At 28.0% G+C, this 144,179-nt stretch overlaps 1 long non-coding RNA gene across 1 annotated transcript; it reads left to right on the top strand.

Moving 5' to 3' along the window:
• The first annotated feature begins 46,562 nt into the window (after positions 1 to 46,562).
• Positions 46,563 to 104,122, top strand: LOC129966931 (uncharacterized). Its single transcript, XR_008784317.1, has 3 exons — positions 46,563 to 46,746; positions 100,994 to 101,338; positions 103,083 to 104,122. It is a non-coding gene; the product is annotated as an uncharacterized LOC129966931 (long non-coding RNA).
• Positions 104,123 to 144,179: the final 40,057 nt, after the last annotated feature.

Here is a 144,179-nt window from a genome sequence, read left to right on the forward strand (position 1 = left end):
CTCTAATAATCAATCAGGGTGCTAAATCTGGATTTGTCTTATTCAAACCTTCCACTACAATATATGTTGTTGTAAATGGGAGGGGGGCAAAATAAATTGATGCGTAATGATAAATCTTTTACAAATTCTTATATCATTATTTAATTACTATTTTATGTCATCGTTTAGTTAAGATATTTTATTTCTTTGCTAAATATGAATTTTAAAATATTCAAGCATTTCTTACATTATATATTAAATTTTCTTTATCATCATTTTTATATTCATCTAAATTTGATTCTTATTTTTACAACTTTTGATCCTTTGGATTGCATAACATTTCTCGATTTCATTAGCAATATTACTGCCACAAAAAACAACCTTTACTGCTACCTTGTATTACTAGAAAAGAGAAAAAAATCTTCTCAGTATTATTTAAATATTGAATAACTTCATACAAAATTAATGAGTTTTAAAAAAATTGATGCAAGCGAAATCGGCGCATTATTGTAAAGGATCGAACGATTAACGTTTAAAGAGGGGAAAGATCTTTTATCTTTTTGTGCTAACTCTTAATTTGCAAATATCTAAAAATTTTATTTTCTGTGCATCAAGTTCAAATAACTCTTTATCATTATTTTTTTTAAAAGATCCAAATTCGAATTAAGGTTTATATTCTTTAAACGTGTTGTGTCTTCAAAATAACACCATCTTTAATAACATACTCATTTCCACCAAAACAACCTCTACAAGGTGAGAGAGATAATAGCCCCACAGAATCCATTACTTTCTCACTCGGAAAACTTAAACAGCTTTTCGCCGTGACCCCCTGTTTGTAAAAAAAATACAACAGAAAGCCCTCCTCGGCTTCAAAAGGACCGTTACAAAAGGACAGCGCTAAGCATTTGTCAGCTTTCCTAGCAGACATAATAAAGACGATGTCAGAGCTGACACGCAGATATAAAACTATAGAAGCGATCCAACCAAGTGAAAAGGAAGAGAGGCAACGTGATCACGAGATTCCCTTCCCACCCCCCATCTCCTGTGACATCCCTCCTCACGATATTTTGATAAAGGGCTTAATTAGACGCCCAGGCCTCCGCCGTTGCCATTCGAGTGTGAAAAATAACGTCAATAAAGTTGTCACTGACTGAGATGGAAAGTTTTGTTCGGATCGGGTGAAAAGGCTTGCGAATCTGAAATGGCAGCAATTGTTTTTTTCCTCACCTCCGATGGCTTGTCGTCGGTCGCGAATCGGTAGCGCCATCTAGTCTGCTTTGAGGAAAATAGAAATTTATTTCATGTTTTGTAGTTTGACACCCAAATGCGGAAAATTTTAAAGTGATGCAGGTGCTTTCAAGTTTCGGTTTCAATAACTTTCGTGATTTTTAATTACAAGAAGGAATTTTAATTGATCAATAGAATTTTTATAGTTATCAATTACATTATTAATAAAATTTATTCATTCAGCAAGAACTGATAAAAATGTTGTTTTGGGCAAAGTTTTTTTTTTTAATTCTTTAATGAAAAACTTAAACTGTTCAACCAGAATAAATGCTACACTGAATACGAATTATGTTTTTAATCCATCTTATAGCTGGCTTCATAAAATGAAATAGACTTATACAAATTTTTTCTTTCCTCTTCTCACTAAACTACTACATTAAATAAATATAGTTTTAAAACCGTGCACTTTTACTTCAGTTTTTGATTTTTTAATGAGTTTTCAACTTAAAAGACTACTACCTAACAGTAAAAATATTATCCACAAAAATAAATTTAGTTATTTAAGTTAGTTATTATTTAGTGGCTAGTTATTTAAAGACAATTATTTACATTGAATTTTGTTTGTTTTGCAATAATATATCAGTACTTTTGGAAAAAAAAAATATAAATGGAACACTATCTAAACAATTAAGGAAATTTTTAAAACGTAATGGTTTATTTATTTGTAGGATCTACATTTCGAACTCAAATTTTACCACTTTACAAAGTCATAGCAGTTATTGTTAGAAGACACAGCATTATCGAGTGAGAAAATCAATGTTTGAAATTTTCCAGAAAAGCTGTTTAAATAAAGATGTTTCTTTGAATTTAAAAATATGTTTTGATATTTTCTAGATATTTAACCCGAATTTCTTATAATCTTTGTTTAAAGACAGAATAGGAAAAAAAAAAAAAAAAAAAAAGAAGAAGAAGAAGAAGAAATGTACCCGCATTACAAGCATGGTTCTCCTATAATAATGCCACTTAGATTATTTCCAAAAAGAAACCAAAGAAAAAGTAGAAGTTTATTTCTTTCTTCGATTCTAGATTTATTTTATGCCACTTATTCTCCATTTTAAAAAGTTTCAGAATTGGGTTATCACGCTAGATCATTTGACCAAATTTCGCACATATATACTTTGCAGAGTGCGATTGTGTCCCTAGGAACGAATTTATGTAAATTTTAGTTCACTAAAATTGTGCGAGATTTTTTGCGCTTTCACACGACAATTTCAGAAAACTTGACTGCACAAAATTTATTTTTTACACTATTTAAAAATTTTGAAAATTCCTTTTTCTTAAATTTTGGTAATTACTAAAAAGTATTTATTTATTTATCTTTATTTATTTATTTTTACTTAATTTTCAACTCCGGATTTCAATGTTGCACTTAAGTTCGAACCTATTTTATAGTTTTTTCAAATATTTAAACGTGTTCTTTTCTTCCATTTTTAAAAACTAAGGAAGTGAGGTTCAATTAATTACCTGCCTAATTTAAGTGAGAAAACAGAAAATAGCATTCCATTACTTCAAAAAAGCGATTTGAAATAGTTTACTCAGATACTTAATTTTTTTAATGACGCCATGACGTCATGGGACACGATTCCATTAGGATTGTTCATGTGCACTATAAATAGAACAGACGTAACGCTATTAAAGTAACACGACTCTAACATTTATATTTAAAATTAATTTTTGAGAAAATACTAAACTTCTGCGTATGTACAAATGAAATTTAATTGAAACTGCAGCCAATATTCCCGGCGAATCAGCTAGTTGTTAAATATAGCTAATAAATAAAATGTAGAAATGCTATTTCCATCCAGAAGTTTCAATTAAAGAAGTATCAAATGTGGAAATCGAAAATATGATCACAAAAACATTTGCGGATTTTCATCTAAGCAGATTAGCATATAGTCGCTTAGCTGATGGAAAGCCGCAGGTAGCATGATTTAAAAAATAAAAATTGTTCTTACTTTAATTGCTAAATGAAGTTGCAAAAAATACAAGTTCTATCAATTAAAAAGATATAGAGTCAGTAATAGAATTTTGTTGAGTGTAATTGGTCAGATGTCTTTTGTTTCAATACCACTTATTTATTTCAAATGTGTTAAATGATGTTCAATGGTAAATATGCGTTGTAAATGATATTCGGCATTTCTATTTATAAACGGTGAACATATGGTTAAATGGGTACAAACTTAGATGTCGCGCAATCTTGAGGCGCAGTAAAATAAAAATTAAATACAATTATTTAAAAAAAATTAACCTAAAATAAATAATCATCATATTAAATAAATCAAGATTATGTAGAAATGTGAAACTAAATTGACGAAAAGAAGGTCTTAATAATGTGGCCTTAAAATTTTATATACCATGATCGAGTACACTCAATGCAGGCAGGAGCTGAAATGAGAAGAAAGAGCTAGATTAGGCAGAAAAACTTTTTGATACAGAATTTTTTTAAGCTTAGAAAAATACTGAGTTCAGTGCGCATAGTTTAGATTAAAAAAAAAATGCTTCAAATCAAGGAAGTTGCTCTGGTTGATTTCTGATAAAAATAAAATATAAAAATCCTGTTTGTTTTTTAAAAATTTATTTTTGGAAATACCAAATGCTTATGGATAAATAATAAATTGCCTATATGAATTTTTTAAAAAAATTTTTTACATTCTTAAAGTTATTTAATAAATAAAATTTGCAATAAAGGAAAAATAATAAAAGTAATGAAACATAAACGATAGAAATTTCGCCAAGCGACTTGAAACGATGGTTCAGATTGTCAGAAAGAGCACAGAAATAAATGTTAGCATATGAGGTATCTATTCAAATTATAGCCTAATTGCTAATTTTTAAAACGTTAAAAAGGGAAATACTTCTAATTACAAAATGTTCTAAATAGCTGAAATAATAATATTTTATGTTATTCGAGCCAATAAGTGTATTATAATTACGATGTCTAAATTTATTAGTCATCCTCTGCTCGATTGATCCTATTTTTTCAAAATTTTCTTGGGACGTTACATGTGTTTGTATTTTTTAGGTTATTAAAGAGTAGTCTTACGTACGTGAACAACTACAAAAAAAATCCTTGTTCTGCTAATAAAGCTAGCCAACCTAAAACGTTTGGCTAGCTTGCTTATTTTTTTGCTTATTTTTTATTTTATAGACCATTTTAAAGAATTGTATCGAGGGATATCCACAAATCAACACATGTCGTTTTTCGGATAGCAGTTGGTTCGCTTAAAATGTTGAAATTCGAAGATGCATAACACGACCAATTTTGGTCGGAGAAGAGTAAAGCTTTTTTTCTTTGAAAAGTTTATCATAAGTATTTTTTTAACATGACTAAGGAATTATATAAGGATTTATGACCAAGAATTATATGAGGAACTTCGAAATAATCAAGGAATTATATAAGGATTTATGGAGAAGAATTATATAAGGAGTATACATAATCAAGGAATTATATAAAAATTTAGAATTTCTAATCTTTTCAGAATTAAATTTATCGAATTAAGCAACTCGGCCACAAGATTATCCAATAAAGATTTATCCTAATTTAGGTTTTCTTTTTCTAATTGGAAGTTTATATTTATATATATTTTTTTTCTATTTCGAAACTGACAATTAGGTCACAATTAGCGAGGACTCCGTGTACATAATAATATGAATGCATATTGGTGTATATCCATGCATGAATCTGACGTGTGAAAAGGCTGTCGAAAATTTAACAATCAAATTACTTTTTATATGAATAATTTTTTTAACAAAAACGACAACGGAAACTCGTTTCAATTTTCTTCTTTTGTTTTATTTTAGTGAAAATATGAGGCATTTTTATTGGAAAAATTTGGTGAAGTTATTTTTTTTAATTCTGCACAATTTCTCAGATATCTAACTTTATTTATAAAGCAGAACTAATATAGTTTTTTTTTTTTAAACTGATATGTAAACAACAGATCTTTAAATTGTTACATCTGAGTTCTCAATATAAAATTAGAGTTTGGATAAATTAATTCAATCTGCTTTACCTTCTTTAAACAGGACTTAACAAAAAAAGAGTTTTAGATAATTTCATTAATCCAAAATAAAAGCCATTTCAATAGATCTTTTAGATTCAAGGATTATTTTACAGCAACTCTCTAACAGACTCTTTCTCAGGTGAAACCAAGCAGTTCTGCTAAATGACTGGCAGAAGCAGCTGCAGCTGAAAAGTTTAATTTCTGCCTTTCGCCTCGGAGTGTTTACTGAGATAAAAGCCGTCTGACGTAAAAACAGAGTCTCCAATCGATTTAGACAACTCTTATAGATGACCCGCGAAGTGATTCTCAGTTAACTTTCTCTCTCTCAGCCCAAAAAAAGAAGAGCTTACCATCAATTTGGCGCTAAAACAGGTTAACGACCAAAACAACACTCCCTTGTTTTGGATCAAAGAACTTTTCAAACGCCGCTAAACGACACTTTTCCCCCGATGTGTGCTTTTTTACGTCGTATTCCTCCAGAGAGAAAAGTAGAATTACAGACACTGCAAGTTTCACTTTAACGCGTGTAAGTTAAAAGTTTTCCCAAAGGATGCGAAGAAATCTTTCCCAAACTGTCGACCATCCATTACGGGCAAAAATTTCCTCCGCGGTGATTTTAACCGCTACAATCATCAGTGTTAAGGCTTGTGCTGGCTCCAGAGCTGGCTTGGCTGGTTGCTTTTGTTTTTTTAAGCACTGGGCAAACCTGCGGTGACGATAAATCTTAATTTAGAAGAGGGTGAGTTAAAATGTGCTAGAGGAGATTCACACCCGCGCCGGGGAAAGCCGAGAATTTCATTTAGGCTGATGTTCTTGCTGTGTTGTTGAGTTTGAGGGAGTTCGGTGCGGGGTTGAGTGACACCGATTTGGCGAGAAATAAATCGGCAAGCAATGAATATAAACGCTTCTGCGCTTGTAGACATATTTAAGGAGACAATGATGCAGTTTCATAAAATTTACTCCCATTTGTTCTCGGGGGCTTTCGGCCTCAAATTTTCGCTGTAAAATCAGAATTCATTCGCAAATTGTGCTGTCGGTATCGATATATTATCATAAACGGAAGAATTTCTTAAGAATATTTGAATATCCTTACTTAAATCCATTTATAATAATTTTGTAACACTCACATATTAATTCGATGAAGATACTTGTCTTTAAACTTTGGAAACAAATAACTGAACTAAACCAAGTACTACAAAAAAAACAGAAGAGAAAAATTATGAAGTTTATGAAGTAACTCACCTTTAGATTGTGTTTTAAGGTAGGTGACTACGTTGCAAAGTCGATTTTTTGCGAAACTATGATTTTTTTTAAAATTAATATTCGAACAGTTTTTTTATAAAACAGTTATAATTTCGTTTCTATTTTTTGGGAAGTTACACTGATTTACGTTTGCATTTACAAACGTTTTAATGCTGTTTTACCTGTTTAGGCGTTATTTTTTCTAATGTAGAATATGATAGAATTTTCTCATGAAAAACTTCATAAATTAAAATCTAATCCAATTTTTTTGTTCAAATTTGGTATAATAATTTTTCAATATACTCTGCAGTTTCTGAATTAGAGAATAAGCAATCTATTCATTTATAAATATTTTATTTTGGTTTTAGTGCTTCACAGTATTTTTCACGAAAAAATAAGTTTAAAAATGCTTTTGAAGTTTGTATATGATGTGTGTTGGGTGACGCTTTGTAAATATAGATAACACCCATAATAAAAATACGGATTGATAAAAAAAATTGTAGAAACAGTTTCTAAAGAATCAGAAAAAATAATGAAGTTCGCACAGTGCCAATCATTTAATGATAAACAATTGCAAAAGTTCTGACTTCAATCGTTTACTATCATTGGCAGAAAGAAAGTTTACTGAAGTTCTTGAATCAAAATATAACCCAACATTCTAAAAGATACAAAGAAATTTTTAAATCTCTACGTAAGAAACATCTATAACACCTCATTAATGTATCTCACTTCTCAATTTTCTATATATTTATTCGGAAAATAATCCGAGTTTTTGGTTTTTCGAATAGTAATCTTTTTGATGTAAAAATTGTCTTTTTTGATGAATTGTCAAAATTAATAATATCCCAAATTATTTATTATCCGGAATTAATGATGCATTAATGATATCCCAAATAATTCCCCAAAAAGTTACATTTGATAAATATAGAGTCGGGATTGGTCCAAATAAGAAAATTACATGATACGATTTCACAGATAATGCCCTATAAATGAAATTAAATTAATATAAAATTGAGATTGAACCAGGGGGAAAAAATGATTTGTACAGCATGATTTCTCAGATAATTCTCATGAAAGTAAAATTTACTAAGCTATAGTCAGAGTCAATGCAATCGTGGAAATTATAAGATTTAGATATTAAGTATTTGATCATTTTCGTAAAATAAAGATTACTAATCATATAGTCAAATTCGGTGCCCGTAAGGTCAATGTTATATCTCAGTTAACTCTCAGACAATTTAATTCCTACATTATTGTGGAAAAGACGCCATAACACAAAAAATCGCCAACAAGTTATCATTAACAATCGAAAAACGTAACTTGAGCAAGAAGAAAAGCTTTAAAGCGTGGCTCTCTTTTAAGATAATGGTGTATCCTCTAGGGAGGGCTGTTTAGAGAGCGGTGGCAAAAGGAGCGAAGCTATCTGCAGGCTCACAGACCTCACCTCTCTAATGCGCTCCGTTTAGGGCTTTAAGTGACTGCCCCACCATTAAATGGTGCTCTCAATTGCTGTCGAATTAGTTCTCCTCAACTCACGTGGGAATAGGAGATCATTAAGATACGTTTCTGATTTAGGGTTCCTCGCTTTGGCGGCGCTTTGCTGCAATTGGCCCCAGTTTAAGAGAATAAGAACTGCGTTTTGAAATGCGAATCATATAAAATCGTGTAATAAAGGATATTAAAGCTTTTTAGGAATTTGAATTATAAATATTAATGATGTTTATAATTCAATAAAAAATTTTAAGCCGACAGAAATATTTTCATATTAAATATAGTAAAGGAATATGAATGCCTGAGTTTATCAGATATCACCTTATTTTGCACGTGGCAATCAAAAGTCATTTTAAGGTTATTTGTTTAATTTGTAAAAAAGTTTTATTAGAATAATTATATAAAAAATGAAACATTTCTCAAATAGTTATTGAAAAATGTATATTAATTTCAGGCGTAAATACAAAGAAATATCAATGAAATTGATCAAAATTGACTATTTTCTGTTTGTTTTCTTTAACAAATATAATAGATCATATAAAAACATGAAAATTAAAATGATTACAAAATTTACAAATTACAAAATTTTTTTATCATTTATTTATTACATATTATTATTTTTTTTATCGATTTTATTAATAAATGCATCGCTGTGTTTGACGGGAATATAAGTTGTGTGGAATTTCAATTTAATTTTTTTTATTTAAAATAATATTCAGTTTCTTAATAAAATATTTTTAAACAGCAATCTGAAATAAGATTTTAAATAGTGTTATTTTAGGAATTTTATACATCGTATGTATGAATCTTTCTGCTCATTGAGTATATGAATGTTTCAAGTAAAGCAAGCCATAAGTTGTCATAGACTCATGGAAAATGGAAATGTCTTTCTGATCTTACAGTTAGTTTTCTTTCGTTTTACTGTAATTTCACTTTTTTAATCTTCATGAAAAATGCATAATTAATTAAGAATAAGCCACCGCTTTTTACATGTATTATGTGAACACATTCGACAGCATACTGGTTGAAGTGAAACTTTCCAACAAAATATATATCATAGGAAGATCCTCAGATATGGAGACGAGAAGCTGACGTGTACGTAAACACACACACACACACACACACACACACACACACACACACACACACACACACACACACATATATATATATATATATATACAAAAAGATAGGGAGACATAGACATAGGAGGCATATTATTCTGATGTCTACATCGCGACATCAGAATAAAAGAAGGCAAAATTTGTATTTTCAATGATTTTACAATGAAATTCTAATAAGGATTTCTTAGACACATGTAGATTTAGTGAAGGGGAAACCTTAGGTATCTTTGAAAAGTACGTATGGGTGTTAGGGATTTTTATTTCTTCGCTCGAAGAGTGAGAAAATGCAATGCAATATTCATTAGTTTTCTAGAGCGCGTTAGAAATAATTAAATAAAAAAAGAGGGAATTGAATCAGGAAATAAGAGAACATTTTAGAATAAAGTTAACTTGGTCTAATTTAAGATGAAAATTAGGAAATTAATTAAGATTTAAATTCGAATTTAAAACGTCATTGCATTAATATATATATATATATATATATATATATATATATATATATATATATATATATTAGTAAACTTATTTATTTCACAAAATCTTTAGTGAAATGAAATATGATAGTAAAATTTCCTTTTAGCGTTGCAAAAATAATGCAAATGCATTTTTTTTATTTAAATAATTAAACATTTGTAGAAATACTTAAAGATTTTTTTTGAATTTCACTACGATAATGAAAAGAATTGTTGAAAATCACGAATAAAAATAATTAAAAATATTTGTCAAAATTAAGAAAAATTTTTTTGATCTAAAACGATATAAGTATGTAGTGAAAAGCTAATTTTTTGAATTTTAAAATATAGTAAAATTTGCTTTCGGGTAAGAGTCGATTTGGAAAATTATGATGAAAGGCATAAAAATTTCATTTACTTTCTTACTTAATTAAAATTCTAAATAACAATTTAAAAAAATTAACAATTAAAAAAATAGCTTTTTGAAGCGTATCTGTTTCGAAAAGATGTACGTAGATTTATATGCTTCAAGGACTGCAGAGACAAAAATGTAGTCTGACGGTTGTACTTTATAGAGCCAATAAAGAGACAGGGCACAAATTCTTCTTTATTACTAATAAAAACAGACGTCTTGATTGTGGAATTTCTGATAACTATCAAATTTCAACAACATTAATTGAGTTTTTAATTCCAATAGAGTAATTAATTATTTATAAGACAATAAATCAAAGTGTGTTTATTTCTAGATTGTATATAAATTGGTGTCAATGACTACAAGAGAGGCAAGAATTTTAAATTGCCTATATGTAATTCTTTATTGAAACTATAAACTACCAAATAGTCTAAAAATCTACATCGCTATGCCAAAAACATTTCATTCTATAGATTCTTCTTCAGTTGTTCGCTGCAAGGATTTTGATTTCTTTTTAGCCTTGCCTCCTGCAAACGACTGTTCATTATGCCGGAAAAAGACAAACGCGTTTTCGATAGTTGTCAACAACTTCAGAGACAGAAATCAGTGATAAATTTCAACGAAGAAGTAATTACGAAAAATTTCACTCCCCCTATCTTCTCCCCGAAATAAACAAGGAAGAGACAATAAAATAATAATAAGAGGGGACGTATTAGAAAAAAGAACAAAATGGAAAAACACCCATAGAGGAGGGTTCGCAAAGTCTGGCTGCTGGAAATTGCTCAACATACTAATGACTCAACAGGAAGATGCTGTTAATACGTTTAACTCTCGAATCTGTTCCAGCGAGTATCATTAGGGAACCTAATCTGAATATTATGACTTTCAGCTGGTCTTCCCCCCTCCTGGCTGGAGGGGGGTAGAGGACATGCAGTGCCCTAGTCGCAAACGATTTTAAAAACGGTTGCCGCATAGAAACTAACGATGCTGTCCAGACTTGGGGAAAAAAGAAAAGAAGGGTTCATATATTGGGGAGTAAATCATTGTGTATGCGCTGTTTAGTCGCAGGCTTGATTTATTAAAAATAAATCAAATGCTTAATCACAATCCATGCATTTATCTGGAAAAAGATAGTGTCTAATATGTGTGGCGCTCTGGTCGGTTTTGTGTTTTTGTTTCAGAGGATGAATGGGTTGGGACCGAATAAAACGTTTAGTGTTATGGGCCATCTGAAAAAATTTATACAGTTTAAATGCCTTTTATGAATCACATTGTAGTTTAAAGAGATTGGATAATAGATTTCTATCCAATGCCTTCTGTTATAGAAGTCTGAAAATGTGTAAAAGACATTATGAAACTTTATAATATAGGGTGTTTAATAAACTCTTGATTATTTGTGAGTTTTTTCCTCCCAAAATGTTGCACAATTCAGTTTGTAATCAATCAAGATGTAGCACAATTCAAGTTTGTAATTAATCAAGATGTAGCACAATTCGTTTGTAGTAAAACAAAATGTAGCATAATTTCAAATAAAATAAATTAGGTTTTTTTTAATATGTGAAAAAAAAGTTTTATATTTTTAAAAAAAAGCAAATCGATAATTAGTATGTACAAATATAAATTATTTATTAAATAATATAGTGCGATTTACAAGTTCATAGCATATTTTTCATTTAACACGAGATGTTTCTTTAACATCAACTAGTAATAAAAAGAATGTGTATGTGTATACTAATGCTCTACTGTTTGAACAAGAATTTTCAAATTTGGACCATATATATTTTCGAGAGTGCAAAAATGCACATCGAAGTGAATTTTATAAAATTTTAATTGGCTTTTTTATTTAGTTAAAAATTAGGACACATATTGCCAGTTTTTTACGATAACGTGCAAAAATATTATTGCTGAAAAAAGATTTTTACACCATTTTAAAATTAGGCAAATTCTCTTCTTAATAATATCAATGCAGTCATCATAAATATTTCAATACATTTAAAAAATATTTTGTGTATAAATTTTTATTGCTAATTTTCATTTATTGTTCGAAGTTAAGGAGGAATGATTGAAATAAAATAAATTAGATCTATTTAATTAAGAAGAGATAATTAAAATACCGCAAAGAGTAATGGTGATAAAGGTTGAAATAGATTATCCAGACACTTCAGTTTTTAAAGTTCTATAATGTCATAGAATTCGATTCAGTTATGAATGTTCATCTACACAATAGACAAAATTCTCCTTGATTATCTGGTCAAGGTCATACAAAACCGATTTTGTGCCTGCTTTTCAGCGGGGGTTGATTCATACTTTATTAATGTTTCATTAAAAAAATTGCAATCGAATTTTTTTTCATCTTGTTTATCTCTCTAAAAATTCTTAGTTGGCATATTTTATTTTTGTAATCTATTTTTACTTAATTATATATAAATTTATTTACCATTATTGTTTTTTTTGCATTAAATATTTTGGTTGAGGTTTGATACTAGATTTACATCTTTGTTAATATAAATTACTACAAGCTATTATTTTTTTTAACATTGTTCTTAAAGTAAGGACACTACTGTATTAAGAAAATCCTTTAAAACGGGTAACTACATTGAAATGATGTTTTTTTTGTTTTTTTTTGAAAACTATGAATTTTTCATTTAATGCTCAAATTATTTTTATTTAATGAAATATTTGAACAATTTTCTTTACAAAACCGTTTGAATTTTGTTATTAAGTCTATTTTTTGGGAAGTTACATTGATTTTTATATTTGTATTTATATACGTTCACTGTTATTCTATAATTTTAAATGATATTTCTTCAAATTATTATCTTTGGTAGAATTTTCTTGCAAAAAATCTTATAAATTGAAATCTAATACTAGCGTATTTCTATGTGATGTAAGTGTCTTGTATTTTTTCGCAAATTTGGTATAGTAATTTCTTAATATGTACGTCAGTTCTTGAAATATAGTTTAAGTAATCTAGTCATTTAGAAATATTTCAATGCTTCACAATGGGAAAAAAAATTCATGCTATTTATTAGTTGAACTAGAATATTCAAAGATTGGATGGAAATACAGCTTATATTTTTATTTCAGGAGTTAGGTAATATATTTTCTAAGCTATCTGCAAAATTTTAAGCAAATAATTCGTTAACCTCTAAACTAAAGAATTTTTGCTTTGTATCTCTTTTTAAGTAATAAAAAATATTTTCCCAGTTAAAAAAAACTTTTGTAATTTAACTGGTACATTCTGGTTTCAAAGATATTTTTTCAATCTTTTTTTTTTTTTTTTTTTTTTTATGCAAGAATTAAAAAAAAAACTATTTTAAAGTGTTTTTCAAAAACAAAAATCATCCCTAAAATAGTTACTTACCTTAAGATATTCAATTATATCTCTATATCATGAAAAATTATAATTACTATTCTTTATTTTTTCTCCGTATCTAAATTTTGTATAATTTCGCTGAAAATTGTAAAGCTAAAGGCTATAGAGCATGAATAATCACGTCCATATTCGCTTTCATTATTAACAAGAATTATATAAGTTATTGTTTCTCTTTCACTTTTAGAGACACAATTTTTCTTAAGAGCATTAGATACATAGTATTCTGTTGAATATTCGAAACTACAATAATTAGTATTAAAATGATTTTCTTCATTTATATCCGTGTAATCTAATTCTCAAAAGAAGCGTTTTGTTTTTGTATTGAAATAAAGTGTGTTTTTTTTTTTTCGTAATTTAGTTTATAATGGGAATTTCCATACTTTATTTTCAAAGTTTTGTGCTTTCTTGTCTAATTATTTCATATTATTAAAAAAAAAAGATTAGCCTCAAAAAATTGAAGATCACTCACTGTATGAAATTAATCAGCTGCCTGTAGTCGATTTTGAAATGCAGTTGCATAAATTTTTTTCCAATAATATGAAGTTTAGTCTCTATTTTAAAAGTCGATTTTCATTTACAATTCATTTTATATTGAATGCTGAGTAAACTATTTCTTATTTGATTTCTGAATATCCCAAACAAAACCTACTTTCTCTTTCACCCTAGTTTTTACACCTTTCATTATTGACTCTCAGGCTACTTTTATTTCCGAGATTCATTCATCAAAATTCTTTCTCCAAATTAAAATTTAAATGTTCCGAATTGTACATTGTTTTGGATACGTTTATTTGGATGTTTTTTTTTCAAGCATTCCTTCTACCAAGAACTCTTGAGAAAACTCAACATAAACAGTATAGCAATAATGTACTTTTTAAAATTTTAAAAACGAGTCAGATTAATATAACAAAAAGAAAGGCGCACGCATATATACAAAATTTATTATAGATATTTGCTTATCGAAAGTGCAGACTGAATATAGCTTAAAAGATAAAGAAAAAAAAAGCAATTTCAAAAAAAAAATGAAGGAGATATATTATGCATTTATAGTTAAGAATTTAATTTCTGACTTAACAAATAAATGAATCATTTTGGCAATATATGAGGAAACTTTTAAACTATGGTATCGCAGCCACAAGACTGTATTACTATGATTATATATACCTTTTGAGCTTGTACCGTACAACCAGAGCCTTTTACCTCGGAGAAATGCAAAACAATGTTACCATTACAGAATGCAATAAGTCTTCTACAGCTTTACATATTCGTTTCATTCCTAAAATTTCCAAATTTACTAACAACCACTACATATAAAGCACTAGGTTCGTGATTTTGCAAATAAAAGTAAAAAATTGCCTGCTTTCGAAAGGTTAAAACATTTTATTCAAACAAAAATTGGCATTGCTTGTGTTTGTATATTAGAAGAATATTCAAGAAATAAAAGTTCGGATACTGGCTTCAGATAAATATTTTTCTGCTTTTTTATCTTATGAAATTCTATTTAACTTCAAATAAAGACTTTGAATGCTTAAATTCAGCTCCATGTACAGAGATACAATACTCTTACAGAATGCTTGATTTTTTTTCATCGCAAAGTCAACCTTCTGAAAGGCCAGTGAAAAAAGAAGGTAATCACCTCTGTATCAGCTCCCAGAATCTCTTTTCGAAAATACCTTCACGACTACAGAGCCTACTCATTTACCTTTTTTAAAATTCCCTTACTTTTAATTTTGCTCAACATTTAGTTAAACGAATCAAAAATTTACTCTTTTTTTATTTTCTTATTCCAACGTGACTCCAATCGAACCCGCTTCTGTCTATAGCAGTTTAGAAGAAAAGAGTTCCACACAAAATGACTCCCTCATTAACCGGAATCAGTGACTAGCGCGACAATTATTTAATTCTTTAAGTGCTTCCACTTTGGACGAGTGTGGCCGAAAACTTCTAAGTAAAAGGTTAAAAATCCCTGCGGCGGCAAACCAAAAACCTTCTCTTTCTCTCTCTCTACCACCACCGACCTTCATTTCTCTACCCCCCAGACCGACCCCCTTTTAATGGCTAATAGGGAAATTAAAAATATCCTAAGTGCCAATCCAAGTTTTGTTTAACTTACACTTTTAAACTCGGCGAAACGCTTCGCTTGGGCACTAATTAAGGATACATCGCTGCTGATCGAAGATCAGGAAAAGGCAAAGAAAATACTAATAATGAAGGTTTAGCCAAAGGATGAAAAAAAAAAAAGGGTAAAAGTGTTCCCTGCATCACCGAAAGAAGAGGAAAGGGTCCGTTTATAAAAATTGGCAGTTTTAAGGGATGATTCATTAGTGTCCCCCTTGCAGTCGTAGGTGTGGTTTGGACGATAATGAATAGCTAGAAAGGGATATTTTAGGTTTTGTTCCAGAAAGCTTAAATTTAATAGGGGGTAAGCATTTTTGTAGCCATATTTGGTTGAAAGTATAAGCTGATGTCTCGAAAAAAAGGACGAGACAGGTAGTAATTTAAGGGATTCAATTTTCTACAACCCTGTAGCTTATAGTTTCAACTCAAAAATATCATTCAGAGACATTGAACAGAATTTTTATATAAACTGTCCTTCACAGTATTAATATAATTTAAATGACACTGGATTATGTCATTGGTGCTTCACATCAGTGCTTTATTGACATCTTCTATATCCTTCAGACCTACCGTAATCTTCACATACTTTTATCATGCAATTTACCATTGAGGATCCATTGCTTCCTTCGATATTTTTTCCTTTTGCAGCATTAACTTAATTTATAGAAGATAATACTACAACATTCATCGTAAAACACTTTACAGGCTATTATTTTAATAATTCTTTCTTCTCTGCATAGCTTTATTATAATTTGTCCATAAGACAGCAGCTCATTCTGAGTATCTATTACTTCAGATTGAGAGGCTGGCATTCTAGAATACTTTTTTGGTGTCTTGTGTGTTGCGTAGTTTTATAATAATTGATACAAATTATAACACAATCATTCACTATAAAGTAATTTCGGAATATGTTACGTTGCACTTTCTGTTCTCATATTTATAGCATTTTAATAATTTAAGTAGAATGTGTCTATATCATCCAGCATCATTTCAAAATGGCATTAATTTTTTTTGTGTGTATGTGTTTTCAGTGCTCACGAGCTTTATGATAATTTTCTTAGAATATGACCTCATCATCAACCATAAAGTCCTTTCGAATGTCTTTACAACTTTGATGTCTTCTGGTTTTAAAATTAATTACCACAATCTGTATGAGAAAGAGACATTCTACACATTAATTAGCAAAAGAGGTCTCCCTAAAACTTTCTCGCAGCTCACTAATAAAGGTGATATTCCAGTGAATGTCTCCCATGGATTTCAAGGACAATAAACACGAAATATTAGCCTTTGGCGAGAATTTAGCATTTTTATTGAATCTATCGTCTCAACCTTGGCGACATATCTCAGCCATGTGATAAAAAATATCCGAACATCGAATTCGCACTTAAGAATCGTTTCTCCTAACCGATTGGAACAAAAATTTGATTCAAAACTACATTTCTAGTCAAAAAATTCCTCACCAAATTAAATATATTTAGGTTATTTCGTTTAGGAGTTATCATAATAAAATGCTTCGGAATTGTACAGATCTGCAGATGGTTAACTCTTCATTGGATTTGTCTTCATTTGGAAAGACTCTTCACAGGTGTCTTTCTGTCTTTATTATAGATGTCTGAATTTTATATATGTAGCTCTTTTTATTTTGTAATTATCGTGTTAACATATTCGAACAGCCGGACAACTGGACTTCCTCTGAATAGATTTTATTCAAGATTCGATGGAAATCTACAAATTTGATGTAAAGATAGTATACCAAATTCCATTCGTCTAACTCAAAGCATTTCTGAGTTATCCTTGTCAAAGACAGAAAGACTTTTTCTAAAAATGTGTTTTTCAAACTGAGGAAAGACCAAAACGTGGAGATTCATCAGAATCTCGAGTTCGAATTTTGTGATGATTACTACATTTTCTCAATACGTATATAGGAAAGTAAAAACCATTCATTATATAACGAGCTAATCTGTTTAGCGATTGAGATTAAGGATACAGAGAATAGCGAAAAATTATGGTAAAGAAAGAAACTTTGCGGTATGACAAGCTGTGATTCCAAATAATACAGAAGCAACCAAATTTTCGTGATAAAGCAACTATACAGATACAAGCTTCAAAAATACGAATGTTTAATAATATTATATATTTATGCTCATAAAATCAATCGTTAAAAAATTAGTTTCGTAATACTTGTTTTCTTCTTTGGACGCAAATGCACATGCTTCATTCCATACACGGAAAAAAAAATTCATGATATCATTATGTGAAAGAAAAGTAAAGTAAAGTAAAGAGTACTACTTCCTGAGTACAAGAACTTAATGAAACCAGCAACTTGGGAGTAAGGTATCGCAATGAGCTTGAATCCCTTCCATACTTTAAAAGCGATTTCTTTAATGCACCCATAATTGGCTAAAACTTTAGAAAAAATCATGGAAAATGAAATTCAGTAGGAAGCTTACTTTATCTATTTACTGTTTATTGATACAAGAGAGAAAAGTTCATCGAGCAAAATATAAAGCAAGGGAAGTGAATTCCCCCAAATTTTCTAGAATACTCTCTAATAAAAATGTTATTTTTGAGTGAATGCTTTGCATGGCAATGGTTTAGAATGTAGGCCTGGATAGCCTGGTTGGTAGAGCGTTGGATTCGCGTCCCTTAGGTTGCGAGTTTGAACCCCGCCGGCCGAAGATTCCCCGCGTGTTTGGTGGCTGACGCGCGTATAAATCTGTCGTGGTCACAAAGTCCTCCATGTCGAGAGTAATACCACTGGGGGTACTGGATCAGAGGTGATCATTCTCTGATTCAGGTCTAAATTACGAACTGTGGATGAGTGAATGAAATGCGTGAATGAAGGGTAAAAAGGGTTGTGACCTGTGTGTGGCTGAAGTCGTTCTCTTGGCCCTAGATGGCGCTACTATAGAAACGTGAGGAGCTTCCCCTCAGGCTTAAATCGGTTGTCTTCGAATAGCGGGCTTGTCCATGGCAAGTGCCATAAGAAACAACAGCATGGCTTAGAATAGTTAGGAAATATTAACCCTTGGCGTGAATTTAGCATTTTAGCTGAATTTATCATGTCATCCTTGGCGAGTTTTTTGGCGATTAATACCTGGTATATGGTTAATAGCATCCGAAAATAGAATTGTTAATTACGTTTTCCCTAATCAATGAAAACAAGACTACACTTGTAGTCACAATATCACGAATCAAATTAGATATATTTAAGTCATGGCATTTTTGAGTTATCGCGCTTCCAAGTTTCTGAAACGGTTGATCGCCAGACGGTCAACCGTTTGTTGAATTTGAATCATAATTTGATACTCGTTTGCAATATAGATGCTAAATATGTGCACCGAAATTTATTCATCTAACTTTCTTTATCGTGTAGTTATTATATTAACTTACACTCGAGTAATCGGACAGACAGACCCTCTTTGAAATCATTTTATTCAAAATTTGAGAGAAATCATCGAATTTGGTGTAAAGATCATAAATAACCTCCGCTTATCTCAAAACGTTTTTGAGTTTACTTTGTCACAGAGAGACATTCTCTGTAAATGTGAAAACTTAAAAATGTGTTTCGAACTTTGGGTGGTCTGAAAATTGGAGATTTGTCAAAATTTGGTATTCAAATTTTTTGGCGATCACTAGATTTTCTCTATACGAGAAAGCAAAAACGCCATATTGAGCTTCATCTGAAATTTCTAGAAAGGAAAGAAAACGTAACAAATACTAGAGTGCAGTGAAAAACAAATTAGTACTGCTCCGCTCTTTTTAGTTGTATGCATGACTGCATTTGCGATAAAAGATTCGCATTTTTGAAAGGCAAATGAAACCATGCTTTTCTTAAACAAATATAAATACAAGTTATACTCTAACTGGCAAAGTATGCGAACAGAATCCACAATTAGGCTTTCGGTAAAGTCAGAATCATACCTATTTCTTTTGTTAACGAAATCGTTGCTCATGATATGGCATGACCAGCGTACCTTCATATCCTGATTCATTGCAATTTTTAATTAAATTAAATGCAATTTAATCTTTCCGGCAATTTGAAGCCGATTTCTAAGAATTATTATATCTGAAATAATATTTTAGGAGTTTACTTACAATTGATTTAAGACCAGTTTCTTTAGCTGTCATTATTTCATTCTTATACTTTGGAAAAAAAAATCAAAATTCGTATCGTAATATTTTTATAGTTATCTTTCTTTTTTTCTTTTTTTTTTGTAACAATTTTTAATATTTTACTTCAAGTGATTATTTTCTTCGTCTTATAAAAGGTGTTTCTAAGCAGACATTTATTCTTTCTGAACATTTTAGGATTTTTTATAAAATATATTTAAATGTAATGAGAAATTATAAAATAATATTAAATATAATGAGTGCCGTTTCCGTGGCACTAACATGACAAGGTTTCATAACAATATTATCATTCATAATATTTTGAGTTTATATTGATCATCATGCATTAACAAAATATATCTTAGCGACAATTGGTGTCAATTTAGAGATTGGTAACGACTAGTTTTGAGCTTGCTTGGAATCAGCTTTTACGCTCCAAAGGTATCAGTATTTAGTTACCACCTCCGAATATTATTTACTCTTTGTTACAACATTTTCGTCAATATTTATCAACAGCTGATGCCAATAATTTAGCTAGACGACGATTGTTGCAGTACTAATGAAAAAGTATTTAAAGAGTATGCTCTCTCTCTTGCTCTTTCACACACACACAATCCAGCAAGAGGGGTCTGTTCGAAACTTTATAGCACAGCCTCTAATAAATATGTTATCCCTCTTTCATCCGAATAAAATCGTGGTCCTTGAATTAGAATATGAATGTTTTGCATGGTATTAGCAAAAGTTATAAAATATCGATCTTTGGTATAAATATAGTGCTTTTACTGAAACTACTGTGTGAATGTTCTGGGAATTTTTTAAGCGATATGTGCCTGGAATACTATTCATAGTATCCAAATATCGAATTTGCGTTATATATATATATATATATATATATATATATATATATATATATATATATATATATATATATATATATATATATATATATATATATATATATATATATATATATATATATATATATATATGTGTGTGTGTGTGTGTGTGTGTGTGTGTGTGTGTGTGTAACATTATTTTGGTTGAAGCAGAGCGCAGGTTTGAAGACATAGACGAGACGTTGTATTTTTAATTCTCTTTAATATCCATCTCGGGAAAGCAATTTATTTACAAGCAGACGCAGCACGGCACAAAAGTACAAGTAAGAAAGAAGCGCGAAACAAATGATCACTAGTCTTATATAACATAGGATTTCCGGCCACGCGCCAATGGAATACATATGCTAACCTCTGTCAAGGGCAACTGAAGTATCACTTTCATTTGATACATAGTATTGATGGCGCATTATTTTTACAAAGGGATTAATTAAACCGAAAGTAGAATTGGACCACGAAATAAGAGAATATTTTAAAATGAAGTTACGATGGGCTAAATTAAGATAAAATCTTGGAAATCAATTAAATTGAAATTAGAATTAAAATATCATTACATATATATATCTTCCAATCCACTGAAACGAAAATTTGACCCAAGATTACACAGAATTACATACCAAATTTCATGCATTGAAATCATTGCGTTTATTAACTATCGCGTTTACATTCTTGTGTAAGTACAGATTACAGAGGCAACCCATAGAAGGGCATCTACAATTTAGATGCTAACTATGTGTGTTAATCTATATAACTCTCTTTGTTTTATAGTTACCGTGTTGACTTATATTCGGATAGCAAGACTAACAGGCATCTTCTGAATTGATTTAATTCAAAATTTGATAGAAATTTACAAATTTTATGTAAAGATCTTTTACCAAATTTCCTCAGGTTTGCTGAAATTTTTATTAAATTTTCTTCATTCTAATTTTTTATGGAATAAATTTCAAGAAAAGACCAAGGAGTTTTACATTATCTTTCTTAAGAATGTGTACGACTTTTATGAAGTTTAAATTTCCAGAAATACTCTAAGTCCCATCATATTCATAGGGAATAGTTGTAACAGGCATTTTACGCAGTGATTTTTAAAAATTTTAATCAGAATTTTTACTAAATAAGATTCTTCTGAGTGTTTCTGTTACGTCAGCATAATTAGTGCCCATATGACAAGGAAGAGATGAATTGTAACTTTATGTTCTGTTTTAACTTGTAAATAAATAAAAATATATTTCCCAAATTTTTTAAAAGATAAATTAATTGATCTTTTTAAAAATATTCTTACTTTTTACTTTTATATATTTTAAACATTTCTGCTTTTTTTACTAATTGCAATATTTTTCCTAAATCAACAAATATGTGCGAAACTATGTGATAGAGCAAGTTGTAACAAAATATCTAGGCAAATTATAACATATTACAACTTGAGAGATATATATTGATTTGTATTTGATTCATTTACTTAGACTTGCTGCTTTAAATACTAACTGCACCTTCAAAGATGTGATTTCTCTCTAAAGATTCACTTTTAAGAATTTAATAGAGGCTAAGTTAATAAAAATAAAATTAAAAAAAAATTCCTAACTAACTCCTATTTATATGATAAATATTTGATTAATTGTTTTGGTGGGGTTCATTGGCGCAAAAATAAATTTTGATTGTTCAGTGCCAAACATGAGGTGTATTCAAACGTATCATACATAAAAAAAGCATATTGTCTTATATTAAAAGATTAATTTAAAATCCTGTTCTACGTTACAAATAGTCAATTTGTTAATCTGCATAAAAGACTATTGTATATAGTCTTTAAAAAATAAAAAAGAACATTGTTCAGATAAGATTAAAAAAATTAATCTTTTTTAAAAAAGTAAAAAGATGATTATGAAGTACTTCGTGAATGATGTCTTTTAAAGGACTACGAGAAGAATAAAAACATAGAATTCGTAAAAAATTAAAATATGGGCATTCTGTAAGAAAACGTCAAAATGATAATAGGCACTGGCATATCGTGCATCGAGGAACGGGTTCCGTCAACAATAAATGCCTATGTATGAGTTAAGTTTGAAATGCCTATGTGTGAGGTAAGTTTAAAATGCCTATGTTTGAATTAAGTTTGAAATGCCTATGTGTGAGTTAAGTTTGATTGAATTTTAAACGCGTAACAAATATATCTAATTTTTTGTTATATAAATTAAATGTCTGTTAGAAAAAAAGCTGTGGAATATGATTGAAGCTTGTTTGCCTGTTTAGAACTCCCTCTGTTTACCATTCTAAATTAAAAATTGTTTTTATATGTTTTTGGATGTTCGTAAGGACGTGGAAGTTTTTTAAAAAATGATGGCAGATTCTGCTGCTTTGTCTCCAATTCAGTGTCAGGTATGCAAGGGACACCCAAGAAAAGAGGACAGAAAAATAAGCTAAGACTTTTTATATGTAAAACTATTGGATATTTCAAGAATGTTAAAAGTCAATGAATGACTGAAATCATGAAGTGCTCTCAGGAATTCTAAAACATTCCATAACTAAGACATCACACCTACCGGATTAAGTAACAATAGAAAAAGAATGCCGGCGTCCTGACATAGGGGTAGCGCGTCTTCCCCGTGATCTAGGCGTCCCGGGTTCGAGTCCCGGTTTAGGCATGGTTGTTCTTCTGTTGTTCTATCTGTGAGATGTGTGAATGTGCCCTCCTGTAAAAAGGGGTTGTGCAAGCGAATGAGTGATGCGTGAGTGGCAAAGTCGTACTCTTGGCCCTAGTTGGCGCTGCTATAAAAAATAAGAGACGTTCCCCCTCAGGCTTAAATCGCTGTCTTAGTAGCGCGTCTTCCCCGTGATCTGGGCGTCCCGGGTTCGAGTCCCGGTTTGGGCATGGTTGTTCTTCTGTTGTTCTATCTGTGAGATGTGTGAATGTGCCCTCCTGTAAAAAGGGGTTGTGCAAGCGAATGAGTGATGCGTGAGTGGCAAAGTCGTACTCTTGGCCCTAGTTGGCGCTGCTATAAAAAATAAGAGACGTTCCCCTCAGGCTTAAATCTCTGTCCTCGTAACAGCGGGCTTGTCAGTGGCAAGTGCCATAAGAAACAAACAAACAAACAAGAAAAAGAATATGATGACATAATGAATAAAAAATGTTAAAAAAAAACCCTTAAAGGAAGAAAAAGGTTTAAGAAAAAAGAAAAGAAAAATAAATAAAGGGAAACAAAGGAAGAAAAAAGATGAATTAGAGGATTTTAAATGACATACAAATTCTGAAAAAAAAAATGATTTTGCTCTAGCGTGAGGAAATGCGTACAGCAATTTGACATTATATTATACTATAGAATATTACATCAACAGCCCATTATGAAGCAACGTCAGGTTTATTTAGAGACAGATTACGTATCTCTGAATAGCGATCAGATGACGTGGCTGGCACCTGAGGATGTACTTCCTCTCCTTCTTTGAGGCCGTACCAAAGGAAAAGTGCTCAGTCCTGGCAGATTAAATGCGTACTAAGTTCATTTACACGGTGATTCTTCAGGTAATCGGATTTCAACTCAGGAGAAATCCGATATTACTAATACTAATTTCGAAATCAAGATATTACTTATAGACCACAGTACCCGGCTATCTTAATCTTAAATTTGCAAAATGCAGGATGTGCGCAAAATGCAGGAAAGGAAGCAATTTATAATTTGCTTGCATTAAGTGCAATTATGATGCAAGCTGATTTTCATGTTGATTAGTTAAATGATATTTGTTTTATTTTACAACTTCATAATTTTTTTACCAGGATATGGAGCTGATACAACCTGTCCTATATCTGGAGCAAACTGTAACATCCAGAAAGTTTTGGGGAAAAAATTCATTGAATGTTTTTTGGTGCTTAATATAAATGAATAATTAAGCTATGAGGAAAAGTAGTAATAATCAAGGAGCCGAAAATACACTTAAATAACAAATATTTTTCCAAAATTTGTTAAAACTAGGCTCAGTCTCCCCTACATATCCTACGGATGTGAGACAAGAAAAAAAGAGGTACTGAAAAAGTGCAATGGAAAACCTAATTTATTTCCTTACTATTGTAACTCAAAGCCGGATATAGTCACAGAAGTAATTTCAAAACAAGAAAGCTGTCTTATTCTGTGATTTAGATCTTCAAACCCACGGGGGGGGGGGCACCTCGAAATGAAGATGAGATGCTGCCGGTATGGTGATTGGATCTCACCACTCTAGTGGGTTCATAAATAGGTGGGGGATCCGGCACCTCCCAACGATGACGGGACGTACTTCCTTAGGGAAGGGTTGTACTGTGGCCGGTGTTGGCCCTTAAGACTCAACCACAGTTCCCGCCAGTGTTGCTGTTGCGGTGGTCCGGTCATTCAGTATTCTTTATCCGTGTGCCTTCGGGCGGGTCGGAGAGTCAGTGATATGATTTATTCTGTGATTCATTGTGAAAAATATCGTTTTCAGAATTCCATTGCATTTTTAAATGCAAGTAAATAACCAAAAATTACATAACACAAAACGAAATTATAAAAAACTTTATTTTGTAAAGAAAATATATTATATCATACTTATTTTAACGCAGTCACACATTCACTTCACTGAAATTGTATGACTAATTTATTCTTAACATAATAATCTTAACCTGATTCATTCTTAACATAACTTTAATCTCAAGATGAAGAAAATAACAAGTATTTACATATGGAAGATAATAAACGCAAAACTCAAGAGAATTCATATTCTTGTTGCAACTCCATCTACATTCGTTATTTTTTCGGAGCATAAATTTGCATTTTTATAATGACATTTGATAAATATTTTTAACACAGAAAAAACGAATAAACTGGAAATATTCAAATTACACTTGTATGTAAATAAAAATAATATATATAGGGTGTCCCAAAATAATAATCAGTGGCTTTCGTATTTCCAAATAACACTATTTATCGAGCAAAAAAAAAATCAAATTATGTTAATTTTTAATCGCAAATTTCGCTAAGTGTATGCATTGACTTTTTTGTACTCAATGAATACACTTAGACTTATTGACCTGTTTTATAGTCTTGTAAATAATGTAAGTTAATTCCCAATTTCCTCCAACTTTTTGCGCTGTGTGAGAATGATTAAAGGAAAAAATAAAGCTCCCTATTGTCCAGAGCTCTCATTATAAGATTTTCTATCTTTATAGATTTTTATCTACAAAGTAAAAATCTTCCATTATTCTATTTGTAAAGGGTGAAGGTGTCTGTGTTATTCTCAGACAAATACGTTTCCTTTAAAAACGTATTTAAAGAATTTAGGAATTCCTTAATATCAAACCAAGGGACTTAAGAAGGTTCTAAAGTTCATACCAATAGTAAAAAAAATAAAAAAAATACAGAGAGTACTTAATGTGAACTTGCTTCTAAAATAAGTATAGTTGGCGAAAATTATGCATTTCTTTCGTCAATATCTGTTTTTCGGATTTAAAAAAAATCTAAACTATTGCGAAGAAGGCTCTGCGCACCTGCATAACTATCGAATAACTAGAAAATATTGCCAGGAAATGTGAACACTACTGATTCGCTTTGTGAAAGTTTTTGTTAGTGGTATAGCGTAGGTAACTGGTGAATGTGGAATATTCTAATTTTTTTCTCTTGTCTTCAGTGATTTAATAAATAAAAATGGTATTTTTTTTCTTTTCACCGTACTTACTCCCTAACATTACTCTTAAAAATGTAGTATACATACAACTTTTAAAATGAGAAGAAAAAAAATCGCTGAAAAGAAATTGTTTCTATAAATGTACTAAACACGACAAAAAGTGTTAGAAAAACTGCAACTGATCTTGACAAGAGAGCGAAGAGCTACTGCCATCTATCGGTGTAATTATGAATAATAACTTATAACTGAGAAATACATGTTTCAATTTATATTTTCGAAGTGATTAAATTCAATTAAAAAATAATAAATAAATAAAACTTTAATGAATTGTATAAGAAGCTTCATTTAGAAAGCAGAATTTCATAAAAATGGAATTCAGAATTCTTGAATTGATGATTAAAGTGATATGATTGACAATATTTTGAAAATAACAATATGATTGAGACGAAAAGCGATGCTCCTATTCTCATCAAAAGACATTCTAAACTACTTATCTGTTCTACTTTTCTTATTTTCTTATTAGATTACCTATTTTTTGGAATGTGCTGTCGTACTGATTAAATTAAGTGGTTTTAAGTTTGTGGTAATTTTTATATTTGAATTAATCGTAATTTTTATATTAGAATTAATCATAATTTTAGCATGATAATGCTTGTAATATTGTATATGATGCATAATATGTATGCATAATATGACATGCATAATATGACAAACATGAATGAAATTTAGGCAAAATGCTCTGTAGCACAAGTCATTGTATCTAGAGTTATCAAATTTTGTAGGCAATTACTTGAAGAAAAGGATTTTCAAAATTTTAATCAGATTGATTGTCAAACATGTATTAAAATTTTTTAATTAATCGAACTGTTAGTCAACAAAATATTTTTTTCTTCAAAATTTTAGTCAGTTTGTTAATTAAAAGTGAATTAAAACTTTGAAATAAATTCAGTTGTTAGTTGAAAATTAATTAAAAACTTTTAATTAATCCAATTGTTAGTCAAAAATGAATTAACTTTTTTCAATACTTTCAGATCATAATAATGCATAAAAATTATTTCTACATTACTTTAAAATTCCCCAAATTAGTTTTTCAATAATACTAATTTTGTTTCTAGACAAAATTTCTCCTACTTTAACGTATTTTTAAATGTGCCTTTTAAATATTACCTTTCATATTTTAGTCATTTGCGTTATAATGAAGTTCGTTCCAATGATGTTAAATACATTCATTTTTATATAAACATAGTACGATATTTGGAACCAGAAATATGAATCTAATTTCTTAACTTTTTTATTATTTTATTAAAAATTAGTTAGCTGAGAAGACAATGATAATGGAGACAACTATCACTACCTAAATTCTACAAATTCTATATATGAAAATTTCTAAATAAAAATATGATGTGTTGATCACAGGGTGAGGCAATAAATATTTATTTCAAAATTACACAAAAAATACAACAAACAAAAATCTGAATGAAATTATAAATATTCTTATACTTTTTAAAAATATTTCTACTAATAATATAGAGAAGTGTGTGTGTTGGCTATTTACAACCCAGATTTTTTTATTATTTAGAACTACCCAATTAGGTGCATATGTACTTTGGAGGGGAGAATAAGCATATCGTAGCGATTTTTTTTCAAAATTTTAAGCAGAATTTTATTTAATTAATAATTAAGCAAAATTTTCGCGTTTTTTCACTTTATGAAAATAATATTGCAGAAAAATTTATACCAATCAAAAATTTTTAACAATTATCTTTTTAATGGTACCATTTTAACAGTTGTGCGAATTTTATTCGAATTTTGGATTTTTTTAAAAATTTTTCCCTAATTTCCAACAATAGATTACATTATTATCCTGAAGTTCAAACCGTTTTCATTATTTCATCATTGTTGGAAGTTAAAGATGAAGAATTGTGTTTAACATATGTGTGGTTTACATGATAATTCACAAATTGAAGCCATGATATCCTGACATTCATTATACGTATGAACCAGATATTCATGTTTTTAATAACGTTCTGATACCATGGCATTGTCTCCATAAAAACGTTCATTGAACACTGTAAATGAATTATAAGTAAGACAATTAAAATAGCATGATCTTAATATCAGACAGTTTGGCGGAATCATGGAAATGATTCAGACATTATATCTAAACTATTTATCTGAAATCAATTATAAACAATATCCCCGGAGACTCAAATCTTCGCCTGAGGTGACTAGTTATTATATCAATTATATAAATTGATTTGTACTCTCAAGCGGAGCATGATAATGGTAAACTTAGCAGAGCAACTCTCATTAGATTATGGAACACAATGTTATTATTACAAGGAATAAGTAGCTTTATGTTTAGTTGTAAATTTTATGTATGTAAAGATAAATTGCAAATTATTTTGTTAGGAATTTCTGCATTTAAGTTACGAAGTAATTTGCATTCAATTCATTCATAAGAATTTTTTTTATTGAAGTTTTGATCTAGCCTCTTCACTTAGCATTTAAATTTAACTGGAATCTTATTACTTTGTCTATTCGATAACTGCTATTGATATATAGATTTAATAAATATTAGCAGTTTATATGTATTTTTATATGTTATTTTTAAGAAGAAGGGATATATATAATAAGAGAATAACAGCTGTGGGTTGTGCTGTGATTTAAATTTGTGTATTCTAAAATATGTCCGATTTAATAAATGTTAGCATTTAAATTTAACTGGAATCTTATCACTTAGTCTATTCGATAACTGCTATTGATATATAGATTTAAGAAATATTAGCAGTTTATATGTATTTTTATATGTTATTTTTAAGAAGAAGGGATATATATAATAAGAGAATAACAGCTGTGGGTTGTGCTGTGATTTAAATTTGTGTATTCTAAAATATGTCCGACTTAATAAATGTTAGCATTTAAATTTAACTGGAATCTTATCACTTAGTCTATTCGATAACTGCTATTGATATATAGATTTAAGAAATATTAGCAGTTTATATGTATTTTTATATGTTATTTTTAAGAAGAAGGGATATATATAATAAGAGAATAACAGCTGTGGGTTGTGCTGTGATTTAAATTTGTGTATTCTAAAATATGTCCGACTTAATAAATGTTAGCATTTAAATTTAACTGGAATCTTATCACTTAGTCTATTCGATAACTGCTATTGATATATAGATTTAAGAAATATTAGCAGTTTATATGTATTTTTATATGTTATTTTTAAGAAGAAGGGATATATATAATAAGAGAATAACAGCTGTGGGTTGTGCTGTGATTTAAATTTGTGTATTCTAAAATATGTCCGACTTAATAAATGTTAGCATTTAAATTTAACTGGAATCTTATCACTTAGTCTATTCGATAACTGCTATTGATATATAGATTTAAGAAATATTAGCAGTTTATATGTATTTTTATATGTTATTTTTAAGAAGAAGGGATATATATAATAAGAGAATAACAGCTGTGGGTTGTGCTGTGATTTAAATTTGTGTATTCTAAAATATGTCCGACTTAATAAATGTAGTTTTAATGTAATTATGCAATGTTTTTGTTTTAATAAATGTTTTAAAGTAATATTGCGTCTCCCGTGAGATAACTACAACACTCTATCGCTCATTAAAGTTCCACTAATTGGCAAATAAGTTTTGCCTGCCATCTAGTCCCGCATACTTCTTGTATTCACCAACCAATAGGTTCATCAAGCCACAATAAGGGTTAATGAACCTATTCTTCAATAGTTTATCTCTCTATTAATCTACATTCTTGAAAACAAATACTTATAAATTTTCCATGAGAAGTTTTTAAAATCTCAACCAAAGTGCTATAAAATTGTTGCCAATGGTATGTTTATGCACGATTTTGCACATTTTAATATATCTAAGATAAAACAATGTAACGCCTCACAGTTTAGAGGTGGCAAAGGCATGTTTGCATAGTATTTTTTTAATCCTCACCAAGGTTGTTAATTTACACACATCAAATGCCAAAATATCATTGTGTCTTTTCTCAAAACTAAAGCCTAAGTGTTGATAACTCTTCTTTCTACTTGCTTTTGCTACACATTGTTTAAAAATAATAATAATTTTAACTTCGTCACATCATTATTCAATAATAAATTTATAATATTAAATCAAATAAAAATTTATTTTTTACAAAGTATTTCTAGGAAAAATTTGGCTCTAAAATTACAACAGAAATTGTCCAATATTTCACATTATTTGTTGAAATATAATGTTCAAAATTAATACTTTAATGGAAATATTCTTTCTTACTAATATTTTATTAGAAATAATGATTTTTTAAAAAGTATTTTATAGAAAAAAGTTATTTTTTTTCTTATTAATATTTTATTTCAAATGATTTTAAACTGCCTATGCATTGATACATTCTTTTGTTGAAAATATATTCCCTGATTTCTATGCGATTTTTAATGTAAAAATAAATATATCGATTTATCGATTTCATATTTTTGCAAAAGTTACGATGATCATAAAATTATTATTGATTTTTATGAATCTGTCTTTTTATTTATATTTCTCGCAATTTTTTAAAAATTTTTATTTGTTGATAATAATATGAAATACACGTAAAATAGAGGTAAAGACCAGTATATTTCAAGACCAGATTCTGAAATCAGAAGAATTTATATCATCTGGCTTAAATACGTACAGTTCTTTTATATTCACAGTACCTTTATCTATATTCACAGTTTAATATGTTTATGAAATCGTCCATTAAGTGTTTTTGAAAGAAATCCAACATATCGGAAGATGAAAATTTGATTTCATAAAGAATCAAAGCACGTAGCAAATTATAGCCGAGTTGTACAAATTGAACAGCACATGTAGAAATTCACAACGTAAGTATAGAGGTTCTAAATCTGGCAGGCTTGAAAGGGTTTTTTTTTTTTTTTTGTGAATTTATATCTCCTTTATAATTCTTCATTCTGGGAGAGACTGCCTCCTAGTCTCTTTTTACTTATATAGTCAAATTTAATTTAATTTTTTTAATTAAATTAATGATATATTTTTAAAAAATGGTTAGTATATCTTTGAAAAATATTACTTTAATGAGTTATATTAATGAAAAAAAAAAGAAATTAAATATAACATTGCAATAAATAAATTAGAAAATGCATATATTTTCTAAAAGGTTTTTAAATTATGCATAAATTTTAATCATCCTCTTCTATTCTTGTATTCCTTCGTTTTTCATTTACACTTCTGTCATACTTGGAAAAGTAGAGTCAAATTTTCAGCTGCTTTGTCGAAATAAAAGCTCATTTCAATTACATCTCTCATATATTTTCCCAATTCATTTAATTTACGAAAGTCTATGTAATTAATTTCATTTAGTAATTATTTCTGAGTTAAAATATATTTCCTTTCATCCATATATTTTTTAATGCACTGTAACATGATCAATTTCTGCCAAATTACTAAATAGTTTTAACTGAATAAATTTAGCGTAGCAGTCTAACAAAAAAAATTACTACTGCAGTTTGTTCAAAATTTCTAAAATCCTATGGTATACTGGATGTTTTAAAATTTTTAGTGGGTAGGAAAAACTAAGATTTTTGCCGAAAAAGTATAATTTAATAAAGTAAAATTGATGATTGTTTTGCATTAATTAGTATTTGTTTGAATGAAACAAATAAATAACTTACAATGAAAAATAACTAAATGAGAAATTCCTAGAAAAACCAGAAATGAAAAAAGTGTTATAGAAGAATAAAAGCGCCATCTTTTGGCAACTTGAAGAAAGATTTTTAACTTTCTATATAGTTATAAGAAAGTTGATTCATCATCAAATATTAGACAAATAAAAATCTTAGAAAAAAAATTGCATTGAAATTATAAAATACTTAACAATAATTTTATTGCAATTTTTTTAATCGAAAAGAAGATACAAAATTACTTCTTAAATAACAGATTTATAATTCAAATAATATATTTAAAATTACTCCTTAAATGATTAATTTACAAATACTCTTACATTATGTTTCTAAATTCAAATAATGTTATAAAATGACTATATTCAGAGAAATTACGGTATCAATAATCTTAAAATTTTTGAAATCATAAATTAACATTCCGGTGAATTCCAGTGTAAGTAAAATTATTTTGAAATTTTTGCAAGCAACTAACGTACTTTTTTTCACATCACTTCCAAAGAACTCAAATTCGGTTTATTGGTTACACCGTTTAATTTATTACAGATATAGAAATGAAGTGGAAAAATATTTCATAATGGATATAATATTTCATAATTCTCATAACAACTTAAAGTATTTAAAAAATATAAATGCAATTATAAATATATGAGACAATAAAATATCTTTATTAAAACTAAAAAGAACCAAGAATTATAATAATACTCAAATGTAAGATGAGAATTTTTAATATGTTCTATTTGTTTTGAATGCATGTGTAATTAATTACTTAGAGTTTATTTTCTTTTATTCTCAATGATGTTAAGATGCTGTTTTTTGATCTTCTTGTTTTGCAAAAAAGCGAACGGAATATATAAAATAATCCATGAATGACACTTCGGATTCGAGAAAAATAAGAAAATCGCTCAAACTCTTTGTGTATTAAATCAACATTTCACAAAAAAGCACTTAGAAATCTTATTTTTGAGTTATATTTCGAATTTATCATATTGATTTCCTAACAACTGATATATAAAATAGCTTTGAGAAAATATTGTTTTGTACAGCATGAAAGCAAAGTCTATTTAAAAAGATTGATAGTTATAAATAAAACAAAAAATTACTCTTTCATTAAATTCCAATTTATAACCAATATTAAATTAAAAAAATCGAACAAAAATATTGACATTGCTTTTTAAAAAATGGCAAAGTGTTGGTTTTTACCAGAATAAGGATATCTCAAAGAAGATTAATTTTTATTTTAAAAATGATATCTATTATAGCTGCATTATATTGATGTAATTTTCTTGCAATACTTGCTTTCTTCTGATTATATTATTTTATTTAGTAAAGTCTAATATTCATTCAATACATATAATTATTTTCGTTTAGGCATATTCTTTCAAAACAAAATAAAAGTTTTTGTAAAGTAAAAGTAAAGTTTTAAACAAAGTAAGGGTTTGAATGATCAGTGCTGCCATCTAATCTACATTAAAATATATACATAAAGCTTTTGTTTCTTTTAAATGCAGATGGCGCCACGACAAAGAGGTTTACTTAGTTTCCACAGTCTGCAATAGATGGCAGCACTATAATTATTATTTTTGTAATCAAAAAGCAAAGTGAGTAAATCAAATAAATAAAAAAGAACGAGATAAAGAAATTTCTATTCAAGATATTTACGTACATTTGCCATATGTCTCTGAGAATAATATGTTCTTAAATGTTAACGTTATTTTTTTTTTCCTTCCCTTACAGTAAAAATGGTCTGAATATTTGTTTATTACAAAAATTGCTATTCACTAACAAAATGCATGCTTTCTTATGCGATAAAAAATGCACTGAATTTCCATTTTCCGACTTGATTGAAAAGATTAGTTGAAGAAAACATAAAAATTTCTTTAATAACACTGTTATTTTTATGAAAGTCATAATTTAATTACTTCTACAGAGTATTTTTAATGAATATTTATAATTAAGGAAAGTGAAAATTCTTGTTACAGAATCCTTTGTTTCAAACATTTAGCTATAATTTTAATTTTAAATAACATAGCATTTAATTTAAAATTTAATTTAAAAATTTTAAATTTGATATATATATATATATATATATATATATATATATATATATATATATATATATATATATATATATATATATATATATATATATATAATTAAATTTAAAAAGGCTGACATAAATTAAATAAAATAACATAAAGCTCATTTCCTCATCAACTATATTACAATAAAATAATCTGTTTATAATTTATTAGAATAATTATAAACATTAGAGAAGAATATTTATTAGAGTAATTTATTAGAATAATTATTTTAAATACAGTTTTGACAGCTTATATTTTGAATGATGCTTACAATAAAGACTCGAAATTCCAAATATTATATCGAAAGACTTTTTTTATTACTATCCTTAAAGAAGAAATGTATTTTAGCCAATGATTAAGTTTTCATAACTAAAGTAATTTGCAGTAATTCTCCGCTTTTCTGAAAAAGAGCCACGTAGAGAGCAATAAATTCAGTTAACCCCTTAATAGCAAAAAAAAAAAAAAAAAAACATTACATTTTATAACATTATGCTGATATTTCTTTATCAAAATGAATATAATGAATTCCAATTCATAAACGTTGAACATACTATGTTAAAAATTCACTTTAAAATATGACAAATAAGATAAATTTTTATTAGATTCGACATTTTAAAAATATGATAAATATAATATGATATAAGATCAGAATTATGCTGTTGAAATGATACATCTTATTTAACTTACAAACTAAGAGCAATTTCATAATTAAACCAGCTTCAGATTTTTTTTTTTTGTATAATTATGATACCCTGAATTCGGTCCATCATTAAGAGCAAATATCGACAGATAATTTTTTATAAAACAAAAAATAAATTCAGCGCTTTCATAAGTTTTTCCTCCAAATTTATTTCTTGGACTAATTTTTCATGACTGATTTACAATTTGATTTTAAGAAGCAAACGACGATTACAAACGACCTAATAAGATAAAAAAAATATATAGTATTTAAATATAAAGCTCTAAATAATGTCTGTATCAGAAAAAAAATTAAAAATGCATTAAATTAAAAAAAAAAAAATGGATGAGCTTGTCTTTTCACAAATTTTTGATTACGATGATTAAAATAAGTTTAGAAATAATTTATAAATATTTTGTTACATATAAAAATAAACCGCAGAAATTTTTGCTGAGAGTAATTAATGAATATCAAGAAAAGTAATTGAAATATTATAAATATCAAAACAACAACAAAAAAATGAAGAAGAATTTTATTACTTTTGTATTAAAATAGTCAGTTTTGAGTTTTTAATTTTGAAAAAGCACAGAAATTGATAATTATTTGTAAAATTCACTTTCCTTCTTCAAAATTCTTGAAATTGAGTTAATATTAATACAAAGAGAAATAACTAATAAAAAGTATTTTTTGCTCATAAATAATGTTTTATGACATAGGTTTTGAAGTTTTCAAAGACAAATTAAAATATTATATTAATTTTTAAACTAGTCAAAAGATGAATAGTTTTTCTAATATTATAATTTTATAATGTTTGAATGGAATATTAATATTTTATAATGGAAATTAAATACTTTAAAATTTATCATTTGAAAAAAAACGTTACTTTGAAGGACTTTTTTTCAAAAATCACTTAATGACAGGTAATTAATGATATTTAATGCATGATAACTTTTGTTTTTTTGGGGGGGGAGGTTCCATTAGTCATAAAATATGCTTTATATTACTTCAAAATATGTATGTTAAAAATTAAATTAAATTTCCAAAGTACTTTTTCAATTTATAAAGTTATTTCTCTTTTTTCCATGACAAATTTTATAATCATTAAAAAGAAGAAAATAAATGAACTCGAGATTTTGACCTTGAGTTCAAAAAACCCATATTTGTAATTATATCTGTCTGTTATTTTTTTAATTCGATAAAAACGCTTTGAGCTAAGTAGCTGGAATCTGATATAGGGTCTTTAAAGCAAATTTATATATTTCTATAAAATTTTGAACGAAATCCACTCAGATAAAATCTGCCTGTCCGACTATTTGAATATAATTTAATAAAATCACTATAAAATGAAAAGAGGCAGATATATAGAATCTGATACACAAATTTAGTATCTCATATGTAGAAATGTATCAAATTTGGAATCAATTCCATCAAGGAGATGAGCACCTGTTTGATTTTACTTTTCCATATTTGTAAGCTCGATAACTCAAAACTGCAATAAGACAATTAAAGACAATTTTGTATGCGATTTGCAATTACTATTGCAAGTCTTTATCAAGTAATAATTACAATCGGTTGAAAAAAAGGCGTTCATAGTTCACTTACGATTTTTTAATTCTTGTGTATCAATCGTATCCCAGCCTTTAACCGAAGGAGAAATGAAATCTTTTGTAGATACTGCACATTCAAAGTATCTTTCATAACTATTGCTCGCCAGTGTCATGCGATTAATAATACGCAATTGCATTTACTAGAGAGTATACGAGTATCTTTCAGCAAGATCACTCCCGTCAGTTTTATTTTTAATTCATGTCAATTAATGTTATAATTAATATATTATCTATCAGTCGTTTTGACACGTATAAAATTAATGCATTCATGTTACGGCAACTCAATACGATTAAAGAAATTCATTATTTTAAGAGGATACAAGAGCATCGATAGGTAATGCTATGTTCATGGATCAAACTGGATACGCTTATTAATCAATATAATCATAAAGAATGTCTGATATCAATGTATAAAGATTCAAGTAATTGTATTCATTATTTGAGACATAAGTTTAGTTACTTTTTGTTTAAGTATTTACAACAAAAAAAAATAGTAGGGAAAAAAACCATTTAAATTATCAACGGAAACAATGGAATAAAAAAAAATCTTTCCACTTCGATGAAACAACTCAACTTTCTATCTAACAATATCACATGAAATTATTATTCTGAAGGGAAAAAATTGCAGCCTAAATATCTATTTTAATAATAAAAAGGAATTTATGTGTTGACTGTTCGAATGCTGAGAGCAAGACTGTTCGACTCCAAAGAGTCTTATTTGACGTTATATACTTTTGAAGACAGAAATGTGAAACGATTTTTTTTTTTTTTTTTTTTTGAAATTTTAACTAAAAATTGTATTTGATTAAAATTTAAGCATTTTGGAAGATTTATTAAGATATTACTGTGGAAAAATATATTTTTCATCTTTTAAAAATTCAAAAAGGTCCTTTCCAATAATTCTTAGTTATCCAGTATAGTTTTTTTCTTTTTTTTTTCAATTTTAGCAGTTTCCTTAAAAGCCGTTTTCTGCATAATTTTTTAGAACAGTTTTCATTGTTGCAATTAATTTCAAACTATTTTTATAATTTCATTAAATATTTTATCATATTTTCCTTATTATTGTTGAGTGATAAAGAAGAAAGATTCTGCTTCTTATTTTCACATTTTACATTAGGAGTGTGAAACTGAAGTCAAAGATTTGTTAAAAACAACAATCAGTTAAAAGATAGATTACTCGGACAGTCATGTTTTTGATAGCACTGTGATGTTATCGGATATGAAATTAGATAGCACTTTTATTCATGCATATAGAAAACATGACAATTGTAGCGTTATTAAAATAATGTAGTTTTATTACCAACCGCAACTTGTCGCCTTAAAAATATTTTAAACAGAGAATCAGGAACGTCAAAGTATGAATAAGAGAATTTTTTAAAATTAAAGAGAATTAATATTCTCAGAGGAACACCTGTCACTAAAAACGATAATTTTAAAATGATAATAAAACATGAATTTATTTTAGCATATTTAAGCACTTTAGATAATTTTGCTTTCCATATCAAAATGAACATTAAGATGTATGATAGAAGATATTAAAAACAAATTTTAATGGCACGATTTTTATCACATAATTTCAGATAAATTAGTTCTTACATTCTAATGCCTGAGAGTTATATCTTCAGTCTTGTACTTTAATTTTTTTTACATTATTATATTTATATCGGAAACTGACGAACAATTCATTGATAATGCTGACTTTAAATAAAAAGAGAAATTAAATATATACAGATTTATTCTGATATACAAATAAAATTAATAAATCAGGTACATTTGCTTCAGAAATATTTTTTCTTAAAATAGAATATTAGATGAGATAATGAATGTGAAAACAGTCAAATTCTTTAAAATTTATATTCTGAAAAAAAAATGAAAATTGCTGAAAAATATTGAATAAAATGCAAAATGGGCCGATGCAAATTTCATTTACTGTAAAATTACTATATTTACAATGAAATACTATGTTTTAGTATTAATGTTACAATGAAACATGAAAACGATTAACTATCATGATATATATAAATCCAACAGCATTCGTTTGAAATTTGTCTTCGCAATTTATCACCTATCAATTAATATAAAAATCAAAAATAATGCTTTTTCTAACCTTGCGTTAACTTTCAGTCTATTTATTATGTTGTCTGGTGTATTTTCATAATAAAACATACAAATAAATCGAATTTCTAATATTAATGAAAGAGAATAAAATTATGCGTATTGGAATTGCACTGGACAGAGCGTTTGTTCTAGAACTACTAAATTAGCGTATATACCTCAAAGCCTGAAATTGTGTACGTACGAAAAAAAACCCTTTATTTAGTACGACTTTTTAAAATTTTAATTTATTAAAAACGAAGCGAATTTATTGCTTTTTTTTCTGCTATAATTATTGAAAATAGTTTTTCACAATATATATATATATATATATATATATATATACCGTGTAACTTTTTAAAAAAATAACATTTTTAATGAAAGCTGTTTCATTGTCATGCAAATTTTTTAAAACAATTTTTAGAGAAAAAAGTTATACCTGTGTGTTTAAAATCCAGTTCTTATATTTTTATCTAATTTTTAACTATAATACTGTTACACTAAACCATTTCAAACCATTTTCATCTTTTCATGAAATATTTAAATGCGTGACTTTCTCTCATTGTTGAGAGCTAAGAAAGAAGCATCCAGTTTTATATCTGTGCAATTTACATGGCAAATAAAAAAGAGAAATTACTGCAAGTATTAAATGAAACGAAAAATTGCATTTTTAATTTAACAAGCCAGGTCTCCAAGAAGAAAATTCGTTTACTCAATAAACAGAACATGTGTAATACATTTAAATTCTCACGGGTTTAGTGTTCATGACGGTTTGATGCTTAAAAATAGTTTGCTCAATGAGTCATAAAGATGAAGTTATGCTTAAAAGATTTAATAAACTTAAATATAGAAAAAAAATCTTGGTGAACCATATAATCGTTTAATAATTATAAATAAAAAATATTTCAATTTTTCCTTCAATTCCGATTTATTCTTGATACGTACATTTCTGCAAAAGCATGGCAATATCTATAAATTCTGATTTGAATTGATAGGTCCACTTTGTTAACTAATTTGCCTTTAAAAGCATACCTACATAGTAAACTGAATAATACATACAGCATTTAATTGCTTTTAAGTTCTTGTTGAATCACAGATAATTCCTTGAATAGCTAAAAATTCAACCTTAAATAAATAAACATACTCCAGCCAAAAGTGAAAAATAATTTAGTAAATGTTCTTAGCAAAGATTTTTAGGTTAACAATTTCTCCTTCATGTAGGTAAGAATAATTTCATGATATTCGCATGAAAAATAATATGATATTTTCTTAATACTTTGCATACTTTTTCTTAATTCTTTTACTTTGATATTATGTTTTGATCTCGTAATGCTTTGAAGAACTTTTTTTTTCTTTTAAATCTTATAGTATGAGTATACAAAGTAGAAATGTATAACTTTAAAGGTGAATAATCTTCAATTCAAATTTCAGAATTGCTTTAGAATTTCTCGACGAAACAGAGCAGATATTAAACTGCCGCAAAAATGAAGTAGCAAAAATTTGTACGAAACTTTTTTTTATACTTTCTTTTTCTTTTTTACTTTATATTATTTGTATTAAATTTTTTATTCCAAAAAATTTTCAAGTACTCAAATTTTCCAATAAATTTTAAGTGATGTTTTTAAAATTTTGCGAAGAGATACAACAAAGATTTTAAAACTACCAGTTTCGATATGAAATTGTAAAGCAAAAATTCACAGATTTTATAGAATTTTACAATTTTTTTTAAATAATTCAAAATTTAAAGAATTTTTTAAGAAAATGCATAAAAAAATTTAAAAATTCAGAATGTAAAGAATTTTTTTGAGAAAATTCTTTAAAAAAATTTAAAAGAATTTTATATTAAGACGTCATGTCTCCTTCTTCTAAAAATTAGATTAAAAATCCTAAAAAAATCCTAAAGATTAAGAATATAGTAACTTAATAAATCATAAAAAAATAGTGTTAATCGAAAAATTTCATGACAATCTATAGAACAACAATTGAAATTTGAGTTACAATTTAATATCAAAATTTAATTAACTTTAAGTTTCGTATTATTTCTTCGGGATCTAATTTATTTTCCATTTTAAGATCGGCAAATTCTTACCATTAGAAAACTTGCTTCCAGTGGAACAATTTTTCAAAATCTCGAAGAGAAAGTAACGAGAAATTTGCTGAGAACGACACGAAAATAATTTCATGAATACGACACTAAACTTGCCAAAAATAATTGCATGCTTCCTTGAGAATCTTGATAGTCTCTAGCCTGCCGAGTAATTAATAACGCTAATTGATAATCCTAATTGTGTCTCCTTGAAGAAGGAGACATCACGTCTTAATTTCCCTTATTAATAAATGGTTTATATTCATCATGGTGTCTAAGAATTTGGAATGATTTGCTTAAAACTTTCGTTTTTCATTTTAAAGGATATGACTTAATTAACGTTGCTAGGACCCTGAATGTGATTAATAGTTTCAAATTAAAATTAATTTCCGCTAACTGCTGCTTTCAATTTCTTGGATATTTATTAACTAAGATAAGAATATTTAAGAATGAAATATCATTATTAGGCATAATGAATATTTCAGGTTTTATTTTTTTCATTTTTATTTTCTTTTAATTTAAAAAGATTGATTGTCCTTTCGAACGGGGAATGATACAATAAATTTCTGTTTTAATTGTAAATACGCTATGTATGCAAGTAATTATTTAATGTGCTTTAATCCATTAATAAAAATGATAAGGAACGATAATATTTTAAGATGATGTTAATATATTGCCATAATATATTACTGATGTTAGAATCTAACCATGTTACTGAAATATGAATTTTTGAGAAACACTTTTCAAAGATACACCGTTTAGAAGAATTGTGAATAGGGGTACAACGAATTAAAAAAGGCAATTTATAATGATTTTTACTTTGAAATATGTGATATTTCTGATTGGTTTTAAGGAAAAGTAAAGATTATCTATAGAAGAAAAGTAACTCATTTCTTCAATTGGTATTCCTCCATGAAAAATAAGTTTCTAGAAGTTTTGCATACGTGTTTGCTATTAATACCGATATATTATTATAACGCTTCTTGAAATAAACTGCTTATCAGTCGATTGATTTTAATTAATTTTTTTTAATACAAATGGCACCATTTGTATAAAAAATAATACAAATGGCACCATACAGATATATATATACACACAATTATATTACCGTCATGAATTCGCTTAACCTTTTTAAGAGTAATAATAAAAATTGATTATTAATTTTGATTATAACAATTTTATTTGAAAAAGTAGTTTAATAGGACAAAGAATATAGACATGTTTTTTATCAAATATTTAACCTAATATAATGTTACAATGAATGTTGCAAGAGAAGCAATTATTTGTAAAAGTTTAAGTTACTTTTGTCTGTATTTATTAGCTTTGTGTTAACATTCTGTTGTTAGCATTTTTTTATACAGAATTTCAGGTAAAGTTTTAATAATGACAGAAACTTTGCTTGAAATATAGCTTAAATTTCTGAGCAAAAATTTCTACCTCATATATATATATATATATATATATATATATATATATATATATATATATATATATATATATATATATATATATATATATATATAGTACAGGACAGAACAAAATGTTATTGTTATTGGTAATTGGTTTGAACTATGGGAGAGTAAAATATGATTTAATGTCTGATATTTTCAAATAATTTATGTCTTTAAATCAGATGCATTTAAGAAATTAATTTATAGACAATTTCCTACCAAAGTTGAAAGAACTGCCACACATACGCTGTGTTTACTAGGACTTTTTTTTTTTCGCGTGTGCGTGTATGACTCTTGAATTACGTTCTCCAGAAAGTATTCGTAAGCACCTGCTATCCTCCCTTCTCACCCCTCCCTAAAATACACCCTTTAAAAGCACCGGTGTGTGAAAATAACAGACCTCCCGTACTTCAGATGTCGGCACATTTCATGTTCTAGCCCCTGAGCCCTCATTGCAGACATAATTAAAAGTAAATAACTCAATTTTCCCAACATGCTATTGAAAAGGAGGTAAAGTAAGAAACAGGAGAAGGGAAAAAAAAAAATAAAATAATAGGCGCATTTAGAATAACTCGAAATCGAAATCTCACCGGTAGGCGGCGCTGTGTACAAACCGTAACTTCAGTCGGCAGTGGACCATCACCATGGTTACCGACTGTTACGCCAAACGATTTAGTCAGAGACTCTTTATATTTCACACGGCAACAGAAAACGTGGAATTTGAACATATGCGACATGTTAGTAATAATGGGAATTTTCTATCAATGCGGCAAGGGATGTTTCACTAATAAATTGGAAAGGAAAAAAAAATCAAATAAAAAAAGCACGCATAGAGCGTGGTCTTGTGTCATCATTCAAATAAATATAATTTCACCTCTTTGCGGCGTCCAATCAAAGGTGATAAACTGTCGTCTGTTTTTACAAGATCTGCTTTTTTTGTTATTATTATCCACAACTTTGTCATTTCCGGCGTTTTTGAAGCGTGATATCGCAGCCAAATGGCAGAAGGAGCTACGCCAAACTCGAAAAGTAATTGGATGTTCGCTGAACGATAACAGTAACGCCTAGCTTTTCATATATTAACCAACAGTTTTACTTCCTAACCTAATGTATGAAATGGACTTTTTTTTTACTCAATAAAAGAGAAGAGATTTCATTCAATTCGCAACTCTAACGCCTGAGAAACATCGATAATTAGATTTGTTGAGCGTTTTGTTCCTTTCCGTTTAGACATGCAAAGTTTTTGTCAAACATTTGAATGAAAACTCCATTGTTAATTTGTTCGATGTTTTCGTAGTAGCTAACATTTCCACATAAAAGCAAATTAAGGATAGGTTTTTGGTAAAATAGTACTATAATTACGAGTAAACGAAACCATTCATGGGAATAGTGCTGGACAAAATTGAAACACGCGAGGTGTTTTTGTTAAAGAGTCAATAACAAAAACAACTTGCAGAATAGGTAAAGTAATAAGGTTTTTGGCTTTCTAATTTGAACTTAGGATATTTCTAAACGAAACCCAACGTGTTAAACCTAACAATGCTTTCCTGGAATTTCAAAGATAAGTTCAGTTTGAAATATTTCTATTATTTGTTTCAATCAGATACGGTTCATAAAACCACTGAATGCTTTTGAAGAGATACTCAATACTGGAAAAGTCACTTCGTCTTTTAAAAGAATTTATCTACAGGTTTTAAGTTCATTTATTCAAATTAAAGAATTGTAAAAGCTTCAATAAAAAGGAGTTATCAAGTTTTCAAAGAAAAATAGAATAAAATGGAAGAAATATACACTGTGATGAGAACAAATGAAGAGAACAGCAAAATATCCATATAGTAAAACACAGATAAATGCATATTTAAATTAAAATAGACTTTTTATCATAAGCATTTATACAATGCTAGGAAATATTTTAAAATAGCAATATATACAGGGATTCTTTTCCAATTTTACATCTTTTTAGAGCCGAAAATTTATAATTTTTGGAGATTATATAGTGAAACTATCTTTATTAGATGAACTGAAAGAATAACGCATTAAAAATTAAAAGCATAATAATAACAAAACCATCAACAAACATTACACCAAACTGCTGTATACAAATGTTATATGTGAGCGAAATGGCTCATTTGTATTATGGTGGTATTTATTTCGTTGGAATAAAAATATAATTTGCAAATGAATATTTAAAAATTCTATTAATTTTTTAAAATTCATTTGTTAAATTCTTTCTTTGTTCCTTAAAAACCTTTTCTTTGTTCAAAAATATCTTTGCTGTTATTAAATGTTTAAACCTAGTGAAATGGAAATTAGCATTTTGTCTGCATTATTTTCCACTGTCTTCTAGTTCAATATGGAATAGCTTTGCATAATAATACGTAATTTATTTCTACGAGGTTGATTTTTTTATAAATCGCACATCTATCTCTTTCTCGCATTTTAAAATTGACCAGGAAATGATATAATATGAAAGAAAATCAAAAGAATGCGCGAATATGAGTCCATTTACAAATTTGCATACATACATACATATATATATGTATGTATGTATGTGTATGTGTATATATATATGCATGTATATATAAGGTAGAAAATTTTGCTCTTGAATAAAAATGATATATCAAGCAAAATTTCTGTCATTATTTAAAATTTTACCTGGAATTCTAAAAAAAAGTTAACAACAGAGTCTGAACACAAAATTAATAAATACAGGAAAAAAGTAACCCAAAACTTTTCGAAATAATTGCTTCTCTTACAAATTAAATTTCTTCTCTCTCTATCTCTTTTGAAAACATCTTTGGGATTATCGCCCAGATCTACATAGTTATTACCTAATAAGGTTAAAAAAGTTCGCAAATAACTTCCATTGAATCGTTTCATGCTGTTAAGATACCATCAAACATGTCAAACAAATTTAGTTTTAAAACTTTTGGCTTATCATCATCTTTTTTTAACAATTGAGATATATCTTAATTCTTATTATTGATAAGAAACCATTTCAAACTTTGCATTAACAAATTTTCAATTTAAAAAAGAGATTCTCTAGCTCACTTCAAGTGTTTGTTTTATATATTTGTTGATATTATATTTCATTTTTTTTTTTGCTGTTATGGTTAATACTAATGAAATTCTATAACCTTTGAGTATAAATTTATGAAATTAATGCACTAATAATTTTGCTTTGCCCTGATAATTTTGCTCGTCGTTAAATTGATAATAAGTTATCACCTCCATGTTATTAAAATTTGATACTTTATTTGTTTAAATTGATATAATTTTTGCAATCTCCTCCATATATTCTCTATTATATTGTTTAAATCCATCACAAATTTGGCACTATGTGGGGAAATATGGCTCGTGTGTCAGTAAATTTTAACTAACCAGTAGATAATAATTTTGTTCAAAAGTCACTCTTGGTGAAAATATATAGATGAGAAAGAAAAAGCTAGGGGCTCTGATGGAAAATCCTGGAATATTCTTTAGCACTTTCAACGCTAAAGACGAGATGTCTCGTCTTTCAGATACTTCCATCAATATTTGTCTTTTCATGGAGTTTTTGTCTAATTCATCCTTAGCGATGAATATGTTAAGATTAAAAAATTAATCTTTTTAATGCTACCAATTTAATTTCAAATTTAATTAGAAGTATCAGAAAGACGAGATATCTCGTCGGTAACGTTGAAAGGGTTAAGTATAAATAAGAAATTTCAGAATAAATTGTAATTATTAATCTAACTTCACACTGTGTAATAACATCAAGCTATTTGCCTCATAGAAAATGTGCAATGGACATCCAAATTAAAATGAAGCAGTTTACTTGAAGTGCATCACACTAGAGTAAGTAAATCCTTATTTTACATAAAAATGTGCCATTTCATAATTTTTTATATCGAGTTGTTGAAAATATTTTATATCGAGTTGTTATTTGCTTTGTCCCATTTAATTTTATTTGAGAATTTAAATCTAAATAGTCTTCTCACAATTGAACAGTTCTTACATTAAAACATACGTTATCAAAGACCTTCGAATCTGTCATGTCGGGGAACAGTTTTCCTTTTTGGTTAAAGTTTGTGCCGTCATTCACTTAACATAATAATATCATTTTTTTATAATTCATTTTATTTCGGTTTTAAAAAAAAGAAATAAACTCTTTCCTGCATGCTAATTAATTTAATTTAAAATCTAAATAGTTTTATCAAAACCGAATAATCCTAACACAAGAGCATACGTAGTCACAGATCTTTCAACCCATCATGTATTTCTATTATAAGGAACTACGGTAAAATGAAAAAGTTTTGAACTTCTTTTATTAGTGTTTCTTATAGATCGACATCTCGGAACAGTTTCTTTAAAATGTATTCCGTCTTTCATATAACTAAAGAAAGTAAATTATATAGTTATTTTTATTTCGAAGGGTGGTTTTTTTTTTCGGGGGAATTTTTTTTTTTTCTATGAGCCAATCAATTTTATTTAAGACATTAAATTTAAACAGTCTTCTCAGAATTAAAAGACACGTTGCCAAAGACCTTTCAAGTTGGCGTGTAACCCCTGATATACGAAGCTGCGCTGCAAACTAAAGAAGCACTGATCCTCTCTTATTAGTCTTTCTTATCGACCGAAATCTCAAGACACTTTTTCCCCCTCTTTAAAGTTTGTCCCATCTTTCAAACAAGCCACAGCAGCGCTTCCAAAATTCCTCGCTGATGACAGTCCGCCTTGAAAAGTGTTTACGTCGCGGTTCCGCTTCTGCGATTGCAGAGGAGGGCCCATTCATTTGGAGGGCATCCCTCGTAGGAGAACACGGAATCCTCAGTGTCGAAGAACGGGGCTCGCTTACTCAACGTCGTCCCTCATTAAAACCGACGAGGGCGCTCTGACAGTCCCACTGGATGTGTCCCCCTAAAAAAAGAAACGCTTTATTCCCTGATGGGTTTCATGATTGCCGCCATGTAAGTTGTATTTGAAGAGCAACTAGTATGAAAAGATTTTTTTTTGGGGGGGGGGGGAGAGATTGGTTTTAATCGTAGTTAAATTCGAAGATATTACCTTATTCATATTACCTTTAATGATATGTAGATTAAACAGTATTTATAAAACTGCCGTCTGTCTTTAGCTGTTAGCTTGTTCGTCCTGAATATTAGTATTCCTGGCTGTTAAATTACTCATATGTCTTTTTTTTTTCTTTTTCTTTTTCTTTTTTTTTGCTTTTTGTTTCTATTTTGTCTTGTATAAGACTGAAAAATATAAATTCAATGGAACCAGTCGATTGCAAATTTGTATGTGCGCAAATTAAAAAATACACATACTACAAATAAAATTCGGAGGAAAAACTCTACTTCGAGGATAAGGTTTGTTATAAATTATTGCGCTTCCAAATTACAAAATGCGAAACTCGCAAATTAAAAATTATATAAAAATCGAAGGGAAAATATTACAACGAAGATACTAAAACTTTTTTTTTCTAATTTTAATATTGATAAAAGCGCGAAATTAAACAAATTATAAGGAGCACTGCATTTAATCTGAATTTTATTATATCAATAAAAATGTTTTTAAAGATTTTGTATCAAATTTTATTTTCAAATTATCTTAAAAATAAAGAAAAATGTTTTGGATTTAATTAGTATCATATAAAAGGTAATTTGTTGAGTTTTAAGAAAGTGAATAGTTTAATTTTGATAGATAATACTTTTGGAAGATATGGCAGAGAAAGGTCAACAGCTTAAGTGATTTTAAATTAATTTATACTTTAGTTAGTCTCTGAATTTTCATAAGTTAACAATGACACTTTTCTTATTAAAAAGCACAAAAGATCGGACAAAAATTTGTATATATATAGAGAGAGAGAGAGAAAGTGATGTAAGAGGGATGTATATATATATATATATATATATATATATATATATATATATATATATATATATATATATATATATATATATAAAGAAAATGAGAAATAGAAAGACAACAGGCAAGATTTAAAAGTTGTCTTAATAAAATTTTTAAACATGAATTATAATAATTGTTTAGTTTTAAGTCACAAGAACCAGATTCTTCCTTGTTTCGTCCGGTACATTGTAAAATTTTTAAATGTTTCTGCAAAGTACCAGGTGAGGTAAGATTCTTTAGAAATAATAATTGTTATTTCGTTGCAAGATTCAAATCTTCCAATGATCTTTGCAAAGTACTGATTAAGACAAATATATAAATCAAATTATAAATATACAAGATTTAAGAGTTGTTTTTGGTTTTAAAAAACGTTATATTAGAATTGTAGAAATGTTTTGGTTTTTATGTTGCAAGAGCAAAATTCACCATGCTACCTAAGACGTATAATAAAAGAATAGAAATTCAACCAAACAAAGCGATTAAAACATTAATATTAATTAAATTAAAAGAAGGTGTTAAAGCGTACAAAAATTTAGCTGACTACGGAAAAAGTCTGATTGAAAAAAAATAGAGTATTTCTTTTCAGTTTGGTTTTTCTTTTCTTTTTCTTTTTTTTTTTCAAAAAAAAAAAGAAAAGAAAAAAAGAATAACTTAAAATAGTTACATAGTTTCAACAATTTTTAAAAGTGAAAAATAAATGATAATAAACAAAGAAATTTGTAAAATAGTAATAATAATAAAATAATCTCAAAAAGTTCGATTGAAAGACAATAATATTTATATGAAACTGGAATTTTAGTAAGGGACAAAAATAATAGTTACACTAATAGTTAATAACAATGGCATTGAAAGATTTTTTTTAAGTGTATAGCTAATAATAAAGAGTCAGACAAGTAGTTTTACTTATAAAATAATCAAAATTATCAATGGCATAAACTTGATGAAATGACCTCATTATTTATGAGTTAGTTGAAGAACATTAGCATGAAACTAAGAATTACAGCATCATAAGAAGAAAATTTAAAAAATGACTCACTAATAATTTGAAATGACTACTAAGAGAACTTTTAAAACTATTTTTAAATCAGGAAATATAGTTATACTAAAAAACACTTAGCAAAATACAGAATTTTTGAACTAGGAATTTAACATTTTAAATATCAAAACATGCGCTTTAAAATAAATCGATATAAAATAAGCGCTAATATTTAGAAAATCATAAAATTCATAGTTGTGATATTGAGAATAGCTTTGGTATAAAAATAAAATGAAAATCTCGGAAATTATTTTATCTTCTTTGCATTAATAAATATTTCTAAATAAATAAGCGATGAAACTGAGACTAATGAAAGTTAATTTGTTGATAGTTTTATAAAATATTTACAAGGGAATTAAAGTTGGTTAGTTCCAATCTTAGAAGCCGCTGTGAAAGTTTGAGCCTCGCTTTTTATTTTAAGTATATTATAAATATAGCAATTTAAATTAGCAACATTAGCAAAAATGGATGTGGAAATCTGAGTTTTCTGCCTGATAATGATTTTCTGCTAATTACCAGAACAGTGGATTATCTTAAGAAAATTATTTTTCAATTATAGAACTTCTCTATATAGAATAATTATCTTACGCATTATATTTTCAATGCTTACGATCTCGAATATATGATCTCATTTACTTTATAATTAGCCTCAACAGACGTCTTAATATATTTTTTTATAAAGGCTGAAATGAATAAGTTCTGAAATAATGATTATTACATAAAGAACGACTGTTATGCGCGATCAAAGATAAGTATAGTAATTTTCTATTATTGCATGATTACGCAATTAGTGCAATTAAATGTTTTTGTAAGGTTATTCTTGATTTTTTGATACTGTCATGCACTTATAAAATTAACTCAAATATTTAAAATCGATTTATTATTAATATTCTTTTAATGTACTACAGTTGAAACTTTACAATCGCAGTTGGGGAGAAATACCATTTGGTACATATATTTCTTTTTAGAAGCAGTAGAAAGCTGTTTTACCAGTAAAGAATTAGAGAAACTATAATATTTAAATTGACTGCTCTAGGCAGGGAAGAAGGAGGGATTTAAAAACAGCTAAAAGAAAGATTGTTTTCGAACGGATAATGAAATAATAAAAAACTTTTTTCTTTTAAGAGATGAAGAACTTATATTGTTAATTGATATTTTGATTGATTGCCAAATCATGAATTTAAATTGGAATTTATTCCATCGTTTGGTGCTGACATGCAATCGGAAACCAGTTTCAAATACGTACTGGGCATCCCATAAATAGAGATACTCACTTTAAAGGTATAACGGATATGAAATAAAGCATTTTTGAATTAATACTAGTACATGGATTAGATATGTAGCGACAAGAAATTCGTTATTAAGTTAAGGAAAAGAATACACCGTATAAAATGTACAACAGAGATTTCACAGATATATTTGCAGTTAACAACTCAAATTAAACCTTTAGTATCAAGTAACATAGTTCCATGAATAATAGCATTAAGGTAGCAACATGACATGCAATCAATTCTTAAATCCTGTTGCGCATGCTCCAGCAAACATTTATTCCACCAAATTATGAATTATAAAAAAAATGAAGTCATTTAAGCTGCCATATGAGAAATCAATACACAATTTACGAAATAAAATAGTATGATCCAAAACGACAAACGGGACAAAATACTGGAAGAGAATGCGTCTAACGGGGCTGAAATCAAGATTAAATCGCAATAAGAATTGCAGCAATACTTCAATTTTACTGCGCATAAAACCCTTTGCGAAATAAATTTGTCCAAAACTGCTAGTCTCGGGATCTAAAACGAACATTATATGTTAATGGCAAGAAGTCCGTAGATGACATTTCAATGGCCAGTTAATATACTCCAATAACCAATATAAAAGCAAAGAATTGTAGTATTCAAAGAATATAATTTTCAAAGGCATACAAACACCACAAGCTGTTATTCTCTCGATTTTGTTATCTAAATATATTTGCGTAAGTTTGCATTTCATTAACCCTATGTTATAAATTTAAATAGATATAATTTGTTGAATTAATTAACAAAGGGTCACATGTAGGGATTGCAATACCGGACCAAAATTTCAATACCGGTATTCGGTATTTTTTAAATCTTAATACCGGGATACCGGTTTTAATACCGGTATTAGAAATTTTTAAAAAAGAAAGAAAACACAGGTGTTCCTTTGTTTTATTTGTCAGTTTTGTTAGAGAGTGTAAATATCACAAAAAATAATTTGTAACTTATAAATTATAACAGTATATAAAGAATCACAAAAAAGTAAAGAAACAACTTATTTATTTAAATCACAAAAAAGTGTAAATATCACTATTCAGTCTGTGGTACTAATACAAATTTTTGAAATGTGATCTTAAAAAACATAATGCATCGATTGTACTGTCATTAAGCCTGAAAAGTAATTTTGTGTAAAAATTACCAGTTGTCGAAAACGCTGTTTCGGCATATTCGCTAGTTGGTGGTACTGTTAGCAATGCGCGATATACTTTTTCCAAGTATTTACCTCTAAATCCCTCATTTTCAAATGAATCGATTTCTCGTCGGATGGTTTTGGATATAGCTGATTTCTGTATTGTATTTTGGTTCATTGAAATTTTTTTATTTATCGCTAATCCTAATTTTTGTTTCAAGAGACAATTCCTTTTCACTATCGACAGTAGTGACATCATAATCTTCGATAATTGAACCGAATTCTTCTGAATGTGGATCGGTTTGTGGGTTAAAAATTGTAAGAAAATTTATTCTAAACAATTAGATTTGAATCCGTTATTTTCTTTTCTTCTTTTTCATTTTCATTTTTAAAATCATTATAATTATGTAAATACCATAAGACATTTTCTATCTCGGAATGCCTTTCTCCTGTGCGATTTTTCAATGTAATATATAATTCTTCAGATAGTGATGTGTGCTGTTCTTTCAGTGACTGCAACATGAAATTTATTGTTGTATCAGCTGTTAATAAATTAGAATCTCTTCGACGTAATGCCTCAATAGTCAGTTTTATTGGAAGTAGAGCTGATATAGTTTTGGATATTAAGTCGAATTCACTATCTGAAAAATTAAATTACAGGTTTAAGTCGATTATTGCTTTTTGGATTGGATTTCTCAGTTTCAAAAATCGTTCCATCATTAGGAGTAAACTGTTCCAACGTGTTTTAGAATCTAATATTTACATATATTCTGTTTTATTTTCAGTTGGTATATATTTTAGTAATATATCCTTTTTATAGGGGAACGTTTAAATATCTTAACAATTTTTTGAACTTTATAAATTATAGGAAGCAATTCTTGATAGGTTAATATTTCATCCTCATTAGCAATATCTTCTTCAACAATTACAATGTCATTATCTTCATTGTCAATATCACTCTCACTCTCATTTTTTTTGAAAGTTGGAATCCGAAATTTCTATATCCCCAGTATTTGGATTCTTCTGTTCTTTATCTTTTTGATATAATACATCTATTACTCCTAATTGAATTCCATGTGCATAGCACAACTGCTGATTTGCACCAATCAACTTCCCAACTTTTTTCATAATTGTTGCTTCATCAGTCGTTAAGGATACAATATTTTCTTTCAGGGATAATCCATGTTTCGCTAATTTAGAATTAAGCTATTAATTAAGCCATTCATTAGCTAATTAATTTTGCCCGTTAGGGAGACATAAAAACAAAAACGTATACTATTTTGCTATGTTAGCGCTATCTGAACATATAGTGGAGACAATTTTAAAAATTTCTAGTAAGTACCGAAAAACCGGTATTTAAACTTGTGAATACCGGTATTACAAAATTGTACAAATGGCTCAAAATACCGGTATTCGGTATCCCGGTATACCGGTATTGCAATCCCTAGTCACATGTAGCGGTCCCCTTCCCTTGTATTTTCAGCTCCAATGCTCTCTTGCAAAAGTGACTTCTTTCTGTATGCTTTAACTTTTGGTTATTCGTAAAATGTGTACATGCATCAAGAAAAAAAAAACCTGTATTTTGAAATATATCCCCTAAAAATTACAGAAAATTACAGTCTAATGTATCGCGAAATTATTCGTATTTTAAGTAAGTGATATTCATTCGTATATTAAGTAAGTGATTTCTATATGTTTATTCGGCTATATTTCTATACTAAAATAATGAGTTTTTTCATAATTAATTATTAATTTATACGCAAAGATCAAATTTAGTTGAATTTCACATAGATATTTAAATATGAGGGGCTCGAGCCACATCTGCCACATCCGAAGGTGTACTTAGTTTGATGAATTATCTGGAGGCCACAACAATATAAGTCCTGTGTTAAGGCTAATTATAAAGATTAAGTACGACTACAGTACAACTTTCGTAGAAGATAAATCCCATCATCTGCAGGGATTAGCTCAACTTTGCATCATTACATCATCATGAGGAAGTAAAGAAATAATAGCCATACCGTAAGTTTCTCTTCCCTATGTTTTTGTGTGCCTTCAGTGAGAACGGGTTCAAGTGATAAAGAAAATATTTCGCTCTTATATAACCTTGTTTTATACGATGGATTCTATAAATCAGTAATTGAACTCATTAATAATCATCTCATTAATAGAATGAGAATGGATTTTAAATTCTGGCAATAAAATTTGCTTTGTGCAGGATTCAAATCAAACTTAATAAAGCAAATCAATTTTGGTAACTCTATAATCTTACTTGAATTATTTATTTAAATTATCGAAATTGAAATACTTTTCTGTTTCAGGTGATTTCTGACAGGGAATTATATCTATGAAATCATAGATTTTCCAATTACCATTCTAATCTTCACTTGCTCCCAAAGTATAACTCGAACTATCAAATTATTTTAAAAAGCTATTTTAAGTCCCATTTAACCTTGAATTGCACATTCCAACGGCATTAAATCGGATCTAAGATAAATATCACGAGAATGTAAACCATAGATCATGCTCTCACAAACAGCCCCAAAGTACCGCACATGTTCCAATTTGTCAGAAAAGCTTTGCATTTCCGTTCGAGAAAGAAAGAATGCGTGAACCAATCTGTCGCCTTTACTCTCGTTTTCCATATATCTTTTCCCGTATTTCTGGGTCGTATTTCCTGACGCTTTCTGCTGCAAATTCCACAAACATAAAAATTCTTCAGAGATATGGGCATTTTTGTTCCCTTTTGGTGTTCAAGTAGCAGAAGAATAAGGCTTAAATTACAGGGGCTTGTTAATTATCTCATCTCTACACGGATCGTTAAGTTTGATCGCTCCTACCCTTGAAACTGACGAGGCCCTTTTCGAGGTTGTGTCTCTGATATTTCCGGTAAAAGGATGAGATGGCTTTCTGCTTTCAGGAGTCTGATTTATATCTGCATGTAAAATGATCCAGAAATCGTCATAAAATAGGAAGTGATAACAACTTTAAGATTAAAAAAGCACAAATCTTAAGAGCACATTAATTATTTTAAAGAATTTTTTTATCTTTATTCCCATAGAATCCCTTTTCTAAAATGTTAGAAGCATATGAGTTTTTAGGTTATATTGATCTTTTAGAAAACTGATGAAAAAATTCCCAAATGAAGAGATAATAGGCTGCAGTGTTCACGTTTATATAATTAACGTTTCAGGTTCATTTTCATGTTTATATAATTAATGGCTAAACTAGTTTTTACACTAGCATTTGTCGATCCACGTTTTTTTAATTAGTGTTTTTAATAAAATTGTACAACTATTTGATCACAATAAATCAAATAATATTTTAAACTTAGGTTCTACAGCAAGATTTTTGTTATATAATCCAATACTCGGTGGAGTTTTTAATACATACTAAGGTGAATTCTACAACAATAATAAAATTTGGGACAATTATAAACTATAAATTCTAAGAAACATAATCTTTTATTATCGGATAAATATAAGAGATTCAATTTGCTTTTATCCCTTCCTTTTTTTTACTCTCATATACGTGATTCAGTCTTCCAAGAAAGTTTTTTAAAATTTAAATGTATTAAATGATTTCTTTTTAGAATGATATTGTTTCAATTCTGTTCATCGATATGATGACTTTCGAAATATAATACCATCATCCTATTTTTATCATAACACTCATTTTATTTTTCAATTGAATTGGAAGAACGTAATTTACATACAAATTTACTTGCAGGATATATTCATTGTCATTCAGTTTTAATGAATTATGTCCTATTTTATTTAAAGCTAGTTCTCAACTCACGAAGACTAGTTGGCTGTTGGGAATGTTAGATGTTTTTAATTTCAGTTAAATTTTTTATGCAAAACTTGATATCCAGTATTATTCCAATACAATATATTTAATCATTAAATTGCGAGAGACATTAAAGAAATCTTATTTTAATAGCCTTTATAGTGTACATGAGCACTCCTAATAGTGTTGAGTTCCATGACGTCATAGTCCCAATAAAAATTTAAATGTCTGAGTGATCTAATTATACGTTGCCTTTTTTAATATTGTAACAACGTTTATTGTTATTATTTTTGTTGTTGTTGTTTTTGTTAAAATAAATTGTACAGAAATAAAAGGAATTCTTTTTTTTTTTTTGGCTTTCAGTAATGGAAAAAAAATCACGCGTCTAAAAAATTTATTAAAAATTAAAAAAATGTTTGAATTTTATCACAATAAAAATTATTGTTAAACTATTGAAAAAAGTTACTGTTGTGTAACTATTGAAAAAAGTATTTTTTTATAATTTAAGACAAATAAATTGGGGTCAATTAAAAGACTGCTTTTAAATTGTAGATTAATATAAAAAAATCTGTTATGGGCTATAGTACTTTCGTTTAGGAACTCGTACTCGTTTGATTTTTAATTAAATTGTAATTACTATTTTAAAAAAATTGTTTCGAGGTGCATATTCTCATCTTTTAAACTATATATGTGCCAAATTTGGTAGATTTAGGTCAAAAGTTCTGTCAAACGTTAACACACTCAGACATATGCTGACATTATTCAAATCTCTTATTATTATTCGTAGAGATTGAATTACTTTAAAAAGTTAAAGCAAACATTTACTCTTACTTGTTCCATTAAAATGACACGCATCTGTTATTATTATAATTATTGCTATTTATATGAAATTTAAGAATGCATATGTTTATCTGAAAATCGACAATCTTGCTCAAATTCTTGTAACGTTTAACAACTTTGTAAAAACCGATGCAACATGTATTTTATTTAAATGTATAAAATTAAACTATTAGCATGGGAAATATTCTTTTATTATGAAGAAGCTTTCGATAAATAATTGATTGGCATATTTTTATGCGTATTAAAACTCGCTGATATATGTACGGATGTTTCGGTAAACATATGAAAATAATCTCTGAGAAAAATTGAAAAAAAAAAAAAACTATTTTTAAAGGCGGGAACTAATTTGCAGACTACGGAAACATTTTCAGAGGTTTCCAGCTTCGAAATCTTCATTTACCAAAAAATTTAGTTATGAATTGTTATGTTTAGTTAAATTTATGAAAATAATAATATTCCTCATCTATATTTCGTCCGTTTATCAATGATTAATGCATCCTTTTTTATAATTATTATTTTTGAATATTACGGTAGAGGTAAAATATTTACTCCCCTTCAGATTCGAGTGAAGAAATTTAATTATGATGTATTATTTTATATCGAAAATAATACGAAAATAACTATCGAAATAATAATATTCCTTATTTATATTTCTTTCGTTTATCAATAATTAACAGATAATTTTTTATTATTATTATTTTCGAACATCAGGGTAGAGGTAAAATATCCCTCCCCCCCTTAAGATTCGAGTGATAAGATTGCTATGATACTCATGATTCATAAATTCATGTTCTAATAGCACACACTTGAAATTAATTCAAATAAAAATTCTTATATGTCTCAAAAGATTAATTTCTAAAACATTCATGCCCAGATGTATGGTATGGTGATTTTAATTTTTCATAAATCAATGGCAAATCAGTGACAGTATTTCCATTAAGAAGATTTATTTTCATGCCATATTTTTCAGAATATTTTGCGTTTTTAATTAATTAATTCTATGGATTGAGATATAATAGCGGCAATTAGGAGAAGACTACAGTTATTTGATTTTGCTTTGTCACTGTTTTCGTTTAAAGTACCAAAATTTTATCGTTATTAATAATTCTGTCATGTCAGAGTTGTTATTAAATCAATTTTTCATCCACCTGTTTTGCTGTAATTATTATAATTATATTCCAAGAAAGTAAAGTTTCTCATCAATCCTATTATTTAAAAACACCATCTTTCATCATACAATGGCTGTCTTTAATAGGCTAAAGGGGAAAGATTAATCTGTTTATAAACATATAATTTCTTTCGTTTTCTTGATCTTTAATAATAATGTTTCAAAGATGAAATCATATATTAATGAAAATTTGAAGAAAAAATTTATTACAAATAAGATTGAAGAAAGTTTCTGCTGTAATAAATATTCGGAATTCAAGCTAATATCAGTTAAAAAGCACACGATAATTATTTTATTAGCACTTTTATTATTTATATACATTGTATACATTAGAATATTTTGTCTAAATAAGAAATTTGACTATTATTGATTTAAACAAAGAAGGTCATGGTTCAAATATTAAATTCGCTGTAATTATTAATATTCTTTTAACCCTAAAATGCAGTAATTTTTATTTCTTTCCAAAAAAAATGTGTGTTTTGAGTAACTGGCCCTTATTTAAGAAAATTATTACATTTTTTAATTATTTTTTGTGAAATTAAAGAAATTAAAATAGGCAAATGTTTACATTAAGAACTATACAATATTTCAGTGACACAAATCACATTATAGTTGGTATGAAAGTCCCTTTTTACCTATATTTTTTTACAATGCAAAAAAAAAAAAAATGGTAGTATTTTTAATAGTAGAACTATTTATACTATAACCATCTTGGTATTTTTCCAAGTTCCTGATCTAATTCTAGTATCTCTATTGCCATATATTGGTCGTTATTACAAATATTTATCAAAAAGTGTTTAAAAAAGGATTTTCAGCCATCATTGTTGTTCTCGGAACAGTCATGTGAAGAGTATAAATGGAAGCAAAAACGTGTAGCCAAACGCACTGTAGGGTTAAATATATGAAAAAATGGTTTGGGTTATATTGATGATCCTAATGCTAATGAAATGTATTTATTATAAGAAATTTAATGATTTAGTTGCCACTAAGTATTTTTAAAATTAGTATATATTTCCAGCGCCTATTCTTTTCCTTTTTATGTATGCTATCTGTAAGAAGAGGAATATTCCAAAATTTCTTAATTTTTTTTTTCAGTAATGGTATTGAGAGTAAAAGATATTTTTAAATTTGTCTTAAAAAGAATTCGAAAACACCAAATAAATTTCATGGTTAGAATAAATATATACTAAACCCTTTCCGTCATAATTTCCTTTATTTTAAATGCTTGTATTTTACATTTTATATGCAACAATTTTTTCCATAGTATTACCCTCTAATCTAACCCTTTATTAGAAAAGAAACACTTCTTCTGTATCTGTTTATTGGATGAAATTCCATTTTAAAGATAGTCAAAGATACCTAAATTATATCAATTATATCAGAATCATCACATCTAATCATTATCATTAATACAGTCATAATTTTAGTCTTTAATCCTTCCAGAATAACATCTTGCGTTATAAGATAAAATTCCTTCTTATTTACATTTCAGTCAGTTTAATTTAATGCAAAAATATTAATATTTAATGCCCACCGATCTCTGCGTGCTTCATTTTTTCTTCTTCCAAAAATCTCACTCTGTAGCCATCCCGACTCTTTTTCACCTGTGGCACTAAAAATGCCACCCACAAATCCGCAATCCCTTCTCCTATTCGTCAATTGCTTCGTCGGATCATCTGAGCTCGGGCACTCATCATCATCATCATCATCATGATGGCATTCAATTCCGTTTCCACCAATCAGAGAGTCGGGCGGTTGTTTCGAGTAAATAAAAAAACATTAGCGTCGGCAAAGGAAATTACAGGGGAGAGGGACACTGGAGGCACGAAAGTGGTTTCTGTGAGGGCGGTATTTGTCTCTAAAAGTGACAGCAACCCCTCTGCCAAACTCTTGCTCTTCTTTTCAATTATTGTAATTCCCGCCATTCTTTTCCTTTCGAATAAAAAAATGCCAGCTTTTTTATATCTCTTTCGCCTTTCTCTCGCATGCCAGGATGAGCTTTTATATCTCTTTCTTCCCCCGTGGCACGTTTTGGCGGAAAGTTTACGATAATTTTGCCTTGAGGTTAGTACAGAATATACATCATTTGGAGGAATCTTGGATATTCATTCTCATAACATACTGCCATAATAAACATTATTTTTTGAAATTTAAAATAGCTTTTCTAAGACAGTTTTAAGCATTGCTGATATAATTTCCCCGCCGAGGTCAAACATATTGATTTTATATAAAGCATGATGATTTGTAGAATAGGCTTAATTGATTCCGATTTTTAAGGTATTTAGGCTAAATGAAGTTTTTTTACTAACTGGCATCTGATGTTCTTCTTATAATTCTTGAAATTACATCAAAAATATTTTAACTCAATCCGCCTCCAAAAAGCGATTTAGCAAGTCTGAATTGCATTCTATCAATCGTCAAAAGAGGAGTCATATTTTTTTAATTGATCATTATGTATTACTGTTGCCAATACATGTAGAATAATTTTATGCATATTTATTCTTTTATATCTCTTTAAATCTATTTAAAAAAAATTTTTACGTTTGATGTTGTAGACGTAGGCGTAGACTCATAATTAAAGGATTGAAGAATGTTATCAAATTTATAAATCGGCAACATTTTGGCACATTTGACGGAAATTTTACGTTAATTTTACCTAGAGGTTAATATAGAATATACATCATTTGAAGGAATCTTGGCCATCGGCTGGATATTCGTTCTTATAACATACTGCCCTAATAAATATTATTTTTAAAAAGTTAAAATAGCTTTTTTAAAGTTGTTTAACCATTGCTGATATAATTTCACCGCCTCTGTCCAACGGTATTGCTTTTATATAAAGGGTGATAATTTGTAGAAGTCACTTAATTGATTGCGATTTTTAAGCATTTATGCAAAATAAAGTTTTTTACACATTGGAATCTGATATCATTCTTATATTTCTTGAAATTATATCAAGAATACTTTAGTTCGATCCGTCGCCAAAAAGCGTTCTAGCAAGTCTGAATTGCTTTCAATCAATCGTCAAAAGATGATTCATGTTATTTTTTTTAAACTTAGTATTCGGTTTCCAAAGCATGTGCAGTCATTTTACACATATTTATTCTTTTACATCCCTTTAAATCAATTTTTTTTTCTATTTTCTTTCATGATTGATGCCGTAGACGTAGAAGTACACCCATATTTAATGGGCTGAAAAATGTTATCAAATTTGTAACATCGGTAGCATTTTGATCAGATAATATTAATTACAAGAAAATCATAATTAATGTTGAATTTAATGATTCAGATTCTCAACATTTAACTAACTTTTTTTATTAAAAATGGAAGCTTTTCTATGTTTTTCCTTTTTTAAACAAATTTTATTGTATTCTTTTCGTACATATTCATTAAATTGTTTATGGCAATTCTGTTTTAGCTGTAATCGTAGAGTTTGTATAGGAAAATTTATAGATTTTGAAGAAGTCTTGACTATTCTTAAATTGATCGGGTATTTATATGAATGCGCAGTCATAAAAACTTCTACTTCACTTATATTTGCTTTATAAAATAATATATCTGTATATCGTTACTACTGAAGTACAGATTGTTTTATTGCTAAAATAGAAGACTTGATTTGTATAATTCTCTTAAGTGATTGCGATTTGAAAAAAATTATGATGAATGAACTTTTTTTTGTTTAACTTGTTAATCGGGTAATTATTTTATGTTCAACTCGATTCGTATTAAAATATGCGTCATAACCGATTAACAGGTTAATATAGCATGATGTTACATGCTATGAAATTTATTATACAATTATATTGAAGTTTATCAAACTGATTTGAATATTACATTAATAATAAAAAAAATAACTCATAATTTAATTTTCAAAAATTTTGACATTTACCATTTTTTCCTATATCGCTTTTCCTTTTGGTATGAAATTTTATATTTCTTTCTTTTCCATGGCGCGTTTGTTGGATGTTTTGCTTTCAGGCTGGTTTAGAATGCACATCATTTCTCTGCATCTAGACTGCAAACGGTATTTTCATTCTCATAACAAATTGCCACAATAAATCTCATCTCTTTAAAATAAATTACTATCTTTCTTTAAATTCATTTAATTATCTTTTAGGCACATCGTTCCGGTATTGTTTCAAACGGTTTTGATGTTATAACGTGATCAATGATTTGCATATTTCAATTATATTATTGCGATTTTACAAGCAGATATGCTTAATGAAGCTGGATCATTTAATGGAATCTGATAAAATTAATTTATAATGAAGCTTAATTTTATATTATCAGTGACTTTTGGATGCAGCAACATTAGTATTAAAAATGATATTAATTATTAATAATTCTATTCTTATAATTTAGTTTGTTTTTATAAGAAAAAAAAAGGCTTATCATTATCTTCCTTTCATTCAAAATGAGTTTCAGTATCATTTTGCTTTCTTATTACTTTTGGGGAATTGAACTGTAAAATTTATTTGATTAAGTGTGATTTTTATGTAATTACGTTATGTCAAGTTTATCAGTTAAATTAAATCGTCAATTTTCGTATGAAATTTGTGTAAGTTTAACAGAATTTATGATTTTTTATTTCTATACGATCAGTAACAAAAAAAACCCCAACAATTACTTGAAATTGGTGTCAATGATATCAACTCTCTTTCTCATGCACACAAACAAAAATTCTTTTCATCAAAAGTTATAGAGAACAAACTTTAACTCAATAAATTCCAGCAAAAGATATTTTAAATATTTGTACGATATAATTATCACTGATGCATATTGGTATAACTGACAGGTAAACCCATTTTTGACTCCATGTTTTTTTTATATGAAAGATTTACTTATGAAAATTAAGTTTATATTTTTGATACTTTTTAATTGTATTATATTTAATTTATACATTTTAGATTAAAAAAAATCAGAGAGAAATGAGAGAAGAAAAAAAATCAAAGACAGGAAATTTTAGATTTACTTTCAAATAAAAAATGTATTGAAAGGATGTGCTTTAAAAACTATAAGGCGTCTTTAGAATTTTTCATATACCAAATGAAAACACTAGATTCTTCCGCTCGAAAAATTTAATAAATTTGATTTAAGAAATATTAATTTATGATTAATCCATTATTTCTTATTATTTATATTTTTACACAACAATAAGATAAGAAAAGATGAATTTCAATAAAAAAATGCAGATTCAATTGAATTTACTTTAATTTAAAAAAATTTATTTTTTTATCATATAATATTTTAAAAAATAGAAAATATCTAGAAAATTTTGATTAAATGGTATTTAAGCACGTTATTTTTTTTAGGATTCAAAATTTTATATATACAAAAAAATTTAATAAATTTAATAAAAATTTGTTCTGAAAATTAGCTGTTATTCTGTTGGTTTTCTTCAGTATCAATTATTGCTTTATTCCTTTGAAAAATGTCACTTTTCTAATAAATGTTTCTGGCGTTTATGTTGATTTTTCAACAAATTAAATTTTTCACTTATTTCCTAAACAATTAGAATCTTGATTACACTCTTTTCACTATATGGATCATGCGAAATCAAATTAAATCCATCTACAGAACCTAAATTGAACTATACTCATTTTCATTTCCTTTAAAGCAATTTTTTAAATCACACAATAAATAAATTTTGTACAGTGATAATTTATGTATAATTGAAGTTGATAAACAAAGAGAATTGTATATTTCTCAAAAAATTAATATTGCTTAAAAGGAATTTTAATGTCTGATAATTGCTCAAAGTTAATGCTAAATGTAAAATATCTTTTTCTTATGACAGATCTTTTTAACTAACAACAATAACCAGTTAAAATATGATTCTTTTAATTATAATATTCTTGTTTTTAAATACTGCATATATGAAAATAATATTTATTAAATTTTCTTATTTTGAAATTGCAATCAATATGTTTCTATGATCACTAGATAAGTAAATAATTGTGTATATAAATGACATCAGATTAATGCAATTGTACTCCAGTATTTGACGTACATTTAATATATAAACAATTTAGAACGCTTTTGAAAGCTTTTGAATTTTTAAAATTCAAGAATAGAAATACTGATATATTTGCATAATTATCATGTATATGGCATTATACATGAATATACACAATAAATATAACGGCAACGAATCAAGTAGATGGATGAAGATTTGTTATTGCCTGAATTGTAAAGAAATAAATCTTGTAATTGCCTTATAATAATAATAATAATACACGTTATAAATTTACATTCATTAAGATAACAAAATTTAATTAGAAAAACTTGATAGCTTTGACGGAATATTTTTAGTTTTATCTTTTATCGGTAAATTTTTTTAAAAAAAATGAATTTTAATTAATTTTTTTTTTACAAAAAAGCTGAATATTGGTTTTATTCGTTTTAAACTAAAAATATTATTCCAAAAAAAATTCTTACATAATTTCAAAATTGTTTTTTAATGATACCGATTTAATAATAGTGCAAAGTTTTCCTAAAATTTGGCAATTAAAAAAAATATTTTTTGCATAGTTTTTAACAATAGATTGCATTTTTCCCTTGAGGTTCAAACCATTTTCATTGTTTCATCGAGTGATTTTTCTTCCATTGTTGAAAGCTGAGGAAGAAGAATTCTGTTTAATATCTGTATAGTTTACAAGACAAATAAAAAAGCGAAATTATTACATCGCGAAATTTATAAGACCGATAAGATTGACCGATTCTTTCTGTTTTAATAACGTTTTGTTGTTAAAAGGATGTCTATATTAGAAAAAAATCTCTTATTCGATAAATAAAACTTTAGTAAATTAAGTCAATTAAATTAACACGACTTGAATGTTAAACAATTTAGCAAAATTATAGACATCAAGTTGTACCTAAACGATTTATCTACAAACAAATATAAGCAATATTTCTGACGAACAGTGGGTTCCAGGGACAATCTTTAATAACAATAATAAAGATAACGTGTTAAAGTGGATGATTATTATGTAATATGTATAGAGAAAGTATAGCAATCGATCTCTATAATGCCACGTATAATATATTTTGAAAGATTGCAATATATATATAATCAAGAAGCTTCTAGATTTTTACGAATATCAATGATATATATTTCTCTGTACTCGAAAACATTATTTCTATTAGTGTATTTCTATTAGTGTATTAGTGTAAACATTATTATTTCTATTAAGTGTATGCATAGTAACACAACTATGCAACATGCGAGATCAATGCAGCATAACGTGATCTTTACTACTAACTTATGCACTTTGTCTCATTTTGAATAAGATTCGTAAATGGAGAAATATTCAGTTTCTAATAATTTATTCGATTTTTTTCATTGTATTGTGAAATTCTAGACAAATTTATCACAATTACGAAGATATTTCTTCAAGTTTGCTTCTTTTCACGTTGTTTCCAAATATAAAAAAAAAAAAGTTTTATTAATTTTACTTACAGAGAATTGCCATTCATGAAAAAGAAAAATTTCCTATTTCTGTTATATAATGTCTATATTTTTAATTATCTTGTACCTTAGTAGTTAATCCACAGAATGAAAAAAGTTAAAGTATACATACATACCCAGTTACGCTGGTTAAAATTAAAAAAAATATACAGATCAGAAAATTTTAAGATGATATAAAAATAAATTTTCTTTAACAGTCTGTTTTTCGAACAATATTTTTTCAAATTATCACCAGAAAAATTTCAAAAATCAACAATCACAAAATGCCAGAAAACAAAGTAATTTTCTTTGCACTTATAGGATTGTTAATGATCCCAACTGAAAATGGTTTATGCATAGCAGGTAGTGGTCAATTTAAGTTCTTGGCGCTAAATTTTTTGGAACCTATGAAAAGTACTATAAAGAACCATTTATAAGTACTATAAATTTAGACTCTTTAAACATTATGTTTATAAAAGCATAACTATGAATGCTTTTAATCTGTGTAATTGAATTTTTTGTTAATAATATTTACTATATTATTTAATTTTATATTCTTTAATTCATTTTTGCTAATAATTAAGACATTCTGAATACAACAATTTTATTTTTATTTCTTAAATATGCATGGATAAATATTTTATGAATAAATTAATTACTCATTATATGCCAAAAATTATTGCTTTCCTAACAAAATTACCTAATCTATTACTATTGAATAAATAACTATTGCTTTAAGCCCAAAATCTATTAGAGAAAAAAATCTCGGGAACTCAAAAAGGAAACTATCTAATTTAATACTAAATATTAAAATACTATAATTAAGAACATTTTTTTTAAAAAAACCCTTACATTTCGGGGCCTTTAGCGCATGCCTACTGTCTTTATTTCGTTGCTGATAAGATATTGACAAAAACCTCTTCGATCAAAGAATGCTAATGATATTCTTATGTGGAAGAATAAGGAAAACGGGAAAATCCTTCCGATATATTTTAATTCGATTAAATTCTCTGCAAGATTTTAAAATTTAATTAAAAGTTCAAGCAATTACATTTCAAAAAAAATTATTGCTTTGAAAGAATTATAGTATTTAGCCGGTTTTTATGCTTCTAGATATCTTGTTTAAGCGGTAATAATTCGGAAAAAGAGAAAAAGTGCATGCTTAAGTAGTATATTTCACCACAAATAATAACAATAATAATAAAAACATTCTTTTTCGTTACACAAGAAGAAAAAAATCTATAATTCCTACATTTTTTTTTATTTTGAAATATGCATTGTTTTGTCTATGAATAATCTCTAAATAACAACAAATTTTAAATATTTTGGCAACGAAGGTGTCAAAAACCAGATATTGCCAAGAAACCTTTCCTGATAAAAACGACATCAAATCTAAACAAAGTAGAATTATTGCCGCTCTTTTATTTTTTTTCTTTTTCTTTTTTTCTATTTGTCGATTCACCTAATTTTGTTTCTAGATGATGCAGCACTTGGATACGCACATCAGTCTCAAACCTTCTTTCAGCACAAATTTAAACATAATATAAAGTAGGCGATTTATTTTTGGAGTTATCATTCTCGGCGCTTGAAAGGCCGTTTAAAGAGATTGGAAGGAGTGATTAACAATCTCAGTACATCCACTGATCACACACTCATTTTGTGGACACCCTTCAGCGAATTCCAGCTGACACGGAGCACGGCATTTACACTGTTGACTAAGTACTTCTAATTTTATTTTCATGCTGCTTCAGGGTTGAGAAGAGTTAATTTAAGGTTTCACAGAAGGAGACTTCGGCAGCATAGCCCTTCTCGAAACGAGACCCTTCCTTTTTTTGCGACAGCGCGCCGTCGATGAGTCTTACCTGCACAAAAGGCTCTTTTAGAGACTTATCAAAAAGGTAGTTTGTCTTCAGAATTTCGCCAGTTGTCAACGATTGGGCGAAGCGAGTTGGAAGCTTTGAGGATTGTCAAGCACAGCCGAAGATTGATGAGAGGGCTCGCACCTGAAAGGTGTAAGAGGCACACTTTCCGACGCGCAGTCATTAAAATGCCGTTGTTAACGCTCGATGCGTGGGTTTTTGTTAAATGCGCATATAAATAGATGACACGATGATTTAGCGTTTAAATAGCAACGCAAGATTGGGAAGGATGGTATGTGGATGCTGCTGTTTGGAATTTATTTCCATGTAGAAAAGATCGCTGAAAATGCTAGAACACCCTCGCTTTTGGGCAGATGCTCGAAAGGTTACATTTTTTACCCTCAGGATAATTTTGGAAATTCTCCGAACTTTTTTATTTTTTAGATATAGTTCAGCTATTCATTTACGAACAAATTCAAAATAAAGTGTCTTTAGTCGAAGCAAACAATGAGGCACTTGTTTGCTGGAATTTGTTTTCCTTTAATAGCAATGCTATTCAACACCAACAAATTAATCTCTGATTAACCGCAGACACCAAGGCTTCATGACTAGAATCATTAATCTTTTGACCTACGAATTCATTTAAACTTCCCATCGCCATGTTTTTTAAACACTATATAAATGCAATAATTGCAATTAGATACAGGCATTTTTTGAAACTTATAATGCTGTAATAATGTAGAGTAATAGTATTTTTACTTAATAATGTGAAGTCACTATATTACGAAATAAAAACACTAACCCCTGAAAAACGCAGTATGCAACAGAAAATGCACAAATTTCAAATGTGAGTGAACGGCGGGATGTTCAAAGATGGAAGATGAATTTCCTAAGTAGATACTTCTTATTTGGGATATTTATTTACTGTTTTAAATTATTTAAATTAATTTGAAGAATACCTGAGATGCTTCAAATTAATTTCATGTTTAGACATAAGATTTAACAGTTGAAAACCTTACGATACAGAACGCGAGATTGTAGTATTATTATAGGCTTGGGGGTTAGTACTCCTCAAAATGGATAAGTCACTACTAACTATAAAATTCAGTCAGATATCTTGAGTATGCAAAAAATATATCAAAGTCGATTCATGTGCGCAATGGAACCTTACTTTTGCTTTTCAATTGAAAGTGAATGCCATTTTTTTTTCTTGATTTCCAATTGGAATATCATATAAGTTTTTTTTTAACAATACAAGATAATGTTTATTATTAATTATACGCATTTAGCAACCAGTTTGTTTACCTCGATTTATGGTTAGTAGAAATTTCAGTTGTCTCCTGAGCAAAATGTTTTTTTAATTTCAAATTTTGATAGATATATAACGCACACTATATCAAAAGTCATATATCATTCGGTTTATTGTGCTTTAATTTTGCCAATTTTCTGTCTATAACTTTAATCTATCAATTATATAACAAAGTGGAATATTTACAAATAAGTGCAATTTAAAACATTTCCACCATTGCGTAATTTTTTAATTAAATCTTAATTTTAAGTACATAAAATGTTTTTAAAAGAATTTATTAAAAGCATAACCAAATCAACATGAGGAAATAATCAGGATTTTCATATCTTGATTTCAACATTGGAAATAAAAGTCACTATGAAATATTATTAGCAAGAATGTGAATGAATTGATCTTCACTTCAATAATGAAATATATAACTGCAAAATGGGCTTGAAATGCCGGCGTCCTTGCATAGGGGTAGCGCATCTTCCACGTGATCTGGGCGTCTCGGGTTCGGGCATGGTTGTTCATCTGTATTTTATCTGCGAGGTGTGTGAATATGCCCCCCTGTAAAAAGGGGTTGTGCAAGCGAATGTGTGAATTTCATCTCGAGCTAGAAGTCAGACTTCTACCCTCGGGTGCTCAGGGGTCTTTATCCTCAGAAGCTACAGCATCCCCTTTCCGTGGACACGACGTCATCATGCCCTTAAAATATTTTATAAAAATTGATATAAAAACAGAAAGAAAGATTTTATGGCAAACAATTTAATATCATTAACAAGATATTTTGGATTTTAAGGATGCTATAAAAACAATTTTTCTACTATAATAGTTTCGGAAGTTCTTGCTGAAATATACCAAAATTTCACTTAATTATTAAATTTTAAAACACTTTCTCCAAGGTGCACCTCCAAAGTATGCTTGTACCAAGTTTGGTAATTCTAGTCAATCGGTCTTGCTTGTAGAGCACCAATGCACAAAAAATGGCATCAACACACATACATATTGATCTGTATCATTAGTAAAGACTGTTTATGGGTTTTAATATATCTATCTTTATAAAGTTTCAATAGCTGAATTATCCATCTTTACAATATCTTCTAGACTGGATCACAATGTGTAAGTATAAATTTAATGTTTTAAGGTTGGAATAAAAAAATATTACGTTGAAACTTGCGATAGAAAAAACAATGCCAATAGGATGTATAACATTTTAGAAATTCCTTTGTAATTAATAATAAACAGTGTTATGTATTATCAAGAATTATGGAAGTTGATTTTTTGATGTTATTTAATTTTTTATGTATTCATTTATCTTTATATTAATTTTGCAATGTATGATTTACATAGAAACTTATACTGCTGTTCACTTCAGAAAATGAAATCGTATGTTCCAATGTGCATACAAGATTAATCTTATCATATGCATCTCTAAATAGGTACAAAGTAAATAATATAAAATTTATTACATTATTTTATTTTCCTTATATACAAACGATTTAATAACATTTTTTTTCATGAAGGCTGAAATAAAATATAAATATAAAGGTCACCATCTTCAAAAAATGTTGTTATACATTAACTTCTCATAATTGAATGTTATATAACTAAATTTATATGAAAAGGATGGTGCAGAATTTGATTGACAAATTTTGAAAGTATGATCAAATGATTGAAGCTATTAGATCTTATTTTCAGCTTAAAAATAATTTTTATCTTAAATAGTGTCTAGATATTTGTTTTCAGGTGAAGAAAGTAAAATATTTTTTATAAATGAATATAACTGAAAGAAATGAAAAAAAAATGAAATTACATATTATTTTTAATGATTATAGTTATATTGTGAAATATTAATTGTTAATAAGAAAGATTCTTTTTGATAAAACAAGGGATATTTTATTTTTATTTTAATTGAGACCTCTTTTTTTTTTTATCTAAAATAATCTTCGCCAGAAAAATAATCTCGGTGAATAATCTTTATTTTTATGCTTTCTTCTATGCAGTTAAATTGCCTGAAAGATATATAAAATATCAGTGCTGATTTGGATAATGTAGCGAAACTTATTTCCGATCAAGTTCAAAACCTGGAAAGGAATTTTTTTAATATTTGAACCGATTCACATGATATCGCTGACACGTGACAAAAGTTACAGCCATGCCATCTTATATTTAACTATAAAGCTGATGATAGCTCAATAGATTGAAAAATAGATCCAAGAATTAAATCGTCGCGGAAACTTTATATGGATCACGTTAAGGTGAGTTGACTTCATTTTAAAGTGCCATCTGTTGAGATTTTTGCTAACTATTCTTCTTCCGTAGGAGAGAGTTGATGTTGGCAATAGTTCTTACAGGAGGATTTTAAAAAGAAATGACTTTGGCTTGATATTCACTTTGTCAGGTTGATGAGCTTTAAACATTCTGGGTTTAGTGGTGAAAGATTTGTAAGAGAAAAGTAAGAAAAAAACTTTTTGAATATACAAAAGCATAAAATGAAATAAAATAGCTGCAATGTGTAAAATAAAATAATATTTCTTTCTTTTTGTGCATAATGAGTATACGAAGGGGAAATATTTTATTCATCATAAAAACCAGAGAGAGCATGTATCAAAAATTCACTTGTATATTCTCTGATAAAAGTATCATCTCGTCCTTTCTCCCCGCACATAATTACGAATCTTTGGCAAAGCCATGAATACTCAGATTTTTATTTTGAGTCCCACATGTTAGAATCTTGAACTTCGTAGTAAAGAAAAAATTTGTGAGTGTATTAAAAATAGTAATTCACACAACAATATTTCTAAAATATTGATCTTTGGCACGAATTTAGCATGAGGTATTTGGTACTTTTTTTTGACAATCAATCGCTGACACGCGGTTAATACACATTAAAAAAAATCAAACTTGGAACGCATATTTCTTGGTCGATTGAAACCAATATTTGACGCAGAACTGCAATTGCAGTTGCAAGATCGCATAACAAATTTCATTAATTTAGACCTTGCATTTTTGAGTTACCATGTGTACGTGAAAGTGCAAGAATCGAAGTCTTGTTGGATTTAGTACCAAATTTGATTCTGATCTAAATGTTAAAAGTTAAACCTGTGTAATAAATTTTAACTATCTAGGTCTTTGTGTTTTGTTATTATAGGGTTCATTTGAACTCGGGCAGCCAACCAGTCAGACTTCCTCTGAATGGATCTCATTCAATATGTGACAGAAATCCATAAATTGGTGCTCAATTCATATATCAAATATCATACATCTCGCACAAAGCGCTTTAAAATTATAGCTTTTATAGATAGACATAATTACAGAATCGTGTTTTTCGAACTTACGGAAGGACGGAATGTCGAAATCCGTCAAAATCTCATAATCAAATTTTTCTTACAATTACAATATTTTTTTATATGTAGGCTTCTCAAACGATAAAGTACAAAGTCATCAATATTTCGAGAAATTTCTTTGCTGCGAAAATCCTTGCGTCCAAAGAAAACAATTAATACTATGATTTTTATTTCATTGTGAAAATGATAAATCAAAAATACAACTATCTAGATGGGTAAAATTTGACAAATGATTTAATTAGAATTGTATCATCAGTATCAAATTCTAGATCACATCGATCAAGAGATTAAATATTCCTCTATCTACATATAAGTGATTCTGTAAATACGTCAGACAAAAATGCTGCTAACTAAATGAGGGAATTTTAGAATAAGATGTTTACAACAGAATTGTAAGTTATACATCTAAACTTGCAGTAAATTCGTTCAAAAGATAAATTGTCTATATTTTTTGCCTATCCGTCTGCATGTAAACACGTTAATTAAGGAACAAGCAGCTTAATGAACGGCGAGTAAGTTAATTGGAATTTGGTATGCAGTATTGTAATCAAAATTGTAAATCAATATCAAATGATCAATGCAACGAGGAGCGCCAAAAAACACATTGATGCACATGCACACACATATGTATAAAAAATACACTCACAAATGTACACCCATAGATGTGCAGATTTCTTTTTACTAGTAGAGATTAAAAGAAGTTTTGAATGAAAACGTTAATATAACGAAGTGGTTTCATTAGCAAAATGTATGAAAATTACATTTCCAAAGTATAGATACACATCAAAAAAGTTTGAAACTAAGTATATTACTCTCTAAGTATATTAACTCTTTCTTTTATATTGACATGCTTTATTTATCTAATCATTAAATTTTTCATTATAATTCAATTAAAGTTGCAATTCATTAAGAGACAAAAAAAATCACTTAATAATGAAAAGCGCCTCAGTTATCTCTTATATTCTTGCACAGATTGAAATAAAAATAAATATTAAAATTTATGTTCACTAATTAGGGAGATTAGGAATTTTGTATTAAAATGTGTTAATTTCATTTCATTTATTTTATTAATACAAATAAAGTTGTCGGTTCCATTGATAATATTTTCGTATTTCATTATCCATTGCAAAGAACAGCAGATATTTATATCACCAACCTCTAATTTAATGAAATTAGCTTGGATATTATTATATCAACCAAAACAAACAACTTTGAATCACCAGAAATACTTCAGAAGGAGCCGCATCTATTGAAGTTTATATAGACTTCAAAAACTAGGCTTGAAAAAAAGATGGACTGCAGAAAATGCGAAGAGGTTTAATCACTTGCTCTTGATAAATTTCCACCCCTAAAAGACTCCCAACGAGTCTTTTGTAAGCAACGAACGCTCTAGTGATTCATAGCCCAACAATGGATCCTCTACGTGAGGGTTAACAAAAATACATAAAATTTAAATAATAAAAAAATCGCGCCCATGAATCATAATACAACGCTCGACTTGCAGAGCACTTTCAACCTCCCCCTTCCCAACCTCCCTTTTTTATTCTTTTTTCTAGACACCCCTTTCGTAACATTCCACCCTGCCACAAAGACTTTTCAGTCGCTCGCAAAATTTTCATCCCAGGGTGTAAATTTCTGCGGACAAAACCCGACCACCGTACTTGCTAAGCAGTTTACTAGAATAATGAGCTTTAAATCAGAGTTTGTGTTGGTTGTTTTTTTCGTTAGTTGGAAAAGCGGCAGACGTGAAAGTTGGTGGTTTATTTATTTATTTGTTTTTTCTTTGGTCTTCTTTGCTTCCTTTTTGAGCCGCTTTTCCAGAAGAGAATGTACTGGTTTTTATACGTCTGGAGCTTCTTCGTTTATTTTTTTTTTATTTTTTATTAAAATTCGCGCGTGCGCTGTCACTGGGCTGATCTTCTTTGGAGTGTTATCTTTCTTACAGGATTGAGAGAGGGGTGAATCAGATATTTTACATCCTTTTTCTTCCTGTGGTCTCTATTGTTAAGGTGCAAATGAGAAATAGGATGTTTTTTTTTATTTATTTATTTCTTAGACTTTTAAAGTTCGCCGGTAATTTATTAAAATAAATCATTGAATTCAGAAGAACTTGTAAAGGAGGCATTATTCATCAGTTTAGTGTTAATTTTGTGTTAAATCGCTCTTTAAAGAAAGGTTTTGGCTTTGAAAAGAATATAATAGAGTGTTTTTAATAAATGGTTTTGAAATGTTTAAGTAAATTTGATATTTTAACTGCTGAAGTTTTCGTCTTCTAATCACAATGAATAAATTTCTATAAATATTTGTAAAAAAATTAAAGAATAATAATGAAATAATTTAATTTTAAATTTTAATTTATCATTAAACATTTTAATCATTTGGTTATAATATAGTTATCCAAATTCTTTCTTATTTCTGTTGAAAAGGTAAAAATAAAATTAATTTAGCGATCAGTTATTAAATTAATCAAATTCATTGAAAAAGCCATAAATATTTGTGATGCAAATATCTATCCTATGTTATGCATGATTAACTTGTATTATGATTGACTATTAATGTCATGTTAATAGTGAACTATGAAAACTTTATATTAAACAGTACCTTGGCATTTTTTTATTATAAAATACCAGGAATAATTTAATTACTAGTTCGATACGAATGTCATGTCCTTTTCGTCAACAAAATGAGTGAAAAAATCGTCATTAATTTAAGGTGATTTTTAATAAATAATTTATACGAATTTATTGTTTAACATCATTATTAGCGCTCTCTGTTTTTAGCAAACTTATGGATTTCGCTTTCTATACTTAAGTGAAATAGATATGATAATGAATAAGAATAAATAATGTACATTTCACTTTTAAAATATTTTAAACCGAATATAATTAATATATGTTTATATTATTTAAATATTAAATATTATAAAATAAATTTATCATTTTTATATGAAAAATAAATTACGTGTACTGAGTTTTCAAGTTATATAACCATTCTGAGTTTTAATTCAATGCCATCTAAAGTTCAATCTTTTATATATTTTATGTAATATCCTCTGTTTTAGTTTTTTTATAAAATGCTTAAGTAGTTTTAGGCGAAATATGTAAATTATATGCATGTTATTGAAAGATAATAGTTAAATATGAACAACCATCATCTTCGTTGAACTTTTTTTTACATCTGTATTGAATTCAATGCTTCACTTAGACAATAACTGGAGCTGCAAAATATTATTAGAAAATTTTTCTAGTGTTTGTTTTTTGTTTCAAGAAAAAGTATATTCAATCAGAGAAAAAAAAAGAAATAGATCCCAAACAAAACATTTATTTAAGTGCAAAAATTGGCTTAATCATCACCAGATATGTAATCGTTATGATTTGCCTACATAAATTGATACTCGTATCTTCCAAAGCAATTATCTTGGAAAAAATAGTCTTTGTATTATCATAAGACTAGAAAAAAAATTACCATTTCAATGATATCTATTTCATTTCCGTAAAAATAACTCCTCACTAATTTTAATGTTGTTTTTGATTTAATGTGATACATTACACACCACAATGTTTTCAAATACTTTGATGGAATTCAAACTCAACTATCAAAATATCAACAGTATGCTTTCATCAATAATTGTCTCCATAGTATTATTTTCACTTCTGCTTTAGTTTCATAATATATACAGTTTTTAATTTACTTCAAAATGATTCGGTTTAATTCATATTTTTCAATCGTGCTAGATAACAAGATGAAACTTATTTTAATGCTTTCTACATTAAACATTTAGATGTTAAGAAAGTCAATAATTTCAAAAAGCAAATTGGTTGTTAAAGGTGATTAACTATACATAATATCAAATAATAAAACGTTAATGTATGTATGATAAGAAAGGAAAAAATTTCATTTTGTATAATTTTTTTTCTTTATTTGTTTTGAATAAAAGTAAGTACTTTCATGCCTAGACATTTTATAGAATACCGGGGTTTCTTTCATTGTGATAACGTGTATACAACATTTTTTAAGTGGGCATATAATCATCTTGCAGCAAAATTTTGTCTATGTTTTATCGTGCATATCAAAAATTTAAAAATGAAAGAATTAGAAATTATTTAAATGGTTAGGCTTGCACGGTGTACAATTAAAAATAATAGTTACAGAATTATAGAGGTGCGAATTTTTGTTTTAATTAATTTATTTATTATTATTATTATTTTACATTAATAATCAATATTTTTCTAGACGAAAATTCTGTAAATTAGGGCATCTTGCATATAATTAATAAAATGCCGAAACATTCTTTGTGGTTGTGAGACGTATTTTTCTTATCATCTGTTCAGCTAAATGCGTTTTATAAAACCTATAGCCTTTTGTCAATTTCGAATGCATAGCTGTTTAAAGTTTGAAGTTCATAAATCTGAAAAATGTGAATCTGATGAAACTCAAAATTTTTCTAAGATGAATTATTTTTTCTTTGTGTTCTTTCGGACGGAAAACTATGTGTAATCAGTTAATGTTAATAACATTGAATTAAATGCCTATTCATAAATAAATATAACAGCAAAATATAAACAAAAGTTTCAAAATATTTTAGCAAAAATTTGGTATTGGTAAAAAATTAAAAAGATTCGTTGAGAAATTGTGGGAAAAATTCTAAAACTTTTCTGAAATTTATAAAAATACTAAAAAGAATATATTTTATATTGCATTGTTTATAAATATATACTATATTAATCGTCGAATTTTAAGTCCATTGATCCATAAAAAAATAATCTTGATTTTTCTCCAAATAAAAGAAAAATTTACCAGTTTTCATGACTTTCAAAAAGGCGGATTTTTTTATTAAGGAAATTTCCAATTCAAAATTAAAATTTCGTAAAATAAAACTCATTTAGATGAACAATTTTTTTTTCTTTCAGGCTTTTTTTTTTCTTTTTGCAAAATTTGATATATCCAATAATAAGATAGAATTTCAATTTAAATATTTTGCTTGTTTGATTCATAAAATAAAAATGTTCGTAACTGAGATAAAAAGAGAGAAAAATTTAAGGAGGTTAGAAACACTTATTCGAAGCATCATGGCCTAATATTGTTTGAGGTTTGATTCGCTTGTTTTTTTAAATATTTTTTATTATGTGCTCTTATTTAAAGTATTGAGAAATAAAATTTTAAAAAAATGCTTCGTAATAGTATCGCAACTCGAGAGTCCATAAATGTAGTAACTAAAACAATGAAAAGTATCAATGTAAAATATTGTTAAAATAATTTTAAAAAATAATTAAATTTGCAGAAAAAAACGGTTTTGATAGAAAAATGCATCATTTTAAATTTAATTTTAATTCAAACGTAAAGATTAAATTAAAATGGATTTTGTGCAATAATTTGTTTTTTAAGGCTAACAAAGAAAATCATTTAAGATTTCGACCGATATTTAATTAAAATTAAGAAAAAACCGCTTTTTTTTACAGCATTAACTAGCCAAAAATTATATATATAATAACTTTGGTAGCTTTTTCAATGGTTTGATTTTTAGCATATCTAGATTTTTGTTATATATATATATATATATATATAATAGCACATCATGTTATTTATAGAATACATCAATTTAAATTATCTAAACAACGGGATAATTAAACATTAATTCTTTTTTTATTAATGCATTTGCTTTAATTTAATAACGAAGACCAAAATGAAATATTCGAATAAAAATTTACAAAAGATAGCAACTGCTTTTTTGAATAACAATTGCATCATCTCACACTATTATTGAGTCTAGATATTGTAATTTTTCAGAAATAATTAAATATCATCATCGTTATCGGGAAATCTCAAGAAAAGCTATTTGAAATGAAAGTTATTAAGGCAACACCTGAATCTGTAATGGTGGATTACATGTTGTATATAGTTGCATAGGTTTATATTTTTTGCTCGTGAAATAAATACATACCATTGCTTTCAAAGAAAACATCATTTTGTAATATTTCAAATGAGTTTTGAAATAATATTTCACAGTGTAATTTTATGCATTTTATATATTAAATTGGATGTTAGAGTTTATTTTACTTTCTCGTATATGGAGTTCACAAAGAGAAAGTACTGTAATCATTAAAGAAAAATTTCCAATTGAAAATTTTTGATTAATATTTTGACAAATCTAAACATTTCAGACCGCCTTGAGTCTTAAAAATTGTGTTTGACATCATGTTTGATTGTATGTCTATGAATAAGATAAGCTGATCTAAGCGGATGAAATTTGGTACATGGTCTTTATACCAAACTTGTAGATTTCTGTTAAATTTTAAGCAAAATCCGTTCAGAGGAAATTGTCTATCTGGCTATCTGAATATACGTGAAGACGATAACTACAAAACCAAGAGAATTGAATAAACAAAATTTAATACACTAAATTAATATCTAAAATATAGATTTGCATCAAAATCACGCTTCGAATCCATCAAGCAGTTTACCGTCTGTCGATCTTGGACATGGTGTGACTTCTGGTGTTGAGATGCTTTTATTTTTGGTTTACTTTTTTCTATTATATCATTTCATATTCTGATTTTTTTTGTACTCATAAAATACTTCGTATTTATGAATAATTTTTAAAATAATATTGTTGATCGAAATGATCACGCGAAGACAATAAAAAGGTACTTTTCACAAACTTTCTGAAATCTTCTCATATCATTGGTATTTGCTAAGAATTTGAATTTATATTTTGATCATCACTTTTTGTTAACGTACAGGGGTGTTCTGGCTATGCGCGCTGGTGCGCTTATATATATACACATACACACACAAATTAGTGCGAAAATCTCGTTTTGGTAATAATGGCCAGAAAACAGCAAAAAAAAATCATGGTATTTACCAATCCTTTTATCTGTGAATGATTTTTGGTTTTGTTAAAATGTTAATATTTGATAATATTTGCGATCTTACTATTGGTTTTGTTAAAATGTTAATATTCGATAACACTTGCTAACTTATTTTTGGTTTTATTAAAATGTCGATAATAGTTGTAATCTTATATCCATAATTTCTAACAAGCAATCTTTTAAAAGCCTTTTTGGAAAAAAAAGGAAGTCATGATTTAAAATTTAGCTTTTATTAAAATTTTCAACTATCCAAAGCAATTACTGTCCCAATCAGCACGGATAATTCATATTCTACTGCAGATTATTATACTTACCAAATGATGTTGCGATAGTATTGAGCTTCTTTTCATAACAAGCCAGGGAACAATGCTTCGCAATATTTCTTCGTACTTACAGTAAGAAAGAGAGCCATTCTTTTACAGCGATTTTGTCTAAATTCAGGAAAGCACAGCACAGTTTTTGAATTATAATACGTGAGAGAATTTGTAGTCTTATTTTCATAATTTTTAATTAACAATTTTAAAAAGCTTTTCCGAAAGGGAGAGCGAGAGAACAATTGCAATCTCAGTCAGCTCGGATGATTCAGGTAAAACAGCAGATCATTGCATGTACCAGTTGCTGTTGCTATAGTACTGAGCTGTTTTCCTTTGTAAGCCAAGAAACATTGTTTCGCAATGTTGCTGGGCTCTTTGGATAAGAGAGAGAGAGAGTCATTCTTTAACAGAGCTTTGCGTAAATGAAGGGCTGCACAGTTGTGCGTCCATTAAGCGTGAGATAATATTGCGGAGGAAAAGGGGCGATGCGACCACCATTCAAGCCACGGTTAATTATGGTGTAATTAAATGATATGCCCGGTAAATTGAGAGAGAGTTCAGAGAGCAGAGCTCGCTGATTCAGCCCACATTTAGGGGAAATACACTAAATGCAAATGGTACGATTGTGCTCTGTTTTGAATATTTAAATGCCTGCCTTTATTTGTTTTTATACTTAGAAAAACTGTTTAATTGTTAAATATAGCAGTGTTAAATATTGATTTTTAGCATTTTAATCCTTAAATGCCGAATATTATCTTTAGAAAACAGACCTAAAGTTTTCCAGTAAATATTATAAAAATGAGATTGAAGTTCTAATGACTGTTTTTGTCAATAGGATTTTCGTATTAATTATTAAATCACAAAGATATTATAAAATCAATTTACATGATAGCATGAAAGCTGATAAAAATTAAAACATTTCATTTGTGACTGTATTATTATTTTTCCCCGTTTAATTTTTTTATTAGAAAATACATGTTTTACAATGAATTAAAAGTTAGAAAGAAAGGTACTTGTTACTGATTACTTAAGTAACTTTTTTACTCAAGTAACGTTTACTGCTACGAATTAGCAACAAACTGCATTTCAGTCATCATGCAACAAAATAAGATTTTTAAAGCATTTTTAAGGAATAAAAATAAAAAAAAAGAATTAATTAATTCTTTAAAAAAATAAGAAATAATAAGAAAGTCCTTTTCATGTAAGAATTATTTTGAAAATAATCGGCAAAAACTGTATAATTTTTGCTGACTGTTAATTAATTACAATTTTCATCAAAATTTGAAAGAATTCTCCAAAGCGACAATTTTTATTATCCAAATTATACTAATCTGGGGTTTTTTTTCTTGTAATTCAGTATCAAACAAAATTAACATGGTATTATCTGGTTGTAAAGATGAAGATGTAAAAATGCATTTTTATTAATAGAAAAAAATGTAATAATATTATCAGGGGCTGATTATTGTGCTTTCAGTTTATATGAAATGCCTAAAACCTTTTGCAAAATTATTGGTCCTTACGTAATAAGTAAAATTAAAGATTAACAAATATGTTCATTATTTTAAACTAGAAGAAAATTCTTGTAAGTAAAGAAAATTTGCATTCTGAAGAGATAATAATTTGTTTATTTTGAATATCAATACATTATATTCTGCATTTTTTACTCATGTCTACTCTTTAAAATATATATATACTATTTTAATGTTAAAAATAATTGTATAAACCATTATAATACACGAAATTCTCCTTAATCTATAGCGTCATTCTTAGCTAAAAGGAGAATAAATAATTTCTCCAAATGATTTTTTTATATTAGCAGCTTATATACGAGTAGAAATCTATATCAAAAAGTTTTTAAAAACTGCCAAATGATAAATTTTCCCATCAGTTACTAATAATTAAAAATTTATATATAATTTATTTATACACTGAAAAAAGAAACTCAAAGAAAATCAAATAAGATGATTTAAAATATATATGTAACATTCTCATTCCATAGGAATGGTAACTCTAAAGATAAAGAAATATTTTCTATGTATGAAAATTAGTAGTGTTTGTGGGTAAAATTAGTAAAAAAAAACTATGTTGGTTTATTATTAAATATTCCTCTTTTAATTAGAGTTCACAATTAAATAACTGCTAAATTGTTCCTTTGTTAATTATCGAAAATAAAGAAAAAGAAAAATATCTTAAAGATCTTTCGTTCTAAGAAAAGCCACTTTAAATTTTCTTTTACAAATAAAATAATAATATTTGCAATTAAATTGGTAAGAAAATGATAAAATCTTAAAACAAATTTACAATTTTTTTTTGATGTTATGAATTGTTCTAATTTATTTTCAATATTAAAATCATTCTTCCTAATTAATTTTATATATTATTATAATTACTTTTATTATATTGTAAATTATTGATATTTCATTTATTATTGTACTAATTTGTCCTATTAACAATAGCTATTTTTTATTGAGCAATATTAAATTGCTTCAAAGAAGTCTTTTATTTTAATAGTATGTTTCTTTATATGCAAACTATAACTAACAACACCAACTTAATAAAAAATTATTTAAAAAAAAAAACCTTAAGAAAAATTTTAAACTAAAAAGCGGAATAAAGCAATTTTAATTGTTATAATAAGAAATCTAAACGTTAAAAATGCAAAATAATTAAGCACTAAACTAAACATTATAAGACTATTTTTGCAGCAGGAAAGTGTATATATTTAGGAATGCTTTTTATTTCTCTTAACTAAATTTCCAGAACAAAAATTTACACAAGCATGATTTTCTTCATAAAATGATTGTTTTCGTTTACTTCTTATTATTATTGTTTCTAAATAATTTATATACAGCATCTGTGTTTACATATTTTAAACGTTTTAATGAAAATTATAATCAATCATTCGATGGAAAAATATTTTAACTTTTTTATAATTTAAATCATCATTTGGCATTACAAATTTTTTTGATAAAATAAAATCAATTTTATCAGGAAAACATTCCCTTTATCAACATTCCCTTTCATATATATTAGAGTTTTGAAATTTTACGCACTTGGTATTTTCGATGGTATTATGCTATTTTAATATTTTCAGATCTTTAATAACAGTTAATCATAGCTGCTTCCTTGTACCAGTTGTACCTCCTTTTAGTGAATCTGAAAAAAAAAATGTCACATATAATTTATGACAATGCATCAACATAAATTTTAAAAAAAAACTAAAAGGCATAAAATGTCGAAATTAAAATATTTCTACATTTTAGTACACAAATAAAAATGTCTAAAAATAATTATTTCTATTAAATTGATTTCGATATGTTTGTGCCTATATTTCCTTTATTATAAGTTGAGTTTTTTTAATATAAATTTTATTCTGCTCATAAGAATTAATATTTATTTTTTCTCTATTATTAACAATACTACATATTCCGTCTTTGAATAAAGATTTACAACGTTCTTAAAAAACATTAAAAATATATTTCTTTTAAAAAAATCGATTACTTAATCATTTATGAATAATTATTATTAAATAATCAAAAAATGATTACTTAATCTATCCATTATTTATTAATAACCAGAATATTTCAATTAAAAGAAAATTTGTAATATCAGATGGTAATTCAACTTATTATCAAACATTTACCGAAACATAAAAATTACTTCAAATTAAATTAATGATTTTACATTCTATTCAATGTTCAAAAATGTGTGAAAGCATTTTGTATATAAAATCTTTAATAATTATCATATAAAGATAATTTAAAAGCAATAGATATTAGCACTAATGCAAAAATCAAATTTCAGTATGTAAAGAGGTAAAAGAAGGCACTTTTTAAAAGGAATTGAATTTTCAACGATTTTTTTTTATAAATTTAATTCCCGGAAATGAGTCACATCTTAAAATAAACTTTCCTACCTCGCAAACATTCTGAAAAGATTCTTGAAACCTTTGTCACCGAGACAACTGTTTTTGTTCGATTAAAAACAAGAGAAAACTGTTTCCGGCTGTTAGAACAGCTGATAACAGTGAAATTCTAAAGACATCCATTGTGTTTCTTTATCTGGAAGGGTTAGCAAAAAATAAATAAATGAAATAATTAAAACAAAGCTAGGATAACTCACGTGTCATCCATTCTAAACTTCACCACTTGTCTAGTTACGAGGACAACGAATAGTTTTAGCTTGACTGTAAGCTCAGTTTGTTCCATTTCAAGCACAGTTAACGACTCCAGCTTACTTTTTCTATTATAACCTGATTCGTATAGTATTATTAAATGAGAGTGTTACTTCCTGGTTTATTTATTTCATTAATTACTAAAAACGAAATAAATGCTAAAAAAAAATTATGTAAGGCATATTTTCATAATTCTCAGTGAAAGTTTTATTCTGCACTAAAAGATAAGAACTATCTAAACACGGTTCGAGCAATGTCAGATGATTAAAGCTAATCATTAAAGAGAGAAAACCGGGTTTTTATTGTCATTTATTTTTTCTGAAGTTAAAAATACTGAACATATTCACAGTGGGTAAAATTATTTTTGATGTATAGCACATTGACAGCACTCTAATTATGTATGATTAGATACATAATTAGAGTGCTAATCATTCATAATTACACTCTAATTATGAATGATTATACTAAGTGAATGAATAAATTCGCACTTCTGCCGGCTTCCTCGCATAGGGGTAGCGCATCTTTCCCGCAATCTGAACATCACGGGTTCCAGTCCCGGTTCAGGCATAGTTGCTCTGTGTCTTCTGCTTTCCATATGTGAATGGGTACTTTTTCGTTAGCCGGATCAAATGTCGCCAATTGTGAACCAAACGCAAGCAAGTCGCCAAGCTAACGAAAAATGTGGCCGAAAGAAATTTGGCGGAATTCAACATTATTTGGCAATTTTTCCGCTTACTCCCGGCTAATGGAAAAGTACCTGTGAATGTGCCCCCCTGTAAAAAGGGGTGTACAAGCGAATGTGTCGCATGAAATGGCAAAGTCGCGGTCTTGGCCCTAGTTGGTTGGCGGTATTAAAAGAACAAGAGACGCGTACTCGGCTTAAATCGCTGGCAGATAACTGTCAGCGGGCTTGCAAAGTGGCATATGTCACAACAACAGCATTTATGCTCCTTGTCGCATTTTGTTTAATATTTCGTATATGAAGTATACAAAAGCAAGGTTTTGAAATCGTGAAAAAAAATTTCAAATTGTGATGAATCTTTACATTTTAGATTTCACAGAGTCCGAAAAACATATTTTTAGCACAATTGCATATCTGCTTTGCATATGCTATATGTTTACATTTCCTATATCTATTTACATGTTTATCTTTTTGTCTATGGATATTATAACTCAAAAACTCTTCAAACTAGAGCAGATGAAATTTTGTAAAAACTTTATTTAACATCGCATTTGTAAATTTCTATCAAATTTTGAACGAAATCCATTTAGACAAAATCCGTCTCTCTGGTTGTGGAAATTAAAATGAACACTGTTACTGCGAAATGTAAAATGTAATATATGCAAGATTAACATCTAAAATTCTAAAATATAAATTTTTACCAAATTTTAAACCAAATATGTCAAACGGTTGACCATTTGTTTGTCGGTATGTTCGTTTAAATGTAAAAGTAAAAAAAAAAATGCAGTTTTTTAAAGAAAATTAATTTAGAGTGTGATCACGCGACTTTAATTGCTGTTCTGTATCAAATTTTGATTTCAGTCGATTAAATAATCGATTAAAACGGAAACTCGATTTTTAGGTAAATATGTTTTAACCACATTCAGGGGAATATCGCCAAAGATTTATCAACGATTTTTTTTTAAAATGTTAGATTAACCCCGAATATCTACATTCCGTAGCTATTGTTCACCAATGCCATATAAGGTATTAGTGTCCTTGTCCAAGATTTAGTTTTATGCGGAAAAAGAGAGATCACTATCTCTGGTTTATAAGGACTTTTAATTCTGGATTTCATTAGGGAGACGGACAGATACAAGATTCTCATTGGTGATTTGGGGGGAGGGGATTTTTTTTTACTGGTGATTGGCGATAGTGCTATATTTTTACAGCATTGCATTAACAATTTCAAATAAATAACCAGTAGAGAAATCCAGTTTCCTTAATCAGGAACTCATTAACACTTAGTCTGGAGAAAAATTTCCAAGAGTAATTTCTAACTAATCGCTGATTAAGGAATCCCGATTTTTCTAATGGATGATTACTTTAGAATCATTAATATAACGCCACAAAAATATAATTCTGAATGAAATTTTTCGAGTCGTAAAATATTTTTTGAATTGAACGATTAATTTGCTACCTTACATTAAATCCAAATATGAAATTATGTAATTAGCAAAACTGCCAATTTTTCTAACATTTTTGTCATAATGATAAACATATTCCAATTTTACTTTAAAAGAAAACATTAGCGTACGATGTGCAAAGAATTCAACGAATTCTTTAAAAATTATCAAATGCGTTTTCATAACATGAATATTACTCTCAGTATAGCTCAGTGGGGATTCAGAACTAATAAATATCATACCAAATCAAAATAATAATATCATTTATAAAGTGGAAATATAATTTCAGGATCTTTTTGTTTATCTTGATCATAAATGTAAAGGAAACTTTATTGACTTTTCTTGCTGTAAAATTTATAATTGTTTATTGAGTTAAAATTTTAAGCCTTTGTTCCTCATTGTTACATTTAAAGGAATTTTACCCAGTTTGGGATTTTTTTTTACATGTAAGAAGCGAAGCTTAAAATACGCAACATGTTAACAAATGTTTTTTTGACATATTCTGTATATGTCTTTATACTGTTATTTTCTAAATAAAATAATAATTTTCAATAAAAGATATAAATTTTATTTATTTTTTCTTTCATCCCCAAAATTGTTACGCTTCACCAAACTTCTAAAAATACTTTACATTCGAGACAACATCTTTGAGTTTTTGTTTCTGGGAATAAAATGTAAATATGTTTTTCCTTTTTTTAGGTATTTTTTTCCCCTTTCTATTTGGATATTTTTTTTTGTAAATAAACAGTAATGCTTTAACTGTAAGTTGTTTTTGTAAGAAAAGAGAAATATTTATTAGATGTAAATGTAAAAAATTTCATTAATTCAATTTTATTTAATAACTTAGAGATAGTTCGCTATATGTGTGACGTTACAGGACTGAAAGATAATAAAATGTCAAAACGAAAATATTGGGATAATAGTAAAAAAAAGTTACCCACATAAGCCGTCGAAACATTCCCACAAGTGGACTTTAGGCATTGCCCTTTGATCTACTTACAGAAATCTAAGGTATATTTTGCCTTTATCACATTATAGTCCGCTTATTTGACATTTTAATGTAAAAATCAATCTTTGATTATTTTTTTTTCAATTACATCGCTTCTTCTTTTAGTTTTTCAATAATTGCAATAAATTCATAGAATTTCTCCTTAGATGTAACTTGTTCCAAACCTGCGTGAATGGAGGCATGAAAACTGCTTTCCAAACAGTTTGCAATGTATGGCGAATTGGATTTTGAGATTCATTAAAATTTTAAATTCACAGTAAGCCGAAATATTAAAAACAATACAATCCTTTTAAGATAATTAGTTGCCAGTCGATTAAAGCACATGCTCGTGTGCCTTAATCGACTGGCAACTAAATGCAAAGTTCTCTTCACCTCATTTTGGTACTCTTCCCCCAACAGTGTGCGCATCCTTGCAGCCCGAAAAGCGAAGCCATTAACATTCCATACATCGTCATCCGAGCCCCACAGTAATAGAGGACGTTTGGTGAATTACGTATCTCAAAAAGTCTACGTTCTTTGCTAATTAGTGTTTAATCTGCAGATAAACAAGGGGCGCACGCATACCTCTCACAAAATCTACGGCGCAGCTATTAAATATGTTGTTAAGTGGTAGAGGACAAAGTCACCCTTTAATGAAGTAATAACCGTAAATGAAAAATGCAACTCTCCCCTCAAAGTCGCAGAAGACGTGAATTCGTAGAAATTAGTTAGTATTAAGGACTGGAACATGTAACGAGCACTTATTCAATGCAGTATTCGGCGGTAATTGCTTTAATTCGCAACGAAATTTAAAATCACATTTCTTCTGAAGGCAATCAGTTGGAATGGTGTAGATTTTAAGTATGATGAACAGATGCAAAGGTTTAAAACTTTTATAAAGAATGGGAACTGGTTTGACCCATTTACTCGAATTATTTTAATAATTCTAGTAAAACAACAATTATTAAAATAATTTTTTTATGTAAGAGTCAAAAACTCGTATAACAAAACTTGCGTACTGGCGGTTATAATTAACCCCAGTTAATCTCGTTATTTGATCATACACTGGATCAAGGATTCATAATAACAATAATAATAATAATTTATGTGGTTAAAATGTTTTTGAAGCACCTCGGTTGCATCTGAAGTATGTATCTAACTTGATTCTAGATAAAATTTGATGTTTCGACATAAATCGATGGCAAGGATTTATTAAAGGGTACGGTGTCTTTTCCTAATGTGAAATATTCTTTGAAGTACCTTGTATATGACAGATATATATGACTCAATTCCAGATAAATTTAATTTTATTCAATGGATAGGTAGTAAATTTTATGAGTGATGACCTTCATTGCTACCTATGCAAAAGTAAAATAGCATAAAATGGTGCAATAAAAATATCTCGTAAATCATAAAGTTTCAAAAAAATTTTTCTTCCTAAAACAAGAAAAAGAAAAAAAAAAAAAAGGACGATAAAATATATTTGTTATACGATTTGTGTTTAATGCCGATATGTCTTTATGGTCAAATGAAATAACTAGGAACCGGCGTCCTGGCCTAGGGGTAGTGCGTTCTTACCTGTGATCTAGGCGTTCCGGGTTCGAGTCCTGGTTCGGGCATGGTTTCAGGCTTGTGTTCTTTCTGTGAGGTGCGTGAATGAGACCCTCTGTAAAAAGGGGTTGTGCAAGCGAGTGTGTGTGTGCTATCTTCATTTGAGCTAGAAGTCAGACTTCTGCTCTCGGGTGCTCAGATGCCTTATACCTTCACAGAAGCTACAGCGCAAATATTTGGCTTAAAATAGTTACACGACAAAAAAAAAATGACTTGGAATAAGGACATTTACTCAAAGTTAGAATTATCGAATTTTTTAATTTGTAGTAAAATTCATACTTTCAAATAATTTTATTTTTATTTAACTATGATCGAAAAACATTAATAAAATTTTATTGTTTGATTTTTTAAATGTCATTCACACAGTTACGGATTCAATGGTATTAAAATAATGCATTCACAATATTAGGTTGAGTGTCTAATTTTAAATAATAGGGTGTCTGCCCAATAGTTAATATATAAATAATAAGAGATGGGCATATACAAATGAGCATATAGAGATGGATATGCATTGCTAAATGATGAAAAGTTTTTGCTTAATAAAGTTTGAGTCTCAAGTATTTTTTAGGAAAAAACAATATGAAAATTTTTATAATGCTCTAACAATTTAAAAAAATCCACTATTCTGCAATTAAATTTGATCGAAATATGATGAATTAATAATTTTGGCCAATTAATAATTAGTCTAATTTAATTAATTTATTCCAATTAATGACACTTGTGAAAGCGCATCGCGTTTAATCGTAGATCTTTCTTCAGACGTCTTTCAAAAATTATTTAAAATCTTCAAAAATGGTGATATCTGAAGCTTTATAACTCAGTTAGTGTAAACTGCAGAACAAAGAAATTTCTTTGTTGAAAATATTAATACGTCAAAAAGTAATTTTTGAAATACGACTGATCGGACCAGCAGATCGCATTAATATTTTTTCAGCAATAGAGTCATTGACTATAATCAAATTATATATAATCCTTAATGTCATTTTAAACAATTTTCAAACTAGTTCCATTACATGTCTAACCATTTAGAAATTAGTTATTGGGGCATGATTGTAGCGGATTTCTTGCATATACTATTGAATTATGAAACATGAAAGGGCATTCTTAGTTGTAGTACCATCCTCTATTACGAGTGCTACAGAAATACAAACTGATTCAACAAAATTTACTCAAATGAAATTCTTTTTAATTCCCCACACAAAACAGAAAATCCATTTTATTTCAAAAGTAAAACTCTTTATATGCTATATTTCTTTTTGAATGAAGTCTGTCATTTTTTTATGAAATTAAAAAAAATTTCATATACATTTATTTTTTCATAAATGTATGTTTTGATCTTTATAATGATGAAAAAAAATTTTGAAGAGCAATCCTTTTATGCAAAAAGTTTCTTACTTTCTTTCTTATTTTTCCATACATTAACATATCTGAAATGAAATTGAGTAAGCAATTTTCAGTATGCTTCTTCATAGTTGTAAAAGAAGCATATAAGACATTATTATTAGCATATTAAATCAGAATAAATTAAAATGTGTTCGAATTTCATCTCTTAAAAGAATAGAAGTATCATATTTTGTATAGGACGAAGAATTTAACACGAAAGATGCGTCCCCAGTAAAGAGAAGTCTGATTCATTCAGTAAGTATCATAACGTGAAAAGAAACTAAAATTAATTGATATGATTCCATAAATCTTTAAAATCCAAATAACTTTCTTTATTGGGAAATAGGGTGAATATCAATCATAATCTTGTGGGCAGCTTTTCCCTATTTTCTGAAGGCATTTACAGTTCAATAATAAAGCGACTTTCTTCGTCATTAGATTAAATGAAAAAATAACTGATTGGCTAGAAACACTAGAGTTGTCATAATAGAGTTAATGAAATATCCTTAACATAATAAATAACAATCAAAGATATAAATATATCTAATTGTAATAGTAAAAAAGGACAAATATATAGAATTAAAAAGTAAATTAAAATATAAAAGGATGCATTAAATAGTATTTAAAAGCTTATTATTCACTTAAAATTCTCGTGTCACTATAAAAATACAATGTAATTTTAAAAATCTGTATGAATAATAAAGACAAATATATGTTTGCATTGACGTTTATTAGGTCAGTCTTTTTTATCCCAGGTTATTAAAATTGGTACATACATATATTTTGGAAGAGAAATGTGCATTTCGAAGGGATTTTTTTAATAATTTTAATTGATTAAAAATAAAATGAAATTTTGAAAGACTAAAATATTACAGCACAGAATTAATTTATACATTATCTTCGAAATCAAACATTATTTTTCTAACTTTACGAATCTTTTGCTATATAACTTTTTAGTACTTTTATAAATTCTTTAATTAAATACTTTGTGTATGTTTTGCAACAACTCGAACTAAAATGAAACTCAATTATTTTCGTTTATTACTATTACTATTACTGTCTTATAAGGGTTTTTTCCTATTATTACGATCATTGTAAGAAGCTTGCTTATTTTATTTCTTATTAAGAAGATTACAACTTAATTTAATAATGTATATCATATTGAACAGAATGGTTAAGATTTCTAAATAGTATGAATCACTAACATATTAAAATTTAAAGTTTAAAGACATTCTTTTGAATAGTCACTAAGCCAGGGTTGCACAAAATATTTTATCGAAAATTTTAGGAATCATTATCCCTGGAGAATCAATTTGTCTCCAAAGGCGGCTAGTAATAAATAAAAACATCCATTTGAATTAAAAATCAACAGAGAATATAAAAGTTAATGGACTGAAGTTCATGTTTAAAAGCCCATTATTCTTTTAATAATTTCCAATGCCACTTTAAAAATATATCTCTGAAGTTCACATAAGAGGTGAGGACACTATTTGCAGTACTTAGTGGTACATATTTGCTGAAACAATGCTTATAAACAAATGAGATTGGAAAAGGCAAAAGAGAAAAAATATATTATTCATCTCTTTTCTTTCATTTATTCTACAGGGCTTCTAATCACAACTCTCTAATTTTTATCAAAAATGTGAAAAAATGAACAACATCCACTATCTTTTTATGCTTTTCAAACCAGGATTCAAAAAAGTATTTTTAATTGAATTGTTATGATAATAATATGTAGAAAAATGGATATAAAAACGGAGTAATTAGAAAATTTACAGAAATGTGTTAAAACTGAATCATATGATTGCTAAAACAATAGAAACCGAAATAATGGTGATGTGTTACTGGTCGCCATAAGTGATCAGCTGGTTCACTTGGGGTATTGATTATATTTAATTTAAGTTAGATTGTTTAGACATAATTTCATGTCTAAAATTCCATCAAATTTTTAGACATTAAATCTGTGCTATTTTAATTATATTACGTACAATCTGTTTATGGAGAATATGAATTTTTCTAATATAGATCAATTCCGTGTCATCATGACATTATTAAAAGAATAAATGTCCGACAAATCTTTATTTTAAATTTAGCGGTATTGTAAATTCACTTCTTATTTGTACTGTAAATTATATAATTATTAAACAGAATAAATACTACCTTAGCTTTCAACAATGGAAGAAAATCAGGCTATCAAATATTTTACAAAATGATGAGAACGATTTGGATTTTAATCACAGCAATGAAAATTTTGTTCTGAAATATACTTAAATATATTTTTAAAAGTTAATTAAATCTAGAATAAAGATTTTTACAGAAACTAAACTGACATCAATAAAAGAGTAATTTTTAGGATTTTAAAGTTTTTTTAAAAAATTATTTGGGGACGGGAATAATTTTGGAAGTTATCGTGAAAAAAACCCCCATTAAAATCTAGATTAATTTTTAATTAATTAAATTAAAATTAAAATTTGAAAAAAATAGCTCCGAGGTTCCCATTTTAACCCTCCAAATTCTATATATGCCAATTTTGGTAGCTTGAGATCAAATTATCTGGCATGTAGAGCACCAATATATACACACATACACACATGCATACATTTACCTTTATTATAAGTTTACAATAGATAAATGATTCATTTATTTTAGTTTGGGTATCCATCTATTAACTTTTAAGCACAAAAATATTAGAGATAGTAAGTGAATTTGTCGATCTATTGTAATAGATTTGCATTATTTTTGTCTGCATGTAAATTTTTCACAAAAATTTATTCTGCTCATACACTATTGCTTGATGCCTCGACCTTAGTGAAGAGGTTAAGCTGAAAATCACCACTGAGTAATTGTCTAACGTCTTTTTGCGTGACGCTTTCAATTACTTTTCTCATCTGTAAAGCTTACTCGGTTTAAAACACATAAACCGATAGGACTGAGCGAAAATCCTGTTATATATGAAATCCGCCAATAAATGTTCTTTAAGCTAGCTAAACAATGCATCAATTATTGTTTGAAAAATTGATGTCAGTGAAAATGGAGAGACCACACAGATGAAATCGCAGAATCAAATAATTCCATAATTATATGGCATTGACATATCTGTACCCAGAAACATTTATCAACGTGTAAAGTACAAGGTCATTGATTGATTGCTTTTATAGACGTTAGATATGGCTTTATTTGTTTGACTTACTTGGGTGACTGTAATTCTTTTCAAAACAATAAGCGGTGGTAGGGATTTTTTTCGCAACCAATTATAATAATGATGTTGAATTTCTCCATTTCCAATTCAAATCATGATTATAAGATTTATTTGCATATTATTTCTATTAGTTTGGTTTAAGGAGAAATGCTCCAGAAACCAAAGAAAGTGAATTTTACAAATTTGAAGATGCCGTCAATGTATAAAGTACAAGGTCATTGACTGATTGCTTTTATAGACGTTAGATATGGCTTTATTTGTTTGACTTACTTGGGTGACTGTAATTCTTTTCAAAACCATAAACGGTGGTTGGTATTTTTTCGTAACCAATTATAATAATGATATTGAATTTCACCATTTCCAATTCAAATCATGATTATAAGATTTATTTGCATATTATTTCTATTAGTTTGGTTTAAGGAGAAATGCTCCAAAAACCAAAGAAAGTGAATTTTACAAATTCAATGATGCCGACTAAAAATCTGACAGTATGAATTGCAAGATAATTTTAGTTTTCGAAATTTTAAAACAAGTATTATATATCCATAGACATTACTTTTAAATTTAATTTGTATATTTATGATACATATATTTATATATTTGTTTCTGCTACTCTTTGTCCAGTTATGATATTCCTCTACTGGCCTGTTTTATTTGGACAGTACCTTTTAAAATTTAACAGCAATCACAGATTGCATCGTTCTACTTTAATCGTGTTAATATTTTTCGAGAAATATTATAAGAGTACAAAAATTAATTAGACATTATAAATATGCTGGACTTTATAAAATTTTAAATTCTATGAATATATTAGACATTATAGATATAATAAACTTGTTAGACATTATTTGTATTAGATTTAGTCATTAAAAACATATTATAGATTTAAAAACATATTATAGACATTAGTGTTTCGCTATTATATCAGTAAGTGAGTGTATTTTTATATGAAACCCCGAATAAATTTAATTGTAAAATTATTGATCAGAATAAAGTATGAACTTCACACATATGCTCTAATCATTGCATAGCAACTCTTTTTAAAAGGCTAAATGTAAAAAAAAATGTACATCATGAATTAAGGCATTTAAAACTACATTTTTCACATCATTTTCTTATTGAATTTTCTTCTGGCATCTGTGGTTTATTCAGCAATGTGTATGGTGATGGGTTACCATACATATACATTGTTTTTTTATGAGTTTGTATGAGGGAATGCTACAAAAAGAAATGGAGCCAGTCCCTATCCCAAACTGTTGGAATGTCATACGTGACACTAACTTTAAATTCAGTTTCATACTTATAAATTAATATAAAGAGGACAATAAAGAAACCGCGCACATTGTATTTTCCATAATTAAATGAATATCTTGATAGTTCCAGTACTGCAAGTAGTTTATATTCATCATATGTATGTTTATATTCTTGTTTTAACAATAGTTCATATATTTGGTAAATCTCGAATATTCTAACACTTTTATTGTTATTTTTGAACTGTGCAAATAAAAATCAACTGGATTAAAATAACTTCCTTTTCAGAGCGAAAAAAAAAGTGTTGAATTGTAAATTAACTTCATTTATTAATTGCTTTTATATGTTTTTAATAAGTTTAACTAGTTATTAAATAGAATCGATATTAAGAAATCATACTTGAAAGATAGGATATAAGTTTTGCTATATGTTAGAATTTACTTAAATTTTCTTCTTTTAATTCACATTCGCAGGCTTATTTAAAAACTTATTTAGCGCATTTATCAATGACTGAAAAATCGATGTTATAAATAATAACTGGTTTATTCCATTATGCTTTTGAGTGACAGGTTCAATTAATTTACTCATATTATTTAATTTTAAAATCCATGAACTGATAGAATTATAAGTAAATGTTGTTATCCGTTAAAATCCAGATTCAAGTAAACTCTCTTTAACCAACTAAACAATGTATCTATTATTGTTCTAAAATGTGATATAGTATCTTAGTACAAAATCTTATAATCAAATAATTATATGTATTTGAAGATTCTTGTATAAAATACATGTATTCAGAAATATCATTAGCATAGGACATTATACCATGAGAGACAAAGCAACTATTGATTTAAATTTTTCACATCAGGAAAGGTTTTTCAAGGGCATTTGAAGTTATTTCATGGTGGTTTCTGAACTGTTTTAAACGCATCATCATTGTTATATGATTATTTTGAGTAATGTTTTTAATACTTATTGGTTCTATATAACATTTTCGATTAGCTCCCTTTTGTTAAATATTTTCTTTGTTGGAACATTAAAAAATGAGGCAAAGTGAGTTTCAGGATTTGTTGGAATCTACATATTTTATGCATGCATTAGCGTTTGAAGAATTGGCATCATTTAAAAAGATAAGCCAAAAATCCCCATGATTTACTGCTTATGCTTGATATTTTCTATAGGTTTATTCATCTATAAGCAGATTTAATTTTAAAATACAAAAACTGATGGGACAATAGGGACGTTCAGTTATTCATTTAAATCTACAGACGCGGATAAAACTCTACGAGCTATTTAAACAATGCCTCGATTATTTGAAAAATAACAGACAAAACAGACAAAATCAAAGAATCAAATAATTCTATAATTATACATCATTGAAGGATTATTGTGCCAAGCATCTGAAGCATTCATCATTAAAAGAAACAGATGGGCATTAATTGAGTCCTCTTAACAGAAGCTAAATATGCCTGTACTTGCTTGGCTTATCAGTACGATCAGAATTCCGCTCAACAAGACCGGATAGCGTTTGAGGTTTTCGGGGAAGGCTTTGAGGTGGTGGAAATGTGATCCAGCTCGAAACAGAAGTGTTGCACATAAGGCATATCATCAATCATTTTTCGCTAAATTTCATCTCCAACGTGTCAAATGAAAAGGTTATTATAAGAAATTGAAAGCTGATATTTTTGCTGTTGTTTTACGAGGACCTTGTAGAATACTTCATGTTTTCATTGACATTTAATTAATGTACTTCTAAAAAGGAACACGTTGGTTGTCTTGATTAAAACAGTGACTGAGAAAGATGCTGCAAAAATGAAAAATAGTTATCCAGTAAGGTGGTCCTTCAAAAAACGAAAGAAAGATTACCTTTATTTCCGTTCATGAGAAAGATACAAAAGTATATTTTAGTGCACCGTGTACAAAATATGCCATATGCCCAAATATATGCCATATGCCAAAATATGCCATGGGCAAAAATTTCAATTTCGAAATTTTGACGAGATTATTTCTGGAGTCCCATAACAATAACTATTATTAATTCGATAAATCCTGAATGTAGTTTGATAATCAATATTGAAATTATGTATTAAACTTTAGACTAAATACAACAACGGTTATTATTCTGTCTTTTCGAACATGCATGAATGCGATAAATAAAAATGGAAATAAATGAAATTCTATAAGTGGTTCTATCATTTCACAACTACATTTAATTTTCGACTTAATTAGTGAAAATGTATATGCTAATAATGTGTACTTGATTTATTTGTCTAAGAGTAAAGATTACGTAAAAGCAGAGAGGAGTAGGGATATATTCTTCATGATTTATAAGTTTTTAGACATTTTTTTGAAAATATTTTTTGGAAAGATAACCAGCATATATGGAGTAATATGAATTAACCATTTTTTTTGCTAAACCGTTGGGCATTCCTAATTAATACGTTATTATAAGCAATAAAATAGTTCTAAATACGTTGCCATAATAAATAATTTTCCATAATTTTTGGTAATATATTTTTAACACATAAGAATTTTATACCGCATGGGTAAAAGGTCTGTAGATATACCAGGAAAAAGGAAGAAAGGTAAAAGTGGATTGATTCAATGTGCATATTTCATTTATTTATTCGCAAAAAAAATTTAGTACAAAAAAAACTGATACACGCTGCTAATAAAAACAAATGAATATGCAAATAAAATAAATATCGATTTTAATTTTCTATTATAAATATTCAGTGTAGTTTCCAACAAAAGATGTATTAAGATAAATTGCTAATTCGCCAAGCAAATTATCCCAATGACATAATATACAACGTATTTGTTGGGAGAACGTATAACAACAAATAAATCTAACTTTATCTCCAATACAGTGACTCTTTATCGGCTACAAGTAATAATATAGTATCTTTCTTCATTAAAAATAACTATAATAAATAAAAAATCCATGTGCATGGAATATTCACTTTTCAAAACTATCTAAAAATATGATTATTTTCTCATTTTTTCTCATTTTTAAATATGTTTACTGTTTGTTTTTTTTTTCGCCTATTCTGAATAAGAACTTTTTCTATTTAATATGAAATTGCTAATTTTTTTAGATCTGATACAATTTATAACTATTAATATTATTCAAAAAATTTTGGTAGATCGGAGAAATTTATCTTTTGTTATCTCGCCATTTTAGTGCCGTTAACTAATTCCTTTCGTCATATTTCAGCAAATTTCACTACATCTAATTGATTTTAAAATCTAATGTATATATTATTCTAAAATCCAATCCATTTCCATATATGTCATATCTATAAAACTATAATGAATAAAAAAAATTTAAAAAAAGAAAAAAAAACGTTATAAATATAAGGCAAAATAAGGTAGTTCCCAAAAATATAACAAAAAATATAGACTATTGTTCAAAAGTTGAAATTAGGTAAAGGAATGCTGTACCATAATAAAAACATATGAAAAAAGTTTCATGGAACTATTTGTAAAATTGGCGGAGATATTTGCGATTGCAGATATAACATTTCCATGACTTGGAAAAGGTTTCGTTCTAAAATTGGAAAATGTATTCTAGGTATTATAATACTGTTTTTTTTTCTAATTAATCAATGTCGAAGTGAAATTTAACGAAGGAAGTAACCAAAAATAATTTGAAAAATTTGAAAAACGCACTTGGATGTGGGAAAATCTGTGGATACATTTTTCAATTGTAGGTTGAACTCTTTTTCAAGTCCCGAAAAGTTCTTAATTTTAATCGCAAATATATCTGCCAATTTTACAATTAACTTCATGAAACTTTCTCACATATTTTCATTAATGCATAATGTACATTTTACTAATTGGAATTTTTGGACGATATCCTTTATTTTTTCAGTTATTTTTGCAATTTCCTTATTTTGTAAATATGGATCCTATAATTTGCATCAATAAATTTAGTATAGTCACTTTATTACAGGTACACATTACTTCCCTGACTATATGATTCGCCGTTTTGAATTTAAAGGACTTAAAAGGACTTTACCGATTACCTAGCATATTTATGTAAATGTAACCACTAAAGAACAGAAATCAGTTAATCATCAGATTAGCTAGCTAATCTGTCCATTACCTGCTAGACACTCGTTAATATTCACATTACTTACTAGGCACTCTTTGATGTGAAAATGAGATATTTGCTGGAACAACAGCAGAGTTTCTGATGCTTAAATTAAACGCCATTTATTCATTTTTTGATGTCTAAAGAATCACTTTGATACAATCAAGCGCACAACAAATTAGTTGATAGAATCATTCATAAATCAATTGAAAAATTATCAAGCGAACAAGAATCAAACGTTTTACCATATTTTTATAAATAAGGAAATGAATTTGAGATATATGTGAAGTATGCTTACTTATTAGTATAATCTAAAAATAGGTGACACTTTGAATTGCATAGCAATTGATTTTTTATACAAGCACAGCTTTTTGGGTACGGGACTTTAACTGTACGAAAGATGCCAATATGTACATTACCTGGATAAAATGCGGAAAACTCTTGATTCCGCACTTTCACGGAGCAAATCAGTTAATTTATAGATAGCTAGATAATCTGCGCATTAAGGATTTTCGAGCTTTAACAGTAACATATATATTAAAGATGCATCTATCAAATATAAAATATGAAATAGAAGGCGAATCATAACTGTCAACGAATACAAAGAGTAAAAAAAAAAGGGGGGGGGGAATTATTTTTGAAAGATTTTATAAATCGCAATGAAATTACTATAAACATGAAAAGTAAAATAATGCATTACGCAGTGATGAAATTTATTTATTTTTTGGTATCATTGCAACATCCAACATTTTTAATAAAATTCAGTTTTAATTCTTTCTCTTACCGTATTACAAATAGACCATTTGTTCGAATCCGGTAATTTTCGCTTCATATTTTTTTTTCTTTGTGTGTGAAACAAACTTTCCATGATCGATGTCAAATTTAACTTTAACATCAAAATCAAAAAAGAAACCCACATTAGAAAGAAAATTATTTCCCCAGAATATCCCTCAGTTCCAACATTTCTAATGCAATTTAGCTTTAATTCTTCCCTCCCAGCTCTATAGCATAACGGACCATGTGTTCGAAACCGGTAAATATTCGTTTCGTATTTCCAACCGCCTGCAAAGCCAAGTCGACGCCGTGCGTCCTAAGATCTTGTCCGGCGGCTTTCTGCTTCTAATCATCGGTGAACCATAAAGAATTTTTTGCCCTCACTGGTCTTAACTTTCTTTGGTTACCTACCCCACAGAGTGGAATACTCGAATAATCAAAGAATACTTTTGTTTTTCTGAATTCGGATGTCTTCTCCGGTACTGCACATGAGAAATCAATATTAAATTGGAAATTTTAGTTTTAGCCTTGAATCATTTATGTTTGTTGTTTCTTCTAATTTCGTTTAAACAAATCATTATCTTCAGGCATAGATGTTGCCTACCAGTGGTAATTGTAGTATTGAAACCGGCGTCTTGAAGGCTCATTGTATTTAGTGTACAACTGCGTTAACTGCAAAATTTGTCTTTATTTTCCGCAATTGTAAAATGATACGGCTGTGGACTAATGTCCAATTTTTGTTCAAACTAATCATTACCTTCTGGCATGAGAGGTAATCATCATTGGTAATTTGCAATTTTAGATGGCGCCATTTTATTGTGAGAAAATTTAAAACAACTCAGAGATTTTAATTTCTTTTCTCTTTTTGTTTCTGAATACTAAAAATAAAATAAAGCAATTATGAACTTGGTAAAACATTTGTTTCATTATACTTTTCCCATTAAAGTGTCATTAGTATAACACCAAGACGCAAAGTTTAATATTTTAAAAAATGAATTGCGAAAATTCGGATTTAAACATTATCCATTAAAATAATTTATGTAAAAAATTCGGTAAACATACAACACTAATGGTTTTAATTCGAAATAATACTTATCATTAATACGATTAAAATTCATCTAAATCTTCTCTATATAGTTTCCAGACCATCAGGAAGTAAATGAAAAAGGAAGCATTTTTGCTAATCCTTTCGATTGTAACAAAATAATACATATCATAAGATTAAATATGAAGAAATTTTCTTTTACAAATAGCAAATCTTTGATTATAAGTCGATTTTTTTTTCAGTTTTATTTCAATTACAACCAACGAAAATGCTGTTCTGCTCGTGCACTTCTATATTATAATGTTTGGCTTAATTTCACAGTTTAGTGGAAATTATCGAGGAGATTGTTTCTTTTTAATTATCTCGCATGAACAGAAGGATTCGTCTAAAAATGAGACAGATATTTACCATTTCCGTGACTGAATAATATCTCAGATCTCTTATTGAATTTATAAATAACCATGTTCACATATACATAGACGGTTAAACTTCCTTTTGATATATTTCGTCCAAAATCTATACAAATATATATTTTTATTGTAAAGACCATATGTCAGATTTTATTTGCTACAAATTTTGTTTTTGTAAACTTTTATTTTATTTAACTTTTTTTTATAAAGATGTAACTTTGTAGACGGAATTTTAACTAATTTTTAATCTGCTAAGTTTTAAAATGTTCTTCCCTTAAATGCTCTCGATGACAATTTACTATTTGAATATTTTTAGAAACTTTATTATTCAATAGCTGATTAATTCAATTAAATTTTTATTCCATAAAAGTGGCGCCACTTGGAAGTGAATTTATTTTGAAATTCCGTAATGTAATTTTTATGAAAATTAACTACAAATTAATAATAGAAACTATAAAATAATTGAAAGAAAAAATTCTACTTTCTATTCCACTGCAATAAACATGTGTTTTTTAAAATATATTTTTATTTAACTTATTGAGTTAATATTTTCACAATCAGACACTATCGTAAAAATGGTGTCTCTTCTAATATTTCAAATATGGTAATTCTCCAAAAGTTTGTGGAAGAATCATTTGATTATTACAATATTTCCTCGTTTTCTACTTAGATATGATAAAATAAAAAAGAATGCATGAAAAAAAAAGTTTATTAACATAAATTTACAAACTCCGGTTGATTTTAACAATTATTTAAATCAAGTTGAAAATAATAAGGAAGTTGAAAAGCGTGTTTCTAAACAACTTCACTTATCAAAACTTACTTAATCAAAACATATTCACGTAACAGCCATATACAAATTAAGAAGTGAATGAATATAAATCAGTGTGAATTAGATCATGAATATTTATTTCAAGTAAATTAACATATACAAACGATCAATCACTGATTTATTTTGGAAGGTTTATGCAAAAGATGAAAATTAACGATTTATAATCACCGTGCAAAATTAGTAATAACCAATTTCAATTCAATTTCATACTAATTTTCTGGATTTGTATGTATTGTTTTTTAAGAAATATCAATCTCATCATTATTGTCAATGTCTATTGAGTATATCTTTTCATCAGAAAGATTTATTTTATTTTATTTCTTTTTTCGCCAGCACTACTGCACTTCAAAATGAGGTAGAGGTCGACTATTATTTTATTTTATAACAATAGCCAAACAGGACACAGAATAATTATGTCTGCATAATTGAAGGATAATTTGAGTATTATTCAAAATAAACTTTTTGCTACCAATTTAATATCATAAGTTTTATTTCATCATTACCTCGACATATAAGCTAAGAATATAGAGGAAGTAGAGAAAGTTTAAGAATATGTCGAATTTAAATGCCGCATATTCTTAAATTAGAAGAGAATATTTGTTCATCCAGGCTTCATCAATAACAAAAATTGTGTGAATGAATGCTGGCCTTTTACAGGACAGACCGTTTGACCTAGAGCCATGAAATTTGGTAAATTATGTAATGGAAAGTGGTAATGTGCACATCTCAATGCGATTTTTTTTTGAAATTTTAATTAGAATCTTAATTAATAAAAAAATTTGTTGTTTTCCAGCAAAAATTTATTTGTTGTAAAGGTTTCAAGTACAACAGATGAATTTAAAAATTATTAAATAAGTTTTTATATAAGTTAATATTTATAGAAATTGTGTTCAATAAATAACTAGAGTAAAGTAAATAAATAAATAAGTTTCTATATAACTTAATTTCTATAGAAATTTAGTTCGTTAAATAGCTACAGAAAAAATATATATAATTACTATATTAATTTATAATATACTTTTCGTTTCAGGATACTGAGATAATATTCATGGTTAGTTCAGTTTAGTTGTATTAACGTCCCGTTGTAAAGCAACACTAGGGTTATTTTGGGACGGACCTCGTAATTTTGAGCCACGGTCAGATGCTGAGGAAGATACCCGAGCCGGCATCCCCCTCTCCGCATAACATTACACCAGCGGGAGGACGGATTTAACGTGGAGGAGGCCCTGACGGATTTAACGTGCAACAGACCCCTTTACACGGCGGTTATTCGGTGGAATCGGTTTCGAACCTGAAACACTGCGGTTCACGAGCCGAGACCTCATCACCAGGCAACTGCGGCGCAGTGTAATCATGGATATTTAACTCTGCAAAGGTGTGATATGCAATGTTTAATGCATTTCTGAATTTTTTTCCTTTTTTTTTTTTTTTTTTTTTGTTAGGCCCTGATCTTGACTTCTGTCCGTTAGATGCCTTTTTTTTTTTTTTTTCTTATCTCATTCCTTTTTTGACGAAATAAATACTTCCTCGCGCATGCGCAAAAGTACGGAGGAAAAAACGCTCCGTGTCTGAGACTCGACAATAGAAGGAATAAAAAGGAATTTTCTTTAAATAGTGAAGCAAATAAATTATGAAATTACTATATCAAAGAAGAAACTCTGAGAAAGAAAATTTCCCATTAAAACTAAACATAAAGTATCTACTCGAAATGATTGCTTTCTAATATTGTCATCGTCGTGTTAATACTGAAAAGATGTGTACGATGCCTATTATTGTATTATTCATTTCAGGTCCTCAGGAATTTGAGATGTCGTTTAAATAATTTAGAGGCTTTCATCAACTGACTAAATAAAAAGAGAAATATTTGGTACCTTTGGTTCAAGAGTCTTTTAAATTATTCTCTCATGCTATGATAGTATTTAATAATTAGAAATTTTATACATTTTCTTGAATACCTTCTTCATATTTGTGCTTCTAATTTCAAAATTGTAAAGAAAATTCTTATTCCTAATTAGTTGCACTCAATGAATATTTCTTAACAGAAGCAACAGAAGTATTTTTTAAAGAAATTGGTTTTCTCGTATTCTTTTATATCTCTTAAGTTCTTATCTACTTTATATAATTTACTGTCTTACTATTATTATTTTTTGTTTATTGTTAAATAAGTTTCAATGTTCTAAAAAATATAAAATTTGACTTATTAGTTTTATGATGCTTGACTGTTTATAGAGACAGAGAATATAACATTTAGATAATTTGCAGTATCAAATCCATGCTTCCAAATATATCTAGCATTTGATCAATTATTTCTATGCATACAATAAATATTGATAGGCAACAACTTTTTTAAAAATGGATTGTATTCTCACTTCAATTAATCATACAAAATCTGTTTATGAACTAATATATGTAACGTATTTTGAAAGCTTTAGCTTAAATATAAGAGAATGAAATTTTAGTTATTTAACGTTTAATATCTGTTTTGTTTGTTGTTAGAGATTCAATTAATTATAATTTAATCGTTCTAGCTCTTACAGTACTACAGCTTACAGTCTGAATGTAAGCCTATTACATTTTGAAAATCATTCTGTGGAAAAAACTACATATAAATTATTAAATCCATTTTAACCCAGTAAATAGTGTGTTCCACAAGATTATATTCATTTGGTAGCCACATAGATAATGCTCATATATTTTTTAAAACGAGGAGCTCCAAAGCTGTTTAGCTTCAAAGGATTGTATTTTTTATGGCTGCATATTCTTTTGGATTTTATCACCATGTGATACATTATATACTTTGCAAAATTACTCGTCAATGAAATAAAATACGTGAAATTAAGCAATTACACTCCTATCACTTAAGTTATGTTTGTTCGTTGTTTTCTTTACTTATGTTTTGCTACATTGTTATTTTATTTATTAGTTCTCGAAAGGATTGTATTTTCTTATGGTTGCATGTTCTTTTGGATTTAATCATCATGTGATACATTATATACTTTGAAAAATTAGTCGTGAATGAAATAAAATACATGCAATTAAGCAATTACAATCACTTAAGTTATGTTTGTTCGTTGTTATCTTTACTTATGTTTTATTTCTTATATGTAATTTCATTCTAGTGATACTTCAGTGTTTACGATGAAGCGAACTCTTTTCATCATTCATCATCAAGTTTATTTTAAAGACTTTTCTTTTTACTCATTTTCTTTCTGTTGACCTGGAAACTAGCACCATTTCCTGTGTGTTGAAGGCGAACAACGAAGTAATAAACCAAGAACCAGCAAGAAGAAGATAACAACCACTTCATCATCGGAACAATTTACCTCGCTTTTCAGAGCTTTCTCTTCATTCCCATTTCATCCACTTCATCCCCAGGCGTGTTTCCTTTCGTTTCTTCGCCAAGCGGAACCAACGCGAATCCATCCAGAGGACCGAGTATGATGTCAGTTGACGGAGTCATCCACAAATCTATTTCCCCAAGCGCGTCAAGAGCTGGTAACACAACACTTCCCCCCAAATAAGATTGAAATTTATCTGGCCGTCTGTCTGCAATTTCATTATACTAAAGCGGCTCCTGAAAAAAACATTCCCTCATCAGCCAGAAGTAACCGCAACCAACAAGAGGTTAGCAGTGCTAATTAGTACCGCCTCGTTGCACATCTGCCTCCCACACCCCACCGTGCCCGCCTTGGTCTTTTATCTCTGGAGCAGATGATCGCTACAGAGGTTCCCTTTTGCTATTTCCAGCGGCTCTGGACTGCTGTCAGCAATCAATCAGATTTGTGTCGCTCCAGACGAGACGCTTTTATCGTGACTTGACATCGGCCAGCACTTGTAGCATGAAGGGTTGTCGCTGGTGATTTTCTTTGGATGCTTCAAGTGTGTGGCCAAGTGAAAAAATAAAGCTCTTTTTCAGATGGGGTTAATTTTCTGGAGTCCATTAAGATTGCTGCCTTTGGCAAAGAATAGACAATATAGATGGCGGAAGATGATTGCAGGAGTCATTTGGCTTCCTAATCACTACCAAGAAATTCGTGACTTCACAGGGTATTTTTGTAGATTGCTTAAATCTTGATGATCTGTGAAAATCTTTGTATAAATGCGTCTTTTTCCTTGGGATTCTCATTTTCTTAAAAAAGATAAAAGTCTTAAATATTTATTTAGAAATCATTGATTTGTTGGTGGCTGTTACGGTAATTAATTTCTTGGAATTCTGCTAACTTAACGTAATTTTGAATTCGAAATAGCATATGAGTTTTTGTAGGAAGCAAATATTCACAAACATCGAATGTTACTTGTTAGAACTCTTGTTCTTAATTATTGTCAACAATTTGTAAACTCGCATAGTTTTCATAATGAGCCTTTTGATAGGAATGAATTATTATCTCAACACCATTGCCTTTAAACAGAAAGATGACATTAAACATAGTTATGTTATATACACACTAAGGACAGATGGATATGTATGCATACATTGCCCATATCAAATTTCCAAAAATGTTTCATTCGTTTTGAATGAGTATATTAGTACTCATCGGAAACTAACCATAATTTTTCGAGCCTTACAATACCTTTTCAATACATAATTAGATTACGAAAAAACAAAAATTATATGGAAAAAATTGTCGTTTCTCCAAATGTCCCTTAGATAAAATTGTCGTTTCTCCAAATGTTCCATAAATAAAATTGTCGTTTCTCCAAATGTTCCATAGATAAAATTGTCGTTTCTCCAAATGTTCCATAGATAAAATTGTCGTTTCTCCAAATGTTCCATAGATAAAAAAAAAATAGTTATTCCATTTGGTCTATGTATGACAAAACAAAAACTGTGATTTCTAATTAAATATGTCACATTATTCCATGTTTTTGCTTCGGGACAAACTTGGGATATTTGGATCTTTTTTTTAAGTTGCAGAAGTAGTTAAATTGCAAAAGGTGAATTTAAAAATGGAAATATGAATATTCTTGATGTACAAAGCAAGAAAATTGCTAAGTATACTTCAACCATTCGATATTAATTAATAATAAAAATCATTCATTTTTTGCACCTTCAATGTGATCAGCAATTTTATAAATGGGTTGCTTCTTACTGTATCTTTCACATAGAGGTTTCATTTCCTTTCGTTGCCGACGTAAACAAAAAGCAAACTCTCGAAATGAAAACAATAGATGTGAAAAATTTCATAATTAATAGCTACATGTGAATAATTTAAATAAAATTTCCTTAGGTTTTTTTTACTAATTTTATAATTAATATATTTAAAATTTTGAGAATATGTAAGATGATGTAAAATAAAAAACGCTATTTTTTAATATTTTAAATTATTTTAATGTTACACTTTCTATATATAAATCATTTGATTTAGTGCAGACAACATATGTTATCTTCTCTAAATCATATAAATCGTAATCATGTATATGTTTGAAATATGATTAATATTTTCTGAAATTTACTTATATGCATTGTTGTCGTAAAATTAAAAATTTAAATGATGATTCCGAGAGATTAAATCTTATAGCTGAAAAAGTTACAATTTCTAAAACAGAAAATTTTTGAAAGAAATGAATATTTTGCCACTAGTAACCAAAGTGAAATTGTTTTTAAAAAACTGCATGTTATACGGATTTCTTTGTTAATGTATTTCAGTATGTATTTCAAAACCCTCGGATATCTCGAAGTTTAAAAATTTTAGAATTTGTCTAGAATTCTAGACTACATAATTTCTTTTTCACAAATTATTTTCTCTCACCAACTTCAGATTCACAGGAGGACTATTTTACCATTAATATCTAAATATCAAAATTTCCATCAATATCAGTGTCTTTAGCGTTGCTTCCATCTCAGTGAAAACTATAATAATTTAGAAAAATAAACCTTGGGGAAACGCACTGTCCTTAGTATCAGCTGTAAATCAAATTTCCGGAAAATTTAATTAGTATTGCTACTATGCCACGAGAGGGATTTGGTGTTTTCAGTTTGGGATCTGCATCTAAGAATACAGATGGTCTTCTACAGCATACCATGAATTACAGGCGTATTTAAAGTTTACACATATCCTGGCATAGAAACGTTTTCGAAGATAGGAAGCGAAGATAGAACATAAAAGCGGGTGTATTTAAAAGTGGAGGGGGTAGCCACTTTTTCAATTTCATGGGACAATTGTTCAATACTTTGCCAGGAGACAGAATATACAATGGAAGCCATAATCACTTAGGAATATGGATAGAGCAAACTCAGCATACGTTCGATAGAGAGCGGCTGTTGCAAAGGAGCTATAAATTGTAGTGCTGGCTGATTTTGCAGAATGATTTTTTCATGAACGAAACTGAATTTTCAGAAGATGTTGCGGGCATTGAGTCTCAATTATGGACCCGTTCCTATTGCCACCAATGGCCGATGGAAAAATTTATAAGATACTGTCTCATGAGGTTTCTCAGGTTTTGCGTTTCAGCAAGTATTCGTCATGGCATGACATCTTTCAACTATGGTGTCTTCTTTTTTTAAAAAGTTTTATTACAGCATATTTCTCTAATCGTAGTATACTACCTTTATATTCCTATGCATTTTTTTGGTTCTGTATAAAATAACTTACCAATTATCAAAAATTTATTCTGGATCTCCCTGCTTATTCATATTCAATTCAAATAAAGGCAAATATTTGGCATGGTATGGAGTCTTGCACTATTTATTTACAAATTAAAATATTTTATAAACTTAAACTAATTGTTTTAACAAATGAAATGCAAATATCGATTTTTGGTACGCGCTCATATTCATGTATATACCATTACTGTAACAATTCTCTATCTTAACCCAACGGTGTCATTAACAGAATCGCAGATGAAAATTGTGTTCTGATCTGTCAACTTTGTTCTGCTATTTGCTGGCTTTTGATACTCCGACATTTTAAACATTCACACCAAAATCACAAAAGGCTATTCTGCCATGCCCGAAAAGGTAAATCAGAATGACCGGAACACCGTGACAGCATTGGCGGAACCTAAGAATCATCATCGACCACGGTACAACCTCTCTGGTAGGAGACCCGTCCCGTCATCAATAGTGAGTAGTCAACTCTACATCATTTTTATAGCCACCAGGATGGCGAGAACCAACCACCATGTCAGAAACGTCTGTTCCATATTTTTGAGACGTTCCTGGAAAATTTTCAAATACTTAAGTAACAAAGACTGAAGAAAATAAACCCAACATCCATAAATAATTTCGAAATGCGAATAAACGTTTAAACAAAAAAGCCGAAGGTAATAACGTAAAATAGCTAAAAATCATTTCTTTTTCTAAGTTTTTTTACAGGTTAATTACTTTCATGTATGTTATGTAACCTATCCTCAATGGCAATACCATATTTTAATATTCTTAAATTTTAATTATTAGTTCTAATAATAAATAAAAAATTAATTCTAATTCAATGTTGATTTCATGAGAAATAGTGTCGTCTGATGGTCAATTTCAGATCATAATCATACAAAGATTCTAGAATATTTATAACTATATAAGAATCATATTAAAAATTGATGTAGGAGAAACAATAAAATTAAACACCATTATTAATAAAAAATAGTTTTAATCAAAAATATAGACAGCGAAACAAAATCTTAAAAAGGGTAAGTCATTTGAAACCATTCTATTGGGAAATTAAACCATAATAAGTATCATAAAAAAAGAAATATTTAATCATAATAATTAAAATTGAAATGCATCATTCCATAAAATATTAAACAACCACTGAAAATTCAAAAAATATAATAAAGATATTTGAATATTCATGATTATGATAAATAATAAATAATAAAGTTAAAGTTAAAAATTAATAATAGTTAAAATTAAAAATTAATAATGAGTTAAAATTAAAAATTAATAATAAGTTAAAATTCATAATAAAAAATTATAATCACTTAAAATTAAAAATTAATAATACGTTAAAATTCATAATAATTAAAAATTAATAATAAGTTAAATTTATGATAAAATAAATAATAAAGGGTAATCTCCCAATCCTTCCCACTTTCACGATTTTATTCCCACATCCATGTTTTTGATAAAGAAAAAAATGTTTTCTACTTTATATTACTTTCATAAACATATGTCTTAAAATAACTTTTTAGTATTATTTTTAAAAGCTTATTTTATGGAACCACAAAACTTTGCTTATCCATCATTCATTCAGATGATTCAATCATTTAGATTGACAAATTAGATAATCATTTATTTTTAATTAATACACCTAATTCTTTAACAAATTATCATTAATAAATACAGTGTAGAAAGCTTATTCATTCATTATACATAAATAGGGATATTATTTTTTTAAATTTGACTCAATGTTTTTAATTAACGCTAATTGCTTCATCTAATTAATACAATTAGCACAAATGCTAAAAAATTTAATTTTTTTTAAATATGCCAGCAGTTTTTAATTTACATGTACTTAAAGATAGAATAAAGATAGAATAATTTCAACTATACAAACGAGGCACATCATCAGTATGACGCATTATGTCAAGTAACAAAATACCCAGTATAAAGAACAGGACACCAGTGAACTTTAACAAGCTGTCCCTTGTTAACTGAAAAACGGGCCTAAAAAAACCCGCCACAATGCTTCACGATATCGCTATATGATCATGGGGAGCTTTTGGTTCGGTGAAACATAGGGTTCTCATATTTATCATCATTAGGAGCAGGGTAGAAGTATAGGCGAATCAAATATTACTTATAAATGTTGTCAAAATAATCTAAAGAAAAGATATGATGAGAAGGGGGGGGGTAGTACTTTTTTTCGAATATTAGAAATCGGTCTTAATTTCCCGAATTATGGTTTAACGTCTTATATTTTTGTCCTTATTTAGAAAATTAAAAATGGTTTAATTAATTAATTCATAATGGTTTAAAATTTGGTTTAACTCAGCGTGAAAATAAAACTAATTTTCATCACATCAGCAATTGCTGTCATATGCCCTATGAAAATAAGTGATGAAATCTTCCAAAACTATTATCTCAAAAGAGCATGATTTTTTTTTTGTATTATTTTAAATTTCAAAAATGTAGCATTTTTAATGCTACCAAATTAATTGCCAATTTAAAAAAGTATTTTGAATGCTACCAAATCATTTCAGTGTCATTATTTTCTTTATTTTTAATAATTTAAAAAAGTTTAATTTAATGAACAAACTGTAATAATGTTTTTAATGCTATGGTTGGAACTCAAACACATTCATCAAAAGATTCAATCGTGTTCTTTTACCAATATTAAACTTAAGATTTAAAAAAAAAAAATGCTTTCCTTTAATATCAACCATGAAGTAAAATTTTCACGTATTATTTTTATTGCGCTCTTATTTCATTGATTATATATATTTTTAATTTGAACAAGCAGTGGTTCAAATTAAAAATATATATAATCAATATATATTTTTATATATAAAATATATATAAGAGACTGGTTCAATTAAATTAATATTTTTAAGTCATATGAAATAAAAAGATGAAATTTTAAAAAATGCATTCCATATTATTAGTTTAAATTTTTTTTAAATCAATATTCTAGGTGAAATAGCAGGTCGTCTAAGGTGGCTAGTTTAATATTAACAGAAAAACGGATTTAAAAAAAATCTATCATAATCTTTCGATAAGTGAGAGTTTTCTATTTAATGTAGCATAAAATTCTCATATTTATCATCATTAAGGCATGGTAGAAATATAGATAAATCAAATAATATTACTTATAAATGTTAATATAAGAATGAAAGGAAAACCCAGTGATTGCATGGAATAATATTTTCTTTCGAATAAAAGACACCAGTCTTAATCCCTCCAATCATGGTTAAGTGTCATATCATTTTGAAATTATTAGAAAAATAAGAAATTTCAATAAATCAGAATTCGAATTATTTAATGTTAGAAACGGACTTAAAAAATTCATTCTAATACTTCGTGATAGCCTTATTTATTCTTTGGGAGCATTTGGTTCAGTAAAACACAGGATTCTTCTTATTATCCTCATTACGCGAAAGGCAGAAATATAAAGACTCAAACATAAATATTATAATAATTGTATAATTAAAGCATAGTGATAAGAAAGGGTAATATTTTTTATGGAATTTTGCAAATATGGTTCGTAATTTTTCAAATTATCGCTAAGCGTTTAATCGTTTTATTGTTAAAGAAAAACCGCAATTTTTCGGACTTCTATTAACCCTGTTATTGTTAGGAAGTCGAATAGTGTTTTTCAATGCTTTTTTTAATGAAGTTGCTTGTTACTAAATATACGTATATACTCAGCGTTTAATCCTTTCAGCTAAGCGTTTAATCTCTTTCAGTTACTTTAAAAACTGATATTCAAAGTTAGAATGTCACCAGTTTTTGTCCAAAAAGTTATGAATTGTCGTTATCGAGTGATGATTTTTTTATAACACGAGAAATTACTTTTAAAATTAATAAGCACTTTTATAATTTTTAACTACTTTATTAGTGATGTGTGAAAGCGCCATGCATTTTCATACAAAAAAGAAAAACAAAAAGAACGGTGCAAATATTTAGGAAAATTTCGCGTTATTATTGGGAAGGTTCGCATTGCATTGTTTGGAAGGCTTCACTTTAATATTAGATAATAACTGCGAATTCATCTTTATAATTTTAAACAGTTTTTGAATAACCTTAGGTGATAGAAAAAAAATTTCGCGAAAAAAAGAAGTGATGTTTTAAAATTTGATCTCTCCTAAATCGAATTTTAAATTATCTGAGATAATTACGGTCGCAGTTACTTCAATACAACTAAAATTCTTCAGTATTTCTGAAAATTAGAAATTATAATAATAGGAAATTTTTATTAGACATTCGCTTCTGTATAACACATACTTGAGTAAAATTACAAAAAATTTTTTAAAAAAGTATTTTTCCTAATTTATTTATTTTTTAAATTTACTCCTAACTTAATTTAGCTATCTTATTATTTATTATCTGTTCACTATATATGCCACTTTAATACCCATAACTCTTTATTCGAACTTTTCTGGTCACATTAAACGAAAACATTTGTCTTTACAACACCGCCTCTTTTAGTGCTTATCTAGTCCTAGATCCAGAAGCAAATATAGAGATCTATTATTAATGTTCATTTCAATAACTAATTGACCTTAAAACTTTAACTTAACCTTATAGCCGTAATTTTGCAATTTAACCATACAACCTTAATCTGCACCGTAATCTTAAACTAATGAAATTACTAGTATATACAGGGTGTTTATTAATTATTGTCGCGGTTTCCGTACCTCATAACTTTCGAATAAAAAAATATTACGCTAAAACTGATTACGTATTCGTAAATTCCAACTCAAAGAATTTTATTAATGATATTAAAGTGTAAAGCTTGCACAATTTGCACTTTGAAGGCGTTCAGCTGAAGGCGCTTATGTATTCGTAAATTACAACTCAAAGAATTTTATTAATGATATTAAAAAGATTAATGAATTTGTACATGGCTGCCCTTCGTGGCTCGTAACATATCGAGACGAAATTCGATTTCCCTCCAAGTGTTCTCCAGCATTTGTGGGGTAACATTTTGGATCGCAGTAACAATTCTACGCTTCAGTTCATCAAGGGGGGCACAGGGGTCTGGTACACAATGTTCTTGACAAACCCCCATAGAAAGAAGTCCAGCGGTGTTATATCTGGTGATCTCAGAGACCATGGGATTGGTCCACCTCTTCGCATTGCTGCCACGTAAAATTCCTTGAGTTGTAATTTACGAATACATAATCGCCTTCAGCTGAATGCCTACAAAGTGCAAATTGTGCAAGCTTTACACTTTAATATCATTAATAAAATTCTTTGAATTGGAATTTACGAATACGTAATCGGTTTTTGAGTAATATTTTTTTATTCGGAAGTTATGAGGTACGGAAACCCCGACAATAATTAATGAACACCCTGTATAATTTTTCTATACGGACGTATAATTTAACTCTATTGATTGGTAACAAATAAACTTAAAAAAATAGTTTTAAAGGGGAAAAAATACATTATATGAGAATATTTTGTATTTTTAATAAAATTTAGGTTTGCAGCTTTAAATATACCGAAACGAACTAATATATACAAATTGAAACCAAGTAAGCAGTCATTAACAATCATTATAAAGTATTGCCTTGAATAAATAAATCCATATACAATTACAATTTCCAAATGGATGTTTTTAAAAAAAGGAAATGTCTAGACATTTCAGAATTTATCTTATCAAGCTGTTTAATATTGTTCCATTTTTCATTCCAAATCATTTAAGCATAAACAGATAAAGTCAATAGAATACAAATAACTTACTTTAAGAAAAAATTAAATTTTTGATAAAGCAAATTGGCGAGATCAAACCAAGCGTGTTCATCATTTGCAACTTTATATCATAAAATATTCTTCATGCGATCTTAAATACTTCGAAATCCAATAAACAAAGTAAATCTGGCATGAAGATGGCACACAAAAAAATTGGTTGTTAACCTCATTCATCGTAAAGATTTAAAAAAAAAAACAATTTATATCAAATAAACTACATTACTTGTCTAGAAAAACTATTGAAGTTAACAGTTTATTTTTCTTATTAAAACAACATTTGTATATGTCAAAGAATTTTTTCATCTTTTTTTCTTTATAAAGAATACCATGCAATGTCAAGATTTTTATGTATCTAAGTCATGTTTGTAATTTACATAAAAACACCATTAGCAGAAAACTTTGCAACAAATAAACTCTTTCCATAAAATAAATACAAAGAATCTTTAATGCAAATAGTCTCTGCTGGATCGGAAAAAATGATTATTTCCTGTTCAAATATATCAAAACAAACTAACTTTTTCCTTCTATCTCACAAATTCGTATAAAATAATAAAGATAATATGATGCAATGATAGTCATGTGTCTTTAGTAATGTTATTTTCTAAAAAAATGTATTAATTAAAACGTTTTCCCTCACACACTAATGGTATGTGCAGAATATAGAGATGTGTATATGGAGAAAGGCATTTTTCTATTTAAAAAAACTCAGGTAAAAATAATATTCTTTGTTGTAGAATTTCAATGTAAATGTTGTTTTTGCGTCTGTAAATTTTAATGAGAATTACTGGTTCATTGTTACTGTTTATATTCGTCAAATTTTGTTAGATCACTTACAAAATTATTTGAATTGTTTCTTTTGAAAAGAATAGAAACATAACCGATTGATAGTAAATAAAATATATTTATAAAATAACTGCTAAACTCGTTGAATGATTCAACTTCTTTTAGAAATAGAGAGAGAAGGAAAATAGAGAGAGAGAGAAGTCTCTCTCTCTCTCTAATCTCCTAAATTAATTAAGATAAATAAGGATTTAAAAATAATAATTTTCTCACATGATTACTTGAAATTTGCGATCGTAGATTTCATTTTAATTTTTTATTTACATTGTTTTCATAAAGGAAGGCTTATAAGAAAATTTATATTATAAAAAGAAATATGAACTTAGTTGTTGCTCATTAAACGACATTAAAACAATCCACAAAGTTTATACTAACAAACAAATAAAAATGTTGAAAATGTTTATTTTATAGATATTTTATGATAATCTATTTGTTAATAAAATATTAAACTAAAAAAATCTGTGATGTTTATAAAAATTTTCACAATTTAAGTCAATTGCCCAATTAATTTCAATTTAGATTCGTTGACAAACTGCTTTTGTGAAAGAAAAAAAAAGAAAGGATGAAATTAATTCTTGAGACGCTATCGCATTGATTTATATATTGAAAACGCTATCGCATATATTTACATCGTTTTCATAAATGATGAAACGCTTATAAAAATAATTTATATTATAAATAATATGAAAAGTGTTGTTCATTAAACGACATTAAAACAATCTATATTGTTTATACCATAAAACAAATAAAGATATCGAAAATATTTTTTTAGATCATTTCTGATAATATACTTGTTAATAAAAGATTAAACTAAAAACAATTGCAATGTTTATAAAATTTTAAAAATTTAAGTCAATCGCCCAGTTAATTTTAATTTTGATTAGTTAACAAATTGCTTTTATAAAAGAAAAAAAGAAAAGATGAAATTTCTTCTTTTATAATTTGAGAAGTAATATTTTTTATTCCTTATTTAAGTTTTAACATTTTGATTTTCTTCTTTCAAACGATATATTATTAAATCCAATATAAAAAAAAAAAAAAAAAAAAACTGAAGAGATCATTGATGCAGCGATATTTTCAAAAATGAAGCTCGACGTTGTTCCAGAGCTTCCTCTATCCAGATTTTTTTTAAAATTAATTTGCTCAAAATATTTTATGAACAATTTATAAAAAAATAACATTATTTCTCCCATTCCCCAGCCTTTTTTATTAAATATGATAATCATGTTTTACAATAATTTTCTAAAAACATTCCCTATTCCATGGCATTTCAATAACGAAGACGAGCATCTGTATTGCAAATAACCTTCCATAACAACCGGGATCCGATCAGATTGTAGATCACCCCCTCCTGTGGCCCTTGCCCTGATCATTAGCTTCGAGTAATTGGAGAACATTGGATCCACGCGCCCTCGCATAACTGTGACCACATCGTTAGTTTCAGATTCTGTTCTGTTGTACTCACATCTATTAGTAAGCCGAACTTCCAGTGAACCGGGATTTTAATGGCCTGTGTTAGTCCTTTAACGAAAGAAGTGTCCTGTTTTGCCAACTGATTACATGATAGGGTGTTGCGACGCTTCCTTTTCCTTAACAGGAAACATCGTAGGTTGCACTTGTTGTGTAAAATGAACCGGAGAAATTCTAATGCGATGTTGTTTGGAATCAGAATATTTTTGTAAAATAATTACAACTTTTCAATCTTTTTCTTGATAAAGGTTGCTTCATTTAATATTAATATATAAATGAAGGGATATTTCGTTTAGTAAATATTATTTGTAGGTGAAAGACGTTTCTGAGCGAAAGAACCTGTTAGTGATATTGTTATATTTGAAAAAAATATATGACTTTTGTTTATAACCGGGAGTCATTAGTGTCATTATAAATGCAATTTTTAGGATATCGTTTTCATACTTCCAATAAAGCTCCTTTGAGCTTAACAGGGAATTTCATTAGAAGAAGAAAAATGGCAAATTCAAAGTTCGCCAATTTTAATCGAAATTAGGATTAAATATTACTCAAATTTTTAAAATAATCGATATTAAATTAACTGCAAATGGAATAGCAAATTGTGTGAAAACATGTGATGCACACATTGGTGAATTTTATTTGTTTTTAGAAAACTCATAAGTATATTGTAAGACCATTTTTTGACATCTTGAAAATCATGATTTCAAGCGAAGAAAAAATAATGTTAATATTTATTGTGTTTTTCCTATTTTCCTATTAATGAGCAATTTTAATTTGACATTTTATCTTTAAACAATTATATTTACTGCATTATTTTACTGTTTACAATCTGTATTTACTGTATTATTTTCATTTTAATTACTTCTGGCTTGCTTAATCAATTTTGTTCGTTTAACAAATGGTGCATTCTCTTACATTATAAAGTCTACGTGCGACGCCGGGTTTTTGAAATGAAATGTATCGTTTAACTTTTTTCTTTATAATTAAATCATTAATAATAATATTTTACGCAAACAAATCGTAATTCATAAAAATTTGCAAAAAATAAAAAAATAAAAATTTTATTGATTTTTTTCCTTTTACTTCTTTTATTAAATTATTATCTCCTTAACACTGCTTAGAATTAAACATGAATTAATACATTTAGTTTCACTGATGCTGTGATATCTGCCTTCATTAAAAGTGGTTTTGAAATGAGTAATCATAATTTTTGAGATTAGAGAAGTTTTTGCTAGAATACTCTTTACGATTACTTCTAATTTTTTTCGTTAATTTGAATTATCATAATATGAACTTATTGATAAAACAGCGTTATAAGAATAATTGCATACAAAATTTATTTTTAATAAAAAATCAGAAAAGTTGCATATTCTAAATATTTGTTTACCTTATAAAATGAATTTTAATTGAAAAAAATTTAAATTTTAAAGTTTTTATTTAAAAAAATATTTATAAATAATGAAAATTAAAGAAATATTGTAACTAAATTTATTTATTTACTCGATAAGAACTTCTTTCTATTGACCTGAATTAAGTTGCTTGAAGTATCTCAAAATAAAATCTTCTTTAAAAAAACGATTTGATTAAAAAAAATTAGTAACAGAATAAAGAAAATGATTTTTAAAATCTACTTTTTGTACATTTACAAAATTACAAAAAAAAAAAAAAAAAAAAAAAAAAACTGCTTAAAAACTCACCATTTTTATTATTTTTATGCATGCTTTTTATATTATATAATTCAATCCCTGATTATATTTCTAATTTTACTTTATTTTTAAATTTAATGATTGTACAGTGTATTAATTTAACATTAGGAATTTATTGTTATTTTTCAAATTAAAAATAACCAAAATCTATACTTAGTATTTAATTGATTTTCCATTCTGTAAAAAAAGGATTATAAATTTTTTAATACATAAATTATTGAAAAGCAAGAATAAATTTCCATCTGAAATTGTAAACAATTGTTATCGGTTTCTATGAAGAACTGTAATATTTCTCTTGGAATAAGTTGTAATATTAAGAGTAAGGCAAAAAAGTACTAAATGCACCAAATAAAACAAATCTATTCAAAATTTTCAAATTTTTCTGAACAGTCTTATCAACTAAGCAAGGAAAAGCAAATTTCAATAATTTAAATGAGATTGTGAGATTATCGCACGGTTATTTCTATTTATTTAAATAAAATTACTTGGAAAAATTTCTTTGAACTTCGAAATTGAGCTTATTTATTAAAAGTAATAGTTTTGTTCTTCGCCCACCATAATAAGATGCAAATTTTATTTTTAGTAATTTGAAAAGAACAATCTATTTCCTACATATTTGTTCGATTTTCGTCTCAAAAAGTCATTTGAGATTTCTTATAATAAATGGATCGAATTTTGCTCCTGGTTATTTTCTGCTACTAGCACCAATGTATTTATTTCATATATTTCAAAACTCTAACTATTATAATGATGACTTAACAAGAAGTAAATAAATTTAAATTATTAATTATATAGTGTATAGTTTGATTTTTGCTATAATGTTTCCTTTTAATCATCGTCTGAGTCTATACAAGACGGAACATAAATTTAAATTAATAACTTTTGGAAATAGGATAACGATTTCACAAGACAAAGAGCTGAAATTTAAATAAAAAATAACCAATTTTCTCATTTCGAAAACATAATTAATTGTTTCTTTAATTCCGTTTGCTTCTAGAATAATTAACATATTCTGATTCATTACGCTGTGTGCGAAGACGGAAGCGTACGGCTAGTGGCCACACCCGTCTTCGGTAATTATTGGTAAAAAGCATGTTTCAAAGGCTTAGTAGTATTACTGAATGGCACGGCATTCTAATTCTGCAGTGCAAAAAGCATCTCCTAAAACAATTATCAGAATAATCAAACTCCGCATATAAGATGTTGATGTTCTTTTTCTAAACACCTGCCTCATACACACCCTTTTAATCCGCAGAAGTGGAAACCATATGGGAACAAATTATCGACTCTTTTCTCTGTGATCTTTTAGGTTACCAATCTAGCTACCTAGATGTAATTTTTAAGCTAAACAGATGATAAAATGTTTTTACAGTCAAATACGTACAAATAGGAAAGCGCTGTACACCATTTCAGTTAGTATGGAAAGCCATGCCCTGGATGTAATAGCAAGTAATAAAGATTGATTTATGTACGCAAGCAATTACGAGGTCAAAACTTGACGTTCAGACGCTTCTCTGCAATTCTAAAACGTAATTTCAGTTAATAGGACCTTATTAAGGCCACACCCGGCACGTAGGTAACGTGTAGAACCATACAAATCAGAAAGATGCTACCTGTCAGGCGCGGTTACAGACCAAGTCGGCCATCTTTTTTTATCTAGTCTTTTTCCTATTAAGACGGCCAGGCGGTTTTCTTTTGAAGAATGGGTGGATTGGCGAAGTTGCTTGGTGGTGGATTATTATTTTATCAAAAGGTTGTTATAAATCTTTACAATCTAATTGTTACTATCCACACTTCTTGGTCTTGGGCATCTTCAAAAGATGCCAATTTTATCACGTAGGAAAACAAGGCAATTTGCGAGGAATAGAGACGTAGGCACCATCACGTTGTTTCAATTACTTTGACTTAAAAGAAAGAGTTTTTGAATGATAATGCTATCTTGGCAGTAAGACAAAATAAGTTAAGGGTGAGCAATTTTTGTATTGGATTAAGTGTTATAATTGTGAATGCAAATGGATATGCAAAGTGATAAATGATGTATTTCTTAAAATAAATTCTGCATGATTTATCTGTGTAGATAAATTAACCTGATTTCCTTTCTCGATTAAATTTAGTTCTGTGAAAAGTTTTATCGTTAATATAAATAATTTTGTCAAAGAATATATGTTTTCTATTTGTGATTCACCGTAAATTCTTTGATTTTAAATAACACTTTTTTTTCATATTATTTTTTCCAAACGGCTCGGTAAAGTCTTGTCATTGATTTTTATAGTAAAAGTAATGATGGATATGCCTAATTCGAGCATTTTCAATTCTAAGTCGGTACTCTATTACATTTTCCAGAAAAATTTTTTAATTGTTCTGCGATGAATTTTATCATTAATATAAAAAAGGTCATTAAGTTACATATATATATATATAACTTTTGTGAAATCATACTTTTGGGATTCGAATCCTTAAGTTTAATGATATTGTTATTTCTCCAAAGCAGGTTTTTTTTTTCTTTTAAAAATGAGAGCTGTGTAAAAATTTACCTTTGATTTTTCCGTTAAAAATAACACTGTTAATGCCATTTGTAATGAAGTTGTCTAATGCAAATATTTTAGTTCTAATTCTTCTATACTTCGAATTTTTTTTTCTCAACTGCCTTCAATCCCAATTTCTATTATGTTAAAATTCTTTCAATTATTTGAATTGGTTTTGATTAATTTGAAGTCAAAAGCAAAAATTAATATTTTTAAAATACTTCATTTACTACAGGACTTAGCTACAATACAAAGCATTTTATCAAAAAAAAAAAAAAAAGGAGAACTTATTTGTTTATTTCCAAGTTTTATTGAGAAGTTTTTATATTTAAAGCAATTTATAAGGTTTCTTTTCAAAAGCTATTCACCTACTCATTAAAATAATATTTTAAAACATTCAAACATTTCAAATTATCATTATTTTCATTTTATTTATTGTAATTACTTGCTAGTTATTTATTAAATATATATCCTTTATTCAAACTTCGGAGTGCTATAAATTATTCGCTACAGATATTTTTGGATTAAAAAGTGTTGTTTATGCTTGTTGTTCTCATTTTCAGGCATATTCCCCCCCCCCTTAATTCAAATTTTTGGATAAAATCTCATTTTTATTCTTTTGACGAACACCTTCAAACACGCCAAATGCAAGCGTACATTGCACCGTCATTCAATTATTTATAATTGTTATACTAACTGAGGTGTAAAAAAGTATTTCTCAATTGCCAAAACTAAGGTAATATTTCAGGCGAAATATCTTTTGTAAAACTTTAAAGTACTTTTTAATGTTAATTAATCGAAATAATAAAAGCATTTATTCAAGTCATTTTTTTTCTGGTAAAGTATTTTTGAATTTGTAAAGTTTTTTGAAATGCTAAGTAATGGAAATATGAAAGCATATTTTTCAAAACAGTTCAGTTTTTTTAAAAAAAAAATATTTCTTCTAAAACTTTAAAGCACTTTTGAATGCTAATTAATAGCAATACTGAAAAAATATTTTTAATACAATTAATTTCTCTGCAAAGATATCTCATGCAAAGCTGTAAAGCACTTTTCAAGGCCTAGTAATAGAAATATTGAAAACACCTTTTCAGTACTAGAAAGAATGTTTTATGATGATATTTATTCAGGTAGATGACATTTGATTAAAAGTCAGATTATTCTTACATATCATTTTGAATAGCATTGAAACGTGCTTAAAAGTTCTACATAAACATGTAACATTCATTTTGATAAAAATGAAAACAAAATAAAGGATGCACTGAAAGAGTTTTGAAACTATGAATACGAAAATAATAAAGCATTACATCGAAAATGAATATATGTTTATAAATGAACGAGTGCCAACAAAAGTCAATCCTTATGTTTTCTTAAAGAAAACTATATAATAAAAATTTTATTATATCAAATAAAAACATATTTAATCTTATTTCTGATTTTATATTGTTTTCTGTCTTGTTTCTAATTTTATATTCATTTCACTTATTTTAATCCCATTTGCATATTACAAATTTTAAACATCCGTAATTTACATCTTTTATTTTTAAATTTTGAAAAACAAAAGAATTTAAAAAATTTCTTTAGCCAGAATGAGAGTAGAAAATTCATTGATGCTACAGACTTTCCCTAAACAAAATCTTTCTAAAAGTTTTCCTTATTGAATTTTTGTCTTCTTCATAATTATTTTCAAATTTCAACACTTCAACCTTAAAAAGTGGAACCATGAATATTCTTTAATGCTAAGCTTATGAAATATTTTTATTACTACAAGGTATTCATTGGAATTATATTATCAAGGTAATTTGACATATATTATTGTTTTATTTCAATTTTGTCAGCAATTTTCTTTGTGTTACTTCCTTATTATTTTCAATATAGAAGCTACCTTCCGTTGTGCTAAATACTCAATTGTTAAAAACATTTTTCTTTTACAAAATATTCAGTTAGATGTCAAACAATAAGACGAACTGCCGTTAACGAGAATTTTGACCTCGTTTAGCAGTTAATGTATTTTTCTTCATTGTAAACTTTACCAGGTTTAAAATTCCTTCTTTAAAAATATCATTCATAGAAACTCATTTAGTTTGCGAAATTTGAGACCAAATGTAATCCTATTGTCAGACTTATTTGAAACCGTCGATTAAGATACCATTTCACTCTAAATTAACGATGCGTTCAAAAGAAAAGTCGAAAAGAAAAGAAAAAAAAATACAGAAATAGTCGCCAGCTCGACATAAAAACAACTTATCTTGGCGACAATCTCGCGATAAGCATCGTTGACTTGCAGAATCGCAGGACAAGCCATTTGCTTTTGCCTTGTTCCTATCACATGTGCTGAGAAATTGCAAGTAGTAGTAGCTCAGCAAGTATTTTCCTTTATTATTTATGTTGCCTCTGCTTAGGATGCTCGCAGTAGCACTGGTCATTGTTTTGTGGTCATTTGGACAAGATAATGTTGGTGCTTGGTGACAGATTAATAGCTGATAAATCTATATTAAATGACCTGAGATGGATCTGATCTAAATGTTAGTGCAATAAATTTTCCAGTAATTTTGTAGCCACGGATTTCCACATTAGTATTACGTTTGTGAATAGAATAAATTAATGAGTTTATTAACCTTTTTATATTGATTTAATTCGCTCATTAATTTAATGTCATTGCGAATATATCGTTTAGCGCTTCTCGGATGGTTATTACGGTCGACAAATTTTTTTACTCGACATGTTTTCTCTTAACGTCTTATGATAAATAATTTCTTCTTGAGATAAATGTCGAGTTATTTTAATTTTTGTATAAATATTAGTAGGAAAAGTTAATAGGTGTTTTCTTCGATTCTTATATAAACGGAAACGATTGAAATTGCTTATCTTCCTGTTTATAAATCAATTCTCTTTATTTCAATGGAGGAATGATTTTTCCCATAGATATTTTCCTCTTAAAAATTCCATTAAGAATAATTAATGGTATTGTTTTAGAGGAAAATGTCATAAAAAGAACTTACATACAATTATCCATATTTCTGATGCTTTATGATCACAATTTATTTGCAATGATATTTATACAATTATCCATATTTATGATGCTTTATGATGCATGAAAATCTCACAAATCAGTTTCATTAAAACGACAACATAAAATGCACAGTTAAATATATTTTAAATCCATAAATCTGATTTTAAAAAAATAACAAAAAATAAGCACTTCATTTCATTCAGTACTGTTTGAAGGTTATAAAAGTATATATCATAAAATTTAAGTTTCAAACATTCTTGGGTTTGTATATTTAAAATAGAAAGAAATGATTAAATTTTCACTCTTTATAAATCAATTCTCCTCATTCTAATGAAGAATTGATTTATCTCAATTATATTTTTATTTTTAAAATATTACTGAAAAAAAATTAATATTTACCTTTTTCCATAAAAGAAATTTACGTATAACAATTAATATTGTCTACACTTGATTAGACATAAAAAATTCACAAATAATTTCATCAAAGCAACATTCAACATAAAAAAATGATCAAATATATTTTAAATTACTTAAATTTGACGAAAAGAACAATTAATCTTATTCAGACGATTTTGGAGTTTTTAAATTTTTGTATCTCTATATTAAAACAGGATTCAGTTTTTTTAGTAGATCAAAATAGTTTCTAAATAAAAATATATCAAAGAAATAATCCAAAATTACAATTAAAAAGATGCTTCCAAAGACTTAGGAATCCTGTATGGAATTTTATATCTTCATATAAACATATTTCTTTGATTATATAAAGCATTAATTAATTAAAAGAAAAGCATTTAGAAAATGAGGCATTATATCAAATTTTAATGACCATGAAATGCATTCATATACTATCTATTTATAGCAAATTTTACAAAAGAAATATAATTTAAATTCTTGATTATACGCAATAATTTTGAGATATTTCTTACCCCTGGTATACTGGGATCTTAATTTTTCTCTTCGTAAGAAATTTAATTTCCTTAAAATTTTCTTGCTATTACTTTTTCACACTTTATCTTTCAAGTGACAGAAGTAATTAAGTCAGGATATGATACTGACATTTTACCCTTCAAAATGTCTTCTGGTATTTTAAGTGATCTTCAATATTTCAAGCTTCTATTCATTTTATTCGAAATGAGATCAAATGATAGAATATTTATCTAAGAATTTTTCACATACTTTCCGATTAAAATATTTTTATAACACTTTAAACTATTAATTATGATTATAACATTAATAAAAAGAATCAGCAATATCTTAAAGAGAGAAATGCTTAACAAAGCAATAACAAATCAATATCCTATATATTCTTGAAGTGAGAAAATATTGAATGACTTTAAAATTCTGGATCACTCCATTCTATGAGATACAATCAGTAATAAAAAAATCTTTTGTTCTATTATGTTTGTCCCGGTTCATCTGTATAAAAAAATTCCAAACTCTTTCTTAAGTGTTAAATTTAAATAATATAATATCAAATATTGAAAAAAATGGGGAAGAGACGACAAACCTATCTTTTTCCCCCAATTTGAAATTGGTTGTGATATTTTGAAAATCACCATCACTTTATCCCTAAAAAATATGGCTGCATACTGAATATTCAGGAAATGATTTTTGAATATTATAAATTAAAATGTAATTCACCAAAAAAAAAAAAAAACAATAAAAACTCAAATAAATGGCCACAAAAGTAATTCTGCAATTTCGGTTCCAGTGTTATTCCCTGAAACCGGAAACCTCCTTTCTAAACTGTTAAAATGCTATGCTCTTATGCTTAGTCTCCTCTTTTTGCTTCAAATTCTTAGCGGCTGTAAAATTGTACTGAGATTACATGCCTCTCAAATCCTGGCTTGAATACGATTGGCTTCTAAAACGCATACATGCACCTTTCGGAAGCCTATATACCTTTTATTATTTTATTAGAATGTTTTTACAGATTTTCTTTTATCAGGAATGTTACTCCAGTTTGTTGTAAGATTTCATTTCTTTTTGAAATTAAAAATATTTGATTACTTAGCCATTAGAACGGTATCCAACTTAAAGCACCAATAATTGATATTCTAAGAAACCGTATACTTGAAAACAAAATTTTTTTTATTCCTAGCGTGTGCCGTTTCATAATTGTAAATAGTTTAAACTATGTACAGCATCTTTCAATAATGCACATATTTGTCTACGTATTTCAGAGTTATCATGGACTAATTATCAACTTGCCATGAAAACAAAGCATCCTTTGAATGAAGAATTAGCCCTAAATACAACATATTTCCTTTTTTCAGCTCTTAGAAACCCAAACAAACGTATTATGTCCTTTTCCGGTGACTTTGTTTATAGTGTTGATATATTGTCAAGTTATTATGTCTCTATCATAGAACACTGGCATCTTTTGAGATAGGCTGCTTAAATGCGGTACAATAGCTTTTTATCATTTTAACAAACTTAGAAATATGCATTGTGTCCTACTTCTGTGACATTACTCTGAGATCTGTACAATTGAGATGCAATTGATTTTATCTGCTATGCTCGTTAGATTCTAAATTAGATTAATATATACACTCAGTGCTTCTGCCGAGAAATGACCTCTAAATATAATATAATTTCTTGTTATAATTAGTGGCGGATTTTCAACTAGGGAAAATAGGAAGTTGCTTAAAATTATTGGACTAAGAAGCGAAGGGATGCTGTTAAATATATTGAAAGGATGTTATAAGCCTAAATACCAATTAAATTCGCATCCATGTTTAAATTTAAATCTGCATATTATAAACTGTTAAAAGTAATCCTGAGTCAAGTGAAATTTGTCAAGTTCCTATCTGTTTCATTATGTTTACCTAATTATTACGGTATTTATAGCACCAAATGTCTGCTTATGTAAAATGTGGCTAATGTGCAGTCATGAATCTTAAATGAATAAAATCGTTAACATTTTCTCGAAAATACTAAAATAAAAACATAAATAAATCGCTAAGTGTTTGGTAAAGCTGAAAATGTAAAACCAAATTGCCTAGCTTATTGAAAGATGGATTTTATAGTATGCACAAATGCCGCTAAATGTCGAAATCCGCCACGGTATATAGGTCTAAAACACATAGAAATGCAAATTATATCTGTAATTGAGGATGTAGCTCCTAGTGACCTATGTATTGTGGAATTGCCACAGTCTGTGACTGCATAGTCAGTTGGAAATTAATCAGATACCTTGTGCATCGACTTTGATGAGCCATGATGACATTTTATAATGTATTTCCATAAATCTAAGAAGCGTAGAAATATACATTATGTCCTTTTTATTTTTAATGTTTCTTGTAACTATCTGTGTATTTTCGAGTTGTCATTGACTACAACTACAATATTAATCAGATGTATTAGACCATTTGAATGAGCATTCATAATAGTAGAAATTGCAAAGGAATGAGTATATGCATGATGTCCTTATTTAAATGATGCTTGTAGTATCTGTGTATTTTCGAGTTGTCATTGACTACAACTTCAGTATTAATCAGATGTATTAGACAATTTGACTGAGCATTTATTATAATAGAAGTTGCTAGGAAATGAGTCCTAAATGCAATACATTTTTTTTATATCTCTAAGCGTAGAAATACGCATAATGTTCTCTTTGGTGATGTTGCTTGTGGCTATCTGCGCGCTGTCGAATTGTCATTGACTACAACTATGCATTATACAATTGACTGATCACTCATTATAGCGAGAGTCGCTTCGGAATGAGCCCTATATGCAACACAATTTGTAGAGTATCCCCTGCATGGGTCAACGGTGATTGATACAGATAAGGATAGCACTTAACACGATCATTATCCTCGCGGGAAGAGCGAAAGAAAAGCCACTATTCGGTTTAAAACAATTTCCTCCATTACAGCTGTATTCCGCGATTCAATATCTCCTATCAGGTAATAATTCAATTCTGCCTCTTAATAATTTAACGATGAATAATGGATGCCAAGTGAATTATTTATTCTTTATCTATAGAGAGATAATTCGACGCTTGAAGTGACTTTGATTTATAAAGCTTGTGGCCAAGCGCTGGCTTTGATTGCTAGGAATTAATGTGGATTTAATGTTAATAAGAGCCAATACGGAACTGAGGTTTTTATTGAGATATTTAATTCTATTTGTCAGTTCCGTTCTCAATGGCATTTGGAAAGCGATAAATACAACTTTGTAATTAATGGTGGTAAGGAAAAAATTCACTAATAAAAACATAATGTGTTTAACTGTATAGACACATCGAATGTTAAATACGCTGGTTGTTTGATGATGAATCGAGGGGGAAAAAAATGAGCAAAATTTTGTTTGCAAGCAATCATTTTGCAATAATAATTTTTTTACATCATACTATTGGAATAATTTATTTTCTAAGCATATTTGATTCATAATGTACTAAACGAAACTCTAAACGAAACTCGGAAATAAAATTGAATGGTCATTTGAGGAATTATATATGTATGTATATATATATACAGGGAATTTACATTCAAATCCTAATCCGTAGTTAAAATTCTAAACTCACAGAGACAAATATGTATTTCCAATTGGAAAATTGATTTAAATGACATAAACTATAATATTTTATGCTGTTTAATTCAATGCACGTATTGTTTAAAAAATTCTGAAATATGAATTTTTGTGCAGACTCCCCCCCTCATCCCATAGTTCTATTAATCATATTTAATAAATTTTTGTTGCGCAATCATTTTTAAAAATGAAAACTGTTGAATTATAAAGTTTTAAATGCCACTATTTTTAGAGATTTCTGACCATTTCAATACTGTCTCCAGCAGGGAATGGTGCTTATTTTAGGTGATTGCTGATTGGTCTCAAATAATTAAATTTAATGCTTTATTACTTGATCAGTTTTAAACATAAAAGAATGAAATGTATATGTTTAATAAGCAAAGTAATAAATATGAAAATGGATGAGAATTTAAGCTGGCCTTTTTTTATACATATCGATGCATAGTAACTTCATATTATTTATAACTGTAAAATATTTAATTCTTTAATATGATTATAATTTAATAATTTGCTTTAATTATTAAAGCAAAATGATAATAATTTGTTTTTATGTCACTATGATTTTTCTGAAAATGTCTTACTATAACTGGCTTTGTTTTGAGCACATTTCAGATTGTACGATAAACAATTGTTAATAGTGCGTTTAATATAGTATTTAGAGGGAAGTTTTAATAAATTTATCAATTAATGTTTATCGAAAATATTTCATTTAATATTTCAATAATTTTTTACAACCTAGTTTGCGTTGTTTAGAATTCTTTTCTATATACTTTCTCAAAAAATGAAACAATGAATGTACCAAGCATCTTTACACTTGAACATTTGATTGCCGTTTTTCTTTTCTACTTCATTTATTTTTACTAAGACGCTAATAAGTTTGTTGCACCACATTCTTAAAGAAAACAAAGAATTTAAACGTATAATTTTGAGAGAAAAAATGGTTAGAGAATTTTTTTTAATCTTCAAAAATGAATATATCTAATCTAATATGTACTTCTAGATTTCAAATATTATAATGCAATACATTCATTTAAAGCAAACTCAATATCACAAACAATATCTAATACATTTCCTGTGACACTTAAAACTTAACCAATAAAGAGGAAAAATGTCAGGCTATAATTAAAGAATTCAATTTTTAAGTAAAAAATAAATAAATACTTTTAAGCACTTAAATTAATAAATCATGTAAAACATTTAATTCAGTTCCAAGATCACATGGTTAACTAATTCACTTTTGTTTTTAAACTCTGAATTCTGATAAGGTCAAAATCAAACTTCTAAAATTTATCAACCTCTATTCGAGAGTGGAAATAAAGTTCTATTTAGATTTGAAAAGAAAAATAAGGCATATCAAACACTGCAAACATTATGACAAACTTTTCACTCCAGAGAGAGAGAAAGAAGCTATCGATAGAGTACATCTTAAGATTTTGGCTAAAAAACCAGCGGGAGTGTTCATATCAAAATTTTCTCCCTCCTCTTTAATAAGTGTACTCGTGTATTATTACCGCTTGCCATTGGCGAGCAATTATTTCAAAAGAATCTGTTAGAGTGAGAATTTTAGCAACAATTAATTGCTGGGATATTGTTAATATACAACTGTCAAAAAAACTTAAGGTGTATCTTGGGCGCCTATCTACCGAATAATTGAAACCCATATTTGCCACAGAACTACAATTATTGTCACAAAATCACGTACTAAATTTAACATATTTCATTCTTTTTGGTTTTAAATTCCCGCGTTTACATGCTGACGAAAGCACAGCGCCACTGATAGCCAACCCCTTAATGGATTTTTATATATACTTTATTTACACATGTATGTATGTATCTACACATATCTATACTTTAAATATTAAATCTGTGTATCAAATTTGATCTGTCTAGCTCTCTTCGTTTTGTTGTTATCATGTTCACTTTTATTCTGACAGCCGAACAGACATATACTTCCTTTAAAAGGATTTCTTTCAAAATTTGATAAAAATTTATAAATTTGGCATGCAATCCATATACCAAATTTTATTCGTCTATTTCAAAGCATCTTGAGTTATTTGCTTCATGAACAAATGGACAGATTCTTAAAAAAAAGAAAATTCGGAGTCATGGAGATTCCTTAAAAGCAGGAATTCGAATTTTTTAACGATTACAATAACTCTCTTATCACAACTTCGTATAAAAGAAAGTAAAAAAAAAAAGGAGAAAATTAAAAATTCATTGCTAGAAATTTTCTTTTGGGAAATTCAGTGCCATTTAATTTCTTTTTCAGCGCTTAACTTTGCACAGATTGCTACCTTCTTTGAGCAAAACAAAAAACCTAATCGCCTTTCATTTTCACCTTTTCTTGCTCTTATTCGAAGTATAATTCATAAGGCTGGTCATTAAGTGCCAAGTGAGAAATATTTAATAATTTTCTTCACATATTAAATCTTAATATAATTTAGCATATCGCTTGCCTTTCCCAGGTAAAACTGATGAAGTATGCCTATTATCATCCATGATGCATGTGTCTTCCAAACGTGTTAATAGTGCTATCGTGGTAATAAAATACTCTTCCCAAGAAACAATCGAGGTTCCAAGAATATACGAACTCTCACGTCCTTTCTATTGTTACAGAACAATTTCTTTTCGTAGCTGTCTTAGCCATGGCTAGTACGTGAGTAATGTGTCTAATGAAAAAGTCGTGATTGAATTTGGCCACACGTACCGAACCATCCCTTGCGATTAAGGGGGAACCCCATTACATGAAACTAAAAATATATTTTAAGTACCCTCTTCCGGTACGGAGACGGCGTTTGAGGCACCAGTAGAAGGCATTGAGGCGGTACCTTCAATGGTCTTTCTGGTCTTAGTTTTCAATAACTCTATCACTTCAGTGGATGACTTTTAAATGATAGGCTCTGCTATTGCCGTCTTCTCAATTGCAGTTTGGTCGTGGGATTCCATTTGTTCGTCCTGCTGCTTAATGGGATTTGCTGTGCTTTGACCATAATAGACGAATTGTCGTCCATCTGCTACTGTCGTAGTCCAATCGCTTTGAGACGATATAGATAATTGGCTAATTGTTTTTCAAAAACAGATTTGTTGGTGGTGGTTGTATTCCTGCTCTCATTGTGTCCTGATCTTAAAAAGTTATTTTAAGAGAAAAGAATGCAGAGAGGAAGGAACTTTTGTATCTAGTCCAATCAAGATCATTCTTTTATCTACAGAAGATATCTTTTTGAGCACAATTATGTTGCTAATAGAATAGTTAAATTTAATGATTAATAGTAATTTTATTCATTGTTCAAATTTTCTAATGTGATATATTATATAAAAAGCCTTTTCATTGTTACGTAAACATTCAGACATTTTGATTTCTTTTAAACACTGCATACATTTATAAATCGGAAGAACAAAATATTCTTTAATATGATTTAAATCTTTAAAACAAGATTAAATTACTTCTGTTGACATCATCATTGTATTGCCGATCATCAAATGCTAGCAATGAGTGTGTAAATTTTACGGTTCTTAAACACGATATCTTGTAATACTTAAAAAAAAATGACTTCACAGCACTAGAACATTCCACCCAATTTGAATATTTTGGAATAGCTATGAAAAAGCTCTTGTGATTCGGAAGCATCTGCAACAAAGAACAGAATGAAACCAACTTTCATTTGCAGATTATAGATGATATAGGATGTTAAATTCTGAAAGAAAAAAGTTCAATACTTTATAAACAAAAATAAGATTCGCATATAGAATATACAAACCTAGTATTGATTAATAGAAAATAATTCTCTTGAATTTCTTTATGCACTTAATTTATTTTTTTCCGAGCATTTTTTTTAATGCTTGAACTTTAATGCAATCTTGCATAATTCATTTTATGTGCCTTCGCTATATGACTATGTTCATTAGGAATTTTTTGAAAAACATTCGAAAATAGTTATACTTTAGAATATTTATATTAAGTGGCAAAGTTTTTTTTAAAAAAAATGTGTTTTTATTTATTTATTATTATTATTATTATTGATAAAAATAGATATAAAGCAAAAATCTTCCAGTTGATAGATTTATCAAATCATTTGCTTAAAATTATACGGATAGCTTAAGAAATTTATTATTTAGTTGCTGAACTAAAGATTAAGACATATTTTTATTCAGTCTTTAAACATTGAGGTTCGACTAATAAATAATAATAATTTTCAATTTTTCTCTCATTGTGAAGCAGTAAAACAACTATAAAATATTTCTAAATAAATATTTTTAAAAAATGCTTATTCTCTACGTCAAGAGCTGCAGAATATTGTTATACCAAAACAAAAAAATATACATTAGACTTTAATTTATGAGATTTTTTCGTAATAAAATTCTATCAAAGCTTAGAATTTGAGAAAATAGCATCTAAAGATTTTAAAATAGCACTAAAATGTGTGTAAATGCAAATATAAAAATCAATGTAACTTCCAAAAAAATATATTTAGAAACAAAATTCTAGCGATTTTATAACTTGTTAAAAATATAAAAGCTATGAAAAAACTTTTATAGCTTGCTAAAAAATTAAGAATATTAAATAAAAAAATTCATGATTTCACATAAAAAATTAACATAGTCACATGCCTTAATTATTCATCTCAATTTTTTCGCTCCGAATGTCATGGAAATCCTATCTGCTAATAATGTTTGTTGCTATTTTTTGCGGGTTTTGTTTTTCCCTCGGAATCCATGTTTCTATCCATCGACAGTTCATACACGAAATTTAGTTTCATCGTATTTCTTAGTTTTAGCTGCAACTGCTTCTAAATAAAGAAAGTTATTTCTTAACTGCAGGGTATTATTTAGAATTATTAAATATCTAAAATCAATCGCATACGCGCACACACACAAGTGTTTTAACATTTGACTATTTTTATCTTAATGAAATTATTTGCTGCAGTTGAGAGTAAGCATAAACATTGGAAGATGGAACAAGTTCTATTTGAAAACTGTCATATAAGAATATTATCATTTTTTCCATTATTTTATGAAAAATTCGTACTATTAAAATGACTTGCATATATATAATGCAATTTGATAAAATAAAAATATCTCCAAAAGGATTTTTTTTCTTTTAAGAGAGAGAGAGAGAGACTTATGAACCCTATAAGAGATTTAATTGAAACATAATCAATATTCTCATGAAACCAGCTGTTCACCAAAAGTGGCTAATTTTTAAATAACGATCTGGGGATATGATATTTTTAATTTGCTTTTATGAATTTTTGTGTAGTAATGGACGTAGTTCACTAAATCTGCATTTGAAATTTCTTGAAATTTTTTCCTTCAGAAAATTTATTCTTAAAAAGTCCCAATAGTTAAGGCACGTGCAACGTAATTCCACTAAATTTCTATTTTACCTCATAAATAATCTAAATATTATTTTAATTAATTAATTGTATCATAAATAATAATAACATGAATTAAATACCAAATTTCATGACGTTAGAGCTTTATTGCGCTCTTCCAAACTAGTTTCAATTAAATTTAACTTTTCCCTAAACTAACAAATTAAAATATCTATTCCAAATTATGATGTGGAGGTGCTCGTGACCACTTTGTCACATCGCGGAACTCCGAAACATCACGACGTTGCCGTTGCCGACTAAATCTGCAGGGTTGTAAGCACCTATTAACTCATCATTATGTTCTGCCTTCTTTTTTAGTTAGTTAACTACTCATAAATTGCATCAATAGTCATTAATTTCCTTCAACTGTTGTCAGATCTAACAGGAAATATTATCAAAGCAATTTATTTACGCTAACTACTTCACAAATGCTTATAAATGATTGAAACAACAACAACAAAATTTTAAGAAATGAGCTATTGAAACGAAGGATAAAAATCCATCACGCAACGGAAATTTCAAATAATTGTAATTAGCATACACGTACATCCGGATTGTATTGAAATCAGCTGTAAGCCAAACAATTAAAGAATGGGAAAGACGAGATGGCTGATCCAATTGAATTAAAACCGCCGGAGGCTTCATCTTAGCAATGTTGAACACACCTCCTAACAGCCAAGCCTCCATCATCCGTGATATTAAACTAATTATGAAACCATAATTATACCTCCATCCTTAATCTTCCCCGTATAATTACATCGCATTATTTTTCAAAAAATGCGACCTTTGCTTAACCCCCACATGACCTTCAGCGGCATAATCACACAAACCCGCGACCTTATATGGCGCGGCGGTATTAATTTCTTCGCCGGTCCGTGATAACCGACGCTGACAAATTGAGCCGTCAACGCCTGATATGACGTCATGTCGATGTTTACATGCGCGCCTATCACAACGTGTAAGTGATTAATTACTTAGCGTTGGAATTATGGAAGCGTTAAAAGGCCGAGATTAGTCGAAGCCGATGATGTCTTCACTGTTCCCAATAGGCGAGATTGCGTGGGGTTATGCTTAAGAGTTTCCCTTGATCACTTTTCAACGGAGTTTATCCGAATTTGATAAGGACTCACTTTTATCTTTTCAATGGTTGGTGTAACTGTGGAAATACAAACGATTAAGTGAATTAGATGTTTGACGTTCAGATAGCTGGAAACATCATTCACTCTGAGTGTTCGACAGAATAAAGTATTAAATCCTGGGAAAAGTTATAATATAGACGGAGGAATTATTAAGCTAAGGGTCGCGACACTTAATGGGGTCGGAAAAACTTTCTCTGGTTTTTCATCTTCCGATTTCTCCCATTTCTACAAGCAAGAGTTGTAAAAATATTTATTATAATGTACGGAATAGCTATTGAAACTAAGCTTCTATTTATTGATTTTTATTTAGTTGCCTTTGAAAATTAACTAGTCGCCGATAAAAATTATTAATTTCAATTTAAAAAACTTAAAGGTCATGATACCCTAAACAAAGCAATTTTAAGAAACAGGTTTTTATGGATATTAAATCTGTGTTATTTTAACAATTATTCTTTTCATTAGATACATGAGCCTTCATAATTCCTTGTTCCATTACATCATAATGAGTTAAGAGTGTAATTGTCTGGGTAATTTGTCTTCAAATCACACCTGGTCTTTCGATGTAATGTAATTTCCATATCTAGCATCTCCTGTAAATTGACACATAGAATCTTTCTTCCTTAGTTTCAATAATGGAAAAAAGTGTCATGCGATTAAAAATGTAAAGAAACAATAAAAGCGATTGAAATTTCCTCACAACAATGAAAGAATTCCTAAAAATTGTGTAAAAGAAATATTTCAATAAGACCGTTAAAATTCAGGGAGAAAATTAGTGACAATTAAACTAGTATTAGTAAAAAATGCAATTTTCTTTGATTAAAAAAAAAGATTATACAATAATATTTTCGGAAATTAATTGTGAAAATCTTATTCCATTCTTAAATTAAAAAAAAAAAAAAGCTCTTAAATTTTAGCGTTGAATTCTTTTATTTCGTCCTCCATAGTATATTTATGCAAAATTCAGATAGCTTTAGCGATCTGTCCTATAGAGAAGAATCAACAAACATATAATTGCAGATATGTTCTTTATTATTAGTACAGATTTGACAGGAAAGAATTGATCAATAATTAATAATTCAATCTTAAGAAAAGTAGCAGTTTAGACCAAATATCTTTGAACAATGGGCTTCGGCTCCTAAAAGAAATGATAAATGAGTACATTTCCATCTTTAAATTTTGTTTCACTATTTGTTACAAAATGTGTAATCAAAACGATTTTATTTTTTTTCAGATTTTTCATTACAATATTTTGAAAGAAGGTTATATTTTTATTCATCATTAAATGGTATATTATTTTATCACATAAGAAACTTTAAATACGAAATCAGCAACTTAAAAAATGCGCTGTAATGTTTAATTTTCCCGTTTTGTGATGAAATTTGAATTTTCAACAATATTTATTTACATATGTAAATTCTATTTTCGTTAAACTGATAAATGATAATATCTGCTTTCTTTCATTATACGACGAACGTATTAACCCAATAATTATCAGCAATTTAATCTATAAATTATTGAGCTCGTTATGTGTCATTTCAACAAACAGCAGACGAGAAAGATGCAATTGAATTAACCCTCGTAATGCAGAGCTATGAATAAATTTCATGGTAAATTTTGCTTAATAACCACTAGTAAAGCATGATATTAAAATGTATGTATAATTTTTTTTCGTACATACAACAAAAAAATTAGATACTACCATCTGGCAAGTTAAATTATATCTATTATATCAATCATGTTATATATTTCATGATGTCGCTGTAGGAATAATGGCATCATAGGATATAAAAATTTTCATAAATTTAAAAGTAAATTATTTATGTTTACAAGTCAGTGATATATTCAATTAAAAAATGTATTATTTTTATTTATACCCTGAAAATTATCTACTAAACTATATGTTTATAAGCATTTTTTTCTGTTAAAATTTATGGTAAAAATAAATAGCAAAGTGACTAAATTGCGCATTGGAAACAAAATATGCTATTCTTGTAATAGTAAAATATTCTAGACGCTTCAAGTGGCCGTTACAAGTGTATTAAAAGCAGCATAAGGGTTTCAGCTTTCTTGAATACTTGCAAAATATAAGTATGCATTTGAACCTCCTTCCATTGCACAATCGGAATGTCATGTTACAGTTCAAAATTACGAATCGGAACTTTATTTACTGGTGCAAAATTGATAAATTTTGAAAAAAAAAATTACGATTTGAATATTGTTTAATATTTAAATAGTTTTTGATTGAATAAATTTAGTTTAAGAGATTAGTACGAGAACGGTAGAACGAAGATCTAATTACCATAAACTGTATTGTTAAAAATGATTATAGTCATTTTGAATTGAATTTTAAAAAGTGCATTTGCATTTATAAGTGCAATTTTAAAGAACAAGATGTATCAACTTTATTAAGAAATATTTTGTGTGTCACAAAAAAATTTATTTCAGAATACATTTTTGCAGTTAAAGATTATTTGTAGCATATTTTCTTTTATGAAAAAAAAATATTAATAAAAATTTTGACAAGATATTAAAAACAATATTTCGATTTTTTTTTAAATGTACTGAAAAAAATCTTTTTTAAAAATAGCTAATATAAATAAAAAAGAAAAGCTGCAGTTAAAAGTTTTGTTAGAAAGATATTGTTAATACTACATAGCTAAAAAAATCGATGATTTTAATAATAGTAAAAATTAAATATTGTCATTTTGAAGATATTTAGATATTAATCGCTTTAATTCAAATATTCTAGAATTTTTTTTTTCCATTTTTTGATATCGTATCTATTAACGTCTACTAAGTTATTTATAACGTCTACTAAGTTATTTACTATCTTTTTTATATATAAATTACGCTCTTATTTACAAGCGCATATTTAGAATCATTATTATTAGAATTATTTTTGCAAGCATCAACAGGTCATGGTTCCTTGATAACTAAATATCGGTTTCAGGATTGGCGGATCCTGAATAAAATCCTAATTCCTTCAAAGGTCGGCCTTGTATGTAGACCTTATTGTTACCTAATATGCTGGTTCAAAAATCTGAAAGCTGACATAAACGAGGAAAAGAAATTTTGGATGTTTTGTGTCTATGGATCAAAATTACCATGTTCATTGATAGATAGATAATAAATTAGCTGATTTCGATGTAATTTTTTTTAATGTTTCCTTACACCAACGTTTAATAAATAATGGCTTTTTTGCATTTCACTTTAATTTAACTCTTTTAAAATATAAAATTCTGCAAAAAAATTTTTAATATCAAATATTTAAATTGTGTTCTATCTGTATTATTTTTTTATTAAGGAGATATTATTTTTATTATATATTAATAAAGAGGTATTTTTTATTAATTTTATAAATTCGGCTTCAAAACGGAAAGAAATGTATTATTCCTCAGATAAGGCACGTGACATTTTGTTCATTGTCATTTTATGATCACTATTTTTTTTTTTTTAGGAAAGTAGAATTTCTTGTACTCGTTTACGAAATTAAATGCTACAGTAAGCTGTAAAGGAGCATCAGTAGCCTAATAGACAAGATAATTACCTTTTATTTCTCGTAATATAAATATATGACATCAGCATTTCAAACTATCTTAAATCTAATTTCATTGATGTACAAAGAATTGTCTTAAATATTGCAAAATCTAATAATTTACAATAAAATAAGCATCTTTAATTACAGAAAGGAAAGAAAATTATAGTTTAAAGACATTCAACGAAATAAAACACTTATCTTTGTCCCACATAAGTATTTTTAGATATTCAGTTTAAAATGAAAAAGAAAGTTCCTGTAATATCAATATTTCGTAATTTTTCGATATAACTTTATGAAATGGCAACAAATCATGTGATAGGTTTTAAAAATATCTTTTGTCTTTAAATTATTTTTTAAAAACATTGTAAAGCGTTTTTTACAAACATTTCATCATGCATTCGTAATATGAAATCTCTAAGATGAAGCGAGGATTCTTTTATATTATTTTAATGTTTCATGTTTAAAAATGTACATAATAGAACAGACAAAAATGTCATTAATGGAAATTAGGAATTTAAAAATTTAAGCAAGTATTATGAAGCCTTTATTGATGCGAAAATCAAATTCAAAATTGAGATGTTCTGAAAAAATCGAATAAAATCATGTGATCAAATATATCGAATGAATTTCCTTTTGGAATGCATTGAACTTCTTGTAGGAGAAAAAAAATGAATATGGATTTATATGATCATATAACAGAACAGAACATACAGTATAAATTTAAAAAAATAATTTTAAAACTTCATATCGTAAGGATTCTGATTCATTTATACATACGAATATCAAAAACATAAAATTCATACGATTCTAAGTAATGGTGTGAATTCGTGTTTGCGTGATGTTCGCAAAATGTTTGAGATAAATTTCAATTTAGCTTTCAATAAACATCTTGTAAAAGGATTTTTCCTTTTCTCGAACTGCTAATAATAATGATCTATAAGTTAACACAAATGTTATGGATATTAGCTCGAATCGAATTTTTGGGGGATCTTGTTTCGTTTCCCAAACTGTAACTTTTATATTCGTTTCTCTTTTTTTATAATATTTAATATATATGCTAGGGGATTCGAAGGAATTAAAGTTAATTTTCAGGTTTATTCAATCATCCAAAACATATCAATTTCACAAATAGAATTTTTAGATAATTTCATAAAGGCACAAATATTATGCACATGTGGCGGTGGTATAGTTTGACTTTCATTGACGAATTAAAAAATGTAGCAAAGTAGAATGAAACTGTAAATTATTGTTGTAATAACTGAGATGTATTGAGAAATGCTTACAACCATAAACTTTATCGAAGTTATTTGATATTGTTGGAATGCTTGATATACCTTTAAAATTAGGTGAAATATGTTCGTATATTCCAGCATATGTAGTACATTATTCTTAAGCTAAATACGTTAATCGAATCTGCTATTCGTAAATTAATAATCCCTAGTACTTTGAAATTTTTCTTTTGAAAATTTCATCATGCCTTTTGGATTCTACTTATAAGGTTTTTATTTTTTATTTATTTATTTCGAAATTTATAAATAGTCCTATCGGTGTTTTAGATAAAAGCTCACTGAAAGCCTTAATTCACTCTCTTTCACTTGCTACTCTACGTGGTTGGCTGCAATTATATTCATACAATTGGTCATGTTTCTTTTTAAATTTTGGTAGCCTTTTTAATTATAATGCCATTACAATAGTAAAGAATGCCAAGCCGTTACAATGATATCTGAAAAAATGAACAGCAGAATATAAAAATTCTAGATGTCCTTTTAATTATTTATCATATTTAAATTATTTATGCTCGACATTCTTAGATCGAATTTACCAAATACCACAATATTTTTCATGGGGACCAAATGTTATTAACAAACACCAGCAGGAGTGGTCTTCCTAAAACTTTCTCGCATACTCTCTAATAAGCTTGTCAGGCCAGAGAAGGCCTTGCATGGCACTGATATACAGTAGTGATGAAATATTAACTTTTGGCGTCAATTTAGCATTTTCACTGAATCTATTGTGTAAGCCTTGGCGAGTTATTTGGCAATTAATCCCAACCATGTGATTAATAATATCCGAAAATCGAATTTGAGTTTTAGACACATTTTTCTCATTCGATTGAAAGCAAAATTTGGCACAAAACTTCAATTGTAGCCACAAATTCCCATACTAATTAATTTGATGCAATTCTATTTAATTTGATACAATTACATCATCGCGTTTACACGCTTCTGAAAATATTCTTTATATTGCTATCTCTCCCCCTTACCCGTTTTTTTCATTGAGCAATTTCAACAAATTCTTATAAATAATTTGTTGGATTTAAGTAATTATCATGCAAAAATTATGAAATTCAAATTTGACATCTCCGTTAATTTCAGAATAAACTTTATTGTCGGGCTGTGAATTCAGTTTTAAAATTTTGCTTCATGAAGAGTAATAACGTTTGTCTCCCAAATTGATTTTTTTTGAATATGCATTTAAAATTTTTAAACAAATTAATTTTTAATTGAAAGGAGTTTTATAATCTAAAACCAACGAAAATTATTTGTATTAGAATCACTATTCTAACTGCACTGTACACTGCATATATTAGTTTGATTACTGAAAACTGAATTGATGTCATCAGTAATAATTATTTTTGTAAAAACATGGCAACAGAATTTTTTGTACCGTTTTAAAAGGGTTTTATAAATGGCCAGTTTACATTTCATCAAACTAAACATACTAATGCTAACAAACTGAGTTAAGAAATTGCCTTTTTTGTTGTTTTCACGTATTATTTAGATTGTTGCTAGAAGCGTCACATTGCAATAACAATTAAAAATCTCTTTTTTAACTTTTAAGAAACTAAAGAGTTTGAATGTAAATGAAATAGTTTCTAACAATTATATTCATAGTATTTAATATTATTGTTTCAATTGTTTCGTCACAATAGACAATAGTTACAATTACATCATTAAGCTAATTTCAGAGCATAATATTGCTCAAAGAAACGATTCTATTAGCGTTAAATATTTAAAAGATAATACAATATTTACTTGATGTCTTTTCTGTTCTTTAGTAATGTGGTACCCTAATAGTAATTACAGTTTACTTGAAGTTTTAAATTGCTAAATCATGCCGCAGAAATGGGGACTCTCTTCATTTGTTATTAAATTATGAACTACCGTTATTTAGAAAGCTTTATCAGTTCGTGAATTTGAAACGCTATTTATTCGTTAATGATTTGCATGATAAATAGTCATAATATTTTATATGTTACATAATCAGTGTAACAAAACCTTTTTAAATTTTATGTTTTATGATTGTTTTTGTTATATCTTAGTTAATGGTCATTACTTATAACTTATTTTTAAATAAGTCAATGCCATTAAATAACCAACTTCAGCAGTTTTTTAAGATGCAACATCCAAATACTGAAGCGAAACGAATTGCTATATATACATGTACTGTTATAATAGTATGATACAATTAAATGCTATATTAATGGAAGACAAACGCGTTATCACTCGAAAATGGTTAATGGCCATTACGCATAGTTTATTTTTATGCTAGTCAGGAGCATTAAACAAGCATATGCAGAATTTTTTTAAAGTAACTTTATTAACTTTATTAACATTCAAATTTTTTTTGAATCAACCTATATATATATATATATATATATATATATATATATATATGTGTGTGTGTGTGTGTGTGTGTGTGTGTGTGTGTGTGTGTGTGTGTGTGTGTGTGTGTGTGTGTGTGTGTGTGTGTGTGTGTGTGTGTGTGTGTGTGTGTGTGTGTGTGTGTGTATGTGTGTGCGCTCGCACCGCTATATTAGTAATTAAGTGATATAATAGTGAAAGGTACACTAATTACCACATTAAAATCGAGGGATGCAGTAAAAAAATTAACTATCAATCTACCTAAATCAGAGGCATAGTTACAAACTGGATCTTTGTTTGTTAAATAAGTTTAAGAAATTAAGATTATAATAGTTTCGATGCTAGACATTAGTTTAATGGCTTGGACTGTTAATAAATAAAAATAGATTTGAGCCAAATTTTTAACTTTGATAGTCTACAATAAGAAGTGATGCTTCTGGAATAAAGAAGAACATGCATAATTTTGAATTATGCATAATAAAAATAGATTTGAGCCAAATTTTTAACTTTGATAGTCTACAATAAGAAGTGATGCTTCTGGAAAAAAGAATAACATTCATAATTTTGAATTAAGAGTCCATTTGGAGATTGATCACATATTATTTCTGACGATGGCCTATTTTAAAAGTTGCTCCTTCACTGAACTTGTACAGAAATAAAAATGTGAGCTATATACAGTGGATAAAAAATTCTGTATTGAAGTCAAATATAAGAATAAAAGAACGTAATTTCAGATATTTGCTTCTAGCTTTCGTGAACTACTGAAATAGGCTTAATTTGAAACTTTAGAATGGTTTTATAATAAATGTCTGTTTTTACAATATCCATCAAGTGTTTTAATTGAAATACTTAAAAAATATTTCAAAATATTTTACAAAAAAGGTTTTCAAACACCTTATTAAAATTATTTCTGAAGTCTTCCATACCTGATTTTTCAAACAGAAACGGGCATATATATATTACGAAAGCATGATATGTAATGCAATTTCTTGTCTTAAAATGGAAATTTCGGAAGCTCTTGCTCGGAGATTAAATTACGAAATGCTGAATTAGTTAAAGAAAAAAATTAGAAAATTTTTTAATACAGTGCAATATATAATTGAGAGATTTCAAAGCTTCAAACTTTTGAGGAAAGAGATCGATCCAGAAGACTACAAATATAAAGCAATTGCATAAAAAGAATATCATGTGTAAGGCTGAAAATAACCCACGAATAAGTGCACCTCAATCCACAACTGAATTAAAGGCTGATTACAGCATTGCAGTGACAATTAATATAGTGGGAAGTATCATTAAAGTAGCTTACAATTAATGTACACCTTTTAAAGAGCCCGTGTTTCAGAAAAATCAGCCTTGACTTTGAAAGGAAGCATTTAAGTAAGTCTTTTCTTTTTAGAGAAACTGTTCTTTTCTGTTATGAGACGAAATTCAATATAAATGAGTTAAATGGTGGAGTTATGATTTGGTGAAAATCGAATCAAACAACTAATTTAGAATTTATGTACAATCGTCAAAGAAGGTGGTGTTATGGTGTGAGATTGTATGAGTGCTACTGCGTCGGCAAATTACTTTCATAGAAAGAGATACGGATGGTACACTCGATTTGATATTCTATAACAAAATATCTGAATCAGGACATTAAAATTATCTTTTAGAAATATATTCATTTTCCAGCTGAATAACAACCCTAAATATTTCTCCAAGATTTGCTGGAAATGGTGCCTCCTTTATGTTAAACAGTAACTTCTTGGTCCATCTCAATCTCCAGACTTAAATCTCATTGAATATTTATAAGAAGAAATCAGTTGTGGATTTAAAAATATAACTTTCAGTACAAGGCTGTGCTAAAAAAATACCATTTAGGAGGGTTCTGAATAATAAAAAAAAGTTATTGCAAATTATATCACAACTATTGAAAAAAGTGATAAAAGCGCAAAATATAAAAAGTGCAGTTAAATAAAAATTAATATGAAATAATCGTTCTTAAACTATAAAATACAGAGCGAAAGATTTTTTTTGTTCTTTAATAAAGCTTTTTGGTTTGTTTGTTTCTTTATATTTAATTATCTTGATATTTTTTCTCTATAATATTCATAAATAATATATTCAATTTATCGAACCAATTTGTTAGTTTTCTTCTTCTTCACAAAAAGTTTTATGTGACAAATTCAGCTTTTATTTATGCTCATAGTTGCAAGCGAAACTTTTTATCCAGTGGACACCAGGCGGTCTCCTTTTACAGGAACCATAAAAGTCCATTCGTCCAAAAGAAACCAATTCTTTAGATGAACCTAATAGAAATCTTTAGTATAACATCTGCTGTCACTTCTCAGATACGCAATCTCTCAGCGTTCTGTGCAAGCGTCGGTAATCTCTTATTTCACCAAAATGGGATAAGAAGAAAGAAAGTGCGTCTAAAAGAATGAAATTCAAGACCAAGATTTCACAAAGAATTCCGAAAACCCTTTGTAGAATCTAAAATTCTAAGATATAGATTCTCTTTTGAAGCTTAGCCACATATTCGTATACGATCTATAAAACACTCAACCATTTAATTAATGGCTCCTTAAATTACAGATATTGTTTATTATAGAAGGATACATTGTTTATTATAGAAGTATGTGAAGGTAAAGAGCATTTGAAATATGTTAGTGTGTCTAGATGGATTTTCCCTTTTAAATTTGTTTTTCTTTGACTAACAGTAGATTCAAAAGCAAAAAAAAAAATAATAATAATAATAATTGGTGTGGGATTCGTGTTCTTAAGTTTCATTCGATATTTGTTCTATGAAATCTGCGTTCGAGACAAAATTTTAAACTATTAATACTATTTTAAAATATATGTATATATGATTATTTATTTTAAGGCCACATCTTATGACACAATACAGTAAATGTAAGTCATTGAAATTGAAATATGGATCTATCATTTAATTTTATCTAAAACATAAACCGCAAAAGAAAGTCAAATTAAGCAACCTTATATTAAGTCAACTTTCAAAATTCTAGTATCAGTCAATTGGAAAATTATGAGGCGGAAATATAAAAGAAATAGATTGCGGCAATTGTTTTTACTGTATTTAATTATTATTCCTTCAGCAGTTTCGCCTCAAAGTGTATTATTTACAACTGTATCATTAAACACATTTTAAAGCATGCATATTGTTTAAAGAAACAGACACAATCTGCTGGATACTAATAACACAATGTTCACTTAATGTCTTCTTCGTTATTTACAATTGTAGTACCGTAATTGTAATCATAGTTTACTTGTTTATTTACTCGAGCTTTAAATTGTTAAATCATGCTTTGGGATTCTCTTAGCCTGCTGTTAAATAATGAACTATCGTTACTTAGAAGCCTTTAAAAGCACGAAAGTTTTCGGCTCATAAACTTGAAAAGCCATTTGTCCTTTACAGAGGCCCATTTTCATAATTGTCTGTGTACCCAAAACGAATAAATTGCTTACGTAAATCGAATTCCAGGCACAAACGCCTGAACAATTTGAACCAAAAAATCCATTCCTCGGCAAATAATCGCTTCGTAATCATTTTCCATAATTACAGCGCAGCTCCTCAGATCCTTTTCTATTGTCTTAACTTGATGACTTTTAAATGACGCTTCTATTTTTGGATTACGTCAGCGCTTAGCGTAAATAATGCTAATTACGTAGATCGACGTTAATAGATATGGCTCTTCCTGGTACCAAGACAAAGACTGTAGTGAGAGAAGGGAGGGGATGCAGCAAATCATCTTGCATTTGAAGGATAGCGATTTCTGGAAGATTCTCTTTAGGTTAGTTTAAATTGTCAGAGGTGCTTGGCGCATAAATTGATAACAGTTGCCGGAACAGCGATATTTATTTCGGTGGCATTTGATTTATTTCGCTGATACGGGAAGAAGGCATTAACGATGTTACCATACCACAAATTGCCAAAACTGCTTTACATAATTTTAAGCAAAAAAAAAAAAAAAGATTGAACGATGGAAAAAAAATTGAATTTCAAATTCTGTAATACTTTGTGGAAAATATTTTATCAAAGCTACATGCAGCACAAATAGAGTTATGAAAACTTTCAGTTTTAAAG

Source organism: Argiope bruennichi, chromosome 4 (assembly GCF_947563725.1).
Source record: "Argiope bruennichi chromosome 4, qqArgBrue1.1, whole genome shotgun sequence".
Taxonomy (NCBI): domain Eukaryota; kingdom Metazoa; phylum Arthropoda; class Arachnida; order Araneae; family Araneidae; genus Argiope; species Argiope bruennichi.